The sequence below is a fragment of the Rosa chinensis genome, chromosome 1 (genome assembly GCF_002994745.2).
Source record: "Rosa chinensis cultivar Old Blush chromosome 1, RchiOBHm-V2, whole genome shotgun sequence".
Lineage (NCBI taxonomy): Eukaryota > Viridiplantae > Streptophyta > Magnoliopsida > Rosales > Rosaceae > Rosa > Rosa chinensis.
In genome coordinates, this window is record NC_037088.1 from 31,583,453 (window position 1) to 31,727,631 (window position 144,179).

Here is a 144,179-nt window from a genome sequence, read left to right on the forward strand (position 1 = left end):
GTTATCAATCAGTTTACTTATGTAAGTTCTGTGAAGGCATGTTTTTATGGTTTGATTATTAATGCAATTAATTCCTATTCAAAAAAATATATATACATTAATTTTTATTTACTTTGTATCTACAAGTAAAACATTGAAACAAATCAGAATAGTACATACACCAAAAACTAATTTAGGTTACACTGGTACACCACAATTCCATAAGAAATAAATGCTCAAGTGCCTATTACAAACAAAAAGTGCCTCACCTTCAAAACGATAAATATATTTTGCTAGCCTCCCATACCGAGCACGTGCTTGTGGTACGTGAACATCTAGCATTTCTAATAAGACTCATAGAAGCACCAGTTGCCAGTATTGGATAAAACAACCTGCCAATCGCCAAGAAGTTGCAACCTCATTCCTTTTAGGGTTGGAATTAACATAACCATTAGGAAAAGACAAAAGGGGCAAACAATCCCTCCTCCCCACACAGCCTTCTTCATAGTACCCTTATGCTTCTTTAGAGAAGATTCAATCTTCTCAGGAATAGAATTTGAACTAGCAGCAACCTTCTTAGGATGAGGTGCCTTATTCTTGCTTCTTTTAGGGCGACCCCTCTTCTGCTAAGCCTACAACATACGAACCATTGTAAGCCCCATACTCCCAGCATCTAAATAATTCATAATAAGCAAAACGGGAAGGTGCTCCTCTAATTTGATTGTGAGAGACATTTATAGTGCTATAGAAGTATAGAGTGAAAAGAGACCCCAGAACCAACTTGGAAGGACATCATAATCAAGGTGGGAAAGACTTTCTTGAGTTCGAAGCCACTTTGGGAAATACGGCCCTACCTTGCAGGACCCTAGTCTTCAAGAATACAATTGAAATTAAGGAAGGTAGCCAATGAGAATCGAAATTAAAACCTAAGAATTTAGAGGATATGGTCGCATGATACTCATCAATTCAATGGAAGGAATTATGAAGGGCAGTCAACAGGTAAAGTTAAAATGTCATCAACTTCGGCATGTTTTTTGTTGTAGATTTAAAGAACACCCAAATTGTGCCTTGAAAGCATTATGCGATTCTTGCAGAGGTAGAATTTAGTTTCTGAGAGATGTGTGTGTGGGAATTTAGTTCCTAAGAGATGAGTGTGTGTGGGTGTGGGTACGCACGCGCGCCATCCCTAACATAGAACCCAACAGAGGCACCAAACATGTTAAGAGAGAACAAGATAAAACTCAAGTGCTAAAAAGTTTCCCATCTATAACAGGAGACAAGCTACAGTACCCCCCCCTATGACATACCTTTTTATTTTTATTTAAAAAAAATATATAACAAGTTAGTATGATGGTAATCATCAGGTTACCCATTCAAATTTTAACACATGGCAATTTAAAAAAATTAATTTTTAATATTGTCCATATACTTGTAAATATTGTCCTAAATGGAGTAATTACCAAAAGGTTTACCCCAATTATAGAATCGAGAACTATATTATGTGAATGAGAACACATGCTCTATTCGGTATAAATATGAAGATTTACCACCTATACAACACATTTGTTGTCAATCGAGAACTCTATTACGTGAATGAGGACACATGCTCTATTTAGTATAAAATATGAAGATTTATCTCTTACACAACACATTTGTAGTCAATTTTGTAAAATGGTTCATAAACTGGAAGATGTTGTCCTAGACCTTGTAATTACCACAAACAGAACATTTTTTACAACATTTTCATCATCTGTCCTTATATTCATAATAATCGTTGTCAGTGATGTAATTATTTTCTTAATGGGCAACATTACACAAGTTACCATCCAATTACACAATCGAGAACTCTATTACGTGAATGAGGACGTACACATGTTTTATTTAGTATGAAAAATGAAGATTTATCACCCAGACAACACATTCGTATTCAATTTTGTAAAATAGTTCATAAACCTGTAAATGTGGTCGTAGACCTTGTAATTACCACAAAGATGACATTTTTTACAACATTTTTCATCATTTGTCCTTGTATATCGTAATAAGCAGTTGTTAGATATAATTATTTTCTCAATGACGAACATTACACAAGGTACGACCCAATTACACAATCGAGATCACTATTACGTGAGTTAGGACACATACTCTATTTCGTCTAAAATAAGAAGATTACCGCCTGAACAACATATTTGTCTTCAATTTTGTAAAATGATTCATAAACCAGTAAATTTGGTCCTAGACTTTGTAATTACCACAAAGAGGACATTTTTTACAACATTTTTCATCATTTTCTCTCATCTCATTTTGACATTTTCAGCTCCTCTCGGCCTCTCTCACTCTCTCAAAGTCTCTCCCTCTCTCTCATAGTCTCATCCATGCACTCTCTCGGTCGCTTCACCAAAGATTGGGTAAGGTTTTAAAACGTAAGCCTAATTCAATGTTTGATTGAACTTTGGGTTGCATTTTTCTTGGTTTCATAGTTTGGGGTTTCAAGTTCATATCAGTTGGCATCTGGGTTTTCATAAGAACCATTTTTGTGACATAGGCTCATCTCAATGATTCAAACTTGGCCAATTTTTCATGATGGTTTGATTTTGATTTAGAGTTAGAGTTTTGATTTGGGTTTTAGGGTTGACAATTCTGATTTGCTTGTTTCAGGTTCTGATTTGGGTCGTTGCCTGCCGGCTCTGGATTCCCAAGTCTTTGAGCACACTATCTGGTGTTGTTCCCAGATTGTCATCTCCGGTGACGCAATTGAAGAGGAAGCGGCCGGCGAAGGTTTGCGTTCCGATTGTATTAATGGGATTTAGGGCTGCTCCAGGGATACCGTCTAAGGCGGCGTGGAGAGAGCTGGTGGAGGAAGATTGAGAAGGTTACTTCTCCGTATATTGTAAGAAAGGGAGGAGAGAGGCTTTGGAGGATCGGTATTCAACCATTCTTAATCTTCAAGGTGATCCCAAACAGGTAAATTTTTTTTCCACTTTTCTTACTGTTTCTATCAGTAATTAAGTTTTTCAGTAGCTTAATTCTGGAACTTTGAAAACTCGTGGTAAAATTGAGGTGTAATTTGGGAAAATGAAAGCTTGAATTTCAAAGTTCCCTGATGAATGAGTTTAGGTCGAACATATTAGGGAATTTTGATACATACATAGTGAAATTATTATAGAAAAAATAGTGTTTGAGATTAGGCCTTGCTTATTGTAGTTGAAATGAGTGGTTGGAGAATTGGAATTTGATATGCTCTAGATTCACGTTTGCAGGCGTTTTTTGGTGTGTTTGATGGGCATGGAAGTACAAAAGCTGCTGAATTTGCAGCCCACAACTTAGGAAGAAACATTTTAGATGAAGTTGTGAGGAGGAATGACGAAATGAAACATAGAGATTTGCACTCATAATTTAGGATTGACTGTTCCGATTTGGGTTTTATCCTAAAGTTGATTGTGAAAAGTAACAAAACATTTGACAATCTCATAAAGATTCTCATGTTTGCTCCTGGTATCATTTGTCTGTGACATTTATCATCTCTTGTTTACTTGTAGAGGCATTAGGAAAGTAAAAACATAGATATTGGTCACTGTTGGAATTAACCTGAAGTTGTTTGCTCCATTCTCATTACGTCTTCTAGGATCTCTGTTGTTAGCTTGATAGTGTGTCTGATGTTAATGGAATATGCTTTAACAGGCCTATGAAAGTCTCAGTTATTCTCCTTGATTAACTTGTGTCGAATTTAAAATCAGTAGAGACTAGGGAAGAGAATTTTCAATTTACAAAGAGATATCAGCTTGCATCTTATTTATGCACTTTGCTTTGCTCATGCTGCAGCTCTGCAATTCTAGATGATTTGCAAGACTCTAAAAAAAGTGTATCAAGTCTTCGTGCTAGACCTGAACATGCCGTAGTGTCTGCTGATCTAAAACCTTCAGATTGCATTCCCTGAGTACATTTGCCAGTCCCTACTTTTCATTGAAATATAGTTTGGTACATGGTATTTATATTGCAACATAATTAAGTATTCGCACAGAGTATGTAAATCAAAGACTATTGGCACTAAAGTCATATATGTCCAACAGAGTATTTAAATCTGAAGTAAAATCATTGACGATTCTATTAAAACAAATTGTTCATGTTTAGATTTATTTTTGAGAGTTTTTATTCTTTGCACCACGAGGGCGACCACGACCCCTTGCTTGTAGTGTTGAGGTTTTTCTCTGCACGACTTTTGAACAGCTCTTGCCATGATGTACGTTGATCAACACTATTTCTAGTAGCTTATTCAATTTCTTCTATTGTCTTGATCTTGTTCTTGGCACCATCATTTTTGTTTTCATTATCTAAAGCCTCATTAATTTTCACCCATGTTTGGTTCTTTGGGTGCTTCAACATCCAAAGGGCAAGTTGCACATGACGATTTACAGAATCTAACTGCATTCAATAAACAACAAAGTTATACAATAGAAAAGAAAAAAAACCATCATATATTGCAATTAAAGTCGAATCATCTTACCTCATCTTTCAATGGGTTATCATAGTTTATTATGTATCTGAGCATGAAAATGCCATAATCGAAGTTGTTTTGTTGAATGTGAATGTCATGTACATTGAAAACTGTGAATGAACAAAATGACCATCCTTTCTTGAAACAACTTTGGATTTCAGTGTCAAATATTGTGTCCAATGCCAAAAGCTGTATTTCAAACAACAAGAAGCTAAGTGTGATGTGCAATACAGTTTCCATATAATCAAGGGAATGATTTCACTCTTTAAAATTTATTACCACATAATAAACAAGATCATTTTGAGCCATAGTGCGTGCAGGGTTCGGGTAAGTGTCCCATATCTCTACATCCGTTCTCGTCCCATATCTCTACATCCGTTCTCGCTAATTTAATCACAATGAAGAACCAGTGGTTTGGGGTAGTATCTGGATCCAAGATGGGGATGAATATCTACAAATGATGAAGTGTTAATATATTGAGCAATTATTTTAGGAATGTGATGTACAAGTACTCATTGTATACCTTTTGTCTGTGATGCTATGTGATCCAATTTGCTGAGTTCTTTCTTCAAAATGTTGGTATCCTCCTTTATCTATGATGCAAGATATGATATCTTGCTACTTAAATAACTTAAATCTCCATGCCTGCAATAATAACAATAATAATAATAATAACAATAATAATAATAACAACAATAATAAAAACAACAATAATAAGAAGAACAATAACAATAACAATAACAATAACAATAACAATAATGTTAAAGGGAAAACACATTATGTGCCTTCGTCGAAGTGATTGACCGAGAGGGAATCAAGTAATTAGCAATCAACATCAATAAGCATGAAACAAGGACCAATTAGTAGTTGATGTCATCATTGTAATTGATATTTCCGTTGTAATTCTCTCCCTATATAAAGGGGCTATGAAATGAAATGAGTAGACCAATTTCAATTGTCATTTTACTTTTACACGTTATTAGCACGCTCAGAGCCAATAGCCAAAGAAAAAAATCAAAACCCTAGAAGAAAAAAAAACTTTTTCTTCTTATTCTGCCGCCACCAACGATTAAAAAAAAAAAAAAAAATCCCCGTCCACCTCGCCAGCCAGACCGGCCGCCAGCCCCACGGGCCTCCAACCCAATGGCGTTGCTCCCTTGCCAAGCGCTGCACCTGCACCTCCGCCTCATCCCAAATCGCACGCGACCTCCCACCTGCACTCACACCGCCAACCCAGCACCCACAGCCGACTAGATCAGTCTCCTCCCCTCCAGATCCTTCTTCCCTTCACCGGCCTCAATCTGCCTACACAGTCCACCCAGCGCCCCGCGCCTGTGCAGCCCACCCACAACCCCTTGTCCTTGCAAATCCCATCTGCCTGCAGATCTCCGCGCCTGCCCAACCCGCCCTTGTAACAACCCGCCCGTCACATCCCAGCCCCGGCGCTGCTGCCCCGCAACTGCTGCAAACTAGGAGGCCAGATCGACAGCACCCTCTCTACCCAGAAGGAGAAGAGAGAACCAGGAGGAAGAAAGAAGACGCGAAAAGGAAGAAGAAAGGAAGAAGAAAAGAAAAAAAAAACCCAGCCCAAAGAAAAGGGCGGCCCAGAAAAAGAAAAATAATAAGTAAAAAAAAAGGCCCTACGGCCCATCTTTGTCAGAACAAAAAAAAAAAAAAAAAAAAAAAAAGAGGAAAAGAGAGAAAAAAAACTAGGCCTTGCGGCCCAAAAAAAAGAAGTGAAAATAAAAAAAGCCCACTACTGAAAAGAAAGAGGAAGCAGCCCAGTTTTCCTCAAGTCTAAAAACATCGCTACGCATGCCTGCATCAACATGCGCATGCGTTAGGATTGTTTTATTTTCTCAAAATCAAGTATGTTTTCTTTATTTTATTTTATGATTTTAGTCGAGCATGTGAATTTTATTTATATTTTCTATTTTTAAGCATGCTTTATACCTTATTGTTTATGCCTTTATTATATTTTGTTATTGAGCATGTTTAGTTAGATAATTTTGATCATTTCAAGCATGTCTTGTTATTTATGCTTTATATGATTATCTTTAAGCATGATTATATATTTTATTGTTTATATTTTTGAGCATGCTACATATATATATATATATATATATATTTTGTTATATATTTGTGATTTTTGAGCATGCCATGTACTTTTTTATATATGCTATGTTTTATTTATTATTACATGTGTTATGATTAATTTTAGAATGCAACATATAAATTCCATTTTGCCATGATAATGAAAATTCATGCGCATTAGACACACACACACACACTTACTGTGATAAGCATTTTCAAATAGCATTGAAAAAATGTGACCATTATGAATCTTGGTCTTGAAATCTAATTCATATTTTTGAAAAATAATTTATGTGGATGTCTTTATGACTATGTAATTTATATCTTCTCTATTGTTTTATGTAGATGGCTGATCCAACTCGACCTAAGTTTGACATTTTGGACTCAGAAGGACTTGAGTACCACCGTTGGGTTTCCGATAGAGAAACTGCCTTTGTGGCAAAAGACTACACCGCCACCATTACTGACCCAAAAGATGATGAACTATCTAATAAGGTGAAAGCAGATGCCTTAATGTTTCTGAGGCGACATATTGATCCTAGCCTACGCTGGGAGTACCTTCAGTTGAAGACACCTAAAGAATTGTGGGATGCCCTTAAGGGACGTTTTGGGAACATTCATGACACTTTGCTCCCAGAACTGGCTATTCAGTGGAATGGAATCCACTTGCACTACTACAAAAAGGCCATCAGACGACGGTGGATTTCTGTTGTGTGATGACCAAGCTCACCGTGGTCTAAGCGAGTGAAAAATCACACAACGGTAATTCCACCGTTGTCTGACATTAGTTTGCTCAACAGAAAAGTTATTTTTCTGTTGTGTGAATTCTGCGCAGCAGGTGCCTACCATGGCATGCGCAGGGATGCCTCGGTCATTCAGACAACAGAAAAGAAATTTTGCCGTTGTGTGAGATTCACAACACACAACGGGTATAACTTATTATTTGTTGTGTGAGATTCATAACACACAACGGGTATAATTTATTCTTTGTTGTGTGAGATTCATAAGACACAACGGGTATAACTTATTCTTTGTTGTCTGAGACTAATAACAGACAACAGATGTAACTCATTCTTTGTTGTCTGAGGTAAGTAACACACAACCGAAGTGAAATTATCTCCCTTGTCTGTTGGTTACTCAGACAACAGAGATGATTTTATTTCCGTTGTGTGTTATGAATCTCACACAACAGAAGTTTATTTTCTTTTGTTGTTGGTTGTTAGTTCACACAACAATTTCTTTTTATCATCCATTGTGTGAGCAACATTAGGTTTGTTGTCTGAGCTTGGTTCTCACAACATTGTTTTGAGCTGTTGTTTGTTCATTATGTATTCCATACATGGAATATCTTTTTATAAATAATGCTCCATATTACCACATAAACCCACACTAATCCATATCATATAAGTTTTTCAAACTTCCAAACATTCAAGTTATTAGATAATGTACCAAACAAGCCTTCCTAGCTACTACCTACACATGAATCAAACTTAGTAGCTCATATGCTGAAAGGAGGTAATCCATAGCACTTGCTTCTCGAGCTCTAAGATTCCAGTCCAAAACTCATTTACGTTGCTTCTCGAGCTTTGGATCATTACCGCAGAGTGGGCATCCTTGTTATGGCTCTAATGTCTTCCTTCCCAGTCCTCACTGTCATAATTGAAGACTGTTGAAAACCAGAAAAACGTTAATTAGAGTAAATAAGAACAGCATCCTTAATCTGGGCAATTGTATGATCATTAGGCCCTGCACCATTAAAAGTGAAAATAAGAATTAAACTACCACATGACTTGGCAATGGCACTAAAATTATGTGTATCATGTACGCATTACCATGACAGGGATGCAAGATATATATCGAGACATGGATAGAGAACAAAATTGTATATAGAACTTTGCAATTTGCATGGAGCTACTGACTGAATACCTTTGATTAAGATTGTGCAAGAATGAGGGTTCTTCACATTTTCGACAAATGTGTACTTCTCTTCACCAAGGACGTGCTCATATACAAGTCCAGCCCAGCCAAGGCAATCAGGAGTTAAATCATCTACAGAGTTCACTGCCTCCCCTCCACAAGCCAAAACCAACCGTTCCATATTTCTCCTCTTTGCTCTTCTCAGAGCAATAATCTACAAAATCAGGGGTTAGAAAAAGGTTGAACAAAAGAATTACACTGTACAAAAGTATAGCTAGTTCATAACAAAACACCAATACAGCTATGCTGTATTCGTAACTTGACAAAACTAATATGACCAGACTTTATAAACAGTATTCTGATGGGTATTCCTAAAACTAGCTAACATTTTAGGTTTTCATCTTGTCATATATTGTGATTAAGATTCACAGTGACATTCAGAAAATTCTTAAAATGCTTTTTTTTTTTTTGGGGGGGGGGGGGTGGTATTGATTTTACTAGAGCAATAGAGAATAATCAAGTTGTTTGTAATACGCTTCCTGCATACGCATAACATTTAAGGCGAGATGTAGAACCATAAAGTAGCAGATTTCCAGATTAATCTTTCTTTTTTAAATGTATTTATGGAAATACTTATGGAGGCCTCTCTCAGATCTTTACCAAAGTGAAGCATTTTTTAGTCAAACAACCAATTCAGAAATTTGACAGAAGGTAATAAATAAATAACAATCAATATTGATCATTGTACTCACAAACTGGACTTGGATGATTGATATTAGGCAATTCTTCAATTAAGTATAAATAGAGCAAAGTGAGTAACTGAATTTGAAATTGTTAAATTGGAGAACAATCCTAGTTGAGAAAATATATGGATTCTTGTATAAGAGATATACAGAGGAATCTTTAAAGCAAGAACACAAAAAAGAGAACAATAGTCGGATATACCTCTTTGCAAATGTCTCTTCCAAGGGAACTGTAAAGTCAAGCTTGTTCTGCGGCAGAGGACCAACTGTATACAGAGCTTTCTCTTTATCATACACAAACTTGTTATTAGCAAGTTTAGAAGAATATGTTTGATAGAGCCTGTCAACCAGTTTTCTGCCAATTCCCTTGCCTTGAGCGGCCTTCTTGTTTTCAGAAGTAATATGAACCTGTGAGGAATAGTATGCCATTAAGAATTTTATACTGAACATAGTAAACTGCACAGCAAAAGAATGACATGAGGTAGACATACAGAATATTGGTAGAATACACAATCTGGAGCTTTCACAGTGAGTTTGACGTGGTTTGCAAGCAATTGTTTCCTACTCGTAATAGAATACTTGGGAGAAGTCAGGACTCCTGGCTTTACATGGGGTGGAATGGTTGGAGGAGGTGGTGGGATCAAATTTGGATCCCTACTTGCGTTGCCCGCACCAGCAGCAGCCACATCCACAATCCTTTATGATCTGCAAGCCATTAATGAAAGAAAAAAATGAAGATACTTTGGCAGAGAAATCATACAGAATCATAAGGACTTTTGCATATACTAAGATTGTGAAATGATCATGATTCATGCAGTTTACGTGCCACATTTCCTATTAACTTAATTCAGTGATTCATCAATCGACAGGAGTATAGATGTTGTAAGACCATGTCGATATGAGAGAAGTATTCTTGATTGATTAGAAAATTTTCTCGCTTTTCGTAAATGTATAAAGCTAACAATGCAAACTGATGTAAGTCGTTTTTCTTAAATGGAGTATAATCTCATTTTAAACATGTAATATCCATCTTAATTGTAAAATATGAACAGAAGCACAAAATCTACAAAATTTAAGCAGAGGAAACAGAATCTACCACAAATTTCCTAATAAATCATTAAGTGATTCACCAATAATAAGTTTTTATACCATTAGATTACAGATGTTGTAAGACCAGATTGCTATCAGAGAAACACTCTTGATTGATTAGAAAATTTTCCAACTTGTTACAAATATATAAGACTAATCATGCAAAGCAATATAAATAGTCTTCTTAGATGGAGTAAAACCTGTGATTCAATAATCCTAGCACGAATTTTTGATAACAACCATGTTAGTACTATTTTAGTCACTGAGCAATCAAACTCAATACAACCATTTATCATTTGTGTGGTCCAAGTTCTATATAGAACTTCAACTCATCCTGTAAAAACATCTACATAATTATGTATGCAGTCTGACAAAAACATTTCATACCCAAGTTCAAAGCACTTTCAAATTCCGATTGCACACTGTTACTGATATCTGCAAACCAAAAAACAAAGAAACCATTTATTTCTACATATACCTATATTCAATCAATGAAGACAATAGAACTGACTAAAGAACAAAAGCCACAAAAAAAAAAAAAAACCAAAACCAGAAACCGGAAACCCACCAAATTAATCACCAACATACCTAGACAATGACCAATCTCAATACAGACCAAGAAAAGCAGCAACTGAACAATACAAATAATCGTTTGCATAGAACCTGCACAACCAAAACAAAAAAAAAAAAAATCACATTATCACCAGTGGAACACAGAAGAAAGATCAATAGCAATCAATGCCAACCAAATAGCTTCACCCCCGAATAATGCATTTAAGTAGAAGGTTAAACATTATGTCTGTTCATAATAAAAAGAAAAATGAAAACAGGCATCATGCAATTCAAGCCATCAAATCAAGTGAACCCCAATTCTTATTTTGCTTTTGCTGAAAATGAAACCACTTGTTCTTTTGCTGATTACTCTAATCATGAAAAGAAGAAACAATAAGAAGAGGGTTCTTACCATCAGATTTCTACATAGCCTACAATCAATTCCAAGGTTGGAAACTCAGAACAAAAACAAAGGCAAGAAACCCAAAACCCAGACTCCTATTTAGACTCCTATTTAGAAACCCAAAACCCAGACTCCTATGTAGAGATCTTCAGTCACAGATCAGCAGACTTCGGCCCTGTCATAAGAAAGAAGAAGCATGTTTAAGGATATTAAAGCTGCACAGGAAAGTAATTATAAGCAAAAATTTTATGTCAGATATGCCATACCTAAAGAAGTTTTCCCAGAAAATTCAAGTAGACAAGACTCCGGTGGCAATTTGACAGATGGCGTACTTGCTCCATGTCTTAAGAATTATATCACAGCTCCTTAGTTCCAAGCCTGGTACACCCTGAGATAAAAATTTACAAGCAAATGCTGGTGAGATAAGTCTTGCAGACAAAATATGGGGAAGAGTTGTTGAATTTCGTAAACATTCAAAGTGAATATTGCACATAATGATCCAAACCCTCAATAGACGTAAAAGTTTAATCATTATTGAAACAGTGCACATAATGACCCAGCTTCTTTATAGCTTGTATAAACTTAGATTATATCACAAACAACAATGTGAACATTTTCAGCTGTATGAGGTATCGTAAATTTAATGCGCCACAGAAATGCATGCTGTTTCATTGAATTGAAATCCTAAACCACAGACCATAAGCTGACCAAGAGCTCCAATGCAGTTACAGTCAGTCCATTGCACTAGAAAAAGGAATAGATGAGAGCTGGACTATATGACATTCTCATCTGAAGACAAGAGCCATCAAAAGCAAGTATAAGTATCGAATTGATGAACTCCTCTAATTATAAGGTTGGCTTATTGGATTTCGTTGGCCTAATCTTACTGGCTATTAACAATGACCATGTGTTTAAACTAATGAAAGGTATGAAGCTATCATTATGAACAGATAATCATTACTTTGGCTTTAAACCTCAGTCTGCTGTGTTTCTGCGACTCTATCTCCAATAGGGAAAAGGACAAAAATCTCATGAAGGCATTAAAGCCAAGAACAAATGGAGAGACAGAGCTCTTATATATTAGGCTCCATAGGGAAACTCGACTCTTGCAGTAGCTTGTGTATTTTTGCCTAAATTTGATAATGAAGCAATATCAAGACCCATGAATAAAATTTCTACTAATCATTTCAGGAATTTATTTCTTTTTCTCCATTTAACAACTTCCTCAGCAAAAACTCAGACCTCGAAACCAATTATTCCACACAAATCTTGCTATGAAATGTAACAATTTCAATCCTCAAATGAACTAAACAATAAAACAAACAACAATTCCTCCATAGTAGAAAAATAACTTATTCAAAACTGCCGCAATTTAACTAGCGGATAACAAATGATTACCTGAGTGCCCCACTGACCTTTCAAGCAAGATATGGAGTCAATGGTGCCATCCTTGACGAACCCATCAGCTACTCATCCAAGTTGATAGATCGAATTGGTGATGACGAAATCCACATGGCACAGTTTGGAGAAAATTCTGAGCCGGAAAGGCATCGTCTTCCTTTTTAGGGTTTCTTGATGAAGAGAGAGGCAGACAAGTGCAGGGGAGGAGGAAGAAGCAGCGAAGGTTTTAAGGGTAGAAAGTGTTTTGGCTGTTTGGGTGGTTTGAGATTTCAATGTGATTCATGAAATTTCTGGAGAATTTTGGGGTTTCAGAACTACGAGAGAGAGATGGCAAGAGAAAGAGATATGAGAGAATGAGGGACTTGATTGTTTGATGGCTTCGAGATAGTCGTGACCGTCGCGGAGCTTGGCGTGCTCAGGGAAGAAATGGCGTAATTTGAGGTTGAGATGGAGTGATTTGGGAACTGGGGTTCTTGCGAAGGATTAAAGATGAAAAATTGGATTTTTAGGGTTTGATGGAAGAAGAGAAAAGTAATGTCGAAGAAGCACAAATGCGGGGGAGAGAGAATGAAAGGAAATGAAATGATTTGAACTTCAAATATTACTTCTGAAGTCGATCCCACAACAGAAGCACAACACACTGTCGTAAGAGTGTATGACATAAAATCAAAATGTCAAAACATGGAGGGAAATATGCCGCCTGCTGCATTTTGGCTCAAAATGCTGCCATCTATGTTCCCACTTCACACAACAGAAAAGTATAACTTCTGTTGTCTGATTTTTACATCTTGCACAAGGTTTGCCTAGTGGAAGATATCCCAGCAAGCTTCCTCAAAATTTGGTGTCTAGTTTTCAATCACACAACGGACAATGTCAAGCACCGTTGTACTAAGTACCCCAAATTTCAGATTTCAAGAGGCAACCAAGACTCGAGAGTGGAGGGAAATCTGCCGCTAAATTTTTAAGACCCAGACAACGGACAACACTTAATTGTGTTGTGCAATGTAGTTCTGAGAAAAAAGTTATTACTTTGTTGACATTCACACAACGGAACATTATTAATACTGTTGTACAAAGGATTTTACTTAAACATACAACAGAAGATTTCTATTCCGTTGTGTGATTAGTGTTGTGTGATTAACTTTTTGTAGTAGTGTTGGTTGACTATAAAAAGGTCAATGACTTCAATAAGGACATGTTGCGCTTAAAGGCACGTCTCAATTTCTGTGGAAGGGAAATCACAGAAGATGATATGATCTACAAGACTCTTACCACCTTTCTTACTTCAACGTTTATACTAGCGAACCAGTATAAGTTGGAGTATGACAACGAAAGAATCACAACCTTCAATAAGTTGATAAGCCTACTGCAAGTGGCTGAGAGACATAATGAGGTTCGCTTGAACAACAATGCTAGGCCTATTGGGACAATGAAAATTCCTGAGGCTAATTATGGAATAATGAAAGGTGGAAAGAACTCCAACGCAAAGGGGTGTGGACTTGCTGATCCTTACCCACGTGGCAACAATGCACCATGTGGAAAGGGACGTGGAGGTGGTGGAAAAAAGGTGCAAAAAGGCACCTAAGAACCCTTCAGTCAAACAGGATAGAGTTGGTAATGAACCATGCTATAGGTGTGAAGTCACTGGGCATTGGTACAAGAACTGCCAAGCAAGCAACATAGTTGCAGCCACTTACAAGAGATATAGGGAGTCTAAAGAACAAGAAACTCACTATATGGAAGAAGGAGGCCATGACCCAAATGTCAACCTCACTATTGCAGACCTCAATGGCAACAAGGAACTTGCTCAGTTAATGGATGCACTAGTTTTTGACTGAGATGCTTTATCTATTTTCCAAAGACAGTTGTGAAGGCATAATGCCTCATTTTTAATTAGACTATTATTTGGTCTTAAACAATGGTTTGATGAATTAGATTTCTGAACAAAGCCCTTGATTTGATTATTGTTGGCTTATTAATAAATTTTCAATTTTATTCTGAAGCACTGAATTTATTCAAATTTATTTACTACACATATTTACATGGTTCAAAATTGCACTATAAAGATGTAAAGCAATACATCTAGAGAAAAAAATTATTAGAATGAAAAGATTATCATTCTACTAAAATAGAAATACTCTAAAGAATATGAGATATATTTAAAGTCACAGACGCTCTATATGCACCAAGAGCTAATCGAACCTTGTTAAAGTTTCAAAGATATTCATGCCAATGGTTATCATGTAAAAACATACTGTGAGAATGGACTTGAATACATTTATATTACCTCTAATAAATGCGGAAGGAAACGCATTTGAGAGAAACTTATGAGTCGATCTAGTGGACTATACCTCACTACGATTCGGATCATTGAATCCTATGCTGTCACCAACAATGAAATGTAGGACACTGACTCATACAGGCTTTGGCATGACCGCCTAGGGCAGGTCGTGACATGATGATCCGTATTTTAAAGAACTCATATGGACATCCCTTTTTTCGAGTGAAAAATAAAATGGGACAAAAATCGGTCACACTGCAAGGTGCCGGTCCTAGTACTGCTCAAATGCAGTCATTGCCTTCTGAAGTACCAGAAGCACTACCTCTCTCCCATTATGCCTCATTTACTATTTCAAAGGCAAATCACTCGTTTTGTAAAGCCTGCTCTTTAGCAAAAACAGGATCGAGACCTTCCTATGCTAAAGATACAAAACAAAACATTCCATTCTTACAAAGGATACAAAGAGATATATGTGGACCTATCCATCCAGAATGCGGACTATTCAAGTACTTTATGGTTCTGGTGGATGCTTCGACACACTGGTCACATGTCGCTTTATTGTCCATAAGAAATGCTGCAAAACTCCTAGCACATATTATACGTTTAAGGGCTCACCACCCTGATCACCTTATCAAGTCTATAAGGCTTAATAACTCTAGAGTTTACATCAAAAGCATTTGATGATTATTGCATGTCTATCGGGATCAACGTAGAGCATCCTGTACCCCATCTGCATACACAAAATGGTCTCGCAGAAGCCACTATCAAAAGGCTACAAATGGTGGCTAGGGCATTGGTTATGCGCACTAACCTGGCCTATATCTGCATGGGGTTATGCAATATTTCACGCAACTTTACTTATTCATTTCAGACCCACAGCTAGCCAACCATTTTCTGCGTACCAGTTGGTAACTGGATATGAGCCTGACATTTCACACTTACGCATATTTGGTTGAGCAGTATATGTGCCTATTGCGCCCCCACAGAGCACCAAAATGGGTCCTCAGAGACGATTAAGTATTTATGTTGGATACGAATCCCCAACAATTATCCGCTATTTGGAACCCTTGATAGGCGATCTCTTTACCGCTAGATTTGCGGACTGTCACTTTGATGAGACAGTCTTCCCGTCGTTAGAGGGAGATAGGAAAAATGATTTTCCAAGGGAACGACAGGAATTGTTGTGGTTTGTCCCCACTTTGTCTCATTTGGATCCCCGCACTTCATAATGTGAAAGTGAAGTGAAAAGAATAATCGATCTTCAGAACGTAGCAGATTCGATGCCTGATGCGTTTACTGATATCGTAAAAGTGACGAGATCACATATACCAGCTGCAAATATGCCTGCAAGGTTAGAAGTCCCCAACAAGGGGCATGGTGTTGCAGATAGAGGCACTGCAACCACACTTAGTGGAGGTGTGGTTGAGGCCGTGGCTCCCTAAAGGAAGAGGGGGAGGCCACTTGGTCCGATTGACACTCACCCAAGGAAGAAGAGGGCGAGTAAGGCACAAACTAATCATCAATGTATAGAATCCCTCTCATGAGATTGTCTCTGATTATAGTTATGTCCATGAATCAATACTGGAAGACGCTCTGATGTTTAAAATGATTCCAGAGAACAAAGAAATCTCAAAGGATTATGAGAGTGCATATGAGTTGATACAAAGATCTTCCATACACATTGATGATATATACTGTTGCTCAAGGAATCATAGAGCACGATGATATCGAACCACGCTCTATTGCAAAATGTCAACAAAGAGCAGATTGGCCTAAATGGAAAGAAACAATCTAGGCAGAATTAGATTTTTTGACAAAGAGACAGGTATTCGGTCTGGTAGTGCTAACCCCACCAAGTGTAAAGCCTGTAGGACATAAATGGGTCTTTGTCAGAAAGCGTAATGAGAAGAATGAAGTCCTGAGGTACAAGGCTCGCCTTATGGCGCAAAGTTTCTCACAACGCCCTGGAATTGACTACAAGGAGACATACTCTCCCGTAATGGACGTTATAACGTTCCTCTACTTAGTTAGCTTAGTAATTTCCGAAGGACTGGAAATGCAGCTCATGGATGTGGTCACTACATATCTCTATGGGGATATAGATTCAGAGATATATATGAAAGTGCCTGATGGCCTTACATTACCCAAGTCAAGTGACTTTAAACCACGGAGTGCGTTTGCAATTAAGTTGAAACACTCACTTTACAGAATGAAACAATCCGGGCGGATATGGTAGACCCGTCTAAGTGACTACTTGATTGGGAAGCGATATAAGAACGATGAAGTATGCCCCTGCGTATTCATAAAGAAAACAAGTACTGGATTTGCAATTGTAGCTGTATATGTTGATGATATGAACATAATAGGTACTCTTGATGAAGTAAGAGAAACCGCGAGCTACTTGAAATCCGAATTTGAGATGAAGGATCTTGGGAAAACTCGATTCTATCTAGGTCTTGAACTAGAACACCGAGTTTGTGGAATACTAATCCACCAGTCTGCGTATGTCCAAAAGTCAGGCGATATAACATGGATAAAGCGCATCCTGCTAGCACTCCCACGATCGGTCGAAGCTTAGATGCAAGGAAAGATCCATTTCGTCCAAAGGAAGATGACGAAGAGGTGTTGGGAGCTGAAATTCCCTATTTAAGTGCAATAGGTGCATTATTGTACTTAGCCCAATGTACTCGACCAGACATTGCATTCTCAGTGAACTTGTTAGCTAGATTTAGCTCAGCGCCAATGCAGTGTCACTGGAATGGTATCAAGAACATTTTCGATACCTAAAAGGAACCATTGACTTGAGACTGTTCTTTCCCTACAGAGAGATAAGAGGGACCGTAGATGGAACTGCAATCCCTAAAGGAAATGTTGATGGCGAAAGCGTCACTCACTACACGAAACGCCAAATGACGTTTTGGTTGGTTTTGCTGATACTGGGTATCTCTTTGACCTACATAAAGGCCGTTCCCAAATTGGTTTTATATTTACCAGTGGGAACATGACGATATCTTAGAGATCAACCAAGCAAACCCTTGTGGCTACCTCCTCAAACCACTCAGAGATCATTACTCTACATGAGGCGGTTCGTGAGTGTGTATGGTTAAGAGCTATCATCACACATATTCGAGGGACTAGTGGTTTGAGTTCTACCATTGAAGAGCCTACTTGCATTAATAAAGATAATGTAGCTTGCATCGAACAGATGAAGCTAGGGCATATCAAGGATGATAATACAAAACACATATCACCGAAGTGTTTCTACAATCAGCAACAACAGGCCCACCACAAGATTCAAGTGAATCAAGTAAGGTCTGAGGAGAATGTGGCATATTTTTTCACCAAATCATTGCCTAAAGCCATATTTGAGAAACATGTGAAAAGCATAGGAATGTGAAGACTTTCCAAGCTCCCTTGATTAATGTAAGGATCAGGGGGAGGTGTAGATGTTAGAGGGAGTCTAACACACACATTTCACCTCAAATGTAAAAGGTGCGTTGTGTTCTTTTCCTTCGACCAAGGTGTATTTTTTGTCCCACAGGGTTTTTATTGTTACTTGGCAAGGTTTTTAGTGAGGCAACAACTCATGCACCATTTCATCTTTGACTTGGCACAAGGGGGAGTGTTAAAGGAAAAACACATTATGTGCCTTCGTCAAAGTGATTGACCGAGAAGGAATCAAGTAATTAGCAATCACCATCAATCAGCATGGATCAAGGACCAATCAGTAGTTAATGTCATCATTGTAATTGATATTTCCGTTGTAATTCTCTTCCAATATAAAGGGGCTATGAAATGAAATGAGTAGATCAATTTCAATTGTCATTTTACTTTTACAAATAACAATAACAATAACAATAACAATAACAATAACAATAACAATTACAATAATAATAATAATAATAATAATAATAACAATAATAATAATAATAATAATAATAATAATAATAATAATAATAATAATAATAATAATATTAATTTAGTCCATATGAATAATGAGGTCATGTTAAAAAATGTCAGTTTTTAATTTTTTTGATTCCGATTATGCCCCTAAGGTAATAAAGCTTTATAACCTTTTTTTTTTTTTTTTTTTTAAACTAGCAAGGATTAGGCGATATTAGTTTCTCTGAAGCAGTCTGTAAGGGGAGACTAGCACCCACACAACCCCGAAGGGGACCGCAACAACTGGGAGCCCACCGCCCGTCCCTTGCCAGGAATTTATTAAAATGAACAAAGATACAAACATGGGAGGGGGACTAGACCAAAGCCTGGATGGATAGACAGACCCCACACAGTACAAAATAAGAACATAACAATTAAGAAACCAAGACCTAATAGTGTAACAGAACAAATAAATAAGAACAAGCCTGCACTAAGAGAAGCGAAAAGTAACTCTAGAAGCCAAGTCTCTAGCATACTCTAAGAGAAAGGATGTAGGGAGTTTCCTCCACCAAACTGCCCCCATATTCAAAGCACCATAGCGAGCAAATTTATCTGCCAATGCATTTCCTTCTCTGAATATATGTGATATCCGAAAGGTAAAATGGCTAATCTTGTATAAACAGTTCATCCAAGGGATACGCCATCTCCAAGGAATCAGATCAAGTTTATTGAAGTAATGCACCACCAAAGCAGAATCAGTTTCCAACTAAACATGAGTCCAACGTCTAACCATTGCCACCTCAACTGCTTCAATAACTGCTAGAACCTCAGCATCAATAGCACTTGGGACAGCAACATTATAAGAAAATCCTCCCAGGAAGAGACCATCTGAATCCCTAAATACTCCGCCAAAGCCAGCTCTAGCAGGATCTGAAAAAGACCCATCTGTGTTCGCCTTGATCCAACCCGGAGGCGGAGACTCCCAAACCATAGGGGTAAACTTTGGGGCCCGCGCTCTAAGTGGAGAAACTCCCAGCAAAGAATAAACCGGGGAAGCAGTACCAATACGACCACAAGGAGCAAAGTAGCACATCGCCGATTCCTTAAAAGAATTAATGAAGAACTGTTTAAATCTCCGGAATTCAAAAACCCTACCATCAAACCTTATTTTGTTCCGTTCAGTCCAAATGCACCAAAATATATTGCAAACTGCTAGCCTCCATAATAATTTAGAAGCCACCGGTAATTGGTTCATCATATTCGAATCAAAAATTCCCTGTAAGGTTAATCCAACTGAGCGCTGCAGTCGAAATATATCAAACAACCATGTCCACAACTCCCCAAGCGAAGGACAGTTAAGAAATAGGTGAGAGACCGATTCCACATTATAGCAGCAAAAAGAACATTGGGAGCAAAGGATCTTACCTCTTCTCTGCAGTACCTCGTCAACCATGATCTTAAGATGGAAAACCTTCCAACATACAATGCTTTTCCTGGGCTGCACTGCTTTGTGCCAAATAGCCTTACCCCACTCAAGTGATGTACTAGGACCAGTGAGAAAAGAATAAGCTGCTGCCGTATTCAAGGATCCGGCAGAGGTAGTAGGCCAAAGGACAGTGTCATCCATGTCAATAGCTGGAATTTCAGTCTTTAGAATGTCTTCTGAAACTTCTGGAAAATTCTCAAGGAACTCATTTGGCAGAACCCAACGTTTCTGCACAATATAGTCACAAACGCGGTCACGAAGATAAGGCCAGAAAGAAGGATTGATATTCAAGCTATCTACCAATGAACCTCCAAGCTAATTGTCTTTCCAGAAATGGATGCTCCTGCCATCACCCACTTGCCATCTCAGGTTAAAAACCAGAGTTGGCCACAACTTCTTCAAGCCGGTCCAAATAGATGATCTTTGATAATAAGAGAACGTGTCTAAATTCTTCTTTAAGAATCTATCCCGCAGAAATATCGAAGAATCGGAAGAACCTGTCACCATATCCCAGCATCTCCGAAGAAGAAGAGCTCTGTTCAAAGTGAAAATATTTTTTAATCCAAGCCCTCCACAATCCTTAGGCAGACAACAGTTCTTCCAAGAAATCAAAGCAGCTCCCTTTCTAAGAGGGTCCCCAGACCAATAAAAGTTGCGCATCCAAAACTGAACTTTTTTGAGCAAAGCACGTGGCCAATGGTAAACATTAAAGCTATAAACAAATAGACTTTGGATGACCGAAGAAATAAGTTGTAGACGCGCTGCCTGTGAAAGCTGCATGCCCTTCCAAGCACTCAATTTGCATCTTGCCCGGTCTGCGATGGCCCTGAAATATGATGCCCTGGGACTCCCAAAAAATATCGGAACCCCAAAGTAATTGAAAGGCACAATACCTTCTCTGATGCCAAGAATACGTTTAATCACTGACGCCCTGGGTCTGGCATGCCTTCCCAAATAAACAGATGATTTGGCTTTATTAACCACCTGACCTGAGTTCGCTACATATTCCTGAAGAAATTTGTTCAGCGACCGTAACCCTCTAGAATTCCCTTGCATGAATATCATCACATCATTTGCATACAGGACATTAGAAGGAGGATGAAGCTTTTTAGGAGCAGCAATACACCTAATTTTACCCCTGCTAACTAGTCTGGATAAGCCCCTGCTGAGAACATCTTCTGCAAGGCAAAAGAGCAGAGGGGATAGTGGGTCTCCTTGCCGAACTCCTCTAGAACAACTGAAGAATCCACAAGGAGTCCCATTCACTGACACAGAAAGTTTAGCTGAAAGAAGGATGTTGTGAATCCAATTCACGAAGGTAGAGAAAAAGCCGAAGGATCTCAGAACCCTGAGTAAAAACTTCCAATCTAAGGTATCAAAAGCCTTACTGATATCCAGTTTAATAGCAACATTGCCCCCTTCACACTTCCTGTCCAATAAGTTCATACACTCCGATGTCAAAATGATGGAATCAGCAATAGATCTTCCCTTGATAAATGCACTCAGGCTTGGTGACACAATTCTCATAGCCACTGGGCTTAATTGGTCAGCAAGGATTTTAGTGATCACCTTAAAGACAAAGTTTGCGAGAGCCAGAGGTCTAAAGTCAGTAAGCCCCTCTGCATCCTCTTTCTTTGGAATCAAATAATAAGACTGGAGTTAAAATTTGGTGCAATACAACCCGAAGCAAAGAAAGATTGAACCGCTGCAATCACATCAGTAGCAACCACACCCCAACAACGTTGAAAGAAACATCCTCCAAACCCATCTGGCCCTGGGGCACTAAAACCATCCATCTTCAAGACCGATTCTGCAATTTCCTCGGAACTAGGGATAGCAGTAAGTGAAGAGTTCTCCTCCAAAGTGATAACATTGGAAATCACCCTTTCCACTAGACCCGTATCAACAATGTTAGGGTCCTTAGTGAAAGCATCAGTGTAATGCTGAACCACATGGCTCTCAATTAAATCCGGGTCCTGAAGTAACACATTTCCAACCCTAATAGACACCAAAGGCTTTTGTAATCTCCGTACTTTGATCATGTTATGGAGAAAGGAGGTATTCCGTATACGCATTTTTATGCTTATAATTATATCTAAAACACTAGAAATAAGCTAAGAGTTTTTTTATTGGAACCTCCAAATTTACTCACTTGACCTCTATGCTTTTTACACCTCTTATCAAATTTTCAAATACTAAATTTACTCACTAAACCTCACTAAACTTCCTCAAATAACCTCACTATAGAATTTTCAAACAAATTATTATCTTTAAAATAAAAAATTTGGTCATTTCAATGATTTAATCACTCTATAAATCTTAACTAAATATACTTTTCTTAATCAAACTTGAGTTTTAAAAATTAATGTCCAATCAATAAGAAAATGCCATGAACTATTATGTTTTTTTTTATCTATTTTAGCTGTGCAAAAAAAAAAAAATCATTCATTTTTTAATGTTTTTTTTTCTGTATTTTTTGTACCACATGATTAATTATTTATATTTATTTTTTATTTTTTTTATTTTTATAGCAAATATGATGGATTGACTTAGATTTAGGTCATAAATCATAACAGGATTTATTTTGTTTTCCCTCACCAATATGCGTTCAACATATATATCATACATTTTTATGTCACATGATTTTAATCATATTTTTAACTCCTATTATATATATATATATATATATATATATATACATATATGAATGCTTTAATGAGTATGTAGTGAAATTGGAAAATGAAAATAGATAAGGAAAATAATAAGGAATACAATCTAATATTATTGAATTGGAAAGTCTACATAAAATAAATAAAATATTTTTTTGGTATAATTATTGTCCTTAATAGTCATTTTATAATAGGTTATATATGTCATTTAATAATTCATAATAGAGTGAGGTCAAGTGAGCAGATTTGGAGGTCCCAATAGAAGCTCTCATAAGCTAATCCCTAAGTCAATTAATATGTAATTTGTTAAAGGAAAAGCACATTATGTGCCTTCTTCAAAGCTACTGACGAGGAGGGAATCAAGGAATTACAATCACAGCTCAATCAGCATTTAGTATCATTAATGTAATCGATATTTCCATTGTAATTCTATCCCTATATAAAGGGACCATGAAATGAAATGAGTAGACCAATTCCAATTGCATTTTACTTTTACACGTTATCAGCACGCTCAGAGTCAATAGCCAATTTCTAGTTTCTTTCTTCTTCCAGTCGGAAAAAAAAACCCCAAACCCTAGAAGAGGAAAAAAAAACTCTCTTCCTTTCCTTTCTGCCGCAACCCAAAAAAAAAAAAAATATTAGCCACTTCTCCAGCGGCCCTTCCCTCCTGACCCCAGCCCCGGCCTCTAGCAACCTCGGCTCTCCCTTTCGCACCTGCGCGACTTGCACCCCAGCCCCCGCGCTGCAGATCCCGCCTCTCAGCCACGCACTCTTGGCCCCGTGCACGCCTCCCCGCCTGCCTGCAACGTGCGTTCGGCCTTGTGCCTTGTAGCAAACGGGCCTCAGCCTTGCCCTGCGCCTTGCAGCCTCCCACAGCAGGCCAGATCAACACCCAGCCTCGCCTTTCATCCCAACTGCAGCCTGCCTTGCAGCGGTACACGACCTCAGCACCTGCAAGAAACAACCAAAGGAAGAAGAAGAAGACGCAGAAGAAGAAGGGAAAGAGAAAGAAAAAAAAAAAAAAAAGGCCTTGAGGCCCGCAGAAAAAAAAACAGTGAAAAAAAAAAGAATAACTCGGCCCAAAAAAAAAACCTGTGACCCGGTCCACAAAAGAAAAACTGCGGGCCAAACAAAAAAAGAAAAAAAGAAAAAGAAAGAAACAGGCCGTGCGGCCCAGACAAAGAAAAAAGAAAAATCAGGCCTCTGCGGCCCAGAACAGAGGAAAAAAAAACGGGCCTGCAGCCCAGAGAAAAAAAAGAAGAAAAAAAAAAACAAGGCCTCGTGGCCCACTGCTAATAAGAGAAAGGAAGAAGTCCAATTTTTTCTCAAGCCCGAAAACATCGTTACGCACGCCTGCATCAACACGCGCGTGCGCTAGGATTGTTTTATTTTCTCCAAACCAAGTATGTTCTCTTTTATTTATTTAATTTCATATTATGGTATAATTAATTGTTTATAATTAGAACTTTTGAGCATGTTTAATTAGATAATATTGATTTATTTTTTTTCATGCCTTGTTATTTATGTTTAAGCATGCTTTATATTTTCTTGCTTATGTTTTTATTTTGAAATCTTAAGCATGTTTTGTGATTTTTATGCATGATATATTCTTGCTATGATTATGTGTAATATATAATTTGTTGTATATTTGTGAAATTTGAGCATGCCATGTAGTTTATTTTTATATGCTATATGTAAATGTGCTATGATTATTTTTAATGCAACATATCAATTCCGTTTTGCCATGATAATGAAAATTCATGCGCATTATCCATACACACTTACTGTGATAAAGCATTTTCACATAGCATCGAAAGAAAAAAATGTGACCATTACGAATCTTGGTCTTGAAATCTAATTCACATTTTTGGAAAATAATTTACATGGATGTCTTTATGACTGCGTAATTTATATCTTCTCTCTTGTTTATGTAAATGGCTGATCCAACTCGACTTGAATTTGACATCTTGGACTCAGAAGGACTTGAGTACCACAGTTGGATTTCCGATTTAGAAACTGCCTTTGTGGCAAAAGACTACACTGCCACCATTACCAACCCCAAAGATGATGAACCATCTAATAAGGTGAAAGCAAATGCCTTAATGTTTCTGAGGCGACATATTGATCCTAGCCTACGCTGGGAGTACCTTCAGTTGAAGACACCCAAAGAATTGTGGGATGCCCTTAAGGGAGGTTTTGGGAACATTCATGACATTTTGCTCCCAGAACTGGCCGTTCAGTGGAATGGAATCCGCTTGCTTGACTACAAAAGGGTCAATGACTTCAACAATGACATGTTGCGCCTAAAGGCACGTCTCAATTTCTATGGAAGGGAAATCACAGAAGATGATATGATCTACAAGACTCTTTCCACCTTTCCTACTTCAGCATTTATACTAGCGGACCAGTATAGGCTGGAGTATGACAACAAAAGAATCACAGCTTTCAATAAGCTGATCAGCCTACTGCAAGTGGCTGAGAGACATAATGAGGTTCTCTTGAACAACAATGCCAGGCCCACTGGGCAAAGAAAATTCCTGAGGCTAATTATGGAAAAATGAAAGGTGGAAAGAACTCCAATGCAAGGGGGTTTAGACGTGCTGATCCATACCCAAGTGGCAACAATGCACCACGTGGAAAGGGACATGGGGATCGTGGAAAAAAGATGCAAAAGGAAAGAGTTGACAATGAACCATGCTATAGGTGTGGATTCATTGGGCATTGGTACACGTTAATGCTTAAAGTTTAGCGGTTGCTAAACCTTTGTTAACGCTGATCCGATGGGCAGACTGCTACCTGTGATACTCAGAGTTTCCTCTACTTGTGAAATGAAATACAGAGGGGGTCAGAGGGAGACCGCGCTGGGCGGTCTTCACTTCTCCGATGCCTAAGTTAGTCAATGTATTTGTGTTGACAAAGTAACAGTAGGTAAGTATTACTTGCGTAGTTAATGAGGAGAGAGGAGATGACCTTTTATAGGTGAGGAGGGAACTGATCTTCTCCATGCTTTCGATGTGGGACTGATGTGCTTTAGTCCCTAGCTTCTGAAGCTACTGATGCTAACTTGGCGCGGCGCGTCAGCCGTGATCTGGGGCGAGCCGGGGCTCAGGCGGTAGCCTGTTTGGCTGTGCTTTCGTAGGTCACACAGTTGGCGGTAGTTGGTACCGCTGGCAGTATCATGAGTATGGCTCATTATAGCTAATTATGCTTGCAAATGCTCATGTAAGTACAAGTCCCCCAAGTTCCCAGTCAAGGAGGGCAATCTTGGTTGGGGAGTTGCATAGCAGTTCGAAGCGTTACTTCTGCTAGTCTTGCAAGAGCATAATTAGCGTCAGTGCGTTGTCAACCATGGACTTACTGAGCAAACACTTTGTACCCTTTCGGGTGGGCCCTTGCTAGGTCCCCCAGGGAGTCCCCCACTACCCGGCTAAGATAGACCTCTGTTTGGCTGGTGTATTGTTTGCTGAGGGGAGCTGCGCGGAGCAGAGGGTGTTAGGTAGCGAATCCAATCTTTGATACCCAAGTGGCGGGGGTCAACATGCCTGGTCAGGGCCTTCGAAGACTGTTGACGCATCTCCCTACTTGTCCCGGAAGACCATGTTTTGACTGCAACACCGCGTTGCGGTCGTTGTCAAAGTGAGGCATTGCCTCGGGAATTGCCTCTGGCGGAATTCCCTCCGTTGATGATAAATGGCCAGAAATGTCGCGAGGACTTGTCTGGCGGCAGCCTGGTGCATGGCTTTGCGGTCAGCGGTGACGGTCTTCCCAGGTTTTGAGGGACAAGTTCCGCTAGCGGAGTTGCGTTTAGCGGCGATTATCTTGTTTGCAAGATGGAAAGAGAGAAATTCCGCTAGCGGAGTTGCGCTTAGCGGAGACTATCTCGCTTGCAAGATGGAAAGAGAGAAGTTCCGCTAGTGGAGTTGCGCTTAGCAGAGACTATCTCGCTTGCAAGATGGATAGAGAGAAGTTGCGCTTAGCGGAGACTATCTCGCTTGCAAGATGAAAAGAGAGAAGTTCCGCTAGCGGAGTTGCGCTTAGCGGAGACTTTCTCGCTTGCAACATGAAAAGAGAGAAGTTCCGCTAGCGGAGTTGAGCTTAGCGGAGACTATCTCGCTTGCAAGATGAAAAGGGAGAAGTTCCGCTAGCGGAGACTATCTCGCCGAGTGTTCCAATGACTGTCGATTTTCTTTTTCAATGGTTACCTTGGACAGACGCTTCGTGTGATGGTGCCCGACACATGGCCTACATGTATTGGATTATCGTGTGCGATAACGTCTCTTCAGCACGCCCATCACCTCGTCATTAATACGAGTAATTATTGATTTTGTAACCGAGGCGTTGCCTCGGTTAATCCGAAGAGTAAGTGCGCTTGTGGGGCACGTGTACGGTTGTTATGCAATGTGGTTTTTCAGCGGACAGCCTAGATTAATTTGATGTTGACATAAAAGAGAGGGAAAACCTGGAGGTTTGTCACTTTGTACTTTTTACCTAGTATCATCGTCTTCAAGCTTCGCCTTGAGTTCCGAGCAGAAGATTGCTATGATTCCGTGAGGTTATCTGCCTTTGAAGTATGGTCATCTGTAGTGAAGACAGGCGACTTCGATCTTACCAAAGCTTTCATCTTTGAGGTTAGTATCTTGAATCTCATCCCTGTTCCATTGGATTTTTGTGTTTGCTTCTGTCAGTTTTTTGGGTTTTCGATTTGGGGTGCTCTTGAAAGAAACTTAGTATCTACCCAACAAATTACATTTGAAGAGCTAAAATAAGATGATATAGAATCAACAATTAATAAAGCTAGCAGACAATTTGATCTTATCCAAATCACTCTCTATTTGTGAATTAGCAGGCTGAAAACAATAAATCTCTCACCTCTTCTCATTTTAATTATTATGTTTCCTGGGATCATAACAATAAGTCAAAAATTCTAGTACAATAACTTAAATTGATCTTCCATAAACCAAATATAATATTTTCCTTAATGACAGATTTATTTTCAGCAAAAAGAAAGGAATTTTAGATCATCTCCCCTGGAATTTTTGGTGGGAAAATATAAATTGACGAAAATACCCATAGCAAAAAGCTACATAACACTTGAGTTAACGGTGTTATTAACAGCGTGTATGAATCTTATGCATAAATAATAAGTTGAGGTATCAAAGTGATATATTTAGAAAATGAGGTACCAAAGCGTAGAATGACTTTAAATTGGGGTACTGTTTGTGACTTTTTCCCTTGGATCCCAAACCCCTAAAAATTTAAAGGGTTAAATACTGTTTACTCCCTGAACTTTCAGGGAAAAAACAATTCAATCCCTGCCTTTTCAATTTCACACATTTACTCCCTCATCTCTCAATTTTGGACTAATAGGTCCAATTTGTTATTCTCCGACCAAAAATGTCTATTCTACCCTCAAATTTTTTAATTAATTAATTAATTTGTTGTGAAAAGATTTTTTCTCTTTTGTTTTGTTTTGTTTTTTTTTTCTTTTTTTGATTGGACAGATGAAGAGAGTTTTGTGTTTCGGATTGATTTGGTCGCTTTAGAAATTTTGATGTTGAAGGAGAAGAGAGGTGGAAGAAAAAGAGATAAACAGAAAAGGAAAAAAAAAGATAAAAAAAATAAATTAAGAAAAAAAAAAAAGATGAATTGAGAGTATAATAAACATTTTAATAGAGTTTTTTGACGGAATGGACCTATTGGTTCAAAATTGAGAGATGGAGGGAGTAAACGTGTGAAATTGAAAAGGCAGGGACTGAACTGTTTTTTCATTGAAAGTTCAGGGAGTAAATAATATTTAACCCAAATTTAAAAGACAAAAGGCCTAAAATTTCTAGTATTAAGTAATCTTAAACTTATGCATATATTCATTTTCTTAGTACATTCCAATCTCTTCTTGGGAAAAAATCCCAGGAGGACTCATCATATAATTAGTCTGGGAATCCTGAAGTCAGCAAAACTAGAAGGAGGGTGGCTGAAGGTACAAGCTGGAGAGACGCAGAGCAATGAGTAAGCTTTAACTCATATTTTCATCTCTTAAAACAAAACTTATATATTTACAGGCGTGACGAAAGAGGGTGTATTTTGCTTTAAAAGTAGAGGAACTATGTTAAATTTTGATCAGCTTTACTTCCTGGTCTTTTTCTTGCCTTTCTAGCTGTAGTTCTTGTTCCCAACTTTTGGTGATATCAACAAAGGCCAAGTAGTTCGGTTTCATTCATTCCTTTTTTTTCTGATTCTGTACAGAATGAGGTTTTTCCTTGAGGTACAATTCTATAATTGTGATGTTTTCTTCTTCGTCTTCTTCTTGGTCAAGGTGCCTTATGTCCTTTTTTCAACCTTCTAATTAGAACATTAATTTGCATCATATATAAATTCATCACAAGAAAATGAAATACAATGTAAATTTATAATTTTTATTGAGGGACCCTTGTGATCGATCATATCTTAGCTAGCTTCAATATGATAGCTATTGGTGTCCAAGTACTCTTACACATGCAAAAGAATTAATCAAAATTATGTGGTAACTAGATATACAGAAAATGATCCACCAGTATTTGGTTTACTTTTGTAAGTAGTTGCTGAGTTAGATTCACAAAGGCCCCAGAATTGTATACTTGTAATAATAGTAAAATTGATATACAAAAAATGAGGTGGAACTTTCGAGTCAGTAAAGGATGTATCAGAAACATATACTGTACAGATTAAAGAAGTTTCTAACTGTAAGTTGCAACTTGTAACGTGCTTACATAGAGGAATTCTTATAGTCATAAGGAACTAGTCAGAACTTGGATGTACAGTTCTTGCAGTTCTACAAAATTACTATGTGTCAAGAACAACTAAAATTCAGTTTTCTACAAACTTATCATGATTTTGGTTACTAGCTATTGGAAAGAAGCAGTCCTCAACTTGATTTTTATCATGTGTGACAGATTTCCGGCTTGAATTTCAGACAGAATGGCTCCAGCAAAACTTTCCCTGCTTGTATGAGCACATCAGCATAGTTATGCAACTTAGTTTCCTTGGCATCTTAGTACTGCATTTTTTACAAAAAATCATGGGTCAAATATGCAAACAAAGAACTACGTTCACAGACCAAAGCACGGAGAACAATGGCACTGGCATTGGCACGCAATTCAGTACCCTTTACAAGACTACAATAGCTTGTTGCCTTTTACTGATGGGTACTCATTTCATAGTGGTGCTGTTGCTGGTAAATGGAAGTTTTACATACTGCAATCATAAAGTTCCCACATTTTCATCAGAGGGCATGCAAGTGGTATCATGGGCACTATCATCAGTTGCAGTATACCGGCTTGTGAATATCAAGTCTATCAAGTTCCCTTGGCTATTAAGAGCATGGTGGCTTTGCAGCTTTATCTTGTCCATCATCTCTGTGGCTGTTGATACATATTTCCAAATCACATACCATGGCCAGCTTCGATTACAAGATTATTCTGACTTCCTGAGTCTCCTTGCATCCACCTGCCTGTTTGGTATTTCAATACAAGGGAAGACAGGACTAACCTCTACCGTCCCAGATAGCATCACCGAACCACTTCTCAGTGGAAAAGGTGATAAACATACAGAAGGAAGACAACAATCTCCATATGGAAAAGCTACTCTTCTCCAACTCATCACATTCTCTTGGCTCAACCCCTTGTTTTCTCTTGGAATCAAGAAACCCCTAGACCAGGAAGAAGTCCCAGCTCTTGACATCAAAGACTCAGCTGAATATCTGTCTCACTCATATGATGAGAGACTAAAACATGTTAAGGAGAGAGATGGAACCACAAACCCAGAAATCTACAAGACAATTTATTTATTTATCAGGAAGAAAGCAGCAATTAATGCTATGTTTGCTGCATTATATGCTGTAGCATCATATGTTGGACCATATCTCATTAATGACTTCGTAAACTTTTTGACAGAGAAGAAAACTCGAAGCTCAGGGAGTGGCTACATTCTTGCAGTTGCCTTTCTAGGAGCCAAGATGGTTGAAACGATTGCACAGAGGCAATGGATATTTGGGGCAAGACAGCTAGGCCTTCGCCTTAGAGCTGCTCTGATATCTCAAATTTTCAAGAAAGGCTTACATCTATCAAGCCAATCCCACCAAAGCCACAACAGCGGAGAGGTCATCAACTATATGAGTGTAGATATCCAAAGAATCACAGACTTCATTTGGTACTTAAACATAATATGGATGATGCCTATTCAAATTTCCTTGGCAATCTATATCCTTCACACGAATCTAGGCATGGGTTCCTTCGGCGCATTAGTAGCAACTTTTGGAGTACTGCTTTGCAATATCCCAATGACTAATCTTCAGAAAAGATACCAGTCTAGGATCATGGAAGCCAAGGACAACAGGATGAAAGCCACTACAGAGATTCTTCGAAGCATGAAGACCATCAAACTTCAGGCATGGGACAGTCAATTCCTTCACAAGTTAGAAAGCTTGAGGAAAATAGAGTACGACTGGCTATGGAAGTCACTAAGACTGTTTGCAATTGGCTCTACTGTCTTTTGGGGAGCACCCTCATTTATCTCAGTGGTGACTTTCTGGGCTTGTATGCTGATGGGTATAGACCTCACAGCAGGGAGAGTTTTATCAGCATTAGCCACCTTCAGAATGTTACAAGATCCTATATTTAATCTACCTGATGTCCTCAACGTGATTGCACAGGGAAAAGTTTCCGCAGATAGAGTAGCTTCATATCTCATGGAAGAAGAAATTCAGCAGGATGCCATTGAGCATATTCCAAAAGATCAGATGGAAAACTCCATTGAAATAGAAAATGGAAAATTTGGCTGGAATATTGAGTCAAGCAGCACAACTCTTGATGGAATCCACTTAAAAGTGAGGAGGGGTATGAAAGTGGCAATTTGTGGGGCTGTAGGATCAGGGAAGTCTAGCCTTCTCTCATGCATACTTGGAGAAATTCAAAAGTTGTCAGGGACAGTGAAAATCAGCGGTACAAAGGCTTATGTTCCTCAATCTCCATGGATTTTGACAGGAAATATCAGGGAGAATATCCTGTTCGGAAATGCATTCGACAAGGTCAAGTATGACAAAACCGTTAAAGCATGTGCATTGGAAAAGGATCTTGAGCTGTTCTCCTCTGGAGATCTAACAGAAATAGGAGAAAGAGGAATTAATATGAGCGGAGGACAGAAACAAAGGATACAAATTGCTCGTGCAGTTTACCAGGATGCTGATATATATCTACTAGATGACCCTTTCAGTGCTGTTGATGCTCACACAGGCACTCAACTCTTTGAGGTTAGTCCACCTGGACTTCCTGTGTTAGAAATGATATTATGATGATCATCTTTAAAGTAGATACTATTATCAAGTATCTCCTACTTTCAAGCATCATCAATTTAATTTTGAAATTTATTATGGTTTTTATACCTTGCAGGACTGCATGATGGGAATTCTCAAAGAGAAGACCACACTTTATGTCACCCACCAAGTTGAGTTTCTCCCAGCAGCCGACTTAATTCTGGTAAGCAAGTCACAGATAAATTTTCCCTGCATTTACTTTATTACCTAGTCATTTATAAAGTAGAGAATTATGGAGAGTATACAAAACTTAATGTCAGTGACTGGAAGGCTATACTTGTTACTGTAAGAGAAGCCTATATTCTGATTAGAAGACTACTAGCAATATTAGGAAACTCTAGTCAGGATCCCAGTGAAAATTATATATGATATATTTTTTTTTTTTGCGAAAAGAAAATTATATAAGTTTATACATGTATACTTTGTGGTCAAGTCACCTTAGGAGTTGCAAATTCTAAGAATCTACCATGACTCTTAGAGTTGTGAGGAATCTGTATCAAACTAGAACTAACATGGTTTTTTTTTTTCTTATAGGTGATGCAAGATGGAAAAATTGCACAAGCTGGAAGCTTTGAAGAGCTTCTAAAACAAAATATAGGCTTTGAAGTTTTGGTTGGTGCTCATAGCCGAGCTCTAGAGTCAATCCTAACAGTAGAAAATAGCAGCAGAACTACTCAAACTCCAACATCTGACAATGAATCCTCTACAGATTCCACATCAAATGCTAAACTTCCACAGACACGACAGAAATCAGAGCATAATCTCTCTATAGAGATTACTGAAAAAGAAGGAAAATTGGTTCAAGATGAAGAGAGAGAGAAAGGAGTCATTGGAAAAGAAGTTTACTGGTCTTATTTGACAACTGTGAAAGCTGGTATGCTAGTTCCAGTCATAATCTTGGCACAGTCATCATTCCAAGTACTGCAGGTAGCTAGTAACTATTGGATGGCATGGGCTTCACCTCCTACAATTGAGACGGAGCCAAAATTTGGGATTAAGTTCATATTACTTACTTATATACTACTCGCTATTGGAAGTTCACTTTGTGTGCTATTGCGAGCATCACTAATAGCAGTAGCAGGACTTGCAACAGCACAAAAGTTCTTCACAAATATGCTACATAGCATACTCCGAGCACCAATGGCATTTTTCGATTCAACCCCAACTGGAAGAATCTTAAACCGAGTAAGTTATTCAGTTCACATTACTCTAGAGGCACCAGTAACAACAAAACTAATTATTCATTGTACACAGACTCTGACTGTACTTCTGAACAAAAAGTAAGACTCTGATAGTACTAATCAGATGTCATTGAAATAGTAACTGGAGGAAGCAGACTGACGAAGCAAACAGAAAAATACTTCATTAGTCAACAAATAGAAATATAACTGTCTGAGTAGTCTGATAGTACCAAAAACACTATATACAGGTCTTGACATCTTACATCCATGATTTATAATATGAGTTGAGTGGTACTGGATTGTTTTAGATTCTTTAATCATATGTGTGTATGAGTGCATGTGTGCGTGCATGCGTGCGAGCGTGTTTTACAAAAAGTAAAAGCGCCCTTTATTTTATTTTGCAGGCATCTACTGATCAAAGTGTGTTAGATTTGGAAATGGCAATCAAATTAGGTTGGTGCGCTCTCTCTATAATACAGATTTTAGGGACCATTGCAGTGATGTCACAAGTAGCATGGGAAGTATTCATCGTATTCATTCCGGTAACTGCAGTCTGCATATGGTATCAGGTAAGGGCTTCTATCTCCTTTCAGCCTATAAGCAATCTACAGAAGATTACTAAATTCTCTTGGCAAAGCCGAAAACTCAAAGATAATGAAAAGCTTGACTTGTATAAAACTTAAATAATTAATTTTTCAATCCTCAGTCATGATGAACATGTAATACTACTAAACACATGATATCAGAAAAATAAACTAGTTTGAAATGCACCAAAAAAATCATGATATGAAAGGAAACTATGTTGTCTACCATTGTATGTGTGTGCGTGACTGTGTGTATATATCTATCACTCTAGATGAATGCGATTGCTCTCAATTATTGACTTGAGATATAATGATGATTACTTCAGCAATATTACATACCAACAGCAAGAGAACTGGCGCGGCTATCAGGCATACAAAGGGCTCCGATCCTCCATCACTTTGCAGAATCTCTGGCAGGAGCGGCAACAATCCGTGCTTTTGATCAACAGGAACGCTTTAGTAATGCAAACCTCAGTCTTATTGACAACCACTCAAGGCCATGGTTTCATAATGTGTCAGCAATGGAATGGCTTTCTTTCAGACTAAATCTACTCTCAAACTTTGTGTTTGGCTTCTCATTAGTTCTATTGGTGACTCTACCTGAAGGAGTTATTAATCCAAGTGAGTATCAACATCATTCACAGAAACTAAACACGTACCATCATGATCTTGAAGGTGGAAGCGGTAAATAATCATTTGTTTTGCACCAAGGAGAACTAATTTTTCTAGGAAAAATCATGGAGCAGACATCAGAAATTCAGAATGTATCTCATTCATATGACCCTGTGCTGTGCACCTCACTCTTTCTTAATGAGAAAAACTAAGTTGCTTTGGATAAAATAAACTTTTGAGTCATAAACATAACAGATATTCAGAACTGGTTTGTTTTCTTTTGTTCCCACAGGCATTGCAGGGTTGGCGGTAACATATGGAATAAATCTGAATGTTTTGCAAGCTTCAATTATATGGAACATATGCAATGCAGAAAATAAGATGATCTCAGTTGAAAGAATTCTGCAGTACTCAAATCTAACAAGTGAAGCACCTCTTGTAATTGAAGAATACAAGCCACCAATCAACTGGCCACAAGTTGGAACAATTTGTTTCAAAAATCTGCAGGTAAGTCTGATAGAAAAGTTTGAATAGTAGGCAGTTCAACAATAAACACCAAATGATCAGACATGTGGAAGGTCTTTAACTCATACTGCACACAGACAATATTGCATCAAACAGCATTTGTTGCTTTACTCTTGGTTTATGCCCTAATTAATAAACAGTGTCTTAGACTCATCATACATGCATTTGACTGCCTTGCAGATTCGTTATGCTGAACATCTCCCATCTGTTCTGAAAAACATTAACTGTACATTTCCGGGAAAAAACAAAGTTGGTGTTGTAGGAAGAACAGGAAGTGGGAAATCAACCCTCATACAGGCTCTTTTCAGGATAGTTGAACCTAGAGAAGGAAGCATTTTAATTGATGATCTAGACATTTGCAAAATTGGCCTTCATGACTTAAGATCAAGACTCAGCATCATTCCACAAGAACCAACAATGTTTGAAGGAACAGTTAGAGGAAACCTCGACCCACTAGAGCAATACTCTGACAGTGATGTTTGGGAGGTAATTATTCTTATCTAATAAGCAGGACTTGTTGTATGGAATTTTGAGTGTTGGAGAAATACTTTTATTAGTTCTATACCTATTCTTGGTAAAAATAATCTAACCGCATTCAAGGGGTAATGAGCTAAACCATGTGACAAACACACATTCATTCCTTCAACGAGCAACAAAATCATCAGTTATGCTAGTGTCATTTTCTATTGAAACTAAATTTCCAAATTTTCAGGCTTTAGATAAATGTCAGCTAGGTGATCTAGTGCGTGCAAAGGAAGAGAAATTGGAAGCCTCAGGTCAGAAACATTAATTTAGACTGTTATATTGAAATGATGGTCTTTTTGCAATACAGCGGCTAAAAATTGTATGACTATGACAGTGACGGAAAATGGAGAAAACTGGAGTGCGGGTCAAAGACAGTTACTTTGCCTTGGAAGAGCATTGCTTAAGAAAAGCAGAATTCTGGTATTGGATGAAGCAACAGCATCAATTGATTCTGCAACTGATGGGGTGATACAGAAGATCATCAGCCAAGAATTCAAAGACCGAACAGTTGTCACAGTAGCTCATAGAATCCACACAGTTATAGACAGTGATCTCGTTTTGGTGCTCAGTGACGGTAAGTATAAACATGCACAAAGACACACATATGCAAGCATGCTTCTATGGCAACATCAGAAACCATATACATGCATTACATTAGAGGACTCATGCACATGATTTTGTGCAAACAGGAAGGATTGCAGAATACGACACACCAGCAAAGCTACTAGAGAGAGAAGATTCTTTATTTTCTAAACTCATAAAGGAGTACTCAATGAGATCCCAGAGCTTCAACAGGTCAGCAAATCTACAAAATTAGTCTTGACTCGAGTTGTTTGAGAGATTAACAGGGATTGTAACCATAATGAACCATGAAATATATGAACACAGGTGACTGCATTGATTGGACCCCGATGGAAGTAGTAGCAGTTATAGTTCTTTCTGCAATGAAACTAGAAGCACGTTCAACATCAACGTCCAATTCCAACATCTCTACCAGTACGTAAGTAGCCGAACACTCACCAATAGAAGAATTCCAAGAACCTTCTTGCAAATTATCCGCATCAAATTGCGTAAGGAATGTGATGAATTCCAAACCCAAAACGTTTGAAAAACCATCGTGACAGAAGTACTAGTTGTTGGTGTATTGAACATTTATTGTTGGTGCACAATTGATAATTGAGTACTTGATGCAATCCTTTTTTTGAAGAGTACTTGATGCAATCCTTATTTACATGGAATACTTGTTTTCTGGAAAAGTAAACTGCACAGTAGAAATAAGATAAACTGCACAGTAGAAATAAGGTTTACCTCAGAATCTCATACAATGTCGACAATTTTCAGAATTCATTGGGTCCCAGCTTTGGGCGCGACGCGCATGTTTTCTTCCTCTTATATACTTGCACATTTACTTGTGGGAAATGATTTCCAAATATGTGTATTATTATTATTATTATTATTTTTTTTAAAGGGCTGGTGCAGCGGCCCTTACACCTTATCCATTAATGAAACCGTAGAATACATTGGGGGGGCGGGGACATAGTATCTTAACTCCGAATTGCAATAAGCATCAAGAGAACCACCCAAGATGATAACAGGCATCTCACCTAAGAATATGCATTCTAACATGCACCAAATATGTGTATTATAGAACGAAAGGAATTAGCATGGTAGTGGGTCTTATTTCAAAAATAGGAATTTATTCCTTAATAATTCGGAGTTTAAAACCTAATTCGGAATTCTTTTTTTTTTTTAGAAGTAATCCGGGGTTCAAAAGGAGGTTCAAAGAAGTTTTATATAGGGAAAATGTCTATTACTTAATGCACACCCTCAATTACTTAATGCACATTCCCTATATATTTTTGTCATCAAATTTCCATCTATACCCCTTTTCATTAATTAATAAATAAAATAAAAACAAAGAAGAATCCATAAAAATAAAATAAGAATTAAATGCTTTATATATCGAAATATTAATTAAATATTTTCTTATGGTTAAAAAATAATAATAATAATAAAAATAAAAACCCCTAAGCCACCCCCCACCCTTACATATGTTGTGAGAATTGAACTCATAGCCTTTACAAGGTTGGAATTAAAACTTATGGGTTAAATTTTCTCCTCATCTTCATGATACAATCAACGTCTCTTCATGGGACTTCCACGACCTGCGGTGGTGTCTTCGTCATGGGACTTCTAGGACTAGTGGCGGTGTGGCTATGGCAGTTCTAAGTGGATCGTTGTGGCGACATGGCTTTGGTGGTCTGGGCGGAGTGGCTATGGAGGTTCTGGGCAGATTGTTCTAGCGGCGTGGCTTGGTGGTTCTGGGGAGTTCATTATGGTGGTTGCGACGGCTTAGATTAGGACAGCATGGTCGACGGCACTGCACCGAAACTATGCATGCGGCTATTGGTGTTGGTGATGGTGTTTGGGCTTGGGTCAACCCTAATCTACTGGGCCTTGAGCTAGGCCTCTTCTCTTGAGCTGCCCTCTTGGGCTTTTAATTTAGGATAGGGTGGTTTGCCCTATGTTTTTTAATTTATATAATTACAATAATTTCCTTGTATTAGGAAGCTAAGCATTTATGTGCACTCTATGTACCTCTAGTGCCTATGGGGTAGTACTAAAGGATTCTTGCTATGTCTACGTATTTGATTGTCTAATGAGTGAGTCTATATATATATACCACTGTGGGTACTACCACTATCTTCTTGTCTAATGCGGAAGGGTATGTAATGGCCTATACTGACTTGTGATGAATATATTGACACCCGATTTGGGTTTGATTCAAAAAAAAAAAAATCAATGTATCTTCAAAATCATACTTCAACGTCGTCAATGACGGTTGAAATAATTGTAGTCCACATGAAGAATTAGCAAGTAACCAAATTGGTTGAAACATATTAAAAGAGACTATAAAACCATAAAATATATCTTGGATACATGAATACATCATCATCATCAATCACTTCGTTTGCAAAACAACCCTCATGACTCATTCTTTACCGATTTTAATATTGACCATGACCCCACACACACACTAGTCCATTACTCCAAACAAGAAGAAATTTGTTTCTTCACACACACATATTAGTCCATTACTCCAAACAAGAAGAAATTTGTTTCTTCTTGCACTCATTGTCATCCACAAGTTGGCCATCGAGTTTCAATCCATTATTATGAACATATAATGGTAGAAATCTTTCATCGTACCTAATTAAGGTGAGCTCATAATAATACATAACCATATAAATGAGATGTGATTAACCAATTTTATTAGTTATTATATGGACATTTAATCCATTTTAACTTCATAAACCTATGTGTTTAATAATATAACTAACCTTAACAATTAAAGGGCTTCAAGGGGCACAAAAATGCATCTATTAAGGGTTGTCTTCATAGAAGTCACAATTAAAAGCAATAAACTACGAAGTGATGCTACCACGATTTTTTGACACGTTTCTAAATAAAATTATTGTTTTTTTTTTTTTTTTTGACTTTGTCAAAGGGAACCCAAAGGCTTCCTAGGCCCAAGTTAAACTCATTCGGTGCATGTGAAATGCTCCAACTATGCATTGCAGCACAGTACCTGGCCACTTTGACAGCTTCGGGATTCGAACCTAGGTTGGGGAGCACACCCAACTAAGCAAGAACCACTAGGCCACTTGCAGTGGTTAATAAAATTATTGTTATACCCTTCTATCCCTAAACGTACACTATGTTGTTTCACTATTTAATGATGCCTCATTGCCACATTCTCTTACCAGCCATAATCTTTCAGATCTTATCTTGCTTCGTTTCCACCTCTAAAACTTGTCAATTTTCCTTTCGTTCCTAGATCTGTCAACCTCTATCTATGCTTCCAATCTTAGTCTTCATGATCTAGCCTCTTACTGGATTCCGGCCATCAAAAAAATTAGGTAAAAGAAAGGTTCAAGTGCTCTTCATTTATATTAAATTGCATTTTCAAAGTGTTACAATTCAAATTCATCTATATTAGTATCTGAATTTAGAGCTTGTATTTCTTAATATCAGGGGATTTATGTGTTTTAATGGATGTAATATTAGGGTTTTAAATCTTAACAAAAAATCATGTAGATCTCGATGTCCAAAAAATCTCGATGTGTTTTAATGGATGTAATATTAGGGTTTTAAACCTTCTTATTGCATATCTTTAACAAAAAATCATGTAGATCTACCAGGTCCAATCTCGATCTAGTCAATTTTGGTCAAAAACAGGCAAAATTGCTGGATTTGCCAAGTATATGCTAAGTTTGCCGAAATTAGGCCAGATCTATATTGGATCTGGCCAGAGCTGTCATCAGTTCAACTTGTAAAAAAAAAAAAAAAAATCAATGTTGGTGGTGGTTTCAGAAATGATGATACCAAAATTCCCAATTCAATGGTAGCGGAATCATCAAATCAACACCACATAGTCCACCACATTGTTAAAAGATTTTCAAGATACTGAGATGACATAGTTGAGTATCATCTACCTAGCTAAGACTGATGAGCGACTAAAATGACTCAATGAAACCAAAGTTTTAGAGATGTGAAAAAAAATACTAATAGGCGAACATTTTTGTGACCAATGAATCTGTAAATGTCATATATGTTCGATGCTGATGGTTGTGCATTTTGGAAAAGCTATGGTGATGGAGATGATGTGCTGCTTCAAGGTTTGTTTGACCTTTGTAAATATAATGTCTGTAATGTGAATTTTCAGTCCTCTGAGCATGGCTACTAAAAGTTTTGTATCGTGCAGATGTGGGAACTAGGGATCCATTTACATCTTCTGATGAAAAATGGTACCAGTATGGGGCAGAAAAGAAAGAAGCAGTCGAAAAATACTGCTCTTCTGTAAGGTATGCACATTCCATTGTCTTATCTAAGTTCTGCCTAGTTTTCATGGAAATGTTGCGACAATTGTTGGCTTTCTTTTTCAGGACAAGAGACCTTATGTCTGAAACCCTGTCTCAAACACTTCCTTCAAGTTCTGGAAGTAAGGAAGAAGAGAAGCTTGAAATTGCGACTACTGGAAGCAGAGAAGAAGACATACCCAAAAGTAGTGCAGAAGAGTACTGTATTCAAGAGGTTTACATTTTTTATTTATACACAGGTTTATAAATGTACAAGAAATAGGTTCAGAACTTTAGATACACAGCTGCAAGTATTAGTTGTACAGTAATTCATATCAACTATTGTAAACCTTTTGTTGGGTCTGGTAATTGTATATATTCCATCAATACTAAATCTCTGAATTCATTCTCAGAATCCTCTCTTCTGATGTTTTGATGTTGATTTCATTGCGATCAAGTATTGCATTTTGATTTTTGTATTACAGCATCTTCTTTAACCATGGAAATCTCTATCAACCCACATAAGGCTTGATCACCTAAGCGATAGTTTTAAGAACTTGTAATGGACAAATATATCTCAACCACATATATTAAATTAAAAAGTTAAAATTATAATAACTTAAAACTTTACATTTGTTTTCAGTCTCTCATAGTCTCTTCCAACTGTCCCTCAGGTGAGTAGACCTCCAACCCACATTACATGTCTACATATATATTTCTTTGTTCTTTTTCCCTTCATTTGGTCATTTTTTTAAGAATGTGATTTTAATTCAATTGAACCATGTAAAATTGGTGGTAAATTAAAAGAAAATGAAGTACACCCAATCTCGACTGAAAGTCAAGTTTATAATAGTGGCCTTGATCGAAGTAATTAGATTGTGCTGGATTCTGCTAGAAACTTAACATCAATGGTTAACTTCATTTAAATTATAACAATGATGTACCAGATTCAAAAAGATGTTTGGATTCGAGTTTTGATTCCATGAAAAGTAAGATATCTGATCAATATACTCTACAGCTTCTAGGTACATCAGTTTTTACATATTTCAGAATTCTAAGGTAAAAACAGAACACCATGCTTTTGTGAAAAACTCTATGAAAATAAAAGGAGTATTTAAAAGTTGCCATGTACCCTCAATAAGTAGTCTTTCCGCAAAGGTGAGTCTTGAAAAATTGCTTTGATGAAATCTTCTACCTGCCAAAAGACGGGGCTTATGAAACCAATGAAAATATGAAAAGCAGAGAGTTCTACAAAATATGTTCTCAAGAGAAGTTGTACCTCTGACGATGTAAAGCCACCATTTCGCAGTTCTCCAGTTTCCCAAGCTGTAGTGATTGCTTTTAAGGGCATATCTAATAATTCTGAAGAAATTAAAGGAAAAAGGAAAAAAGGGCATTAGGTCTTTCCCTGCAAGACATATACTAGACTCACTAATCTTCTACTGAATCCAAAATTTCAGCATCAGAGAGAAAACATGCCTGCCAATTTCCTAATTTTTCGTAATGATGGTATAAGATCATCAAGAGATGTCATGCCTTCTAGTGACTTCTCAATTTGAAGAGCAGCCAGGGACCCCAACAAAGAAGTTAGGTTTTCCAGCATCAAGTGAATCAGTCTTTGAAGCTGTGAAAACAATGTTTAAGATAGCTGCTGACAGATAGGCATTAAATTAAAGAACTAGCTTTGAAGACTACATAGATTATACCTCTAATGTTTCTTCTGCCGCCATATCATCTAAAAGGAGTATGTCTTTTGTGATTCTAGAAAAAAACCGACTCTAGAACCATACACAGGCTTCTCTTGTAAGTTAAAGGCAATAAGAGTGGCTCCCATATAATGTGTACTTTCTCCAGTATGAAAACAACCTGATCAAATTACATTATGTCATCAGAAGTCAACTAAGGCACCTTGGACCTTAATGTAGATAGTAAATATGAAAAAAAAAAGGCATTCATCAAAGTTCACAGCAATAGCACCTGATCTATACTAAATTTTGCAGATTGGAATTGTTGCATTTGATGGGTATTCTGGAATCCATCAGCGACATCTAGAGCCTGATAAATAACAAACTTGCTTAAGGCTAGACATGAAATTGCAACTTCATAAAGTAAATGACATAAATTTCTGAAACTTATGTTTATTGGGACCTTTCAGCATGATCATACCTCTCTCAAGCTATGAATCACAACTTGGATTTGTCTCTGCAGTATTTCCTCTGCCATGAGATGAAATCTTGGAGCCATATCAACAAACAAACTTAACAAAGCATGATCTTTCATTGAAGTTGGAAAGTCTGAGCGATACTGAGACAAAGAATAAATTGTGAGCCAACGAGATATTGGAATTTTAAAGAATATCAAAGTTAACTTCCTTTTAAATATACCTTTTGTCTAGATACACTCTCAGATTACATAAATTCCAGTATTCCACTACTTAAAAGATAATAGTCAGCATGGTATTGGCATCTTTCAAGTTGTGTAACCTAGAAATATTTAACTGTTTGGCACATATCTGGACATTTTTTTATTGGATATCCAGACGGGCGGACCACATCGAAATACTTATAGATATATGCATGTATGCATGTTGTACTTACGGATCTACAAATTAATAACATGAGGTCATTATGAATGCTCATGCATACCTCAAATGCAAACCCAAGAATCTCCTGAGATGGATAAAGGCAATCGTTATGCATCAGAACAGCAACCTGGTTGATGCCATCAAGCTGCCGTTCTCGCTTCATAAATTAAGAGAGAAGATTATTAATATTGAGTTATACATATTGTGTATGCAATTCGTCACTAAATATTGGAATTGAAAAACTAAGAGATATCATCACAGGAATAGAGTGCAATAAAAAGCAACCAAATAAATAAGTCGATAATGATTTGCAACAATGACATTAACATCCCAAGTGTAGTTAAATCACAAAATTCCTAAAATTGAATTTTTAAGAATATGTTTGTGGTTTGGAAAGTTCATACAAATCCTTATGGTAACATAATTTTCACCATCATCAATGACCTCTTTTCTATCCTTCATCAATGAAGCTTTTTCATAAGCTTAGTGACACAGACAAAAGTTACCTCTAATTAACCTCTAGTATGGAAGTAGTGATGGCTCTACAATCTCTCAAAAACATGTCTACTAGATAACTTTAGAAATATCACAGAGAAGATAACTTCACTATAAACTTAAACATTGAGTACCAACACCATCCCTTTTTTTTTTACCCCTCACCCATCTATAGCACAATTTTCATCCAAATGTGTGTGTGTGTGTGTGTGTGAAGGTGAACAGTTTTCTTATATAATATAAAATTCTTATATAATATAAAATGACAACCAATGAATTTTTTTTCCCCCTCACCTCACACCCATCTATAGCACAATTTTCATCCAAATGTGTGTGTGTGTGTGTGTGAAGGTGAACAGAGTCTTCTTATATAATATAAAATGACAACAATCGGTAAGACATAACATCAAACCCCTGCTTTTAGTTGCCTTAGTAAAGGCATTGAGAAAAGGTCTCGTAGGTAATGTTTCTACAGCTGGTTTCCATGCACTAACCTTGACAGGTATAACAACTTCATATAGAAGTAGTACATCCCTAGCAGCATGATAAAATTCCAATGCAACTCTAGGGGATGACAAGCAGACATCCTGCACACATCAATTGGTATTTCCATAAGAAATGATGGATAAAGTCATTATGTTCTCAACCAAATTCTACACATATACATCCAGTTACCTCAAGTGTCTTGTGCACTAACTTCATTAATTGAATTGCTGCTTTGGACACCACACACCGCTCCGAAAGAAATAGCAAGTCAACATCTTCTGGAGTATTGCTAGCAGCCCCATCATGCTTACCTTTCCTCCTTGTATTCTCCTGTGCAAAACAATGTATCGTTCAAAGAGTTTCATATAAATAATCTACAAGGATCTTGATCTCGTCGTAAAATCGTACTTGAGAAATAGCAAAATCACATTGTAGAAGCAAATTCCTAGCTCTTCCCAAGATTTCTGTCTTCTTCCTGGATGAAAAGTGAAACCTCAACGTTTTCAGAGAAACTGCTCAACTGGTTATCTTTGTTTTCGGATACTGAAATAAACTTCATCTCCCTTAAAGCAGTCTCAAATTCAGAAGTACAATTAATGATCTTTAGAAAGTCTGCAAGTTTTGAAGCATCTTGGGGGACAACCTGATGCAAGAAATATGCAAAATGATAAATGTCATGAACCAGAGCAAATTATAATGCATATGCCAAGAAAATTTGAGTACACAGTGAGATTCCTCCACTTGATCAGAGTGGCAGTAAACTTGTAACTTTTAACTAGTAAAAATACCTCAGGGATATATATAACTTATACTGAAATGACCATGCACTCCCTTAAAGTTAAATGCAACCAATGCATTAATAACAATAAGAGTGAAGCAGATTTATAAACAAAATCAAATGACACAATTAGGGCTTGTCCGGTAACGTTTTTAAAAATGATTTTTCAAAAATCGATTTTGAAAATAAAAACGAGAAAACAAGATTGGATTTTTTAAATCCGAAAATGTGTCCGGTAGCTTATTCCGAAAACAATTTTCAAAAACGAGAGAAGATGGCAACTAGAGATGAGAGAGAGACCTGAGAAGAAGATAGCGACGTGAGAATATGGAAGAAGAGAGCACGTTCTTTTTTTTCTTTGTTTTGGAAAATATATCTCCGTGTTTTCTAAAATATGAGAATGAAAAGGTGAAAATGTCTATTTGTCGTTTTCCTGTTTTACGAGTAAAATAAAAAAATATTTTCAAAAATTATTTTCTGCATTTTTGAAAACAGACCAACGAACGCATTTTCAAGCCATTTTCATTTTATAAAATGAAAAAGATGACTTGAAAACGTTACCGAACGCCACCTTAGTGTTTTGTTTTTAAAATTTATTTTTGTTTACGTATCTAAACACTTAATATAAAAGATTGACTAAATGATAGGCTCAAAGAAAAAAATAAAACACCTATTGCAAAGTAATAATTGACTAAAATTTTGTTAAAAGTATTTCAATAATATTTAACCAAAGAAAAGTATATCAATAATGGATTTCAAAAGAGAAAGACCATATACAAAACGAAAAGTGGGGAAGGATTACAAAGAATAACCTTGGAAAGAAACTTAGAAATAATCAACTTCGATATTCTTGGCCATGTCAATCTTCCAAAGCATCGAGTCCAAGAACCCTCTTGAAAGCAAATGTACTTGTCAATAAACTTTATAACCTCAATAATCCTTGGATAGATAGTCTCCCCGTCCATTCTTTCAATCTGAAATCAAGAAGAAATATGCCAACAGACCATTTAATAGAGTCCTCTAGTACAAATTTGTGAGATAAGCCCTAATCAAATTGACAAACTAACAGATGCTTTCCCCATTGCTACGATCATGATGCAAAATCTGAGAACATTCAGTAATAAATTTTCTAAAGAGTGAGTATATGATACACTGAGCTGAACCCATTTTTCCCACACAATTACATGTTCTACTATTAAACATTTTCAAGACGAACTATTATAACAACAGTCCCAAGAAAAATTTAGACAGTAATGACTTGTAACGTTTACCTTAGGATCATTTGATGGTACAATCTTCAGTGTCGCCTCAGTCATTGCTTGTGAGTCTGGATTTATTTCTGTTACAAAGGACACAGGCGATCCAGAATTCAGAGCTGGAGAGATGACATGCTTGATCATCAAGTCAGCTACTTTAGCAAGTCCATAGTGTAAAATGCCAACCATCTAAAAAATCAGAAACTGAATTCATTGCAATACCGATTTCTGTGGCTAAAAATGCTTCTATTCACTGCACTCTAAAGATTACAACTCTTTAACATATATTCAATGGTAAAGGGAATGAACACAAGGTTTCGACTTTCACTTACATCCAAAGCTTGTAACACTGTCTTGAGCTCAATCCCATGGTTCCCATCAATGCTCAGTACATACTTGACTCGAATTCTATTAGATTCGCGTTCGAAACGCACCGCATTGTCCATGAACCTCATCAGCACCTCTTGAATCTACAAACCGAAACCGAATTCCTCTAAAAGAAACCACAACAACAAGCTCAAATCAAGAATCACCACTACAACAGTCACATTTCCACTGAAACTACCAGTAAAAAGCCTGATTTTACCTCATCAAAGCAGTCTGACCACTCCTTCCTCAACAGGCTCACTCTCAGCAACCTGATCGGAAACCCTAAGAGCCTTCTTCAGCTCCCTCACTAGCTCAGCCGCAAATCTCAGCCGTCCATTCCTCACCGCCTCTCTAGCAGCCTTTAATTTTTCGCTTATTTCCAGAACTGCCCTCACCAGCTCCAGCCGCTCCCGCTTCTCCCTCGCCTCCTTCGTGGCGGTGAGAGAGGAGGTGGGATTGGATTTTGAACATGATTTTGAGGGAGTGGGCGTCGAGGCGTTGGATGAGGAGGCGGAGATCCGGTGTGGTGGCAGGACCCCCGAGAGGAGGAGCTCTCGGGAACAGAGATTTCATTCCGGTGAAGTCGGACGGCCGGGAATGGCCGGTCGGAGAGTCTCGGAGGAGCGGTTCTAAAACTCGGCCGCGAGTAATGGCAAAATTTCACCGAAGAAACTAAATCTTGAGGTCGGTAAATTTATGCTTACTGCAATCATTGTAAATTTATGAGGTCAGTAAATTTATGCTCAAGGCAGCTGAGAGTGATTTCATTGTAAGAGTAGGCGTGAAGAAATTTTACGGATTTTGATGTTGGTTTAGGATTTGGTTGTCATTATCTGTGTGTAATTTTATTTGTCAGAATTTTTAACAGAATAGAAAAGGAATAGCACCATATTTGTTTCGAGCAAGAAAAGAAGAAAAATTCTTGCGTACGTCGGGCGTACCAGATACGTGGTACTCCTGACCAATCATAGACTAGAAATTTTTTATCTTATTTTGAAATTACCCCTGCTTTTTAAAAATGCAATACCCAAAATATCCCCTTGCTGGGTACTGATTGGACAGCCGCAACAGCTGCCCCACGCAAGACTTTCTCAGAAAAGAAATGCCTGAAATGGTGAGGAAGACCCTGTTTGGAGAAATAAAATCTAATATATAGCACTCTACCCTTGGGCATAAGTATATGTATTACTTTGAAATTTGAATACTTCGACTACTATGATACAACTTAAGTTTTTTTGACAGTTTGGGGTTCCCAGAGTCTTGAAACATAATAGATTTTCAATTATTTGTATATATCAGATTTTCTTATGTAGTTTAAACTATGAATATGCTATTATATACTCTATTATGATATTTAGGTTTGCAAACAATGTTAGAGGGAGTGAGAGTAAGGATATTTTATCACTGTTGATAGTGAGAGAGTGATGCAAGATGGACAAGTATGCTTTCATTATTGGTCTTTCTGTGGAATTGGTTGTATCAGTTAACAAGGGATACTTCTTCCTGCTGCATGGACAGAGAATATATCTTCCTATGTTTCCATGTATTTAGTTCCAGACTCATTTAATTCTCTACATGTTGGCGATTTAATTATTTGATGCCTAATATAGGAGTATTATTCTATATTCCTCGAAATATTTGCAATTGTTCCAAGCTGTGACTCTATTTTACTTGATCTCTATTACGGGAGGTGATGGTGAACCTATAATTGTTGGAGAACCTGGAGATTTCAAAGTTAGTTCTTTGACCGACTTTGGTTAGTAAGTTGTAATATCCATGAACCACATTGGCACTGGCGGATCCAATCACAGACTAGGACGGGCTGAAGCCCGTCCAAGATTCCAGACTAGCTCTTTTTCTCATCTTGTTATTGTTGCTGTTGATGTATGGTTTTCAAAAGAATTCGTTAGAAAGAAGAAAACCCAGAAGGAAGTATCCAATTTCATTAGCCCTCTATGGAATTTGACATTCAACACTCTATAAGTTAGTTATTTCCAGCTGAATTTGAGAAAAGCAGAGACCCTAGAATTTTGATCTGGGTTTGTGTTTGGTGCTTTTATGAAAGATAGGAATTGGGTTTTGATTAGAAGAGAAGGAGCTGGTGGAATTGGTGTTGTTTGGTGAAGGAAAAAATGGATTTCTTGTCAGAATTTCTTGCAAGTAGTTGGGGCAAAGAATTTGTGGCAGGAGGATGTGGAGGCATTGCTGGTGTGTGTGTGTGTCTATATATATATATATATATATATATATATATATATATATATATATACAGATCTTATCCAGAGCGAGGCATCGCTTTGAAATTTCAGAGCGAGGTTAGGGTTTAAGGTCATTTTTCAGTCGCATATCCACATCTCAACCGTTCAGTTTTTAGGTACTAATGTATAGATCATCTCTGCAAAATTTCAACGAAATTGATGGTCTTTAAGGTATCTAACTCGCTTAAACCAATGGACGAACTGAATCTGTCTAACCTGAACCGTACTAGCTTTAAGGCAGTTATCAATGCCTTAACGACCATCAATTTGGCTGAAATTTTGTAGAGATGATCTATACATTAGTACCTAGAAACTGAACGGTTGAGATGTAGATATGCGACCGAAAAGTGACCCTAAACCCTAACCTCGCTCTGAAATTTCAAAGCGATGCCTCGCTCTGGATAGGATCTGTATATATATATATAGTTTAAGAAATCCAAGCCCGCCCAAGACTTCAATCCTGGATCCGCCATTGCACATTGGGACAATAGAACCACATAGTTTCTACAGTTTTGTATATGCACATCACCTCATGACCGGTTCAAGAGGGAAGGCAAATGATGCACGCAACCATCACCATCACATTGGTATGACATAGAGGCCACTTGATTCTGGGTTTGGTTAATGTTCTTGTGTATTGATATTTTTTATGAAATAAGTTTCCATTAGCGTGCATTAGGACCTTAATATGAATCTCTTGTTTCTTGATTTCATGTGGAGCTGATTTCTTGAACATTTGTTGCTTAACTAGGTTCAACTTCTTGTTGGCTTTGAGAAGACCATTAATCACCTTGATGACCATTTGGTGGACATCAGCTCAGAGGTGAACACTTAGTTTGCTAAACCTTCAATATCACGGCAAATTCTATCTTTTTTCATTCATTTATATATTTATTTTCTATTGAATGCTACATCATTGAGTAACATTACATTCATAACCGCGCAGAAAATTTCAAGGCCCAAGTTAGAAATTTAAAGGGGAAGGGATGCCTTTTCAGTTCCACTCTTACAAAGGAGACTTACACATCACATTTGGGGTTTCAAGGAGCAGAAGACAAGATTAAAGCTGTTCTTGTTTGCTTGATGAACTTATGTTTTCCAACTAATTTGGGGCAAGTGATTTTAATGAATTACAAATTCTTTCAGAGATTATGAACCTTAGATCGATATTCTATTTTTTGTTTGTTCACTACTAGAAAAACAGGTACTTTCACACAGATGAATTCTATGTGAATACATTGAAATACACAAGGAAATCTGTGTGTACAGATAGTTTCACACAGTACAGTCACAGATTTAGAATTTGTACGTGTTGCGAGCGTTGCTAAATCACTTTCACACGGAAAACTCGTCTGTGTGAGCTATATTAGGTGGGTCCCGTATGAATCTCAATTATATATATATATTAACTTCCAAATTTACAAACATTTGAATTTTTGTAATTTCCAGATTATTCAAATATTAGATATTTATTTTTAGGTCCTCCATTTATTTTCATGTTGTTTTAGGTCTTTCATTGAAGTTTTGAAAATCTGGATATCTTTCCTTCATCGTTCTTCATTGAGATTTTGCAAATCCAGGAATTTTTCCAGGGTCGCATCCAGGATTCCAAGTTCGGTGGGGCTTGGACTTCTTAACAAAGTGAAGGAAGAAAAAAATAGGTCGGCCTAGTTTGAGCTTTTTTGGAGAATTGTATAGGAGCTGCTTGTGCACCAGCTATGGCTGCATTGAGACTCGAAGATCTTCCCTCTTCAGATGTTCTAGATGGATCATCGTTTGCAAATATAGACCCCGGCTTCAAGGAAAATAGATCTTGTGGATTTGGAAGTGGAAATTTAAGCGGGAGAGGAACTTCAACCGGGGTGAGACCTCTAATAGCAGCTTCATATATCTGAAACATGTAAATAAGTTAGGTCTAGTACAAAATAAGCACCCAGAAACAGAGAGGGAGCAAATTTTTGCACACAATATGCACCTTCTTTTCCAAGTCGAACGACATTAATAGTTTCTGCATTAACCAAAACCAACACAAACACAGTTTATCCTTCAAATCAAACAGTAGCCATATATTTTATCTTTCAAGTTACACACCTATGGCTGCTCGCAAAGCCAACACATATCGGTATGTGCTTCTAGCCGCACCTGTATATGTAACCAAACAGTCCAAGGTTAGTCAGCACACTTTTGGCACCCCTGAAATCATTAGCTTACTACATTAAGAAATTTAATGGCTTAACTAAGTAATTATACCCACCCCTTCAGGGCTTCAAGTACCATCTCCCAACCAGCTAACTCTTCGCGTCTAACACATCCAGCTACTTCAACACACCTTATCTCATGCACAAAACCATAATTTGTCAAAAGATACAGTCATGAATCATACAAAGCTACAAACTGCAATTGAAGAAGAAATCAACATTAAATGGAAATCAAGTTATCAAATCCATATCTAACTACCCAATCAGTATCATTACCTCAATTAAAATCAACATCAAGTTATCAAGATCAAAAATTCAAAAGGAAATTGAACCCATTTCTAACTACCCAATCACTCAATCAGTATCATTACCTTCATTAAAATCAAGATCAACATCAAAAGGAAATCAAAGCCATTTGAAATTGAACCCATCAGAAACTCAGAAGAGAAGAAGAGAAGGACTGGAGGAGCCGAGAAGGAGGAGACGACGGAGAGGGGTTGCTGGTTGCAGCCTTGCAGGTTGCTCATTGTGTTCCGTGTTCTGGACTCGGAAGTGCTCCAAGTCTCCAACCCTGAGTTCAGCGGTGGCCAGTGGGGCTTGAAAGGCTGGGGGCGGAGCTCGGAGACCAGAGATCGGTTGCCTTCTTGCTTCTCTATCGGACTCGAGCAGGGTGAGGATGTCGCCCTCCCGGACAGGACCATTGACGTTTCTCATGATGAACCGGTTCTGGTCGTCGAGAAACTTGACTCAGACTTGGGTCACCTAACCTCTAGATCCGGTCCGACCCATCACCTTCACCACCAGGGTGTGCTTCACAGTCGATTCCATGCTCATATTTGGGAGCTCAAGATGAGGGTCTAGAGGAGGAGGAGGCGGCTTGGCTTGGAGGTTGGAGGCGGCTTGACTAGGTGTCTGGGTATGTATGTTAATATCCCAGCTCGCTATTCGTTCTTGAGAGAGAAAATCGGAAAGAGATGAGAATGAGGGAGATAGAGAGAATAGAGTCTTTACTCTTTCGATCGGAGATGCAGAATTAGAATTTTATTATTTATATTTTTACACAAATATCCGTGTAAAATATTAAGCTGGTATTAGAATTTTATTATTTATATTTTTTACACAGATATCCCTGTGAAATTAAGTGGGTATTATAATATTTATTTATATTTTTACACATATATCTGTATGAAATTAAGTGGTTTTATAATATTTATTTATATTTTTACACAGATATCCGTGTGAACTAATATTTCACACTGAAAACTGTTTGAATTTTTAATTTACCATCTGACAATTTTATAGGAATTTCTAAATTTAACTTTATTTCACACGGACTCCTTGTGTAAATTAACTTATAAAATATTGGGTCCCAATTTGAACCCTATGTGGCCACAATAGTCAGAGTGAAAAATATTTACACACGGATTTCAGTGTGTACTATAACACTTTATACATGGATATTCATCCGTGTGAATCTCTGTGACAATACCATCCGTGTGAAAGAACCTGTTTTTCTAGTAGTGGTTTCAACAATACTTCATCACATTTTTATGGTTTTTGTTACTGATTTTGTTACAAATTGTGTGTCTGAGTTAGGGAGGGAAGTTCAAAACTAAAACCTGCCTTTTGTGTGTACCATATTGCCATACTAATTTCGGGTAAGGACCATTAGCAGTCATGAGTTGAAAAACCTGCCTTCTATGTATACCATATTTCCTATCTGATTATAATTGAAAATATCACTATTTACTTTGCTTTGTTCTTGTCTCTGGAAGATTATCCACTGTGATTAGTCACCTTATGATTTACATGCAGTGATAGCCCGCCACAACCAACACTAGCTGCAGATGAAACAAACGATGACACCTTGGAGGATAAAATGTAAAAAAGTTGTTTCAACTACAACTGTAGGCTAATTTTATTGATACTAGCCAATTGTGACCAGCATATAACAAAAAAAGATTTGGTTAGAAGATCAATTTAAAAAAAAAAAAAAAGGGCTAATTACTGTTTAGTACCCTGTGCTTTTGCTCCAACATCAATTCAGTCCCCCGACTTCCAATTTCATCAAAAACACCCCCACACTATTATTTCTCCATCCAATAGGTCCATCCGTGATAAATCAGTCAATTTCAGCCGTTTAGGTGCTGACGTGGCGATCCAACTCAGCCCAGGTAGGGCCCACACGAAAATGAAATTCCCAAACTGACCCTGGCCAACCAAATATGAAAAAATCCAAAATAAATTCCTATCTTTGAGGTTGGGGAGACTTGAACCCACACCAAGACCTTTCATTTGCAAAGGCCCAACCACCAGACCACTTGCATGGTATTGCAATATTACAAACGAAAATAATATATGTATAATAGTTTAAATAACTCTCCTTCTCCACCCACCTCTCTCCTCCTCTCCTCTTTTTCTTCCTCTGTGCCTTCCCAGTTTGCCGGGCTTGCTTTGGTTCCTTCTTTCATGTTGTCATTGCTTCTGCGTCTGGTATGCAGCGCTGGGCAGAGGCTCTAGTTCCCTCAGAAACTTCAAAATTCTCAGCAATGCCACATAATTATATATCTACTTTTCCTAAAATTTCCATTATCTGGAGAATGTTCTAGTCTAATTCAACTGTCGTTTTCTAACAAAACCAAAACCAAAACCGCCTCAAAGACAAGGATTTTTCTTCCAAAAGTATTTATGATTTTCCAATACCTTGGGCCAAAAATGAGCTCGAGCCAGGGGCGTTGTGAACTCAAGGAACCGATCTAAATTCGCGCCTCGCTGAGCGCTTCCCGACCTGACCCGGAACTATGTGACGTAGCACAGTCGTCGGACTCCACCACCGACACTGGCCGCCTCTGATGCTGCTGCTTCTCCTGTTCAAGCTTCTGCTGCCGTTGAAGCTGTTGCTGGTGTTTTCGCTCTCGAATCGGGGGCGGGTTGTAGAACCAGTTCTCGCCCCGAGCCCGATCGATCGAAACTCCGCCATGACCAGACATTGGACAAATACGGCGTTGTACTGGGTATTTGACAAAGGTTGGGAAGCAACGACGACATGAAAGAAGGAAACAAAGCAAGCCCGGCAAACTGGGAATGTACAGAGGAAGAAGAAGAGGAGAGGAAGAGAGAGGTGGGTGGAGAAGGAGAGTTTTTTCAACTATTATACATATATTATTTTCGTTTGTAATATTGCAATACCATGCAAGTGGTCTGGTGGTTGGGCTTTTGCAAATGAAAGGTCTTGGTGTGGGTTCGAATCTCCCCGACCTCAAAGATAGGAATCTATTTTGGATTTTTACATATTTGGTTGGCCAGGGTCAGTTTGGGAATTTCACTTCCGTGTGGGCCCCACCTGGGCTGAGTTGGATCGCCACGTCAGCACCTAAATGGCTGAAAATTGACTGATTTATCACGGATGGACCTATTGGATGGAGAAATAATAGTGTGGGGGTGTTTTTGATGAAATTGGAAGTCGGGGGACTGAATTGATGTTAGAGCAAAAACACAGGGTACTAAACAGTAATTAGCCCAAAAAAAAAATTAAAATCTGTAGATTTATGATGAATGTATAAAACTTAGCAAGCAAGAAAACCCGCTTTTGAAAAACAGAATTAGCGATCAATTTTTTTTTTTAAACACCAGCTTTTGAAATATTTAGAATATATGATGAATGTATAAAATTTAGTGGGCAAGAAAACCCACAGTATTGTGTGGGAAGAATTACCTAGTCTATTTTATACTTAGGTACATGTAGATTGCATCTATATAATAGAAAATTCGACACTTTATTATTAGGCTGAGGCTATTACCACTCTACCATTTTCTTTGTTTACCCTACAAATATTTGAATTATTGAAAAACTATATTACCCAAATGCAAAATGACTAATAAGTACACTAATTTTCTAAAATTTAAATCTTTAAGGAAACTAAATACATAACTAATTAAATACAAAACTACTTAATTTCTCTTCTGATAACATTCATCTTCATCTTCTCCATCCAATTTTCAATTTATTACAATTTTATTTTTTATCTTTTTGTTGTGTCCTCATAGGGATGGCAATGGGGCGGGTTGGGGATGGGGATCACAATACCATCCCCATCCCCGGGGTCATTTTCTACCCCCATCCCCGCCCCAATCCCCAATAAAAATATATTGGGGATTCCCCGTCCCCATCTCCATTGGGGACTAAACCTCCAAACCCCTCCCCCCCCCCCCCCCCCCAACAAATCCCCAATAAGAATATAATAAATAAAATAATTTTTTCTCATATTGTCTTTTTTAAAATCAAAATCTACAACAAATAAATTTAAAATATGATTAAATTCATAATCATAATTTAGTGAGGGGTGAGGCTATTGTCACCCTACCATTTTCTTTGTTCACCCTACAAATATTTGAATTATTGAAAGACTATATTACCCAAATGCAAAATGACTAATAAGTACACTAATTTTCTAAAATTTAAATCTTTAAGGAAAACTAAATACATAACTAATTAAATACAAAACTACTTAATTTCTCTTCTGATAACATTAATCTTCATCTTCTCCATCCAATTTTCAATTTATTACAATTTTATTTTTTATCTTTTTGTTGTGTCCTCTGTCCTCATCGTTAATTCGTTATTCAATTCACAAAACCATTAGTGTTAATTTCATCAAAATCTTTATAATACCTTTATAAACACCGAAAGTAAAAAATTTAAAACACGAAAAAAAAAATCAATATTTTTTTTCATTGCTCATAGTAGCACTTACTAATTTTTTAATATGGATTTGAATAAACGAACATTGACGCTGAATGGAAAAAATAAAAAAATGGAAATAAATCAAATTATGATTTTATTATGAAACTTTAATATATTTTAAGACATTTTTTTAATTGATATAAATTAAATTAGAAATTTTCGTTAAACAATTTTTTTTTTTTTAATTTGATATGTTATATGATGGAGGATATTCCTGAAAAGAGAAATTGGTTGGATAAGTAAAAAATTGGTTGGATAAGTAAATCTAATAATTGAAATTAAAATGTAGGGTGTAATGAGCAAGTAGGGTGAACAAAGAAAATTATAGGGTGGTAATAGCCTCACTCTTTAGTGAGTGCAAAAGTCAAAACACCATTAAAATAAAAGTGTAGCTATTAAAGTAAAGTAATAAATGTATATATTTATGATTTATATTAAAAAAAAAAATTAAAAAAAAATATAAGTTAAATATATGTATATATTATTGGGGCGAGTTTGGGGATGGAGATCACAATACCATCCCCGCCCCATCCCCAATCCCATCCCCAATCTTAGATAGCGGGGATTGGGGATCCTCATCCCCATTCTCCATTTGTCCCCTAATTCTCCCCCCATTAGGGGCGGATATCCAATGGAGCTCCGCTCCGCTGGGGATTTTTGTCATCCCTAGTCCTCATCGTTAATTCGTTATTCAATTCACAAAACCATTAGTATTAATTTCATCAAAATCTTTATAGTACCTTTATAAACACCGAAAGTAAAAAATTTAAAACACGAAAAAAAAAATCAATATTTTTTTTCATTGCTCATAGTAGCACTTACTAATTTTTTAATATGGATTTGAATAAACGAACATTGACGCTGAATGGAAAAAATAAAAAAATGGAAATAAATCATATTATGATTTTATTATAAAACTTTAATATATTTTAAGACATTTTTTTTATTGATATAAATTAAATGATGTTGAAGGAAAACCTAATTTGTGTTTAGCCCAAACTCTAGGTTACTTGACCTAGTGGTAATAGGATTTAATTAGAAGGATCTAGAATCCTAATCAATGTAGAATTACTTTCCTTGTATGATTGAGATTCTATGCATTGTAATCCTCTATATAAAGAGGCCCCTATTATCAATGAGAACACACAGCAAATTCCTCCCAAATTCAGTTTCTCTAAAACACGTTATCAGCACGAAGCCCTAACCCCGAAATAAATAGCTAAACCCTGATTCAAGAAGCTAAAAACCTTGAATCCGAATACAAAACCTTGAAGTCTTTCTTTCCTCCACCTCACACCTTGAAGAACTCTATCCCAGGAGTCCAGAACCGGCAGCCGCACCTCAAGAACCGGCCGGAAAACCACCGAACCGGCCAACGGAAGCTCTATACACCTAGCAGCAAATATTCCACCGGTTCACCATCTTCCGGACCTCCGATTTCCACCAAATTTTGGTCGCAGAAGCCTCTCAAGTCAAAGATCCTGGAACCGGAAGAAAAAGTGAGAAAACCAGCCTAAAAGTACGTGAACCGGCCGACTAAATATCCTGCAGAAAACCGGCAGAAAAGAAAAGAAAAGAAAAGAAAAAAAAAAAAAAGGAAAGGAAGCCCAGAAGCCCAAGAAGCAGAAGCCCAAGCCCATGGTAGAGGCCCACTGACGCAGGCCCACTTCCACTGCCACATCAGCATACTGACCCACTGCCACATCAGCAAACAGGGACCCACTGCCACGTCAGCAGGTTAACGGTCAGAGGTCAATAGTCAACGGTCAAAGGTCAACAGTCAACTCCGGTCAACTATTTTCCGGCGACTTTTCCGGTGAATTTTCCGGCCAACTTCTGTGAATTTTCCGATCAGCTACAGTAACTCCGGCAGCTACAGTACTTTCCGGTAGCTACAGTGAATTTCCGGCAACCACTTTTCGGCATCTTTTTAAGGTAAACTTTTCTAAAAGTTCCCGTTTTTGTGAAGTTTTTCAATTTCTTCTTCTTTTCTCGGGGACTTCCAAAATCTCTTCTCCTACCCCCCTTTCTTCTTCATAGGGGAGACCATAGCCGAACTGTGGGGGTTCGTGCTCACTCCAAGCTTGGAGCTTGTAGAGTCCTCCAAACTCAGAGTTTGTTGAGAAGAAAACGATCGACCACATATATCGTTGTTTCGATCTAATCCAAAATCCCTCTTGGAATCGGATTTTCTTAGAAGCGACTACGCTCAAAAAATTCCTAATTTCTTGGAAGCTACTACGCTCAGAGATTTAATAGTTTTTCGTGGTAGCATTTTCGCTCCGAAACTAACCCTAATCTTGTGTTGTTTTTCAGGATGAGTAACCTGAACAAGTTGAACTTCGTTCCACTAGAAACAACTGGCGCAGGATACCATACGTGGGTCCGAGATGTGCGCCAACATCTTAAGGCTGATGGACTTCTGGGAGCCATCCAAGAGCCTGGTCAGAACGTGCTCTCCATTGAGCAAGCTACTGCTTTCGAAGCAAAACAAGCTAAAGTCATAATTCTCATGACAAGGCACATGAATGACGCGCTCCAAAATGAATACCTCAATGAGGAAGACCCAAGAAAGCTATGGGTAGAACTTGAGCAGCAATTTGGCAACGTTCGTGACTCCCTGCTTCCTGATTTAGAAGTGCGATGGCATAGCCTCCGCTTTTGTGATTTCAAGTCTGTGCTTGATTATAACTTGGAAGCTCTTCGTATCAAGTCTCTGATGGAGTTTTGTGGCCAAGCCATAACTGATACGATGTTGATCAAGAAGACTCTCTCTACCTTCCCCGTCTCTGCACTGATGATTTCAAAGAATTATCGGATTGATGTAAATGCAGGACGTATCACAAGGTTTCATGAGCTCATTGGCGCCATGAACGTAGCTGAAAAGCACAACAATATCCTTGTGAAGAACTATAATGCTAGACCCGTGGGAACTAAGCCTATTCCGGAGGCTAACTATAGTCGCGCCCCTAATGGAGGACGTAAGGAGCGAAACCCTAAGGATAGGGACAATTCTGGACATTCTGGTCCATATGTTCGCCCTAAAGAGGAAGGAAATCACCAAGAGAGGCGTGCACGGAACCGTGGAGGTCAATGTGCGAAGAGAGAGAGAGGTGGAGCCTCCGACCATGGTGGTAACGCCACCAAGAGGATAGGTCGTCCAAATCGCGCCCCAATGGCGCCTCGATCAAGGGAGCCTGACCATAATGATGTTTGTTTTCGATGTGGATCAACTGAACATTGGGCCAAATCATGTACCGCACCCCAGAATGTTGCAAACGCATACAAGACGTATCGTGAAGCAAGGGGAAGTGAATTACATGGCACAAGAAGATCAAGATGGCGATCTAGATCTAAGGGTGGAAGACTACAAGGATCAAGACCCAGAAACTGGCGATTTTGATTAAGTCCTTTTATTTTCCAAGAGTTGTAGGCGATTGCCATATTACTTTTTATTGGATTAGATTTTCTTTGATCATAGAAACAATGATGTATTCCGTTGGCTTATGAATAAAATTTCGAGTCCTTTTCATTATGACTCAATTTTGATTCTGAGCATATGACTTTGTGACTACGATGGCTAGACCATCAATATTAATTCAAGGACATGGAATAGCCCAAGTTCCACTTACCAAATGGCACCTTGATTACAGTTGTCACAGAAACTCTCTACGCTCTTAGGGCAAATAGTACCCTATGAATAGCCAACGAATTCCATGCGAAAATGCATGTAGAGAACGGAGATGAGTTCATTTGCATTACCTCTAATGATTGCGAACAAAGACACATCTTAGAGAAGTTTATGTGTCTCTCTAGTGGACTTTATGTCACTATTCGAGCTATTAAATCCAATAAAGTTATGAGAGAAGATCTCTTGGATTTAGACACATATTGGCTTTATCACGACAGGATAGATCATCCTAGTCATGGTATGATGATCCGTCTACAAAAGACTTCACATGGACATCATTTCTTTCGAGCGAAACGAAGCATGAATCACAAGTTGATTTCTAGACTAAGTGTGACCGACGCTGCTGCCTAGGGCACCGACTCCGTCCACCACCATCCTAGGGTTGGCGTAGTCCCTATCCATGACTCCATGGATGGCGTCCATCATGGTGATGGCGCCCTAGGTGATGCTGCAATCACCAACTTGCTTCAAAATAGCGTTTCAGACGCTCAGGCCTAACCAAAATTCTCATTGGTTGCTTTTAAAGCCTCTCGCTCGTTTTACTAAAGCCTGTTCCTTAGGGAAATTAGGACTGAGACCATCCTATGCAAAGGATATGACATTACTCATTGTGTTCTTACAAAGAATCCGTAGGGATTTTGTGGATTGATTCAACCAACTTGCGGACGTTTAAATATCTCATGATGTTGGTTGACACGCAAACACACTGGTCACGTGTTGTGCCATTGTCCACTTGTAATGCTGCTTATGCTACACTCCTAGCACATATCATACAACAACGGGCTCACTCCCCGAATCACCCTATTTAGTCAATTGGATTTGACTATGCTAGAGAGTTTACATCGAAAAACTTTCGATAGATATTGCAATGGGCTTGATGTTGGACATCACATTCCCATGAACACACCCAAATGGTCTCACGGAAATGACTACGATGGTAGTCTGAACATTGGTAATGTGCACCAATCTTCTTACATTCGCTTGGGGTGATGCAATATCGTATGCAGCTATGCTAATTCGTCTACGACCTAATGCCACTCAATGTACCTCTGCGTTACAGCTAGTGACTGGGTACACGTCTTTTGTACTTACGCACATTTGAGTGAGCCATTTTTGTGCCAATTGCACCGCCACAGCGCTCTATGATGGGTCCTTACAGACGAATGGGCAACTACGTTGGATTTGAGACTTCCAACAATCGTCCGCCACTTAAATGCCCTTGCTAGGCGATCTCCTTACCGCTAGATTTGCGGATGTCACTTTGATGAGACAGTCTTCCCGTCGTTAGGGGGAGATAAGAACACGAATGTTCAACAGGAACGACAAGAATTGTCGTAGTCTGTCCCCACTATGTCTCATCTTGATCCCTATTAAAGTGATGAGATCACACAAATATGTTGCAAACATGCCTGCAAGGAAGGACGTCCCTACGAGAGGACGTAGCGCCACCCTACACGGAGGTAGGCATGGCGCCAACGCCAAAGAGAGTGGCACTCTGGCGTTACAGGCCATGGCCCCAACTAGGATGCGTGGGAGGCACGTGGGTTCGAAGGATACTTTGGCACATTCCAATCCTTTGATCATCAAGACTCAAAATCCGTCTCATGAGTATCTTCCGGGTTATGGTTATCGTTGGGGGACGCCTCAACGTTAGAACCTATTCCTGAGAATATAGAGCTCTATGGAACTTACACTACTGTACATGAGACGTGGGATAGAACTCCATCAGAATTGATGATGTAGTTGCGTATTTTGTTGCGCATGAGTTTGTTGAGTCAGATGATATCGAACCACGCTCCGTTGATGAATGAATGCCAACGTAGAGAGTTTTTGGCCTAAATGGAAAGATGCGATCCAGGTTAAGATGGATTCTCTAACGAAGAGGAAGGTTTTCGAGCTAGAGATGCTAACACCTCCTAATATAAAACCTGTTAACTAATGGATCTTCGTTAGAAAGCGTAGTGAGAAAAAGAGATGGTAATCTCGCCTTATGACGCAAGGCTTCTCACAAAACGCCCTGGAATCGACTACGATGAGACATATTCTCTCGTAATGGATGTCATTGCACTCCACTACCCTGTCAGTTTGGTAGTTTCCGAATAACTGAACATGCAGCTTACAAATGTGGTCATTACGTATCTCTATAGGGATCTAGATACGGAATATACATGAAGGTTCATGGCGAACTTCATTTACCCAAGTCAAGTGGCTCTAGACCATGGAGCGCGTTTACAAAGAGGTTGAAACACTCACTAAAGTGACTACTTGATTGGGAAGGGATATGCCCACGCGTTTCTATGACAAGTTTTGGATTCTATCGAGGTTCATGATGGACATGATCTTCATTAGAAGCCCTTAAAGAGTTAAGGGAAACCGCTGAACACTTGAAATCCGTAGTTTGAGATGAAGGATTTTGGGAGAACACGATTATGGCTCGGTTTGGAACTTGAGCATCGTGTCGATAGATGCTTAGGCATTTTGACAAGGTCAAGCCTTCGAGCACCCCCATGATCGTCCGTAGTCTTGATCTTGAAAAGGATCATCTTCGTCGAAAGGATGATGATGAAGATGTGCTAGAGGCAAAAGTGTCTTACTTAGTACAATAGGCGCATTATTGTACTTATCTCAATGCACAAGATCGGACATCTCATATGTTATGAACTTGTTAGCTAGATATAGCTCTGTGCCAACGCGACGCCATTGGATTGGTGTAAAAGATATCTTTCGATACTTGAGATGTATGAATGATATGGGCTTGTTCTATCCCTACAAAGAGATGATGGATTCGGACCCATCACACACCAGAAACGCCGCCAACGCTGGCCTGCGTTCTCTATCCCCATCCCAAAACGACATGTGTTTTGGAAGGTTTTGCTGATGTTGGGTATCTCTTTGACCCACACAATGGTCATTCCCAAACTGGTTAAGTGTTCACCATGGGAAAAGACCGTGATATCTTGGAGGTCTACATAACAGACCGTAGTCGTTATATCTTCGAACAATGCAGAGATCATTGCTCTTCACGAAGTGGTTCGTGAATTTATATGGATTGGATCCACAATTACGCATGTTCGAACAATTGTGGTTTGAAGTCTACCACAGATGAGCCTACGAGCATTTAGGATAATGCTACTTGTTTTGAACAAATGAGGCAAGGCTACATCAATAGCGATAACACCAAGCATAATTAGCAACAACAGACACTCCTCGAGATCAAAGTGAACTAGGTTCGATCTGAGGACAGTGAGGCAGACTTGTTTACTAAGTCATTGCCCAATACCACGTTCGAGAAACATGTGGCAAGAATTGGCTTGCGGAAATTATCTGAACTCCCATGATCGTAGTCATCAGGGGGAGGTGCAGACATCAGGGGGAGATGTCTACATGTTCGTCTCGAATAGTGAAGGGTGTGTTGTGCTCTTTTTCCCCTTCGACCGAGGTTATTTTTGTCCCACTGGGTTTTTGTTACTCGGCAAGGTTTTTAACGAGGCAACGAGAAAAGCACCGCGTTTGGGCAACACAAGGGGGAGTGTTGAAGGAAAACCTAATTTGTGTTTAGCCCAAACTCTAGGTTACTTGACCTAGTGGTAATAGGATTTAATTAGAAATATCTAGAATCCTAATCAATGTAGAATTACTTTCCTTGTATGATTGAGATTCTATGCATTGTAATCCTCTATATAAAGAGACCCATATTATCAATGAGAACACACAGCAAATTCCTCCCAAATTCAGTTTCTCTAAAACAAATGAGAAATTTTTGTTAAACAAATTTTTTTTTTTTTAATTTGATATGTTATATGATGGAGGATATTCCTGAAAAGAGAAATTGGTTGGATAAGTAAATCTAATAATTGAAATTAAAATGTAGGGTGTAATGAGCAAGTAGGGTGAACAAAGAAAATTATAGGGTGGCAATAGCCTCACCCTATTATTATTATTATTTTAGTTATAGGAGTTTCGAATCTATAATCCTAATTCACTCCCTCTCACTGCTTGAACTAACCCCAAGGGCAAGATTTGTGTCTTATTGCCTTAATTTAATATAGATATTATTTTTGTATGATGAGCAGCAACTAATATATATATATATATATATATATATATATATATATATAGATCTTATCTACAGCGAGACATCGCTTTGAAATTTCAGAGCGAGGTTAGGGTTTAGGGTCACTTTTTGGTCGCATATCCACATCTCAACCGTTCAGTTTTTAGGTACTAATGTATAGATCATCTCTGCAAAATTTCAACGAAATTGATGGTCTTTAAGGTATCTAACTCGCTTAAACCAATGGACGAACTGAATCTGTCCAACCTGAACCGTACTAGCTTTAAGGGAGTTATCAATGCCTTAACGACCATCAATTTGGCTGAAATTTTGCAGCGATAATCTATACATTTGTACCTAGAAACTGAACGGTTGAGATGTGGATATGCGACCGAAAAGTGACCCTAAACCCTAACCTCGCTCTGAAATTTCAAAGCGATGTCTCGCTCTGGATAGGATCTGTATATATATATTTGATGCCACAATGATTAAACAACCTCCATTCTCTTTAGCTACAAACAGTTGTAATTAATAGCCAGGAGCCAGTAAGCGGGGAGACAATGAGTTGAATCTGGTTTAAGTGATTGAAGCTATCTATCACACTTCCCATGAACTTGGCTTCTGTACGTATATAAACAAGACAGTACTATCAAGGCAGTAATTGGTTTTTTGACGTCTGTTGGCCAAAAGAAAAATGTGTATTTACATCTTGAATGAGTCTCGATCAATCAAGTCTCTAGTTTCGGTTGCCTTCTTATTCACAAAACCTAGCGGGCTAGGAGCTCAATCTTACTTAATCTGCTCAACATATAGATTATATCGATGTTCGGAGTTGGGAAATTGGGTTTAACTTTTAGCTTAATATAACAGACGGTTAATTATTTGGAATTGGTTACATTTTCTCCATAGAGCAGAATGCCGGCCAAGATGGAACTGTGAGCCAACTTATATTTTCCAGGGGCTTGCCATGTAAATTAATAAAAGATGGCACCGAAAAGAAACCCAGCCGAGCGTCTTCAAGGTCTAGTTGGTGAGTGGTGCCTGTTCAGATGGACAACGATGGGAGACAATTGGGAGACAATTGTAAGGATGTACAGGAATAATGATATATAAAGCACACAATTTTCATCCAACTGGAACTCCCAAACTTAGTGCTAATCGAATGATTGAAAAAAACTGATCGATCAACCAGATGGCTAGTATTTTTTTTTGATATAGCAAACAAAATTCTGTAGAATATCCACCCCCAAACTCATTAAATTGGCATGGAAGGCAGAGCTAGAGGCCGGAGAGAGGAAGAGCATAATGGCAGACAGGCAGACTAAAAAAAAAAAAATTAAGTATAATGTCTCAAATTTACTAGAGAATGAACCACAAAATTTGTCCCTAAAAAAATATGGTGGAATGAAATACTTGGAATTTGGAAATTATCAAGCCAAAATGGGAATATGAGATAATGTTATTGATCGTTATTTACACTTTCCCCAAACTTCTATGTTAGAAGGGGATCTAACAAATTCAAACCTCATATCTCCTCTTCATGATACTTTGAGTTAGGGTGGTGTAAGGGAGTGTGTTAAAAGTAATGAGTATTTTAGGGCAATATGGCTATAGAGGGCAAAAAAATCACTCCACCCTTGCAGATCGATGATAATAAATTTTATCGGTCAGACGTGACTTTTTGGTTTAAGACAAAACTCTGGCCATCATGAATTACATAAACTAAATTAATCAATCAACATTTGAAGTTTGTCTATAGACTATAATTAACCTCAATCCTATCAAACAACTAATTATTGATAATCATCACAAACATTCTCTTTCAATAATTATCAATCAGATCTCTATTAAACAACTAATTACTCTATAGTCATAACAAACATTCTCTTTCAAGAATCAACAATCAGATCTCTATCAAGCAACTAATTACGGATAGTCATAACAAACATTCTCTTTCAAGAATCAATTAATCATACTAATTTATCATATGAAAAGTTCCTACCTCGATCTCTTGCACTCATGTCCCAAAAACCACCCATGAGGCCATGAAAGCTAGAGTTCCTCTATTTCTGTAAGTTAATTTTAAAGATATTATTTTTATAGCATTTATAGCAGATTTTTTTATATTAACTCTTCAGTTATTTTAGAGTTGTCATGTTACGTGCATGAAAGTCTTAACATCAATTATAGTTGAAATCAAGAATTTGATGTTCTTACCGTATATAAAAAATAAAAAAAAGAAACACAATGTACTCATCCTAATGTCAGGTCACTAAATAACATATTGTGATTTGAAAAACAATAAGTTAATAAGCTCAACTGTTGTATGAAACAAACAAAAAACACCAACACAAAATGCATGTATCATACGTGGAATGATAATATTCCACATTCAATCATATGTTTCTCCATGACTCCGTCTCCCTCAGGGAATTCCTTACACATAAAATAAGTCATCTACCTCGATTCTGACTGCATAGTACATGCAATCAATTTACTTGTTAATTATTGGAATAATTTCAGTTTATACTTCTAAGGTTTAAGGCCAACATCATGCTTTTTTTTTTTTTTTTTTTGACTTTGTCAAGGGGAACTTAAAGGCTTCTTAGGCCCAAGATAAACCCCTTCGGCGCATGTGAAATGCTCCAACTGTGGCCACTTTAACAGCCAACATCATGTTAGTCCTTGTGATTTTAATTTAGGGAAAATTTCACAAACAGTACACCAAATAAAGGCCATTAATAATTTTCATACACAAAATTCCAAATCGAGCATTTTGGTATACGGACTCTCGAGCCCGACCCACTATATAGACACGACGTCAATAACGCCGTTAACTCAAATGTCATTATTCATTTGTCAAAGGGTAATTTAGTACTCTCACACTCCTGCTCATTTTTTTGGTTAAAAAAAGAGAGAGAGAGAAACAATCTCCTCTGACTCTCTCCCTCTCCCTCCCCCCCCCTCGTCTCTCTCTCTCTCTCTCTCTCTCTCTCTCTCTCTCTCTCTCTCTTCCCCCACGTACCCAAACCCAGAAAGCCCGACCCCAGCGACCACCACATCTCCTCCACCTTCCAAATTCTCACCCACCAAACTCAACCCCTCTTCTAATCCACCAAATCCCTAACTCTAAGTTAATCTCAGCCCCATCTCCACCACCGATCACCACCACAATCCCTACGCCCATATCCAGATACCTTTCGGGTGCACAACCCCGACGTCGCCGGTGTAAAACCACCCATTCTGTTTCAAGTTTTTTTTGTCGTTTCTGGATGCTCTCTTCCCACACTCTCATCACAACCTCTTAAGATTTTCTAGCAAATTGAGACTAGAGAGAGAAAGAATCGCAGAGACAAAGGTGAGGAGAGAGAAATTAGGTCTGAGAAGATGGGTGCCCATAGTGAGAGAGAGGGTTTGGGTTGGTCCCTCTTCTAGGAGAGGTTTCCATTGATGAGAGTCTGAAATTACAAAGAGATGAGTGAGGAGAAAATAACAGGAGGAAGAAGAAGAAGAAGAAGAAGAAGAAGAAGAAGAAGAAGAAGGAGAAGAGAGGAGCGATTGATTAGATGAGAGACCTTGTTGTTACCTTGTGCTGCTTTGGTTTGGTGAGAAATGTTATTGAATGTCGGGATTGGGATTAGATGGTTTCGGCGGAGAAGCTTGAGGATTGAAGGGTGTGCATTGATGGTAATGGTTGGAATTGCAGAGGTGATCGGGATTGGGATGGGAGAACTGAGAGAGATGGGTGCCCATAGTGTGATTGAGAGAGAGAGAGAGAGAGAGAGAGAGAGCTGGGTGCCTAGTGTAAGAAAGGAAAAGTCGGGTGCTCAGGGGGAAAACCTGAAGAGACGTCATTGACGTCATGTCTACATAATGGGTTGAGCTCGAGAGTCCGTGTACCAAAATGCTCGGTTTGGAACTTTATGTATAGAAATTATTAGTGGCCTTTACTTGGTGTACTATTTGCAAAATTTTCCCTTTAATTTAATCAAGAACACCTTTATACTTTGAAATTTCATCAACCGTGTCCAATTTTTATTGCTCCGTCCAAAATGGACGTTAACTCTAGTGATGAGGCCCACTTTAAGGGTTAAAATGGTCATATCGCCACTAGAATAAAATCCCACGACGAACGAACTCATCTTCTACTATTCCACTCACTCTTCGACTCAGCTTCACAGTTAGCGCCACAAAACTGACTCGTCCAGACCATCCTTACCCAGGACCTCGTCGACGAGCTCGTCCTCATCGACCCACCCCGCCTTCATCCCTCTACTCCGACCAGTGAAACTCATAACCTGCAAACCAAAATTAGACCAAGCTGACCAAATATCAAATACCCATCAAAGAATTCAAAATAACCATCATCTTCTTCATAACTTTTCCGAATTTCAGATTTAGCTCTTTCCGGTATAGTGCTAGAGCAACCGAAATTTCTCGTCGCTGATCACCACCCTGTTCTCGTTATTGGGTCTCCAAGATTTCATCGGACCCAACAATGCATGGTCTGACCCGCCCCACCCGACTAGGATCCCTGAATTCCAGTCCGTCTCTGCCTTGCTGATCCGCCAAATCCTCCTCGTTGTGAAGCTCTCAAACCTGGTTGACCCGTCTGAGTCCTGCATTTTCTGCCGAGGAAAACCAAGGGAGTGGAGAAGTTCCTCAATTTGGGATTTGGGTTTGACTTGTTCAAGAATGAAAAATCTTCATCATCTACTAGGTCACTAGTGAGGTCTTCATCATCTTTCTATATCTGGTGGCAAAGGTCATGGCGGAGGTGGGTGATGGACCTAGGTGAAGGTAGTGCATTAGACTGTCATGGGGTAATACTTATTATTCTAATTTTTTTTTTCTTTTTTCTTTTTAATGTTGTCTTATTTGTATTTTTGAAATTCTAAATAGATCTGAGGGTTACAAACGTAATTTAGCCCTCTAGGTGGACCAAGCATGGGAGAATGAACGTCCATGTTAGCAGTTAACGTCCAATTTGGACGGAGCAATAAAAATTGGATACGGTTGATGAAATTTCAAAATATAGAGGTGTTATTGATTAAATTGAAATCACCATGTTACATGATGTTGACCATAAATCTCAAGAAGGTAAACTGAAATTAATCCTTAATTATATCATAACCACCTACCACCTTCAGGTATATAAAGTATTATATTTGTTGTGTAGGGTCATATATTTTAGCTTTGTTTACATATTTTGCAATAGGGCCATCAAAATATTCAAAACCCTTGACCCTCAGATCAATAGCCCACGTGCGCATCAATACTAACGTGGATTAGTGTCTTTTAGTGCTTAATAATCTTTTGGAAACATTGAAGACTGCGTTAACTAGCACTCTGAGTGATAGGGAGGCCGTTTATGTACCACTGAAATAATTTAGGTAATTAAATCAGTAATTAATTAATTGGCTACAAAGACTAAAGTGGTTTTAATGGCTTTTGTAGCTCTCTTGGGGGCACAAAGCTTTTTGTTTGCTTTTGCAAGTTAAAATACTTGCATTTGGCGAAAGTAATTGAGACGACTTCCTGCTGCCTGAGTGCCTGCATTTTAGCATGATGTGCATGGTACTAAACCCTAAAATCCTTTACTGGTACGATATGCCTATACAATCATTTCATCAAAAAGAGAATATATGCGACCAATCTTTGATCGGACTTAGGAAATAACTTTAGCTGATCAGCACTAGAGATAGAACACAATTATTAATTTGAACATTTCATATATGCTTTCTATACAAAGTATTGCATGAGGCTAAAACACTATGAAAAGTACCTCGTGAAAATGAACACTTCAAAATTGTTTCCATAGAAATGTCAGATTAGACGGTTTGACAGATGTATTGGTCAACTGATTCAACTGAAGACGCAGAAACGTGCCCCGCATAATACAAAGCATATCAAGGAATTATTTCGAAGCACGCATTTTCGATCCAACTGGAACTCACCAAAGCTTTAAGCGCTAGCCACATTATTGAATTTGAAAGGCAGATAGTGTGTCTTCTTTCTTTTTGCCTGAAAGAGCAGACATATGTACAGCTAGTGTAGGTTGTCTTTTGTGATCGATTAACATTGAATCAACTAACAAGAGTGAATTACGCAGAAAGTGTTTTCTACATTAGGAATATAGGCAATCCCAGAAAGCAAAACTCGATGCATGATTGCATGTAGGCCGGGCTTACATTTTATGACTTTGGACAGCGAGATAGTGAGTGGTACGTACCATATATAGTCTTAATTGATCGTTCAAGGGTCTGAGTCAGCAAGATACATGCATGTTGTTGTTGTTCATGAATCTTAAAGAGACAGTCTATGACTCTATGCATAGACTCGTTATTGTTGCTATAATGTCAGGGGCTGGAAAATTTCAAGAACAGTACTTGAGGTATGTATATTCTGAAATAAGGTTTTTATACTTTTCAAAATATCACAATGATGGGTTTGAAAATCCAACCCAAATTAGGTACCTGCCATCAATGACTATGTTAAACTGGCATATTTTCAAGGGTAAGTTTGTCTCTTCATGTTTCTCCTCCCCTTTCTTCTCCGTCGCTCTCTTTTCGATCATCTTACTTCTTACATAGTTGTTCTCCGCCAAAATATATATGAAACACTAATTTGAATTAATGAAATCAAAGCAAAATTGAATCAGGCTTTGTTAGAGGATCATTGAAAGCCAAAAAAAAAAAAAGCAAATCTAACTAGCTATAAGAAAAACTGATTAATGGAAGCAAATCTAACTTTGCCAAAAAAATGAAAGCAAATCTAAAAGTGGAAAAGTGTAGTGTATTTCATACTTGCTAGTTTTATCTATTATTCTCTTATTTATCGGTTAATTGTATATGATATATTCATGTAAATTCATCTCATTTCTTTCTTCTCTTATATATATATATATATATATATATATATAATATGCAGTGTGCATTTGGTTTTTGATTTCATCTGTTTTTAGTTATTGATTTTTTTTTTTTTTAACTTGAACAAGATAGGCAGTTGCTAGATATCACTCCATAGATGTGTCGTCATGATATACATTATGGAGGATTCTTCTAATGCTGGACAATATTAAGGATTTACTTAATTTTGTCGCCATGATATACATTATGATGTATATTATTGAGGAACGACATTATTGAAAGATATTCTACAAAAGACCAATTGAAAGCCCCAGTATGAAATAAAACTTATTAAAGAAAGAAAAGAAGGTAAAATTATGAATTTGAAGCTCAATTTTGATTGTGTTCTAAGTTTTCTCATTAGTATGAGGGTATTATTGGAAAATTGATAGCATTTCTGGATTTGTTTCCTTTCCTTACAAGAACCAAACACTATAATGGTAACTAAAAAGTATATTCTGACTACATTTCTAGTCTTCCCAAACACTGGAAAATAAAATTGATGGGAATTGCAATTTCCCATAGAAAGAGCAAAGAATTGATTTCCATTCTTTTCCTCTAACCAAACGCGGCCTTAAGGTATATACAATTGTAATTAATAGCCAAGAGCTAGTAAGCCGGGAGACTTGAGTCAAATCTAGTGGTCACTCGATGATTGAAGTTATCTATCACATGCATTAATTTGCCATGAACTTGGCTTCTGTATATTAAAAAGAAAGTACTTTCAAAGGCAGTCATTGGTCTTTTGACGTCTATTAGCCAAAACAAAAATCTTGAATGATAGTCTGAAGTCTCCAGTTTCGAGTTGCCTTCTTATGCACAAAACATAGCTGGCCAGAAACTCAATCTTAATTAAGCATTTATGAAACTAGTCCTTAACATATAGATTAGATCGATGTTTAATTTGGAGTTGGGCAATTGGGATTAACTTTTAGTTTGGTGCAATAGGCGGCTCATTATTTGAAAAATGTTACTGTTTTTTCTATAGAACAGGATGCTGGCCGAGATGGAGCCGTGAGCCAACCTATATTTTCCTGCGGTTTCCCTTGAAAGAACATGTAAATAAATTAATAAAAGATGGGCGCTGAAAAGAAACCAACGTCCGAACGTCTCCAAGCTCTGCTTGGTGGGTGGTGCCTATTCAGATGGACAACGATGGGAGATGATTGTGAATTGAAGATGTAAAGGAGCAATAATATATAGAGCACACAATTTTCATCCAACTGGAACTCACAAACTTAGTGCTGAATGATTGAAAAACTGATCAGCCAGATAGCTAGTGTGTTTACTTTCTTTTGGTCGGAAAAAAGCAGATGGAGTGTTTAAAGAGTTATTGTCTTTTGTAGAGACCATGGAATCGTGCATCTAGTCTGAAAGAGAAAAAAGAGATATTGTGTTCAGTTTTTATTTTTATTGAGAAGATACAAGAGAGAAATGAGGAAGACATAGGCATGGAGACCTTATAGTCTTTTTCTTTTTTGTCTAGCAAACAGTATGGTTCGATCATTAATAATTCAAAAGTTGGAAGTACATACATCCGAAAGTTGGAAATACGAACATCAAAACCTAACACTAAACTGCCTAAAACGTTTTGGTCATGCATGTTGCTGCTGCTGCTATTAAACTCAACAAGTCATGTCCTGTAACCTAGAGCCAGCATGCCGGCCAAGATTGAATATTCAGAATGAGCAAGCAGGGAGGCTTCTCGGTCGGCATCTAAGACTGCCTCTATGCTTCAGTACTGATGGACCCAGCTGTCTTTATCCTGGCTCCTCTCATCTCGCCCTTTTTTATTCCTTACTAATTAAACTATTAGTTAGAGTTGAAAATTCGTGAAATTTTATAAATCAGAAAATTTCATGGAATTGAGGTGGATCGTATGTCAGATAGCACCTAGCGAGCTAGCACATAGATCTGACCTGAAAAACAGAAGGGTTGCCTACCTTTTCCGTACGTTCCTGTTAGTAGCTTTCACAAACCCTAATTTGCTAGTTGGTAATTTGGGAATTCATTTCATTTTCACCCAATAGTTTTACCATTTGTGTTCAAAAAACAAGGTGGTTTTGGGAGTTCGAGTTTTTGAACTAAAAACAAAAAGAGTAAATATATGCAGTACTGGTGCATGTAGGGCAAAAACTGGTGCATGTAGGGCATTCGAGCGTCAATAAAATATCGACAGCAGCATAGCCAGTGAGTGTAAGTACCTAATTAATCTCTCTCTGAGTCGAAGGGTCTGAATCAGCAGTGATCTTATATAATCTGGCAGTGATCTTATATAATCATGAAAAAAGGGACCAGTCTATATGTACATACATTAGCTGGTGAGCTATATGTCACATCTCGTCGATCAGAGATGAATCTGACCCAAACCAACCGATCAGAAACGAAGCACTCCCACCCACCAGTCATGCATATAATAGAACATGAAAAGGATACATAGTTATTGGTGTACGTACTCATCTCCATCAACAGCCCATATTAATTTCTTTGCCTTACAGCTACATATACCTCATTATTACTTCTTTGTGGGCAAGTATCATTATTGAATCTGAATATGAAAAAGATCCGAATGCAGAAAGATTTAAGGTCAGAGTTGTATCATGTGCTATTGATTTGGACAGTACGTACGTTATGCATGCATATTCACGTGGCTCAGAGAATTTTATAAGCAAACGAATCTTAGTAGGGTATTTGCAAATCATGGTGACTATTTGCTGCACAACAAAAGACTGGATTTTTACTATTCAAAAAAAAAGAAAAAGGCTGGATTTTCCTGTTCTAGCTGTGTGTATCTTGCGTGTTTGTGAGTAAAAAGATAACCACAGCATCTTAATGATTCACCATAGTTACTTGGAAGGATATACTTATATCAAAATCCCTATTTGCAATTAGAAATTGCAATGAGTTTGACTATATATACTGCCCTTCTTGGCTACGGATATCCACACTTAAGTAAAAGGTGCGGATTTCCAGTTTTTCCCCACTTTCCGATCATATTTTTACATCTTAACCGTTCAGTTTTTAGGTCCTAATGTACAGATCACTTATGCAAATTTTCAGCCAATTTGGTGATCGTTAAGGCATCCAAAAATGCAATTTATCATTATAAATACGAACGGTTCCGGTTCGACAGATGCGGTTCGTTCGTGTAAATTACAGTTTTGGATGCCTTAACGATCATCAAATTGGCTGAAATTTTGTAGAGATGATCTGTACATTAGGATCTAAAAACTGAACGGTTAAGATGTGAAAATATAATCAAAAAGTGGGTAAAAATGAAAAATCCATACATTTTGCATATCCGCACCTGAGCAAGGTTATATATATATATATATATATATATATATATATATATATATATATATATGCCCTTTTCTAACCTCGATGAAAGAGAGAAGTTTGTACACAACTTGCATATATTGATATAGAGTTTGATATATATGATGTTTTCCTTTAAAATAAAAGGATTAACGTTTGTATCGATCATGTAATTAGTTATTATGAGATAATGATGATAAATAACAATCCAAGCGATGTCTACCCATGGCAAGCTAGTACCTAATTGCATTTTCCCTTTTTTTTTTTGGAAAAGGATAATGGTGTACGGATAACTCACTAATCCCGTGAAAGTCATTTTCACTAGTGTTTTCACTAACATTGGCAGATCTAAACAGAGGAACACGTACACTTATATCCTTCAAACCCTCTCAAAAATTGAAAAGACAGCTTCAGACTTTTAAATAAGATAAATGACTGACTTAATATGCTTAATTAAGGTTCTGGATCATCATATATCTCTATTTATAGCCGCCCCAACCCAGTATACTACGTATTGCATAGATATTTGTCGTGTCGAAAGATATAAACCTAAACCCAACCCATTTAATAATTGTGTCAAAAATTTAAACCAAAACCCAACCTGTTTATTAAACGGGTTACCCGTTTTCAACCCGCTTAACTCATTTAATAAATAAGTCGTGCCTTGTTAGATAAAATGACTCATTTAAGCTTTAACAATGGGATCCATTTAACTAAAAAAATGCATAAATTAATTAAATTCACTAAAAACTCCACAAAACGAAGAATATAAATAATTATATATAATTCATAAATAATTAAATCTAATAATTAAAAAGTGAAATATTTCAAATTGTGTAATATTATGATCAAATACTCCGAACATCTAAAATTTCAAGAAGAAACATAGCACAATCTGGTTAGACGGCCGACCCATTTATTAAATGGGTCATGGAGGGTTGACCCACCGCCGACCAAGTTTTAATCGTGTGGGTTCAACCCGCTTTATTTCGTGCGAGTTTCGAGTCGTGTTATCGGGTTGTGTCGGAATTGACAGCCCTACATGATGTCATACATTTAGGAAAGCATTATTTGAGTCTCCTTGCCTCAAAGCTGTTTTAGATTAGCTTTTAATTTGGTCAACATTATAGGCAATCAATGATTTATCGTGAATTGTGATGATGGCGTGCATGAATTAGTGTTCTAAAAATCTCTTTGGCGGCCACTTAGCCGCTAGGTGGCGCCCAACCGCCTTGATTAGTTTGGGCAGGATCTAGGTAGAACAAGTTGAATAAATTTTTTAAATATTTATTTTATTTTGTCAAATACTTAAATAACTTTAAAAACGACTTTTAATTTGTAAGTATTTGTATGAGCAGGACTGCTCACCTAAATGACAGTTTTAAGAGACAGTGAGAGACAAATGCATCTCAATCATATGTACTAAATTAAAATGTTGAAATTATAACAACTTAAAATTATGGAATTTATTTTTCGTCATCAGATTCACTGTCTCTCACAGTCCCTTAAAAACTGTTCATTAGGTGAGCATACCTTCTTATTTGAGTAAAAAGTTATTATATTTTCAAAGTAGTATAATTGAAAGTATAGTTTTTTGTTTTGATTGTACTTATTTTTATGTTGTACTAGCATGTACCCACACTCCATGTGTGTGTTTGTGGTTTTTTTTTTTTTGAAGGAAGTGGGTGATTTTTTTAACCAAAGCAGTTTCCTACAACAATATATTATTTAGCGAAAATGATCATTTACCCAATTTCTGCTTAAAAATTGCCCACTTACTCCACTAACTGTTTTTTAACCCAGTTTACCCAAAACACTCTAAGGGATTATTTCCCTAATACCCAATTAATTCTTTTTTATTAATTTTTGGGACTTTTTTGCCCTCTCCTTCTTTCTCACTTAGAGGGAGAAATCATCCTCCACCTTGCCCGACTACGGTGACCAGTGGCCGGCCGCCGACCGGTGACAGGAATCCGGTTATCGGACTGATGTCGGGATTCCGGCGTATGAATTTATTGTCCCCCAATAGACAGATTATTGCCCCCCAATAATCTATTGACTCTATGTTATTATTTGTGGGAATTATGTTTTTGATAGCTGATACGTTTATTTGTGTTTATAGAATGGAATTGTAGTGTACTATGTTGGTCTATTGGGGGACAATAGACATATTATTGCCCCCCTGATAATCTATTGACTCTATGTTATTCCCCCAATAATCTATTGACTCTATGTTATTATTTGTGGAAATTATGTTTTTGATAGCTGATACGTTTATTTGTGTTTATAGTGTGGAAATGTAGTGTACTATGTTGGTCTATTGAGGGGCAATAGAAATATTATTGCCCCCCAGTAATGTGATTTTTAGACGTCTATTGCCCTCAATAGACATTTAACTTCTCTCTATTGGCCTCCAATTGACATTCAAAACATTTTTTTTTCTTTTTTCTTTCCTTCTGCCCCTTATTTTACTAAAAAAAAAAAAACTAATTTGGGCACCCAGAAAAATGATCTGGGCACCCACATCAAGACCGGACGCGCTTTTCGCCTACTAGGTGTTGGACTCCGGCGAGGTAGGCCGACCAAAGCTGCTTTGTCGTCTTCAGGAGTGGATGCTGCTACTCCAATCGGCGCCGCAGACCGGAAAGCCCAGATCGCCGAAATCGACCAGAAGCCCGGTCGCCGAATCGACCGTGCTCGTCGCCATCCGATCTCAACAGAGTCCTCGATCTGCAGCCTCTGAGACGTTATCTTCGGCCTATGCGGCGTCGTCCGGCCTCTGTGGAGAGCGGCAACGGGCACGGTGCGGAGAGAGAGAGAGAGAGAGAGAGAGAGAGAGAGAGAGAGAGAGAGAGAGAGAGAGAGAGAGAGAAGGGAGAAAACGCAGATCGGAGGGATGAGAGAGAGATAGATATGAGTGTAATTTATAAATTAAAATGAGGGCAATACTGTCAAACACTGTTAGATTGGGTAAATGAGGTTAAAAAACTCTTAGCGGAGTAAGTGGACTATATTTAGCGTAAAATCGGGTAAGTGGTCACTGCCCCTATTATTTATTTTATTCTAGTATATTTTTTTATTGACATTATTGTCCCTGTTGGTTATTTCAATTTCTAAATTTTTTTAATATTTGAGGGTTATCTAAGGAGAGCAAATTCTATTTTCTTTATTATAGTATAGATAGATAAAACAATTAAATTAAAATAGGCACCCACCTAAGCGCTGTCTAGGCACCTAGATGGTAGGTCTTTTTCCACTGCCCACCTACCTCCTAGCGACTTTTAAAACATTGACATGAATTCGATCCAGCTCCATCATACCTATGTATCATTTTAACTGGAATTTTGAGAGGCAAATAAGGATGGAATGGCCATAAGGTCGTAGTTAATTGGTGGCGGTCATGATTGACCGATTAGCCTCGATCTTCCGGAGGCAAAGCCAGGCATAAGTGTCTCTCAGGCTCAATATCACATGCATGGTCGGTGAGCCGTGACTTGTTGGTTAGCTGGCCTAACTAACACCGTAGGGGTCATGGGTTTAAATCTCACGACATCAGGGTAGGGTGGGGTGGAAAGTTACAATATCGTCCAGAATAAATAAAAAAAATTAATATATATATATATATATTTATATATTTCACATGCATGGCGACCTTACAAGTTAAATTGTTTAGTGGTTCAAGTAGAACGCAAGGCACTTAAGAAAGGAACATATACTTATATGCAACTTTGCATATATTAATCATTTCTCTTATATACAGATATGGGGATTCTCTTAGAGTATATCCCAATATATTCCTTACAAAGTCCCTGGATCAGCGCTTCAGAATTGTTTGGATGCATATTAATGTATTGGAATCGAAAATCTTAATGAAACCCAAATTCAATAAAGACATTCTAATCCCATCAGAGAAAAATAAACAAGTATATCATCATGATATATGTTTCCTGACTTTCCTGCCGTATAAAGCCCATATGACTGCTGATCTAATCCCATCAGAGTAAAATAAACAAGTATATCATCATGATATATTATAAGCTTAGTTTCCTACTTTCCTGCCGTATAAAGCCCATATGACTGCTGATCTTTTCAGAGTTCCTACGATGTGACGAAAGACACCAGAAATGGCATCAAATTTCTAGCTAGTGCTCTGGCTTTAAGGATTTTCCACCATCAAAAAGCCAAGCCATCGCACTAGGTGATAAAAAATTTTAGACACTGATCTCACACCTTTATATCTTCACGTTTCCTGCACATACTAGTGGACTAGGGAGCTTTAGAGTAATAAAAGAGTTTCAAGAAACCACTGATAAAGTAATCTGGATTCACATTCAATACCAATTGGCAATTGATGGAGTGGCTCAAACCCTTATAAACTTATAGACAAGGTCTCAATTTTCCCATGTGGGATATATATATATATATATTCTCAACACACCCCCGCACGTGTAGCGAATTTTCAAGCCATACACGTGGACAATTTGGGTGACATGGAGCCCGTGTGGCCGTTAGGCATGCACATGTGGGTAACCCGCTCTGATACTATGATAAAGTAATCTGGGGTTCATATCCAAAACCAATTGACAATAGATGAAGTTGCCCAAACCCTTATAAACTCATAGGCAATGTCTCATTTTTCCCACGTGGGATGTGTATATATTCTCAACAACCACAACTTTAAAATTTGATCACATGATGAGTTGCCGCCACTCTTTTTGTCTCAAATTCCATGTTATTGTCCACGTAACTACTATATAACTGTTGAAAGTAAAAATATTATACATAATGCGACTATTCCACACACAAAATTCAACTCTTCAATGTTATTTATTATGACTGGAGAGTCCATTGGCAGCTCTAATGTTTTCTGATATTATATCATAATACATATGGTCAAGTCTTCAATCGAGAAGAAGCTTGGTTTAACTAACAGACAAAAAAAGGTGAAGTAGATCTACATCAAAAGAAAGTTAGATATTGTAATAAGCCATTAGGGTTAGTCCAAGTTGTGGTGAGATAGAGTGTAGAGCTAAATTGCAACTTGATACTTCAAGTTTAAGTTGTATCATGTCCCCATGCCATTTGTGCTTTTGATACGTTGTACGTCTTATGTGAGTCCAACAAAACAATCTCTCTAAAAAATAAAATATATGTATCAAATAAATATATGGATGAATAGCGTAGTAAATCAAATACACATAATCATTTCTCGAGAAGTTTATCTCAAACAAGTATAGACAACCAAAACTTAACCAATTACGAATTGATTTCTTCATTGACAACCTATGATTGCTTCTTGAGACTTTGTCAAGCGCACTAGCTAGTTATTTGCTTACATTGGTGGGTGTTGTTTCTTTTCACTTCCTTAGACGCATCATATTCATAGATAACACTTTGTTTATTGTTTCTCACATGCTTCTTGTTCAATTTAACTAGAAATCTCTACACACCCGATGGGTGTAAGCTGTGGGTGGTTATAAAAAGTGGACTGAGTGGTTAAATAGTTTTTTCTAGTCTTAATTTTATTTTTTGTTATTTTTAATCTGACGTTATTACTTCTCATATTAAACAAATTTTCTATACTTTTTAATATTTAAGGGGTATTTGAATTCAAATTTTCAGTTATAATTGACAAACCCTCTTCTCTTAAAATATAGTACAAATAAATTGAGTATATAATAGCGCCTCTGCCCGTATTCAAAACAAAAAAAAAAAAAAAAATCTTGGGTGAAAATAGTATAGATAAGTTGAGTATATAAAACATTAAAACCTCATAATAAGTCCCAGATAACCAGCCAAAATGACCGTCCCCATTTCAAAATCCTCACGTGATAAACCCCCAAACCCTACCCTATAAAACACAACACGCATCAGTCACCACAAACAACAAAACCATACACTCACTCTTGAGTAGTACCCACAGATATATACACACACAAAGTGTAACTGCTGTATACACAACCTACATCTACTCTTGTGCTCTCCGATTAGATTCTTCCTGTCATCCTGTCACTCTCTCTGAAACCTTCATTATCTTCGTGGTCCTGGCGACCTAAAATTTGAAAATGATCTCGGATATTTGCCATTTCCTGCTCCTCAAACTTTCTTTATAATCGAGTCTGGGAAGGCTTATCATATTGGTGGTCTGGGAATCTTGAAGTCAGCAAAACTAGGAGGGAGGCTGAAGTTTAAGCCGGAGAGAAGCAGATATGGTCTGGGAAGACATGTTCGATTTAAGCAGAGAAATGAGTAAGTAATTCTTCATATATACCAGTTTCAAAGTAGTCGCTCATGAATATATCACTTGACACATAGATAGATGCATGATGAAAAAGAGTATATCTTGCTTTGAAAGTAGAGGAACTACAATGTTCTTTAGTTCTTGTTCTTCTTCTTGTCTTTCTTGCTGTCTTTCTTGGCACCAAGTTCTTTTGGTGATATCACCAAAGGTCAAGTAGTTCATTTTCATCCTCATAAAAAAAAAAAAGCAGTTCATTTTCATTTATTCTTTTTTACTAATTCTGGTTGCAATGAGGTTTTTCCTTAACAAGTGGATTCATTCTTTCCTTAAAAAAAAAAAAAAACCAATAAAACATCTTCTATAGTGATTATATTTCCTGTTTTTATTTGGTTCAGGACCCCTTCAGAGCCATTAGCCAGCCTCCCTATTTTCATAGATTTCCTACAACTGACAATAGTTAGCAGTTAAGTTTGCTCCATATATGTTCACCTTCTTAGAACATAATTTGCATCATACATATAAACTCATAAAAATGAAACAAAATATAAAATTATAACTTATATATGAAGGCCAGAAAAGAGTACTACTAGTCAATGCACGAATGTCTATGTTTGGACTATGTCGATGACCTTCGATGACCCTGCTATCTCTTTGTATCATAATTGACAATATATCCTAGTTTCATTGTGATAGCTAGAGGTGAAGATTCTATTGTATAAGGATGCATGTCTTACAAGTCCAACTTGAAATGTTAAGTTTTATGCATGTGAAGGAGACGACCGTCAAGCATTCTAACAAAGTTCAAAACAAGACAATAGATCGATATTCAACAGAACTGGCATAGTCTCAAATTGAGTTTTAGTGCATCTCATGAAATGGAGAAAAATGTTACCAGGGAAATGAAAAAGCTATTACCTTTTTTCAGAATTGCAAAACTGTACTGTACAGATTAAAGAACTGCTTAACTGTAACTGCAACTGCAACTTGTAATATGCCTACCATAGAGCGTTTGTAAGATAGTCATAACAGTAGTCATAACTTACATGTACAGTTCATGTAATTTTACAAAACTGTACTTATTATGAAAATAAAAATTCTACTTTTTAGAAACTTATTATCATTTTTTACCGTTGGAAAGAATAATACCTCAATTTGATTTGTATCATCTGTGACAGATTTCAGCAGGCTTGAATTTCAGACAGAATGGCTCCAGCAAAACTATCCCTGCTTGTGTGAGCACATTAGCATAGTTATGCAAGTTAGTTTCCTTGGCATCTTAGTACTGTATTACTTACAAAAAAGCATGGGCGAGATCTGCAAACAAAGAACAAATTTCCCAGACCAAGGCACAGAGAAGCATGGCACCGGCATTGGCATAAGATTCAGCACCATTTACAAGATCAGCATAGCTTGTTGCTCTTTACTGATGGTGACTCATTTCATATTGCTGCTACTGTTGCTAAATGGAAGTGTGACTTACTGCAATCATAAAGTTCGTGCAATTTCATCCGAGGGTATGCAAGTGGTATCATGGGCAATATCATCGATTACAGTATACCAGATTGTGAATATCAAGTCCATCAAGTTTCCTTGGCTATTAAGAGCATGGTGGTTTTGCAGCTTCATCTTGTCCATCATCTCTGTGGCTGCTGATACTCACTTCCGTATCACATACCATGGTCAGCTTCGGTTACGTGATTATGCTGACTTCATAATTGTCCTTGCATCCGCCTGCCTATTTGCTATTTCAATTCAAGGCAAGACAGGACTCACTCTCACCATCCCAAATGGCATCAGTGAACCACTTCTAAATGGAAAAGGTGATAAACAATCAGAAGGAAGACGAGAATCTCCATATGGAAAAGCTACTCTTCTCCAACTTGTCACATTCTCTTGGCTCAACCCTTTGTTTGCTGTTGGAGTCAAGAAACCCATAGACCAGGAAGAAATCCCAGATGTCGATATCAAAGACTCAGCTGAGTATCTGTCTCACTCTTTTGATGAGAGACTGCAAAATGTTAAGGAGAGAGATGGAACCACAAACCCAGAAATCTACAAGACAATATACTTATTTATCAGGAAGAAAGCAGCAATCAATGCATTGTTTGCTGTTATATGTGCTGTTTCATCATATGTTGGTCCATATCTCATTGATGACTTTGTAAACTTTCTGACAGAGAAGAAAACTCGAAGCTTAGGGAGTGGCTATTTTCTTGCACTTGCCTTTCTAGGAGCTAAGATGGTTGAAACAATAGCACAGAGGCAATGGATTTTTGGGGCTCGACAGCTAGGGCTTCGCCTTAGAGCTGCTCTGATATCTCAAATTTTCAAGAAAGGCTTACGTCTATCAAGCCTATCCCGCCAAAGCCACACTAGCGGAGAGGTCATCAACTATATGAGTGTAGACATCCAAAGAATCACGGACTTCATCTGGTACTTAAACATAATATGGATGATGCCTATTCAAATTTCCTTGGCAATCTACATTCTTCATACAAATCTAGGCATGGGTTCATTAGCTGCATTAGCTGCAACTTTGGCAGTACTGCTTTGCAACATACCGATGACTAATCTCCAGAAAAGATATCAGACTAGGATCATGGAAGCCAAGGACAACAGGATGAAAGCCACTTCAGAAATTCTTCGAAGCATGAAGACAATCAAACTTCAGGCATGGGACAGTCAGTTCCTTCAAAAGTTAGAAAGTTTGAGGAAAGTAGAGTATGGTTGGCTATGGAAGTCACTACGACTGTCAGCAACTACCGCCTTCGTCTTTTGGGGATCACCCACATTTATCTCTGTGGTCACTTTCTGGGCTTGTATGCTGATGGGCATAGACCTCACAGCAGGGAGAGTTTTATCAGCACTGGCCACTTTCAGAATGTTACAGGACCCTATATTCAATCTACCTGACCTGCTCTCTGCGATTGCACAGGGAAAAGTATCTGCGGATAGAGTAGCTTCATATCTCATGGAAGATGAAATTCAGCAGGATGGCATTGAGCATTTTCCAAAAGATCAAATGGAAAACTCCATTGAGATAGAAAATGGAAAATTTGGCTGGAATATTGAGCCAAGCAACACAACTCTTGATGGAATACAGTTAAAAGTGAAGAGGGGTATGAAAGTGGCAATTTGTGGGACTGTAGGATCAGGGAAGTCTAGCCTTCTGTCATGCATACTTGGAGAAATTCAGAAGTTGTCAGGGACAGTGAAGATCAGCGGTACAAAGGCTTATGTTCCTCAATCTCCATGGATTCTGACAGGAAATATCAGGGAGAATATTCTTTTTGGAAATGCATACGACAAGGCCAAGTATGACAGAACTGTGAAAGCATGTGCATTGGAAAAGGATTTTGAGCTATTCTCTTGTGGAGATCTAACAGAAATTGGAGAAAGAGGAATTAATATGAGTGGAGGACAGAAACAAAGGATACAAATTGCTCGTGCAGTTTACCAGGATGCTGATATATATTTACTCGATGACCCTTTTAGTGCTGTTGATGCTCACACAGGCACCCAACTCTTTGAGGTTAGACTTCCTGGACTTCCTGTGTCACGAACGACATTATGAGTATTGTCTTTAAAGTAACTTGTACTCTGAAGCCACATCCTTTTGAATTTTTGAAATTGATTATGATTTTATACGTTGCAGGACTGCATGATGGGTCTTCTCAGAGAGAAGACCACTCTTTATGTCACTCACCAGGTTGAGTTTCTCCCGGCAGCGGACATAATTCTGGTAAGAAAGACAAAATAAACTCTCTCTCTGCATTTACTTGGTCATTTAAGAGAATAACGAACTATGGAAACTATATAAGAACCAGACAATGACCGGAAGGCTAGACTTGTTACTGAAGAGAACCCTATCTTCTGATTGGATGACTACTTGTAATAATTAAGAAACTCTCCCTAAAAGTTAATTAGGATCCTAGTGAAAATTATACTGTTCTCTTGGTAAGAAAGTAACTTTATGCATACATGGTTTGTGATCAAGTCGACTTATGAGTCACGAGTTCTAAGAATCCACCAAACCAAAACTAAATTGGGTTTTCAACAGGTGATGCAAAATGGAAAGATTGTGCAAGCTGGAAGCTTTGAAGAGCTTCTAAAACAAAATACAGGCTTTGAAGTTTTGGTTGGTGCTCATAGCCGAGCTCTAGAGTCAATCCTTACAGTTGAAAATAGCAGCAGAACTACTCAAGATCCAACACCTGAGAGTGAACCCATCATAGAGTCCACTTCAGATGCTGAACTTCAACAGACACGACAGGAATCTGAGCATAATCTCTCTCTGGAGATTACTGAAAAAGAAGGAAAATTGGTTCAAGATGAAGAGAGAGAGAAAGGAAGCATTGGAAAAGAAGTTTACTGGTCGTATTTGACAACTGTGAAAGGTGGTGTACTGATTCCAATCATAATCTTGGCACAGTCATCTTTCCAAGTACTGCAGGTAGCTAGTAACTATTGGATGGCATGGGCTTCTCCTCCCACAAGTGAGACGGAGCCTAAAGTGGGAATAAAGTTCACATTACTTGTTTATGTACTGCTTGCTGTTGGAAGTTCACTATGTGTGCTGCTGCGTGCATCGCTAGTAGCAGTAGCCGGACTTTCAACAGCACAAAAGCTCTTCACAACTATGCTACATAGTGTACTCCGAGCGCCAATGTCTTTTTTTGATTCAACACCAACTGGAAGAATCTTAAACCGGGTAAGTTACAATTTGAAACATATGAATGATGCGCACTTCACATTATTCTTTAGAGGGACCACTGTCATTTCATGGAATGAAACTAATTATCCAGATACATAGAAGCTGACATTCTTACAACAAAAAATGAAGACACTGACAGTATTTAAGCTCTAATATTGGTTTAGAATAAAATCAGATGTCATTGAATTAGAAACTAGAAGAAGCATATAGAAAATAACTAGATGCATGGGTCAACCACTAGAAATTTAATGCTGTGTATCCTAAAAGCACCAAGGACAAAGTATATAAGTCCAGGACTATTTTAGATTCTTTAAGTATATCTGTGTGTGTATGTGTGCGTGCGTGCGAATGCATGTGTCTTCAAAAGTAAATGTTCTTTATTTCATTTTGCAGGCATCCACTGATCAAAGTGTGTTAGATTTGGAAATGGCAACCAGATTAGGTTGGTGTGCTTTCTCAATAATACAGATTCTAGGGACCATTGCAGTGATGTCGCAAGTAGCCTGGGAAGTGTTCGTGATATTCATTCCTGTAACTGCAATTTGCATATGGTATCAGGTAAGGACTTCTAGCTCCTTTCAGTCTATAATCAATCTGTATATGAATATTTAATTTTGAGCAAAGCTAAAAACTCAAAAACAATTGCAAATTTGATTTGTATGGCATCTAAATATTCAAGTCATTAGTACAAATAAGAATATTATTGATAAATATTTTTAACCATTATATATTACATGGTATATAATCACAATACATAGTTCTAAAACTTAAATAATTAAAATTTTCAATGATCTGTAATGAGGAACATTTAAAACCACTAAGCAATGATATCAGAAAAACAATCTAATATAAAATGCAATAAAAAAATGCATGGTGTGAATGGAAACTAAATAACTATTTTTTCTAGCATTTTATGTGGGTGAATGCTCTCAAATATGACTATTGACTTAAAATATAATGATGATTACCTCAGCAATATTACATACCAACAGCAAGAGAACTGGCACGGTTATCAGGCATACAAAGAGCTCCCATCCTCCACCACTTTGCGGAATCTTTGGCAGGAGCAGCAACAATCCGTGCTTTTGACCAACAAGACCGATTTAGTGATGCAAACCTCAGTCTTATTGACAGCCACTCAAGACCATGGTTCCATAACGTGTCAGCAATGGAATGGCTTTCTTTCAGACTAAATATACTCTCCAACTTCGTGTTTGCCTTCTCATTGGTTCTATTGGTGACCCTCCCTGAAGGAGTTATTAATCCAAGTGAGTATCAACAGCATTCACAAAAACTAAAAACCATCATGATATTGATTATTGAAGGTGGAATCAGTTAATAATCATTATTTGGATGAAGGGAAATCAATTTTCTAGGAAAATCATGGAGCAGACATTATCATATATCTCATTCATTTACTGTGACTGTGCACTAAATTTTTACTTAATTAGTGTTCTGACTTTCTTAATTAGCAAATGAACTTTTGAGTTATAAGCAGAGCAGATATTCGGAACTAATTTTTTTTTTTTTCATACAAACAGGCATTGCAGGGTTGGCAGTAACGTATGGAATAAACTTGAATGTTTTGCAAGCTTCAGTTATATGGAACATGTGCAATGCAGAAAATAAGATGATCTCAGTTGAAAGAATTTTGCAGTACTCAAATTTAACAAGTGAAGCAGCTCTTGTAATTGAAGATAGCAAACCACCAATGAACTGGCCGCAAGTTGGAACAATTTGTTTCAAAAATCTACAGGCAAGTGTCTGTGGAAAATTTTAAATAGTGGGAGTTCAACAATCAACCAAAAGATTTCACAGACGTGTGTTAGACTCATCGTAATGCATTTAACTGTCTTGCAGATCCGTTATGCTGAACATCTCCCATCTGTCCTAAAAAACATTAGCTGCACATTTCCGGGACAGAACAAAGTTGGGGTTGTAGGAAGGACGGGCAGTGGGAAATCAACCCTCATACAGGCCCTTTTCAGGATAGTTGAACCTAGAGAAGGAAGCATTATAATTGATGATGTAGACATTTGCAAAATCGGCCTTCATGATTTAAGATCAAGGCTTAGCATCATTCCTCAGGACCCAACAATGTTTGAAGGAACAGTGAGAGGAAACCTCGACCCACTAGAGCAATACTCTGACAATGATGTCTGGGAGGTAATTATTCTTATCAGATAAGCAGTACCTGAAATGGCCTGGCCAAGAAATTTAAAACCTTTGAATCGAATTTTGAAATAGCACAAAAACTTTTAAGTTTTTTATCTATCCTTGGTACAGATGATTTAACTTCGTTGAAGAGGTGACTATCGTGTGACAAACACGCTTACACTCCTTTAACAAGCTATAAATGATTGGTTATACTTGCATCGTCTTTTACTGAAACTAAATTCCCAAATTTTCAGGCTCTAGATAAATGTCAGCTAGGTGATCTAGTGCGTGCAAAGGAAGAGAAGTTGGAAGCATCAGGTTAGATTCACTAATTTGGACTCTTATATAGAACAGATCGATCTCTATGCAATACCTTCTTACATGTATGAATTTGACAGTGGTCGAAAATGGAGAAAATTGGAGTGCGGGCCAAAGACAGTTAGTTTGCCTTGGAAGAGCATTGCTCAAGAAAAGCAGAATTCTGGTATTGGATGAAGCAACCGCATCAGTTGATTCTGCAACTGATGGGGTGATCCAGAAGATCATCAGCCAAGAATTCAAAGATCGAACTGTCGTTACAATAGCTCACAGAATCCACACAGTTATAGACAGTGATCTCGTTTTGGTCCTTAGCGATGGTAAGCAAAAACACACGCACACACATGCTAGCATGCTTGCTTATATACCAAAATCATAAACCACATGCACAAATTACAGACGTACACTAGGTTATTGAAAGAGAACTTATGAAAGTGATTTTGTGCATACAGGAAGGATTGCAGAATACGACACGCCAGCCAAGCTACTAGAGAGAGAAGAGTCGTTATTTTCCAAACTCATAAAGGAGTACTCAATGAGATCCCAGAGCTTCAACAGCTTTCCAAATCTACATAACTAAGAATTCCAAGATTCAACTAGCTTGAGGGATCAACAGGGGCCATGTATAATTTAAGAACCATAAAAATGGATTGGCTAGATGAAGTAGTAGCTGTTATAGTTCTACTGATAGATATAGATGCAGCATCGATCAGGAGATTTAATTTCTATGTCAAAATGATCACGATATTTCTCCGAAATTCGAGTATGTACCAGTATGTACGTAGGAGAACTTACCAATAAAAGAGTTCCTTGAATCGAGCGAGCTTGCACATTTTCTGAAAATGGTGAAGAATGTGATCAAAAGTATTGAAAAACCGTTCTAATAATAGTTTACTTACTGATGCATAACTAACTGGATCAAGTCCTTACATGATGGAATCGATCACTTTGATTTTGGAGAAGGAAACGAAGGACTCTCGGCGCTTTCATTATACAATATGTATTGAAGGTATTCTAGGTTTCTGGCCAATGTGACCTGTCAAGTTTTACCCTACCTAAGATAGGTAAGAAGGCAAGGAGATGGATTTTCAAATGAATATCAATCAGCTTGGCTGGAAGAACGTATTATTTTGATCAAACATCTTTTTGTAATTATTTTTGCTACAAACTTTACACTTGTATTGACTATTTAGCCTCTTTTGTAGGCTCATCTAATGAGGTATCATTGATCATATATTGTTGACTATTTGATTTTATATTGTGAGTTTGTTCAAGTATAAATTTCATTTATAAAGTATTACAAATATTCAGAAAAAATGGCTCTGACTCTCTCTTGGGAGGACTATCGTCTGTTCCTCTCTTTGGTGAGCGGTAGCGACAAAACCTTTCACCTGCTTCTCTTTTCATATTGCTGTAGCAATAAACCTATTCGTTTGTCTCTCTCTTTGGGTGGAGGAGGCATTTTTGCTGATGTTGGTAGAGATGGAGTGCTGGTCAATAGGATCTGGCTTAGGGGAGTTCCACTTGGCAATGATGGTGGATCTGCTCGCGAACGGATGAGTTGTGTTTGTGATGGCTGTGGTAGAGATCGGGGGACCGATCTGGAATTGGTTGTTTTCCAGGCTGTGAAGACTGGATGGCCAAAATTTATGGCAGTGACGCCAACGATCCGAAGAGTCTTCTCGCATCTCTCGTCGTCTATCGGCGAGGATCTCATGGTTGACGGTGGTGGCATGACTCTCTAGTTGTCGTTGACAAGGGTTGGGTAATTGTTTCTGCCTGTGATGTCAGCAAAGCTGCACTGTTTGATGCAGGGCTCGCCGCGGTGTTTCTTTGCCTCCAGTGGTGGCAACGGCGGCGTGGGGGGCGGTGGTATGTGCTGGTGTGTCCCTTCTACTTTCAACAGTAAGGGCGGTGGCAATCCGATGATGGCAGCATAGAAGATGGTCACTGGGCTTCTAGGGCTTGCGTTGGTGGCTCTTGGTGGGCCTGGGATCAATGAAGCTTGGGACTTGAGGTCTGTTATTGGATCCCTGGATTGGACTTTTGCTTATAGTAAGGGATTTTGGGTTCGACTTTAGATGTTGGGCCTTTTATGGGCTGGAGATGGAACTGCTTGGGTCTCTTGCTGGACTGAGGTTGTTTGGGGCTTCTTACTTTGGGCGGCTCTAATGAATGAAGATGAAGTAGATGGTGACACATCATCCTCTACTCCTAATGTTGTTTGATTTTTTTAATCTTGGTCGCAAAGACCAGTAGCTCTGAGGGTCATTTTACTTTATTGCTTCGGAGTTTCTAGGTTTTTGTTTGAAATAACAGTGCGTGGACTTCCTAAAAGGTGGGTGTACTGGGGGTATTTTAGGTTCTTACATGTTCTTGTTTTAGAATAGGAGTCTCAGAGTACTCTGAGGAACAATTATTTCTGTCGACCCTATAGAGGTGTTTCGTTTTTGTACTGCTTGCTGAATCTATATAATAGGTTGACCTCTTTTGATTAAAAAAAAAGAAGTATAAATTTCATATAAGACTAAAGTTTGGAGGGCCACATTTTAAGCTTTCGCACAAGGCCTTCAAAAAGTGTGAGACGGCTCTGGATATAGGTCATGCGAAAATCTGAAAATAATCCTACATGAAAAGGTGAGGACTTTCCTTACGAGTTTGTGTAGGATTTGGGTGAGAATTGATTTCAGTTAGGGAAAAAAATATAAACAGTACCTGAGGTAAGACCCATTCTAAATTTTTATACCTAAGTTTTCGAAACTATCACAATAGTACCCAAAATAACCAGCCCGACCCAATATTCGTACCTACCGTCCATGACGGCGTTAACCCACATGCTACGCGCCAAAATTAGATGGGTATTTGGGTAATTTTCTTACCCAGCCCTTGTCTGTCTCCTCCAGCGAAGCAGACCCTTTTCTTTCTCCGTATTTCTCCCTCTCTCTCTCTCTCTCTCTCTGCCCCAATTTCACCAGAACCTAGTTGCTCTGAAACACCAGCAACCATCCTCCTCCCCAATTTATAGGTGAGTACCTTTGGGTTGCTTTTTGCCGCATTTTCTGACCTGGGTATTGAGCTTCTTCGGCGAAACCGCCCCGATTCGTAGAAATTGGACTGCGAAAACGACGGCAGGGATGAGAGTGATGGGGATGTTAGGAGGTGGAGGCTTTCGTGATTAATTGGAGCGAAGACTAAGCAGTTGCGTCCTCATATCTAATTTTTTTTTTCTTATTCATGCTTTCTGGATTTGGTTGTTGTGTAGGAATGTTTGAAGCTTTTTTATGCAAAGATTGCATCTTGGTTTGAGTATTTTTGGGTTGATTTTGATGGAGCTGGATTATAGTCTTAGAAGCTTGCAGGAAGGATTATAGTCCTCGAATCTGTAGGTTGATCTGAAATTGGTTTTTGTTACTGTCGAAGGCGTCTTCAATCTTCATTTGGGTTGCTCAGCTCTGTAATTTGTTCATGTTTCTGGGTTTTGGGTGTTTAATGATGCGTTTTCACCATTGGTGGTAGTTGGGTTTGTGTGTAATTCTGGTTTGCTTTCGCAAAATGCTTGCTTGTTCTTGATTATTACATGTGAATTGTGATGGGGCTGCAGTTGAGATTTTGGAATGTGGTTTTGCTAAGACTGAGAGATGGAATGTGGATATAAATGACAAGAAGTTGATTTATGATGATCTGAGGGTGATGAAGAATGGGTTGTAAAAGAATGGAACTTCATGGGGAATTGATGTTCATCAAAAATCACCTTCAAATAATACAATTGCCTGATGCGAAACCCGTCATATGATAGTTATGAGTGATAAGTTCTTGGTTTTGCTTGATAGCATGTTTCTGTGTTTGTTGGATTTGAATGGGGACGAGACAGAGAGAACATCGGTTTTCTGGGTTTCAATGAGGAAGAAAGAGAGTATTGTTAATACTTTACTTTTTCTTTTTTAATTTCTCCCTCTTCATTAATTATTAATATTATTAATTTATTAATACTAACTTTAAAAACTTAACCACTTGGTCGGATTTACCCTTGAAAATATTCTACCTGGCATGTAGCTTAACACCGTCTTGGACGGCGTGTATGAAAGTTGGGTCGGATTGGGAATTCCAGGTACCATTGTGATAGTTTTGAAAACTTGGGTATAGAAATTTAGAATGGGTCTTAAGTTGGGTACTGTTTATATTTTTTCCCTTTCAGTTATGAAGCCCATTACTTTATCATGATATCTGAATACTCTCTCAATATAAGTTGTCTGTCTATATGACTTGAAATTCACCGCACGCTCACACGACAGGAGTGTTAGAGAATATGAATCCCGCTTGAGAAAATGGCACTTCATTCCTATAACCAGTACACGTGGCAAGTTATAATTCGATTGTGGGTCTATAGAACTATAGAAGAAAGACTCTATTGGGGGAGTTGTAGCTCTATTCATTCCTCTCCCATTGCCCGCCTTCTTCGACAAGCTTTAGTAGCGGTGGGCGCTGATGGCACTCAGAATCGTCCTGAGCCCAGTAACCACCGTCCGATCGGAAGCCACAAATTCCAACGGTGCTCTTCCCCCACGGAATCCAGACCCGTCGCCCCGACTCTCCTTCTCCAAGCCCTCTTGGGTCGTCCGCACCGAGGCAAGTTACTTCAAGAGTTTAAACATTTCCATACCACTCTTCTCTCTTCTCTCTTTCTCTCTGTTTTGGGTTTGCTGAACTTGATGTTTTCCTGTCAGAATTTTTGTACCATTAGCTTGTTGGTTCGATTTTGGGATATGAATGTGTTACATGTGACAAAGGAAACATAGAAAAAAAATAGTGTCTGGTTCCGGATTGAAAATTAAGAAGTTTTGATTCAAGTAGTCTCGGATAGTCATATGTAGGTGCTGTTCTCGATTCTCTAATGAATTTGAAACAAATAACCAAATCCAAATTCTTATCTGTTATTTTCTATCCACAATTTCCAAACACAACATAAGTTTTTTAAGTACTGAATCATCAGACAGTTTATGATTGTGGAAGTTATTCCGATTAGTTTGGTGACAAGGTTGTACGACATTACTGCTAAGGTTTTGGCTTCGACGTTCAGGAATGTGTGGGAGAAATGTAGAGGTGGTCGATGAGGTAAGAAAGAAGATGGACTTGGGGAAGGCCTATGATATTGAGTGGAAATCTTTTGGATTATGTAATTGGAAGAGAAAAATGGAGTTGGATGGTGGAGATGGATTACGGGTTGTCTGAGATCAGCAATGACTGGAAGATCCAGAGGGATCTTTTCTGCCACTGAGACAGGATGATCTCTTCTTTTCTCCTTATTCTTGTGGCCGATTTGTTAAGTAGGCCGATGAAGAGGCAAAAAGAATTCAGAAGTATTGAAGGTCTGTCTGTTTGGAGGGAAGACGTTAAGATTACTCATCTACAGTTAAGTGATTTTAATAAATAACTAACAACTCAGTGAAAAGTGGACTGTGAACTGAACCAACTTCTCAACTTTTTGGGTTTAATATTTGCCCCCTTTAACGGTAACACTTATGTAATTTCATACTGATCTTATCTTATGTGATTGTACCATATATGATTCCTTTTGTTGCAATGTTTATGTGTTGTACTCTTTTGTCATTTTGATCATTATTGTTATGAGTATGATATAATTATTAGCATTCTTATCATTAGTAGATAATTGCTGTGATATGATTCTGTTTATTATCACATAAGGTGTTGCTCATAGAATGACTGTATCAGCATGCTTTCTTTATTAAAACTGAACAATCTGTAAAGTATCATGCATTGATATTATTGTTCTTTGGAAGTTTAAAAAAATACAATGGCATAACACTTTAAACCATGGTTGCAAATATCCTCAGCTTATTGTACTTTTCCTTTCCTTCAAAAACGAATATTCTTTTTTTTTTTTTTTTGCCCTGCCATCACTCATTCTCTAGTGTCTAACTGAAAGAATAGTCAGAATTTAAAATTATTAATCATATAGATGCTTCTCAACAAATCCATCTGCGTGCACATTGAAATGATACAGGACCAGTAAAAGGCAAATAACAAAAGAGTAATCATGGTCAGTAAAAGCACAGGCTACAAAACAAAACCAAATTCCACACATGAACAACTGAATTATATAAGCTTCAATTAACAAAAGAAACACCAATTACCTGGAAACATGTAACCTAAAATAACAAAACACTATCAAATTATGGGAGTCAATATCCAGAAAAGTAGATGCACAATGTCAGTTCAAAAAATAATGAACAAAAAAAAATAAAAAAAAACATATAGGTCATAACTCCAGAACAACAGAGGAAGAAAAGAGAAAAGCTACTAATACAAAGGTAGACAACTAAAATTATAGATACATGCCCAACTTGTTACCAAAGTCTCTGGAAAGTGAATACAAGGTAACTATCAAGGTTATAAGACTAGGGATTATAGTTTCCTGAAATAAACAAGGGTTGCCGTTTGGTATCATTAAACAAGACCTAACGGCTAACACTGTTTGATCAAAAACCCTAAACACATAATAATCATTTAAAGCTTTTTAAGGGTCTCGTACATCACTTGTGGTTTACGGTTTAGATCTCAAGCTTTGAGACCCGCAAACCCAAGAGCTAAAGTCTAGGCACACTCTCTGAGGATAGAACCTCTATTTTGAAAACAGCCCTTCCCATTTGCATAAAAAAAGAATTTGTCTTCCCCTTTTGTTCACTCACACAAAGAGCCATCTTAGGGAATGACTTCTGAATACATATTCGTACAATACTACCTAAAATCTAAATAATCTTGACTACTTTCGTATTCATTTTATTTATATTTTGAAATTAAGTGAGGTTTTTAGTTAATATATGTCAATCATTAGATCTCATTTTAATGATACTCCAGTAGACTAAGCCATGCTCAAGCTACTCTATTTCTAGAAATCCCTTCACACTATGCACAGAGGACAGTAAAAATCACTTCTCATACAATAGGCTTTATGCAAAATTACTATTTCTCACCCAGAAACCTAATCAAAGGCATTTACAGCTATACCTAGATCAAGATAACAACTTCAGACCTAAAGATCAAATTTTTAGGGAAAATTACCATCTCCAACCATAAAACCCTAATCAAGGGCATCAACACACATACCTTGACGGGGAACTTGGATATTACACAGAGGGCACTCTGCTCCAAAATTGGTCCGATTGGGTACACAGGTGCTGCAAGTAAGACCCAAAGCAAGAAAAAGATCAGAACTTTGAAAATCATGTCAATCGAAGAAAGAGACGAACTTGCAGAAGATGTGATTGCATGGAAGCGGCCGATTAAAAAACCCTAGGCTGCAATTCAACAACAAAATCAAATATCAAGACTCAGATTCAGATAGCCAGAAACACAAAAATCAAAGATCTGTTGGTTTCTGATGAAATCGAAGACAGAGAGGAGAGGCGGATACGAACTAGAGAGGGCAAGTGAGCTCAAGGCTGAGCTTCTGGAGATGAAACTTGAGGGGGTTCTTGTTCATGTGCGGAACGACGCCGTCGCGGCAGTTACCGAAATCTGAAGAGTGCTTGGCGAAGGACTCGGCCATTGGGAAATGTGCAGAGAGAGAAGTGGTGAAGGGGTGGGGTGGAGTGTGGAGTATTATCAGGCGGCAGGTTATGTTCGCGAGAGGACGATGAAGATAAAGAGGGCCTGTCTCTCGGTGTTTTTTTTTTTGGGTATAAATTTGTAAGACTTAGCGCGTTTGAATGCCGCGCTTGCAAAATAAAACCACATTCATTTTGAAACGAACCCGCCTATTCTAAAGTTTAAGAGAAAAAATTGGAGGGATTTGTTCAGCTGAAAAGTTTTGGTCACTAAACCAAAATCACATGTTATGAAGTATAGAAACATCAATGACCCAACATAAATGGTCACTAATACTGAACTTTTCGTCATTAAAAATTCAACAATATGTGGGTAAATGAATTTAGTTAGTCCTAAAAGTGTTAGTGACCAGCTAGTAATAGTGGTCACTAATTCAATAGTATTTGTGACCAACATTGATGTGGTCACTGACAATTTGGTCACTAATGCCAGATTTTCTTGTAGTGATAAAAGAATACTGAAAAATGAAAAACTATTTAGAATAAGCCAATAAGGACCACTACAAAAAAGGAACATGTATTAAAAACTATTAACTTGAGTTCAGCAGATCTTTTATCCACCAGCAGCTTGCATAATTCAACCTTTAACCACACCACCTGCAGGTAGAACTTATATAAATCTCAATATCTAGTAGTGCATTTACAATATTAAACAAAAATTCAGAGCTTGGACCTAATTATTATGAGGCCAAAACCATTAAACAAATCTAATTTTGTTCAGAAACATATGAACAGCAAAGCTGAAACCAACAAATGCAACTAAATTTCAAATTTTCAAGTCAAAAGTCAAAACAGAAAGGCAAAAAGTGACAAATGCAATTCGAACCCAGAAATCCAGCAGGACAAAACAGATCACATATCCAATTTTAATCTCATATCAGTCATATGTATAGCGTACAGCAAAAGTAACAAATGCAATTCGAACCCAGAAATCGAAGCAAGAAAGATGGCAGCAACTTACCAAGCTTGAAGTTTCCGAAATTGAGTCGAAAACTGAAATCGAAGCTGCTTCACCTAGTAGAGTTCGAGCCAAACCCAGACTTGAAGACTGAAAATTGAATACCCAAAAGAAGAAATTAAGAGGAAGCCATAAATTGATTGAAGAGTGAAGACCCAGAAGCAGAAATTAAGAGAAACAAAAACCCAGACTCACTGCGCACCTTCAGTCCATCACGGCGTCACCGTCGAAGAAAGAAAAGGCGTCGTGCGGCTGTTCCTGAGAGAGACACACAGAGAGAGAGAGAGAGAGAGAGAGAGAGAGAGAGAGAGAGAGAGAGGCGAGCTTTAGTTGAAAACTTTTAGGTCAGATCGAGTTTCAGGCGTTTTAGCCTAATCAGGAAATTAAAACATGGTAGAATGGGGAGAAGAGACCAAATCTAGAGAAGGAGAAGAGGGAGTTACCTTTGTGGTGATGTTGCTTAGAATCAAAACTTTGGGTTTCTTCCTTTTTGGTTTGCAGGTGAAGAGAGATGAGAGAGGAAATGGTTGGCTTCTAAGAGATAGACACGAACAAGAAGAGGGGCCTGAAGGCAGAGTTACTTTGTGCAAGCCGAGTGGGGAGACAAAGTCACTAAGGCCCTAACTAAAGGCGGGTTTTTTTTTTTTTTTTTTTTTTTTTTTTTTAACTTTTTCACACAACGCATGTATGAAATTAAGTTGTCTGATCATGTACATGTTAAATTTGAGTTAAGGGAGCAAGGAGGGAAAATTCCCGCCTATGTGCAATCAAAGAAGCAGTTTTGACGTTAGGGACATACATTTCTCATTAAGACAACACAAATAAGTCATTCCGTTGTAGGAGCTTAAATCGTGTACCAGCATTTCACTCAAATATTGGCCTTTTTGGGGCTACTCACTCACATTTTGGGGTACATGTGATTTTCTTCCAAACTTGCACAACGGAAACAAAAAAATGCGTTGTATGTTGTTTTGCAACTTACTTTCATACAACATATACAACAATACTGTTGTGCAAGGTGAGTCAAAATTTCGACCCAAATTTGAGCAAGGTGAGGGGGAATTTTTTTTTACATTCAGACAACAGACAAATCCTTAAAACTGTTGTACAATAATCTTGGACCCAAAAAAATTGATGTACGACCTCCTTATACAACGCAAATCTCATTAAACCTGTTGTGTGAAGCAGTTTCAGTGATCACACAACGGAAATTTTTTTTTCGTTGTCTAAAAAGTGTAGTGTGATGCAGTTTTTGGCATAGTGTGTCCCTAATACACTTTTGTATGGAGGGAAGGATTTGATTTAAGGTATGTAGCTCATATTCTTAACTTGATTGTGAATGATGCATGGGTTGTAAGATTGATCACACTGCATATGAGCAGAATGAACTAGATATTATATATTGTATATACATTAGCTTAATGTAAACAAATTATTTTGATTATAAAGTACAACTGTAGTTACTTACATGTATATATATGTAGACTTAATTTAGTAATCGAATTAAGATAATGTGTAAGTATATCTGTTTTGAATTCAAAATTCAAAAGGTATGATCATTTGGACAAATCTGATTAAGACAAACAGTTACTTCGGCAGTTCCTTGATGGAAGGAACTGTCATGTAACTGCTGTTGTCACAACAGCTTATATATGTGAAGATTTCTTTTGATCTCTGCTAGAACACAAACACTTTCTCATCTGGTTTTGTCCCATCAAGCAAAAGGAGAAATACAGTGTGCATCTAGGAGAAGATCGAATGGATTGCAACAGCAATCAACCAAGTCAGTTATCATTCATATCTATTTATTTACATTTGATCTAAATCTGTGCTAGTTTATTATGTTTTCATGTTTAAATATAGTTGTAATCTTTCAATTGGTATCAGAGCAACTATGCTTAGATTTAGATTGATGTATACTTTTCATACTGAGATATATATTCTGGGACTAGAAAATGAAGATATTGATTCATTGAAATCTGCATGAAACATAATACAGATAAAGATTGATATTTTGACAGTTAACTTGTTTAGGACTATTTTCGATTCATATAACTGCTACTATTTTATAACATCGATGATCATATATGCACATTTATATATATGATAATGTTACCAAATAGAAAGACTACTGCGTATTTCATGTACATCCATAATGCTGCCACAGTAGCCATGAATATACTGATATATGCAATAGATCAAGTAATTTTCTTTTGAAATGTGGTCTGCATATACGTTCAATACTATCAAAATAGTTGAAACATGTATACAGATATACATTCATAAAGGAAACCATTAAGATAAATCTGAAAGTTCAATACTGTATCTAACTTCCAAAGCAGTTAGAAATCTAAATGAGACTTTCTGGTTTAATACATATATGTGTGGTAATAAACATCCATGTATCCTTGGAGATAAGTGTATTACAAATGATACCAACATCTTGAAAATGATATATGTTTACTTATCTATACATATAAATTCATTTAAATGTTTATAACATATGAATGTAACATTTGGGATTAGCGTATATATATCTCTGGTATATAGTCAAACTGGAACATATATATGTGTAAATTTAGACATAATGAGTGACTGATTTGAAACTGAACAATTTCAGCAATGCATTTCCCAATGAGCATCAATCAAGTTGAATTGCTCAATGGACTGAATTTCAAAAAGTGGAAAGGAGACATAGAACTCAACCTGGGAATATTGGACTTTGATCATGTCCTTAGAGAAGATCCACCTACTGAACTAACAGCAACGTCATCAAAGGAGGCCAAAGATAGGTACCTGCTGTGGCACAAACACAACAGGATGACACTGATTTGTATGAAAAAGAGCATGACTGATGCTGTCAAAGGAGGTATACCAGATTCTGAATTTGCCAAAGTGTACTTCAATTCAATTGCTGAGAAGTACAAGGTTTCTGACAAGGCTGAGGTTAGCACACTGATGAACGCACTGACTGGACAAGGAAGCATAAGGGAGTATATTATGAAAGGGATTGATATTGCTGCAAAACTGAAGAGCCTGAACATGAATATTGATGATCCTTTTCTGGTGCACATGCTACTGAATTCTTTCCCAGATCAATATAGTCACCTGAAGAGCCTCTATAACACACAGAAAGAAAAATGGAGTCTTAATGAGTTGATTTCCATTTGTGTGCAGGAAGAAGATGAAATGCTCAAAAGGGGAAAGGTAGTGAGCATTAACTACATTGCAAAGCCAAAGAATAAGAAAACCTTTGGCAACAAGAACTTTAAGGCCAGTTCATCAAAATCTCTTGTGAAGACTGATCTGTACAAAAACAAGTCTGTCAAAACAAATGGTCCAATGAAATGTTTCTTCTGCAAGAAATTAGGTCATTTCAAGAAGGACAGTGAGGGTTTTAAAAATTGGCTGAACAAGAAAGGTACTTTTTTGTTAAAATCAATTTTCACATTAGAGTCACATGCATCTGTTAGTAATGCATCTTGGTGGTTTGATACTGGTTCACCCATTCATATTGTTAATTCCTTGTAGGGATTATCAAGCAAAACAATCCCAAACAAGAATGAAACAAGGGTATGCACTGCAAGTGGCCAAAGGGTGGCAGTTCAAGCTGTAGGAAGTGTCAAATTAGTATTTAGGAATAAGTATGTTCTGGTATTAGATAATGTGTATTGTATTCCCTCAATAAAGAGAAACCTCATATCTGGTTCTCAATTTGTAATGGATGATGCTTTCAGTTTTTCAAGTAATAATAGGGCTATGTATTTCTATGAAAATTCATCTTGTTTTGGTGATGCTATTTTAATTGATGGTTACTGGCATGTCAATTGCACTAATGCAGCTATTCAAAATCATCATGTTTTCAATGTGTCAAAAACAGTTGTTGGTGTTAAGAGAAAGAATAAGCAACATACATCATCTTTTCTTTGGCACAAAAGATTAGGACACATTTCAAAAGAAAGAATGCATGAGCTAGTGAAACAAGAAATTTTACCTGCATTAGATTTTAGTGATTTTGAAACATGTGTGGATTGTTTAAAGGGAAAAATGACAAATTTGAGAAATCTGCATTCCAAAAGATCTGATTGTTTGCTTCAACTAATCCACACAGATGTTTGTGGTCCATTTCCTGTAAACACCATTTGTGGAAACTCCTATTTTGTGACTTTCATTGATGATTTTTCAAGGTACTGTTTTGTTTATCTAATTTCTGATAAGTCACAAGTGCTAGACGTTTTCAAGATTTTCAAAACTGAAGTAGAAAGACAGACTGAGAAACTCATTAAGGTGATAAGGTCAGATCGAGGTGGTGAATACTATGGTAAGTATTCTGAGAAAGGGCAGCATAAAGGACCTTTTTCTGCATATTTAGAACAATGTGGCATTGTTGCTCAATATACCACACCATATACACCACAACAAAATGGTGTTTCTGAAAGAAGAAACAGAACATTGATGAACATGGTTAGAAGTATGTTCACCAGATCAGGTTTACCAAAGTTCTTATGGGGAGAAGCATTGAGAACAGCAAACTACATCTGCAATAGGACACCAAGCAAAGCAGTCCTCAAAACTCCATTTGAGATTTGGTGTGGCTACAAACCAAGTCTGAATCATCTACATGTCTGGGGTTGTAAGGCAGAAGCAAGAGTGTATAATGGAGAAAATGATAAACTTGAATCCAAGTCAATAAGTGCCTATTTTATTGGCTATCCAGAAAAATCAAAGGGATTCAAATTTTATTGCTCTACCAGGCACAATAGAATTTTTGAAACACATAGAGCAACATTTTTTGATGAAGTGTTTGATCAGAATGCAAGTGTGACAGAAGAGACAAGCTTAGACAAAGAGTACAGCAACATGGATGACTGGTTTATTTTTCCAGAAATTATGCAGACAGGTACTCATGTTATTTATGAAGATATAATTCCAGAAACACAAATAGAAAATCAAACTCAAGAAGCTAATGTTGAAGATCAAGTTGATGGTGTTAGTGCAGATCAAAACCATGGAAATGCAGAAGTTCCTATCATGGAAGCAGAACAAGTTCTAAGAAGATCAGAAAGATCCAGGAAGCCTGCAATATCCAATGATTATCATTTATATTTGACTGCAGTTGAGTTTGATTTGGGGGAAGAAAATGATCCTACATCACTAAAGGAGGCTATGCAATCAGACAACAGTCACAAATGGAAGCTTGCAATGGAGGATGAACTTCAAAGCATGTCACAGAATGGTGTTTGGACATTGGTAGACAGAACTGCAGATTTAAAACCTATTGGATGCAAGTGGGTTTATAAAACAAAAAGGGATGCAAATGGCAAGGTTGAGAGATACAAAGCCAGACTCGTAGCAAAAGGGTACAATCAAAAGGAAGGTATAGACTACAATGAGACTTTTTCACCTGTCTCAACTAAGGATGCCTTCAGAGTCATAATGGCCCTAGTTGCACATTACAATTTAGAATTGCATCAAATGGATGTTAAAACTGCATTATTAAATGGAGACTTACAGGAGGATATCTACATGCTTCAACCAGAAGGGTTCATAGAAGATGAAAAGAAGGTTTGCAAGCTTAACAAGTCAATTTATGGACTGAAGCAAGCATCCAGGCAGTGGTATTTAAAGTTTGATGCTGTGATCTCTGACTTTGGATTTGAAGAAAACAAATTGGATGAATGTGTGTACTGCAAGGTTAGTGGGAGTCATTTCATATTTTTAGTCTTATATGTAGATGATATCCTATTAGCTAGCAGCAATGTTGGTTTGCTAAAAGCCACAAAAGATTTTCTGATGAAGAATTTTGATATGAAAGACATGGGGGAAGCTCATTATGTACTTGGGATAGAAATTAGCAGAAATAGAAGTCAATGTATGCTAGGACTGTCACAAAAGAATTATATTGACAAGATTTTACAAAGATTTGGCCTAGAAAAATGCAGATCAGGAAATGCACCTATTTCTAAAGGTGATAAGTTACATAAAGGACAATGTCCTCAAAATGTATTGGAAAGGAAATGCATGGAAAATGTGCCCTATGCTAGGTTGGTTGGAAGCCTTATGTATGCACAAGTCCAGATATAAGCTTTACAGTAAACATGCTATCCAGATACCAATCAAATGCTGGTCATGAACACTGGGTTGCAGGGAAGAAAGTATTGAGATATCTGAAATGTACCAGAAATCACATGATGGTGTATAAGAGAATAGAAGATCAAGAACTGAAAGTAGAGTGCTACACAGATGCTTCATACAAGCAGGATTTAGATGATTTGAAGTCAACATCTGGATACATATTCATGTTTGCTGGAGGAGCAATTTCATGGAAGACTAATAAGCAATCATTGACTGCCACTTCAACTTTCCAGGCAGAATACATTGCAATATATGAGGCTACAGCACATGCATTATGGCTCAAAAATTTTATTTCCAGAATGAAGGTAGTGGATTCAATTGAGAGGCCATTGGCTATATACTGTGACAATGCAGCAGCTGTGTTCTTTTCAAAGAACAACAGAAGAACAGCAGGGTTAAGGAATATAGATGTGAAGTATTTTTCAGTAAGAGAGAGTGTGAGGGATAATGAAATAGAAGTGATGAAGATTGGAACAAAAGAGCAACTTGCAGATCCACTGACAAAAGCATTACCAATTTCTGTGTTTGTTAATCATGTAGAAAACATGGGAATTTTAGATAGCATTGATGTTTAGAAATGTAGGTTGCTGTATGTTACTGTTAATAAGTAATGCATTTGATATTAACCATTTCAGTCAGTCATCATTAGTTCATTCATACATTTTGAATGATATCATTATATTCAAATATATTGCTGCATGATTCAGAGAATGTATACATTAATATGTTGCTTGTAACATCCCGAACCTAAATTCACCGGTTTACTAGTCATTGGGACGGTAAACGACCTTTACTTTCACTTTTACTTTCGGTTTAGTACTTTTAGTGGCCCTAAAAGTTGACTTTTTGTTCGGGTCAAAATTTGAGAAAATGTTCTTCATGGAAGTTGTAGAGGACGTTAAACCGAGCGCGTGCATATGTGGTACGTAAAAATCGGAGTTCGTATGTGAAAGTTACAAGCGAAATAGTAAAGTTACTGTTCATTGGTAGAAAGTATAAATTTGAATTTTTACTGTTGGGGCCGGTAACTTTCTTTTCCTCTCTTTCTCCTCCTCCCCGCGTTTTTCTTCCTCTCCTCGGCTCTTTCTGCAACTCCGGCCACCTCCCTCTTCCGGCCACCTGGTGGCATAAAGCCGACATCTTTGGACTCGCCTCCGCCCCCTCTTGGCACCTGTGGTGGTAACTCACGGCGGTTTGGCCGGAAAACGAGGCATCGGCCCGTAAAAGTTTACTGTAGCAGTTTGGGATTTTCGTCGATTTCCGGCGATTCCGGCCATCTCCGGCCACCAAACCGGCGTCGAAGGAGCGGTTTTTCCCATGGATCATGTTGCCCCTAGCCTTGAGCCACGGTTTGCAGTGTGGAGGTCGAATCGAAGGTTTGAAATTCCGAGTTACTATTCACAATTCGGGTTCAAACTTCTCTTTAATTGTTGAGGTACTTCCGCTCATTTTCTAACTTAGTCACAGTTGAAAGAATTAATGGGTGTGTTGAGAAGGTGCTACTGCCAAATTTTGGTGGCCATCGGAGATGGTGGCGGTGGCGGCGGTGCCGCCACTATGGGCGGCGGTAGCGGCGGCTAGGGTAGCTTTTTAATTTCAATTTCTGGCTAGTTAAATTCTATAATTATCATAGAGCATATATGTGAAGTTTGGTGAATTTTGGAGGAGTTTGGAATTGTTTGTGAATTTTCAAAGTTTGGAGTTTTGTGGTGGAATTATGGGAAATCCGGCCGTCGGATTTCCCTCGTTTTCTTTTTGGAATATGTAAATTGAGGAATTAGAATTGTGGAAGAGATTTGGGTTGAATTTGAGAAGTATTGGAGATAGGGATTTTCGGATTTCGTTTAAGTTCGTAATTATTATATCGGATTACCGTTTATGGAAATATAATTGTGTACAGGGCAATGTCGCGAGCTACGGTTAGATGAAGGAACTCGTCTGCGTGGTTGCCCAATAGTACTGTGAGTGGACGTTTGTTTTAAATAAGTGATGCATGCATTTATTTATTAAAGCTTGTCCTATTTTATTAACGTATTTTCCGAGCATATAAAGATAATTGTGAATTATTTCATGGAATTACTTTTAAATATTGTTTCTCATGAAGTATTTATGATTTATACCGGTTGAAAGTTTGGATATAAAGTTGTTATGCTCGGATTCGAATTTATAATTGATGTTGATTTTTCGACGAATGGTTTTAGATATGATTTTAGGATTTATACGATTTATTTTATTTATACTTGTCGATTTGAGATTTTAAGGGATTATCGATTTTTGTTTTGGCATTGGGAATGCCTTATTGATAATTTAAATTTACTTGTTAGCGTGTGGGACACGCGGTTATTTTATACGGCTTTATAAGTATTTCCGGGTACGGTTGGGAATCGTACCCGTGTTCTCTTTATACGTGGGACATGGGGAAGCTTTAAGGATTTATCAGTTTTTAACCACCATACCCAGGGTCGTTATATATACATATTATATTACTGGCTAGCCTATTAGTACTCCTCCCTACTTACTATGTGTTCGTAGGCGAGTAGAGGAGAGCATGGGATGCTCTAGAGTGTGGGACACTCCGACCCGAGCCAATAAGGCTCCCTTCTTTTGTATGGTGAAACTTCTTCCCCATATTTTATCGTTGCTTGACTAGCGGGGCTAGTCCGATTTTCACTGTAGCCAGCGGGGCTGGTCGTATTTTCTTGAGAAATGAGACTTCGGTTTTACGATATAGTTTTTGAATGTGGTGACTAGCGAGGCTAGTCAATTTATCGTTTTGGAATTCTTGGATTTAAAGTTAAATGTATTTTTCTAATTGTTGCATGCATCGGTTATTAAAGAGAATAAATGTGGGAAAGTATGAAATCCTTTTTCCTTTAAATTGTTTATTTTTGTCCACTCACGCTAACGTTTTTCGTCTACTTTTCCCTGGGCCTTTCTGTTTCTAATGCCCAGTTTGCAGGCAAATTAGTGGAGGTCGGGCGTACATGACATTTGAGGCATAGTTGTCACTACTTCCGCAGTGTAGGATCACTTGATCCTTTACTCCTCTGTTATATCCCTGTGTATAGTAGTATTGCTCTGCATAACCTTGGGATTAGTATTTTTGAGTTTTGTGTTTTGTGAAAGTGGAGTTGTTGGTAATTGGGAGCAGGGTGGCTCCAGGAGTATAAGGTTGGTTTGCTTGAAGTGTTTAGTGTGTTTTACAGGTTTTGGGTAGTCCATTTTAGAGGTGACTCTGCCGAATTTTTGGTAGAGTTATCCCTAAGGTGGGCCCCACAGGGCCACCTCGGGTTTCAGGGTGAAATTCGGGGCGGGTCCTGTCAATTTGGTATCAGAGCATTAGGTTGTTAGGTTCTGTAGACTCGTTTCTATTCTGTTACCTTATATACTTGGTGTTGCCCAGTACCTCTCGAGTGATGGCCCGACTGCAGCGGTTCCCCATCGTGTGCTCTTCGGTGCTGTGGTATTCATCAAGTGTGTACGGTACAAAGTTAGTTGGTTTTCTTCTGGTGCTATGCCTCTTGTACGCCGACCTCCTAGGGTTTTCTTTGCGTATTCGATTGGTTAAATATCATGCGCCTATCCCTGGTGATGGTAGAGTAAAACTACTCTACAGTTTCGAGTTGTGCTACGAAATGTGATTCGAGGAAAATGTTGTGGTTGTCTTTTCTTTGATGCCAACAAGTTTGTTGGGGCAGGGATTAAGGTGCGGAAACCAGAGTTCGAGTTGTGTTTGAGTGTCTGAGACGAGCGACAATAGCTTTGGGCTGTCTCTAGATGATATGATTGCTTCGGGAATCAGGATTGTGGGTAGAAATGGACTTGGTAATAATGGTGGTTTTGACTTTGAACCAAGTTTCGGGAAAGATATTTTGTGATGTGATTGGTTGTTAAGTATCATTTGAACATTATTGGAAGTTTTTGGTGGTTCTTTGGGAACCTCAGTGTTGGAACCCATTTACAGAGAAAATTGAATAATTATTCTGGGTTGTTATGGCTAGAGTCTTTGTTTTCAAGTGACTTTGGTCACTGATGATGGCAAGTGAGAAGTGACGATAGTAATTGAGAGATATAAGTAGGACGAGATTTTTAGAAATTGTCATTTTGGGTCGTTGACCTAGCTAAGGTGTATGAGCATAGTTTTGCTCGAAATAAAAGAGATTGATTTTTGATACCATGACTTATAGTTTTGTCTATCTGAGTCTTGGATGGTAGCGAGTAGGGAGATTAACAAGAATGGACTTTTACAGTTGATATGTGCTTGAAGTGCAAGAATCGGAAGAATGTTTAAGGTTTTATAATAGAGTTACGACTTTGGTCGGTAAATAATTGGGAGAGTTGGAATCAACTCTTCGTATGTGGTATTATGCAAATGGATTCCTTTGTTTATCCATTTTTGAGTGAAACGGTTGTGGGGAATAGTGATAGTGACATAGTTCGGTGTTCTTAGAAGTTCAAACGAAATTACTTTGTGATACGGAATCTGATTTGAGTTTTAAATCGCGGAGCCTTGAAGGTTGAATTGTGATAGACTCTTAGTGGAAGTTTGCCGGACGAATGGGTTGTGATATTATATTAGTGGATGGTGGAATAACTTTAAGGAAATAAGTTCTCTGTTGGCTCTGGAAATATTTTAAGTTAAGGCTTGACCAAGACTCTTGTTATCTTGGGTGGAAGGTATTGTAGTCTGTTTTAAGTGACTTTAAGTTTTTCTATTTGGGCTCTTATTCGACTTTCTCTCCAGGTTGTTTTGAGCAAAAGAGTTTTTACGAATTTTTGCTTAGCAGTGGCTAAGAGTTTTTGGTAATGCTTGAGGGCATATCTATACTTTAAAACTGTTGAGTCAACAAGGGATGCTGTGAATTTTGTTGGGATTGTTGCCTCTGACTAGATTCCAGCTTGAGGATTTTTTCCTTTTTAAATGTTGAATTTCTTTTCCTGTTGGTCAAGATTTGGATCAGATTAAGAGCAATTTCTTGTGTTGATGGATGCATCATAGTCCATTGGAGGTATGTGTCCATTAGAGAATTTGACACATACAGAATTTAGAACTTTTCTATAATGTCATACCTGTAGTAGAATTGTTATGAGGTGATGTTTGACAGATGGTTGGAAATGTTCTACTTGGAACAGGTGGAGCAGTTATGAGAGAGAGTTTTTCTAGTTATCTAAGGATGCTATTTTATTTAAGTTTGATCAGAATTTCAGTCAAGTATCTTATATTACGGATTGTGGTGTTTTCAGTGGTGAGAATTACATTGGCATATGAAGTAGAATTATCAATTGTAGCATTAGAGGACAGTGAGAACGACATGAATTTAACCAGATTTCTGACTTATGATTATTAAAGAAGTGTAGCCATAGTTAAGAACAATTTTAGTGATGCATCTCCTCCTAGATTTGAGTTTTGGGGCTGGAGTAGAGTGAGTAGTAACGGTTTTGCTTTGCACCGAGTTTCGAACGACTGGGTACTCGTTGCGTACCGTAAGTATTATCATGTGAGGAATTTTAGCAGTTCTGATTGGGGACGTTGGTAATTAGTAGATTCCTTGAAACACATTTGAGTCAGAAAAGTTTTCCACCACATTATTTTTATAAGAAATTTTCAAGAGACAATGTTAGTTAACCAGTTTGAGATACTATAAGTGTGGCCAGCAGGGCAACTATCAATTGAGTTTTCGTAGTCGACTTGGAACATAATTTCAAGGCTGGACCAATGATTTTTAGTTAGGTATCAGTGTAACGTAGCGGAAGTGTAGTGGCCCCATAACTACATGATTAAGAACTTATAGGTTGTGCGAAGCTACCTTTGTTATATTTGACAATTGTGGGATCTTTATGTGAATGATATTTGATCAATAATCTGTGCACAACAGGCAAAAGAGGAAGTGTTGTTTTGGGGTAGCTAAGTTAATTGTTTTGGACTTGTTGGTTAACAGCGACTATTTTGTGGCATATTAGTAGCGGTTGGGTTACCCCCATGAACGCACGTACGAAGGGAAATGTATTGAGTATGGAATTGATATATTATCACAATATTATTGGAGAACGGGGTGGATCTTCACTGTGTGACGTATTTGAAGAGGTTACGAATGCTACTATTTCGATCGAATGGTTTGTGATGTCAATACCATGTGCTATCTGAATTATAATCACGTTTTGATTTGCTTGTGTAGTTGGGATTATAGGAAAAATCTTTGGGGTTGTCAAAGTAGTTGACTTGTGATTGTAAGAGAAAAATTTGACCAAGGATAAGTCGACAAGCTTCAAGGTTTTGGAAACATTGGATGAGATATTGTTTTGGTTAGTCTTTTGGGGACTATGAAAAGAAGTTCATTCTGGTTGTGGGTTATATCGTTATTTTCACATCTTGGTTTTCTTGATGGGCGAGACGATTATTCCTTGCGGTATTCAAGATTACAGTGACTGGTCATATTTCTGCTTGAGGACTGTTACTTTTTAATGTCGATTCCCTTATTGTATTTGACCACCTCTTGGACTAGATCTAAAGTTAGTTTTTACATGAGTTGAGAGAACTTGCATATCGATCGTGCAATATCATCCCCACCTTGTTATGATCTGTGTACTACATTCGTTGGGGATGTTGCATTGCAGATTAGTATATGTGTGCTACCTCTACTTTAACAGTATGAAATTTCGAGGACGAAATTATTATAAGGAGGGGAGATTGTAACATCCCGAACCTAAATTCACCGGTTTACTAGTCATTGGGACGGTAAACGACCTTTACTTTCACTTTTACTTTCGGTTTAGTACTTTTAGTGGCCCTAAAAGTTGACTTTTTGTTCGGGTCAAAATTTGAGAAAATGTTCTTCATGGAAGTTGTAGAGGACGTTAAACCGAGCGCGTGCATATGTGGTACGTAAAAATCGGAGTTCGTATGTGAAAGTTACAAGCGAAATAGTAAAGTTACTGTTCATTGGTAGAAAGTATAAATTTGAATTTTTACTGTTGGGGCCGGTAACTTTCTTTTCCTCTCTTTCTCCTCCTCCCCGCGTTTTTCTTCCTCTCCTCGGCTCTTTCTGCAACTCCGGCCACCTCCCTCTTCCGGCCACCTGGTGGCATAAAGCCGACATCTTTGGACTCGCCTCCGCCCCCTCTTGGCACCTGTGGTGGTAACTCACGGCGGTTTGGCCGGAAAACGAGGCATCGGCCCGTAAAAGTTTATTGTAGCAGTTTGGGATTTTCGTCGATTTCCGGCGATTCCGGCCATCTCCGGCCACCAAACCGGCGTCGAAGGAGCGGTTTTTCCCATGGATCATGTTGCCCCTAGCCTTGAGCCACGGTTTGCAGTGTGGAGGTCGAATCGAAGGTTTGAAATTCCGAGTTACTATTCACAATTCGGGTTCAAACTTCTCTTTAATTGTTGAGGTACTTCCGCTCATTTTCTAACTTAGTCACAGTTGAAAGAATTAATGGGTGTGTTGAGAAGGTGCTACTGCCAAATTTTGGTGGCCATCGGAGATGGTGGCGGTGGCGGCGGTGCCGCCACTGTGGGCGGCGGTAGCGGCGGCTAGGGTAGCTTTTTAATTTCAATTTCTGGCTAGTTAAATTCTATAATTATCATAGAGCATATATGTGAAGTTTGGTGAATTTTGGAGGAGTTTGGAATTGTTTGTGAATTTTCAAAGTTTGGAGTTTTGTGGTGGAATTATGGGAAATCCGGCCGTCGGATTTCCCTCGTTTTCTTTTTGGAATATGTAAATTGAGGAATTAGAATTGTGGAAGAGATTTGGGTTGAATTTGAGAAGTATTGGAGATAGGGATTTTCGGATTTCGTTTAAGTTCGTAATTATTATATCGGATTACCGTTTATGGAAATATAATTGTGTACAGGGCAATGTCGCGAGCTACGGTTAGATGAAGGAACTCGTCTGCGTGGTTGCCCAATAGTACTGTGAGTGGACGTTTGTTTTAAATAAGTGATGCATGCATTTATTTATTAAAGCTTGTCCTATTTTATTAACGTATTTTCCGAGCATATAAAGATAATTGTGAATTATTTCATGGAATTACTTTTAAATATTGTTTCTCATGAAGTATTTATGATTTATACCGGTTGAAAGTTTGGATATAAAGTTGTTATGCTCGGATTCGAATTTATAATTGATGTTGATTTTTCGACGAATGGTTTTAGATATGATTTTCGGATTTATACGATTTATTTTATTTATACTTGTCGATTTGAGATTTTAAGGGATTATCGATTTTTGTTTTGGCATTGGGAATCCCTTACTGATAATTTAAATTTACTTGTTAGCGTGTGGGACACGCGGTTATTTTATACGGCTTTATAAGTATTTTCGGGTACGGTTGGGAATCGTACCCGTGTTCTCTTTATACGTGGGACATGGGGAAGCTTTAAGGATTTATCAGTTTTTAACCACCATACCCAGGGTCGTTATATATACATATTATATTACTGGCTAGCCTATTAGTACTCCTCCCTACTTACTATGTGTTCGTAGGCGAGTAGAGGAGAGCATGGGATGCTCTAGAGTGTGGGACACTCCGACCCGAGCCAATAAGGCTCCCTTCTTTTGTATGGTGAAACTTCTTCCCCATATTTTATCGTTGCTTGACTAGCGGGGCTAGTCCGATTTTCACTGTAGCCAGCGGGGCTGGTCGTATTTTCTTGAGAAATGAGACTTCGGTTTTACGATATAGTTTTTGAATGTGGTGACTAGCGAGGCTAGTCAATTTATCGTTTTGGAATTCTTGGATTTAAAGTTAAATGTATTTTTCTAATTGTTGCATGCATCGGTTATTAAAGAGAATAAATGTGGGAAAGTATGAAATCCTTTTTCCTTTAAATTGTTTATTTTTGTCCACTCACGCTAACGTTTTTCGTCTACTTTTCCCTGGGCCTTTCTGTTTCTAATGCCCAGTTTGCAGGCAAATTAGTGGAGGTCGGGCGTACATGACATTTGAGGCATAGTTGTCACTACTTCCGCAGTGTAGGATCACTTGATCCTTTACTCCTCTGTTATATCCCTGTGTATAGTAGTATTGCTCTGCATAACCTTGGGATTAGTATTTTTGAGTTTTGTGTTTTGTGAAAGTGGAGTTGTTGGTAATTGGGAGCAGGGTGGCTCCAGGAGTATAAGGTTGGTTTGCTTGAAGTGTTTAGTGTGTTTTACAGGTTTTGGGTAGTCCATTTTAGAGGTGACTCTGCCGAATTTTTGGTAGAGTTATCCCTAAGGTGGGCCCCACAGGGCCACCTCGGGTTTCAGGGTGATATTCGGGGCGGGTCCTGTCATTGCTGAGATCACATCAGCAAACATGCAGATTTGAATAAATTCCATCAGGATCATCTATGCTTGCAATATCGATTTCTACATGACAAGCATGATCATACTTGGGGTGATCCATGTAATTCTGTTCATCATGATGTGATCATAAGAGACTGATAATTTATCAATTGATCATATTCTTTTGTGATTCAGCTTGGTGAATATTAATTGACAGGATTTTGAAAACAGATAATACTTTAGATTCAAAGTGCACAATCCAGTTATAGTTTGCTTACAAGCTATACATTATATAATCCTAGTTCAGTGGGAGATTGTAAGATTGATCACACTGCATATGAGCAGAATGAACTAGATATTATATATTGTATATACATTAGCTTAATGTAAACAAATTATTTTGATTATAAAGTACAACTGCAGTTACTTACATGTATATATATGTAGACTTAATTTAGTAATCGAATTAAGATAATGCGTAAGTATATCTGTTTTGAATTCAAAATTCAAAAGGTATGATCATTTGGATAAATCTGATTAAGACAAACAGTTACTTCGACAATTCCTTGATGGAAGGAACTGTCATGTAACTGCTGTTGTCACAACAGCTTATATATGTGAAGATTTCTTTTGATCTCTGCTAGAACACAAACACTTTCTCATCTGGTTTTGTCCCATCAAGCAAAAGGAGAAATACAGTGTGCATCTAGGAGAAGATCGAATGGATTGCAACAGCAATCAACCAAGTCAGTTATCATTCATATCTGTTTATTTACATTTGATCTAAATCTGTGCTAGTTTATTATGTTTTCATGTTTAAATATAGTTGTAATCTTTCATGGGTTGAGTGTAATGAATATGCATGTCCATCCATATTCGTAATGCAATGAGGTATGTTAGATCATTCCGCAAAGACTTGATCTTTTCAAAATGTGTGTTGAAATGGTGAAAATAGAGTGCAAAGGGCTTGTGATTTTGGATGTCCCTACTTGATGGAATTCCACATTCTTGATGTTGCAACAACTTTGAAATTTCAAAAAGTTTTTGAGAGAATGATGGAAGATGATGCCGATAATTATTGGGCATATTTCCAAGGTGAGAATGTAAAGCCGATAAGAGAAGGGTCATCTAGTGAAGTTGATTGGGAGTATGCAAAGCATTTTTTAGATTTTTTGAGACCATTTTATGAAATCACTTTAAAGGTGTGTTGTTCTAATTTTCCTACGATTCATAATACTTTTGGTGATTTAATTCATATTTATGGTCTCTTGCAATAACAACATAACCCCATTTGTCCGAAATTGCACCACTCATGCAAAAAAATAAATAAATTAATAAGTATTAGGGTAGCTTTGATAAGTTAAATCAATATTTGTTCATTGCTATTGTTCTTGATCCACACCATATGCTTGAGAGAGTTGTTGATTATTTTGATATTATACGTGGGGAGATGGATGAAAATATGAAAGCTAACACAAACAGCGTGAAGGATCTCTTGTATGACATTTACAATGTGTACGAGGAAGAGGAAATTAGAGACAGTGGTGTTAGCGGTTCTCAAGAGTATCAGTTGAGGGGAGTTCTTCTTCAAATAAAGGTTGTACGGAGTTAGAAAGGAGGTTGAACGAGAAGGAGCAAATGAGGATAGCAAAGAAAGCCTAGATCATAAACAATGATATGGATAGATATCTTAGAGATGATGAAGACTTTGACTTGTTGAATTTGTAGAGAGTGAATGGAGTTTGTAAATATCCTACATTGGCGTGCATTGCAAGGATATTCTACCTGTTCCAGTGTCAACCATAGTTTCATAATCTTCCTTTAGCACTAGTAAAAGGGTAATTGATTCATATTGTAGCTCTCTAGCTAAGTCTCATAATGGTGGAGGGCTTGATATGTACACAAAATTGGCTTATATGTAAAAGTGTTCATTTACATTATGTGTTCATTATTGAGGAGATGGAATTGAGTGAAGAAGCGGAAAGAGGTAATTATTTCATTTTTCTTATTTAATATTTGATTGATTAATAAAGTTTTAATTTTTTTTTTATCAGATAAACAACTCAAATGCTACAACTAGTCTTTCATGAGTCGAACTCATAACCTCCCACTTTCAAAGGGGAGACTATGCCACTAGACCAAATGGTATTGGGCTAAAGTTTTAATTTGTATGTTATATATGATTATATGTTTTTCTTTTCTAATCTTTTTCTTTTTATTATATTCCTATGTCCATGTAGAATTGCTTAAGATGTCATGTTCAACCGTAATGGGTAGTAGTCGGAGTGCTATGATGCCTCCAAAGTTGAAGACCTTATCTTTCTGAGCTTGAGATGAAACTCATGCAACATATAGCTTCCTCCTTCCATACGTCAGTCTCCATCAACCATGATGAGAGTTCTAAAGGTTTGTGTAAGTACAAGTTTTGATCAATTTGGTGTGTTGGCATTCCCATACAAAATGGGAAAATATTTTTGAGGTTTAACTTTCTTTATTTAAAGATATTTTTCTGTTTATGAAATTGTGTAATTGATTTCCTTTAAGATTTATTATATTTCTTATATGGAAAGTCTCTTTTTCGATTAAAGAAGAATTAGGTTAGAATCTTGGGACAGAGGTTTTGCCGTTGGTCTACAACATATATACACACAGATACACGGTCAAGAGGCATCTCTTCTCAACGTAAGAATAGTGTAGGAGTCTTGCATGGTTGTTTGAGTTTATGTCTTCACAATAGTCAAAACACTTGATCCATGTTTAAGTGTTCGTGATCATTGTCTCATATGCATATCTTCTCTTGAGATCAGTAGAGGAACTGTGAAGAAAGGAGAGCGATAATTGACGATCGTTCAAGTGAAGAAGGAGTATAAGATTGAAGACAAGCTTCTTGATAGCTTTGTCTAGTGAGTGTAACAATTTGAGTGCTACTTGAGTCTTGTAAAAGAACATATCCTTCGTTATAAGTTGATTCTTATTTTGGGTTCTCAAGAGTAAGAGCCTCGCAGTGTTTTTAATCTCAGAAGTTGAGATTTTCACTGCGTAACCAAAATTTGTGTTCTGTTTGTCTATTTTGGTTTATGCTGCCAAGTAAGGATTGATCCATAGCCTGCAATCCCCGTTCTCCAGAAAACGTATTCTGTCCTTGTATTTTTAGTTTGTTTATCCAAGGGGGGCTAATGGAAAGTTAAAGCATATCAGATTTGAATATGGTATTCCCAAAATCATCTCCCCTTCGGTACTTCTTTTCATCAGGCAAGATGTGGTTTGGCAAATATCTCTACAAGTTCTCCATATATTAATCCGGATAAAGAAATGTTGTATCCTCAAATATTTTGGAAATGCATGGATGCAATAACTACATGTTTGGATGAAGACGACCCTGCAACAGCTCATACTCTGCAAGTGGCTTTATATGATAAGTTTAAGGAGATTTTGAAATTCAACCCTGCAACGGCTCATACTTTGGCAATAAGTTTTATAAAGCAAGTGAATGATGCTGCTGATACATAGATTTATATTGCAGGTTTGTCAGGAAACTTAATTCTGAATGGCAAAACCTATCGAATCAGGTACCTCATTGCCTCATGGAAATGTCTGCGTAATTTTTCATCACCAATGGAGGGATGCAATAACTACATGTTTGGAAGAAGACGATCCTACAATAGCTCATACTCTATGTGGTTGAAAACCGACAGTCTCTGGCTAGGTTTACCTAGAGATACCAATATGGTTGCTAATACAATGTAGTTCCTCAATAAGTGTCGATTGTGTGTCATGCATGTCAGTTTGATCCCTTCAGGGAGAAAAACTTTAGTTTGATCTCCAATTGTGATTGCAATAGTCAACTAACATCCAAAGCTTGGTCTGATCTCCAATTTTTTGGAAAATCACATCATTAAGATTGGATATATTTTAGGTTTTGGATATGAAAAGACAAATTTTTGAAATATCAAAAATTAACTCACAGCAAGGGATAAGTAGTACTTCCCATACCCAAGATCATTTTGAACAACAATGAGATCTTCATGAGAACAAATTTGCTGCCCACCCTTACTTAGGTGGTCAAATGCCCACCTTTTTGTTTTGCTGACATGTGTTTACTTCTTGAACTATGGTTAAACATTAAATAAATCTAATAAAATATAAAAAATATGAATATTTGAAACAAACTATCTTCTTCGGGGAACAAATTGCTGCCCACCCTAACTTGGTTTGCCCACCTTCTTATCTAATGACATATGTCCTCTACTTTAACTATGGTTAAACATTGGGTAAAATCCACAAATAGTACCTGAACAATCACGGAATGCAATTTTTGGTTCCCACAAATTTTTAGAGAATCTTGGGGTACCTCGACTATTCCTCCTTTACCCCATTTAGTACTTCTGTCCAATTCCTCGTTAAATTAGCTTATGTGGCACATATTTGCATGGATAAAATAGTCAGCACAATCAGCCTAGTCATCTCATTCATCCATGTCAGTATCTCCAACACACTACTATCCCTTCCCCCTAAAATATCCCAAATTTCCCTCCAAAATCTTCACATTTTCCCTCCAAATCTTGAACTCAGGCTTAATTTGAGCCTAAATCTATGAATGATTAATAATATGTTTTCTTCTTAAAAAAAAAAAAAAAACCCTAAGGAAGAAGAGAAAAACGCTTAGCTTTTCAAGATGGTTTTGGTAAGGCTTGACATGAGGGCCTTGTTTGAGATGTTTGACTTGTTTGACTTTACGGCGTTGCATCTGAAGGAATACATCAGAGAGGAGTATGGGATAGCCGTGGAGCAGCAAACCCTCTTTCTCCCGCATCCGCACCAGAACAATAAGGTATATCCAAATTTGAGTCAGATGGATTTAATCTGGGATGACGCGCTATTGATTGGTTTGAACCTTGTATTGCTCAACAGGATCTACGTACGGCTCAGTTGACTCCCCGTGGATAACCTGAACAGCTCTCTCAGCACGGCTGAGAGTGTGGGTTCCACATAATTTACGCTCTTGGAGGGTTTCTTGTTTTGAAGGGAACATGGGCAAGATGGCAGGAAAGAAAGGATGAAAAGGAGGAGTCTTCTAATGATGAACAATTTACGCTATAGAATCTGATTTTTAAGTTACAAAACAATAAAACCGAAAACAAAAGAATAGCGGTCATGGTTACACTTTTAAAGAAACTTCAAGAACGCATCCACTTAAGCAATCAAGACCTAGAACGCTAGCAAATCTTAATTTGGATTCAATTAAATGCAAACCCTAATTGTTTCGAACCAACCAAGATAAACACATAAAAAGTGGGATTGAAGCACAAAATCAACAAATAATCAATAACACATAGAGAAATCGCAAATTATTATCTGAAAATCTTAAAACGTTTTCAGGCTTTATATATAGTATTCGAAAACTAAACATCAAGACATGCTCTTTATTCTAACAAAAAGTCGAAACATCCAATAAAACCAAAAACATAGAACACTATAGAATCTGATTTTTAAGTTACAAAACAATAAAACCGAAAACAAAAGAATAGAGGTTTTACACTTTTAAAGAAACTTCAAGAATGCATCCACTTAAGCAATCAAGACCTAAAATGCTAGCAAATCTTAATTTGGATTCAATTACATGCAAACCCTAATTGTTTAGAACCAACTAAGATAAACACATAAAAGGTGGGATTGAAGCACAAAATCAACAAATAATCAATAACACATAGAGAAATCGCAAATTATTATCTGAAAATCCTAAAACGTTTTCAGGCTTTATATATAGTATTTGAAAACTAAACATCAAGACATGCTCTTTATTCTAACAAAAAGTCGAAACATCCAATAAAACCAAAAACATAGAACAGTACTATAGAATCTGATTTTTAAGTTACAAAACAATAAAACCGAAAACAAAAGAATAGAGGTTTTACACTTTTAAAGAAACTTCAAGAGCGCATCCACTTAAGCAATCAAGACCTAAAACGCTAGCAAATCTTAATTTGGATTCAATTACATGCAAACCCTAATTGTTTCGAACCAACTAAGATAAACACATAAAAGGTGTGATTGAAGCACAAAATCAACAAATAATCAATAACACATAGAGAAATCGCAAATTATTATCTGAAAATCCTAAAACGTTTTCAGGCTTTATATATAGTATTCGAAAACTAAACATCAAGACATGCTCTTTATTCTAACAAAAAATCGAAACATCCAATAAAACCAAAAATATAGAACACTATAGAATCTGATTTTTAAGTTACAAAACAATAAAACCGAAAACAAAAGAATAGAGGTTTTACACTTGTAAAGAAACTTCAAGAACGCATCCACTTAAGCAATCAAGACCTAAAACACTAGCAAATCTTAATTTGGATTCAATTACATGCAAACCCTAATTGTTTCGAACCAACTAAGATAAACACATAAAAGGTGGGATTGAAACACAAAATCAACAAATAATCAATAACACATAGAGAAATCGCAAATTATTATCTGAAAATCCTAAAACGTTTTCAGGCTTTATATATAGTATTCGAAAACTAAACATCAAGACATGCTCTTTATTCTAACAAAAAGTCGAAACATCCAATAAAACCAAAAACATAGAACACTATAGAATCTGATTTTTAAGTTACAAAACAATAAAACCGAAAACAAAAGAATAGAGGTTTTACACTTTTAAAGAAACTTCAAGAACGCATCCACTTAAGCAATCAAGACCTAAAATACTAGCAAATCTTAATTTGGATATTCAATTACATGCAAAACCTAATTGTTTCGAACCAACTAAGATAAACACATAAAAGGTGGGATTGAAGCACAAAATCAACAAATAATCAACAACACATAGAGAAATCGCAAATTATTATCTGAAAATCCTAAAACGTTTTCAGGCTTTATATATAGTATTCGAAAACTAAACATCAAGACATGCTCTTTATTCTAACAAAAAGTCGAAACATCCAATAAAACCAAAAACATAGAACACTATAGAATCTGATTTTTAAGTTACAAAACAATAAAACCGAAAACAAAAGAATAGAGGTTTTACACTTTTAAAGAAACTTCAAGAACGCATCCACTTAAGCAATCAAGACCTAAAATACTAGCAAATCTTAATTTGGATATTCAATTACATGCAAAACCTAATTGTTTCGAACCAACTAAGATAAACACATAAAAGGTGGGATTGAAGCACAAAATCAACAAATAATCAACAACACATAGAGAAATCGCAAATTATTATCTGAAAATCCTAAAACATTTTCAGGCTTTATATATAGTATTCGAAAACTAAACATCAAGACATGCTCTTTATTCTAACAAAAAGTCAAAACATCCAATAAAACCAAAAACATAGAACACTATAGAATCTGATTTTTAAGTTACAAAACAATAAAACCGAAAACAAAAGAATAGAGGTCATGGTTACACTTTTAAAGAAACTTCAAGAACGCAAGAAGGTCTTCAAAGGTGGTGGAGGATGATGAGGCTCACGGCAATGATGATGAATGGAGGATGGAACTTGCTTCACGGCTTCAAATCTTGAACAATTGGAGAGGTATCAAAATTTTGAGAGAAAAGGGAAGGAATTGCGTTTTGATTTAGGGTTTGAGAGATTTTTGAGTTGTGGAAGGGATGGACGTGTATGGAGGGAGAGAGATGGCTGAATGGAGTGAAGGAATAAATCGGCCATAACTTCTTCTAGAAAATTGATATTGATGAACCGTAAAAAGCTTTGGAAACTAGACATCCTTAATTTTCCAACCATATAAAGATCATAATTTTCTTCATTTTGAGCTGCTCTCGAGACTCTGTCGAAGTTGACTGATCTGCACAGGCCGATTTCCTCAAAACTCTCCCTTTTTGGGATTTCTGAAATATTCTTGAATATCTTTTGTTTTTTCATGACAAAAACCAAATAGAATTGATTTAGGATTTCTCCAAGACGTCAAGAAGGGTCTAGAAACTCATGTGCAAGTCACATGCTTCAATCTTTGGGCTAGACTTCTCAATTGGACAATTTCAAAGCCTGTTCTTTCAATTGCCGAAATTCCTTGTGTATTCTAGAACATTCTTGAGCAATCTTGAGTCATCTTGAAGCCACAGCGTCTCCTAGCCTCACCAGGTCTCCTAGCAGCATCAGGTCTTCTAGTCCAACTGGGACTCTGTCATTTCTGATTTCCGAACATCATTTTTCTGAGCTCACTGCTAGTTGTATTAGGATTCCTACTTCAACTGGGATTCATTTTCCTGGTAGGATTAGAAAAACTTCATTTCTCCATTTCTGCGCCACATTCCTCATTGCCTTCATTTTCAACTCAAAGGTACCTAAAAACAAAAGCTAAGTTAGAAATGATAATGTTAAGAGAATAACTAAGTAAAATGTAGAGATAAATGCACTAAAAACATAGGAAATATTAGTCCAATCAATGACATATTTACAATGCAAGTTACTCTCTAGATTCACGATAATAGCAGAATTAGTACATCCAAACTCATGGTTTGTAAATAAAGTGGTTAATTCTTGTCTAATTTTCAGCCACCTCTTTTTTTTTTTTTTTGCATTTTACTTTTTTGAGTTCTTTTGTTACTAGTTATAGATTGCACTGCGGTCGGCACAACATCCGAATTTTCATTGGTATAATTTCGAGAATTTCTTTAAGAGCATGACGACCGCGAGCTTGCTCAGGTCTTTTTTTAAATAAATAAAAAAAATGTTTTCTTCTAAAGTTGATTCATTGTGTTATACTTACAAGACTTACAAGTATTTTGAATATGATATATGAATTAATGCAGTACGTAAATCTTAAACTTGTTAACTTCACTTAAATATAAAAATATTGATTACAATAATTAAACTCCAAATAATCTTTATAATATAAAATAACTAAAACAAACAAAAGGTCACACATTGACCATAATCTAGGAACAAAAGCTCACATTGACCATTTATTGACCATGATATCAACAACAAAAGGTCACGCATTGACCATTTAAATCTTTAATGATCCAAAAAAAAAAATAGAGGTAACACAAAATTAGTTCTTCTATATTGCCTTTTTAACATGTTGTCTTGTTGCCCTTTTAATTGTAGGTGATGACTGTGTTGTTTGAGAAGATGATGCAAGAGTAGTATTAATTGACCTTTGAGAAGAGGCAACATATGCTAATGTATGGCCTCCCCTCCTAAATACTCTTGGTGAAGGTACCCTTGATGTCTCTTGGCCTAGCATAACCAACACACAATTTAATAACAATTAACAAATGGCATAACTAACACAATTTGATATAACGTTATTCAATTGCATCTGGTTAATCAATAAGCAATTACCTTTGGTGCTACTGCTGTTTGTACTTGTACATTCACATTATTAGCACCCCTGTTTTTAACACTTACATTCACATTCACATTACTAGTGCCCTGATTATCCACATTCACCCTTATATTTCCAGGAACTCCACTACTTTGTTCTTGCCAACATATATAAAATATGATTAATCACACATTTATATGAATATGCATCACTAAATTAAAAATAAACACATATGTTAAGTCATGTTCTTACCCCAATTCCTCTGGCCTTCCTTGCAAGTTCAATATGGCAGGTTCTTTTGTTGTGATCTCCATACCCACAAACTATACAACTCATTGTCACATATCTAGTCCTGGGAAGTTTGGTTGGCCTTGCTTCACTTGCAGTAGGGGGTTCCTCACCTTCATCTCTGTGCCTCACCATCTTTGGTCTCCCAGGTGGTCTTCTATATGGTGGAGGCTGGACTGGAGCTTTAATGATCGTCCACATCTCAATACTAGGAATTTGATTGATAGCATATGAATATGCATCAAGGTATGCATGCTTGCTATAATAATGATGCACATATATGCAATAGGGTCATCACATTTAACTCAAATTGTTGCTACTACATCTGGGCATGGCAGACCAGACAATGACCACCTCTTGCATGTGCATGTTAGTGTGGCTAAATCAACTGAATGTTGCATTTGCAGAATGCTTCAACCTCTCCTATGAATTTCAAACACAAAGTCAGCAGGCTTAAATGCTTGATATTCTCTAGCTCTTTCTGAATTTTTCTTAATTATTTTCTGAATTCATGGGCCAATATTAACCTCCCACTTCATATTTTACCTTTATACTTTTATTAATTACAAGTTAATTGCAAACCAAAGCAACTAATCAAAAATTGAACATTCTTCACCTTTAACTATCCTTTTTCTCATGGTCACTTTTGATAAATTGAACAAGCTAAATAAATATAAAAAAATTAACATTGTTTGCACCTGTTTTTTGCACGTCGACCTACTAAGCTCTCGCTGTTGGATGAGAGAGAATTTTGACTGAGATTAAGTAAGGGCCAAGAATGAAGTCACTTGATCATTCGACCGAGAATGAAATTAATTGGTCATTCAGCTGAAATGAGGAAATTAGTCAAATAAGCATTAGGTCGACCGAGAATATAAAATTTAGGTCATACGGCCGAAATGAAGGTGTTGACCGAAATCAGAGTTTCTCGGTCACTCGATCGAGATTATAGTTTTGAGTCGTATGACTGGGCGTTGTTTGGTCACTCGACCGAGATTAGAGTTTTGAGTCTGAGATAAAAACATCGTTCAATCACTCGGCCGAGGTTTGAGATTTTGGGTCGAACGACCCAAAAGATGATGAAATTGGATCACACGGTTGGTTACATGGTTGGAAAATCCAAGTTTAAATGAGTGATTACGCAGATGGGCCTAGAAGGAGCTTAGATATGCTCGGCCAAGCCCAACTAACAAACATCGGCCGATGAGTCTGTTCAAGGAAGGAATCCTCACGAGGAAAGAGTTCAAATCAATTAAGGATTTCAATTATGAAGATTGCAGATATCAGCCAAATCATAACATTTATGGATGAATCAACCAAAAAAGGAAGATGAATCCTACTTGAATTCCACGTCTTAGAGAGCAAGTTAGCCTAGGTTTTTGATTTGTATATATAGCACCTTGGAACTCATTGTAAAGGGTCCTGCACCACACAAACAAATCAATATACAACTTTTACTCACAAACTTTTCTATTGCTATCTCATAGGTACTTTGCCTTCGATTCAACTTTTATAACTTGTTTTCATTTCTAGTTTTCTATTTCAATTCAGTACTTTACATTCAAGCACCTTACTTTCTTGTTTCATTTATTTATATGCACTTCACTTTTCGCACTTAGGAGTACTTCGTAACGTAGAATGATTGTCCATTGTTCTCTTTCGGCCAGTCCGGATTGGATCGATGCGATTTGTTGTTCACACACACATTATCTCACAACGTTTTGACAACCGAGTGCACTTCACCGTGATTCGCGAGTACCTTCACCCAATAGATCTCTCGCTTGTCACCCGAACCTTTGAGTTTACCCAAGAAGTGAACGTGATAGAAGATCCCGGTCAGGATTGATGCCTAACCAAAGTCCTTCCAACAGAGGCATCAGAACCTAACGGCCGAGAGGGTTCCTTCCTCGGCCTACAATCATTTGAAAGAAGTCAGATCACGCACCATTCAAATCATAAACCTCGCTTGGCCATTCGGCAGCGAGTTGGCACGCCTGCGCAATTTCAGAAGGACGATTCAACCACAAGTCCCTCGGCCCTCATTCAGCCGAGACGATTTTGAGGCAAACAAACATGTCCGTATACAAATCCTATGCAGAAACCATCCTTCTGAAATGAAATAATACTGAGATTGCTAGTTAAATGAAAGAATTCTCTGGAGCTAAGATGGCTTAGTTAAAAAAAATGGGGCCTGGGACATAGTTTCACACTTTCACTTTTTCCTTCTATTTTTTTTTTTTAAATGTTGGGTGAAACAAACACAACCATTCCCACCATCAGTTTCATGAAACAAACATAAATTAAACAACAACATAGCCAAACTAGAAACAAACAACAAAGACTCATTCCCACAAGATGCATTTAAATACACCCAGAACAACAACAAACTAATTCAACCCCAATTATGTTTAGTCATCAATACACCCAATGAATCTTGTACAAATCTATAATTTCAACAAACAGAAAACATATATAAACCATCTTGGGACCACAAAGTGAATGAGAAGGTGACGCTCACTATGAAATTCAGGGATCTCATAAACCCTCAAGATCATATCTCCAATACTCGTAAGCTGCCTCCTTTATAACCATCTCAGCGAGCTTTTTCAATAAGAAAGAGAATCGAATCTCGCTTTGAATCTCTTTCTGTCGATCAATCAGTAGAAGAAAAAATGCTTGATGGATATGAGATGCAAAAAGGATTTTCGAGTCAAAAGTTTTATGAATTCTGAGTCAAATGTCAAGCAAAAGAGGATTTTAAGGGTGGTGTGGGCAAAAAGTCAATTTTGTCTATGCCCTGATGTGTACGTGTGTACCAAATATGTGCCACATTAGTTAATTTAACAAGGAATTGGACGGAAGTACCAAATGGGGTAACAGAGGAATAGTCGAGGTACTATGAGATTTTCTAAAAATTTGTGGTACCAAAAATTACATTTTGTGATTGTTCGGGTACCATTTGTGGATTTTGCCGTTAAACAATTAACATTGATAAATTGTATAATAAAATATAAACAAAATAAGTCTAAGATTTTAGTTTTCTTCCATTTTCTTCACCAAATCAACTTAACAAATTATGTCGACTGATTTTCGTCAATCGGATAGATTCAATTGCACGGATGAAGATATTTTATGGTGTGTTTTGTGCCTTAGATCAATCGTTAAAAGACAAAACAAAGGGCAGCATTTCTTTCTCTGCAAATACAAAAAAAAAAAAAAAAAAAAAGCAATTATTGTCTTCTTCAATTGAACATATGGAGATGAACATCAAATTGACTTGTCTCGTCTCCAAAAACAAAACTAATCAATGAAAATAAATGCCTAATTTATGCTAAGATGAATACAATGAAACGTGATTAGTAATAATAATTTGCTATCTCAAGACAATGAGTAATAATAATCAAATACCAAAATTCATGCCTAAAAGCATTAAACTTTCTCAAGACAATGTGAAGAATTTGCTGTCTGGGGATCTAGACCTTAGCATAACTGGTTTTGATGTCATCAGTGAATATGGATATGTATTGATTCCCTCCTTTCAATCAACTAATCTCTGTAAACAAATTACTTTTACTGTTTTGTTATATATATATAACCTTGAGCATTGATAGCATCATAAATCCTCTATATGCATGTGAAGGTTGTGAGTTAAAATTATCTAGATTTAGGATTGGTTTTCTTGCATGATTATCTAAACTCAAAACTTTATGCATATAGGAGTAAGGAATTGATACTTATCCAATAAAAGAACAAGTTATCGTGTAGTTAGTTTCGCACTTCTCTAGTGGAAATTGATAAAAAGAAAAGAGTTTGGGTCTTAGTAGTCTCATCTGGATGCTAATAGGGTAATTGGATACTTGGAATTGCATCACTTACAGTTTGAACATCAATGAATGCAAGGAAGGCTATGATAGACAACTTAAAGCTCTAACTTTTCATGGCATCTAATTTAGCTTAGCCTAGTTAATTTACATTTCAAGTTTTCATGATTTAGTTATTTTCGATTCAAAATCATTTCTAAAACCAAAATCAAACCACTACTCCACCTTGCATATATTCATCATGAACTTTGGTCTACTTGTGAGCCCTTGTTTGTAATGTTTACATTTGCATATTCATCTAGCATCCTCTAGGTTTTTCCTAGCTAGGATGAGATTTTCCAATTCCTTGGTTATCTAGGTTAATCATGTACGCTATATAACGGTTAAGTTCATTGTTGTAATCTAAGGATTCTAGATCTAAAATCAAGTACAAAAGTTTTCTGGTTTCTCATCTGTTCTTGCTGCTTCAACTACTACTGCAATTTAATCAAAGCATCTATGTTGTGTTGTTGATTATAGTTTGTTAACTACAAATTAGAATCTCAAATTCTAACATATTGTTCTAAAGAAGGACAAATTGCAATGCCAATTCACCTGATCTTGCCACTTAATTTCTCTCAAGTAAAATTCACATCAACCTCCACTTGCTTAACCTTGGAATTTTATGGGATTGGAAGCAAGTGCTAATCAAGAAATGTTTTCAGAATGCAAAATGGAAGAAGAAGTGGATTGCCAAATCATGAAGATGTCTGACCCAAGTCACTTCAAAAGCTGTATTTGCCATGGTCAATATTTTGTCTCAGTTGAAGATATTGAAACTATAGTTTCTCTCTTGGAGCACCAAGAGATAGGACTGTGACCATGATAAATAACGAACCCAGTAGTGCTTCGCCTATCATTTGGATCCCCTGCCCAATTGTATCCGAGAAGTCTCTAATTTGAACATGAGCTGGCCGAAAAAGAAAACCAAGATTCATGTCCCCTAGCGTTGACATATCTCACAATCCTGTTAACTGCAAGTAAATGGAACTCAGTAGGGACTGCATAAACAGGAAAATTGAGTTAACTCTAAAGCAAATATCAGGTCTCATAAAAGTGAGATACTGACCTTTAAAAAAAAAAGAAAAAAAAAAAAAAGAAAGTGAGATACTAAAGGTAACCCACAAGACTCATCTAGCTAGTGTGTTACACATCTGTGAGTGGTGAGCGTTATCTATCAACAGTTTGACAAATGGTAGACATGGAGTAAAATGCCGTAGAATCATGGATTTTAGCTTTTACTAGGTGATCTTGAGCATACTTAGCTTGAGATATAAAAATACCATGCCAGAAGGCAGATACTGAATTTCCAACCCCAGAAAGTAATGCAATGTTTTTCATTTCAAACTCTTTTGAAGTTCATCTTTGACAGACTGGATAGCAGAAGTGTTATTTGACTCCTTTCCAGTGATTATAATGCCATCAACATAGAGAAAAAGATAGACATGAGAATTACCAACTGTCCTTATAAAAAGGGAAGGATCTGCACAAGAGCTGCTGAAATTGAGAGATGCCAGACAGGAAGTAAACCTCTCATTCCAGCTCTTGGTCCTTGTTATTTCAATCCATGGAGTGATTTTTGTGGTTTGCAAACCTTGAATCTGAGCCATGTATACCTCCTATGGAATGCCATGCAAGAAGGCATTTTTTTTAACATACATCTGATGTAGCTTCCAACCAAATTGTGCAGCTAAAATTAGAACAAGCCGAACAGTGGTATGTGTAACCAGTAACCACTCAATTAAATGTATCTTCATAGTCTTGACTGAAGCCTCTTGATACAAGCTGATCTTTATGCCTTGCAATTGATCCATCATGGTGTCTTTTAATTTTAAAAATCCATTTAGAACTCACCAAATTATTTATGGACAATGAGGATTCAGTTTCAATGTGCCCTAATGAAAAAGATCATCATTGCATTGCCTGTCTCCAATGTGGAATTTTGAGCGCTTGCTTATGTGTAGAGGGATCATAATCTGCAGAAGGTGGAGAGGATTAAGTATCTGCATAAAATACTCTCTTTTTATATATAACATTTTTTCTCCTAGTGATCATTTGCATGATCATCAATAGTAGCAGGTGTAACTTCTGATAAAGACCGAAACTGAGAGATGGAGCCTGTGAAGCTGCAGTTGGTATTCCAAGCTGAATGACTAGATCTTTGATTGGAATGTAAGGTCCATCATGATCAGTAATTTCTGCTGAGTAGTCAAATTGATCCCTTGTATGAAAGGAGGCCAGTGGTGGTAGAGAAGTAGGAATGAGTGATGTAGAAGATGGGTTGGAGTGGCAGATGTTGATGGCTCTGGGGGACGTGCCTCATGCTCTTTAAGAGAAGTAATAGTAATAGAAGCTTGGCCATTATGTGATGCAGGAGACTGATCAGTAACAGATGAAGAGTCACTGATATTGGCTTGAAGCTAGTCTAGGAGGTTGATCAACTGCAGCAGCTTGAAGCAGACAGTAGCTTGTTGCATAGTGGGGACAAGCTGAGGCAGTGACTGAGGCATTAAAGGCATCTTGATAGGGCAAGTAGGAAGAGAAAATATTGGTGAAGAAATTGTAGCAGAAGAAGATGAAGAGAAGGAAGAATGAATAAGTTTATGTAAAAACAGTTTTCATCAAACATTTATTGTCTAGATTTGATGGACTTGCATTCAATGGATTATAGAAAATAAAACCTTTGTAACCCTGCATACGAGAAAAAGACACATCTAACTGTTTTAGGTTAGAGCTCATTGGAATTGTATGGTCTCATTAAGGGATGACAAGCACAACCAAGTATTCTCAGATGATCAAGAGTAAGAATTTTATGAAACAAAAGCTCAAAAGGTGAGTGCATAGAAAGAGTTTGACAAGAAATTTTGTTGATGAGGAATACTGAAATAGCACAATGCTGGCATTCTGACTGAATGGCCATGGATACCTCTTGGAAACTTTAAGATCTTCGTGTTTTTATTTATTCTGATAGACGTTTATTTCCATTTATATATTTAACTGTACTAAAACTCTACTAATTTGGTTGTGTGGTGCACATTACGTGGTGGTGGCTCCCTGGGCGGTACACAGCACATACGCGTTCATTGTTAATGACGGAGAAGACAGAGATCTATCTTACTTCTTCATATTTCCATTCATGTTACTTAGGATGCTGCACAACCAGTTATGGATCTCTCTTTCTCGATGTTAAACCTCCAAAGGCAGCGGCCGGATGATCATCGACAAGGGCCTAGAGTTCGAACAAGTTGACAGAGAAAGAAACTGGTCAGTTTATGCTAGAATCTTTCTTTGTTATTTGTAGTTATTTCTAATTAATTTCGTTTTCATAATATTTAAATATGTAAAGGGTAGTTACGTAAACAAACTCTGTTTTGGCTAACGACTTCTCTTCAATCTCTTAAACATAGTATAGATAAAGATGGATAATTTTAAGAAGGAAACAGTAAAAAAGAAATATTAGTTTTATTATTAATTGATTTTGTATTTTAGAATAAAAAAGGAATAGTCTAGTATCATTTGGTCTAGTGGCATAAATTTTCCATTCGTAAGTAGGAAGTCGTGAGTTTTTTTTTTTTAAGTAAAATGAGGTCAGCCCTTTATTGAAATTGAAAGATTACAACGGTACCATGCCAAAAGGCATAAAAAAGAAAATAAACAAGGCGAAAGGAAAAGATGTAAAAATTGCATCTGAAATACAAAGAATTAAAAATGCAAGAACAGTAGCGTCGAAATGCAGCGCTGATTTTACACTACGGATTGCAGCCGTGTAGTGAATTGAGTAGTCGGTGGTTTGACTACCCATCGAACTCCAACGCACAATTTGACAAAAATCAACTTGGCGCCGGAACTCTCCCACCTAAAGATCGAAGCCGGCCAAGGGTGTCAGAACATGGCCATGTTGGCAGACGATTTTTCACGAACAAATACCATAGAATTGGGTCCTGGATCCAATAGTAAAGCACAGGAGCCCCAATCCATTCTAGCGAGTCATAAAAAGCCCACCAAAGATAGTGGGCCACAGACCAAACCCAACTTCCACCCGAATCCCAGATCCAACTCCATTTGCCGAGCCCACTCGGATCCCAGATCCGGTTCCTGCTACCGACGAACAGGGTATCAATGCCGTCACACTCTGCCCTGTGACTCTTAATTAGTAAAAGAAGCTGCCTTACTACTATAGCCATCGCCGACCGCCAAGTCGCTGCCGTTGTAGCCCCAAAAAGCCTGGTCCCAAACCCGGATCCGTTTGCACAGTCGGCGCTGATCTCTGAACCGCGAAGCCCACGACCAGCTGCACCGCGAATCTTGCCGCCTACATATTCCCTTGCTGCCAGACCACCTGCAAGTACCTGGATCCCACAAACCCCAAACGGTTCCACCGCCATCAACCACCGCCCAATCCCTCCTAACCCATGCCACACGACCCAAATTGGAGCAGTCACCATCAAAAAACAACATCAAATCCTCAAAATTCTCACACCACATTAATCCATTGCTCCCGAAAGCGACGAGGGCAAACATACATAGGCCGAAGCCTAAAGAGATCTCCAAGAATGGAGCAGATTCAGGCTGTGACAACCCCATAAGAGGTGCCGCTCCTCAAACCCTAGCAGAGAGCGTAGGGACCGTAATATATCACTGTTATATTTTAACTTGTTTTAAATCTTCTTGAGAAGTCATGAGTTTGACTCACGCAAACCTAATTGTTGTAATTTCAGTTGTTGATGCAATAAAAAATGAATAGAAATTCATGATTTATCTCAGCCATCAATAGCACTCTAATCCAATGATCTAGAATTACAGTTTAATCTTCACTATAATATAGTCACTAGAAATAGCACCCCTCTATTGAGACAAAAAAAATTATATTGTTCCTTTTTTAATTGAACCACAGATTACGTAGCCTTCCGATCAATTATTACGGATAGACTCCGTGTGGTATGAAGTCCCTACATAAACAAATCAAATGAAGAGGAAAAATTAAGAGAAAGAAGATGCTCCAATTTTGAATTCCAATTAAACCCATGCAATTGATAATCAGAAAAGAAGACCTGTCAGTATACAAGCGAGAAACTGGAGCTACAGAGGGGAAGTGAGAAGATTCAAGCTATTACCCAATCTCAAACGCAGGAAATCCAGTGCAGAATTCAGATATTGAGGCCAACCCATTTTTTACGCCTCGGCAGCACAACTCCTTCTCCATTTCGGACTATGATAGCCGGCTTCCATCTCCAATTCGATCTCCATCTTAGGCAGATAATCTCACGCTGAGAGACACAGCTTATTGATTTACCTGAGATGGGAATGACGTCTGCTACAGGGCCTTTACTAGATGGCCTAAGACATAAATTGGGCACAAATTGGTGTGGATACAAATTAATGGGTGCCCAATCCATGGGCTTGCTAAATTGCCCATCCACGAATCTTGAAGCCCATTTCTAAACAGTTTATCTCGATGTTCGGGCCCGGCTAAATTTGTTTGTCAACAACATGAAAGCCCATTTACACGGCCCAATACAATATTCAACACATCGGGGGCCTAGATTAAATTCGGGTGTCAGCAGAAGAAATACATCCGACGGATTCAAAAATAAATGTACATCCGTCGACACAAAATTCTTCCAACACTAGAAATACAAATTCCTCAAGAACTACAACGGTTTGATCCCTCCTCGAGGGTATGTAGGCAATCTAGCGACCCACTAGATGCAACCGCAAGTCCAAACAAAATCTCTGACTCCCTGGTTCATCCAACCCGAATCCCTGACCTCATCAGTCAAATTCTGTCAAACACCAGGAAACGTCGCAAGCCTTTTCCAAATAAAATCCATGACTCCCTGGTTCATCCAATCCGAATCCCTGACCGCATCAGTCAAATTCCACCAAACACCAGGAAACGTCACAACCTTTCCAAACAAATCCAAAACAAATCGAATCCCTGATTCACTTACACCAAATTCGTCCAAACACTATTCACATTCCAAAAGCAATACCCTCCAATGGGTCATTCACTCATTGGAATTCTTGAACTACGAGTGGCTTGATTCTCCCCCAAGGGTACGTAGGCAACCCATTCAAATATCCGGGTGCAGCCGCAAAAATAAATAAACAAACACACATCTACAATTGGTTTCTTCATAAATGGAATCAAAGAGTGTTTCCCGGTGACAATGGAATATAATTAATAGACACATTCTGTCTTGAATGGGTCGAACCCGAAATAATTAAAACTCTATTCACTAAATGAATTCGAGTGAAATTATGTTGGGTGACATTTACGCTCACAGTGTGCATATTTTCTCTCAACACCCTCGCTTTTCCGCGAGACTTAAAATTTAGCAGAAACAGAGGTGCAATGAGAAATAAGAAGAATCTCAGAAATATATGAACCTACAAAGTATAGCAACTAAAGCCATAGGTAGAGAAACATAAAACTTCATTGCAAAGTATAAGAAAACTTATTATTGTTTCTTTCTATGCATTAAATTGTGAAGTATAGCAACTAAAGCGATAGGTAGAGAAACATAAAACTTCTTTGCAAAGTATAAGAAAACTTGTTATTGTTTCTTTCTATGCATAAAATTGTGAAGTACAAATCGAACTGACAAACACAAATCTAAGTGATTGTCAACCATTAACCACCATGATAGTCTTCAACTTCCAAAAAGAATTTTCCTTAGACGATTTGATTTCCTACAGTTGACCTGCAAAAGTAGATAACTAACAGCACCGTTAACATGATTGAAGAGAAGTATTGTAATGCAAATTATTTGCAGGTTAATTTTCTTATGTAAACCTCAGCTTTTAATGTATCCAACAAAGTATAATGTATTATTTGTAGGCCTGACAATGGGATTGAAAAAAAGCAACCCAAGAACTCAAAAAAGTAAATATCAGGACTGAAAAATGCAGAGTTATAACCAGATCGAAACTATAAGTATAAGGCTCCAACTGCAGTTTAGTTCTCTGCTCTAAATAGAATTATACTCCTGTAGATAGCCACCGCCAAAAAATGCAGCAACAAATCAGGGCATTCTCATTTATATCACTACAGCTATATCTAAAATTATCCTTAAAGTGCCTATCAGCATGACAATGTGTTGAACCAAGGGCACTACAGAACCAAACTTCAGTTTCAACATTGGGAATTTGAAAGGACCCAACCAATTTGTATAAGTTATTATTTGAAAGGAACCAAAACGTACATACGGCGTCTACAAATTAAATTGGTTGATACAGGCCAGGTTTGTTCGCCAATTTGATGCAGACCTTGAACTCTCTGTCTTTCCTGTAAGATAAGTTTACTGACGATTTAATAAACCTAGAGCTCTATGATATTATTAAATGAAATAACCCAGATAGAATGAAAGCCTGAAAGGTACAGTCAACCAAACAAAAAATATTATGAGGAGGAAAAAAAAAAAACTGAACTCACCCCAAGAAGTAAACATGGATGCGAATATTCCCTCTTATAAAATGGTAAGATTTATGTCCTTTTTATATGTATAGCAGCACATTAAGTATTCCACTTTTCTACCTTTTTAGTAGATTACATGTTAGATTCACTTCACATAGACTATATTACTTCAATACAGAAGTGTTCAGAGATTTACTTCAGATGTTAGTAGTCCTATTACAAAATATTTCCTGGTCTCTCTTCTTTTCTAAATCATGACATTTACACCTCCACAGAATTGATCACACCTTTAAATCTTCATTTTCGCAAGTTAATAAGACATCTAATGAATCATACCATTTATGTGCCATTCCACCAGTTTAATCATTACATATGAAATCCACTTTTAGTGATCCACTAACCTAAAGGCGCAAATGCATCTGCAATGAAATATTGCACACACAAACATAGGGAAGAACATCTATGGTTTCCTTCAATTATTAAGATATCATCATAACATGCGTAGCTGAGAGGTTGAAATAATTCCCCTTGATGTGGTAGGTATCAAAGAATAAAAACAAAAGTAGTTTAAAACGAAACCAAAATTCATAGAGTTGTTTACTGTCACATTTCCCACACTCCCATTTTCTCAAATTAATAGCTCTTACACAACCACCTGATCAAACATCAATCAATCCGATCAAACATTCAAACTTTAACAAAGAAATGAACATTTTAGTCAAAGCAAAACCAGTATGATAATCAGTTTCGATGAACACAAACAAAAACCCAGAAACAGTAAATGTAAATGGTGCAAGAGAGGTGGACTAACCGATCAAATTGAACAACTGAACATTCCAAAGGCCAAGTTGTTGAAAGGACAAAAACAACTGAACTGATAGCCTATGAACGTCGTCGTCTTCTTCTCCTGTTCTTTTCTCTCAACTTTGCCTCCTCTCTGTCTCTCTGAGTGTCCGGGGTACAACTAAATAGCTTGTTACTCAAAACAAAAGATGAGAAAACACCCAGAATCCGCTCAACTAATTACCTTGCGGATGACAAACCCAAGTTTTTAGGGTTGGTGATGAAAGCTGAGAAGAGATTTGATACAAACCACCAAATAAAAACCTGCAAATCCAAATCCAATACATATCCCACATCAGAATAAGAGAACAATTCAAAATTGAAACAACAGAATCAAGGTTCAAAAGAGAAACAAAAAAAAAGAACCCAACAATTGGGAATTTGGGACTGTAATCAAATCCCAAATCCCTCTCCCATTGCTTTCCTTGTGTACCTCTCCGATCACTCTCGTGACAAAGAGCAACCGACCTCTTGCTGAGATGACGATCTCTCTCTATCTCTTCGTGCAAAGCAAAGAAACACACACTCTAGCTCCCTCTCTCTCTCCATCGTTCATAATCTCTCTGGATTGTTCTGGCAGCGATTGAATGAGAAGAAGATTATAGAAGGATGGCAGACTGTAATTGAAGGAAAAGAGCAAGGGTAAAACCGACATTTTACTGTTAAATGAACAGTTGAATGAACAGTGAGAGGAACAGCGATTCGGCTTTAGATGTATGTATAATAATAATTGCATCCGCCATCTTTACGGTTGAAATTTAAATTGATTGCACTTCACTATAATTTAGAGTCATTGCATCCGCCATCTTTACGGTTGAAGTTTAAATTAATTGTATGATTTGCAATGCCACACTTTGCAAATCATGCCATCTTTACGGTTGAAGTTTAAATTAATTAATGTATGATTTGCAATGCCATACTTTGCAAATCATTCACAAGGACAACATTCACTCAACTTTTCGTATTAAAACCCACAAAATATTCTACAATGTAATTACTACTTAATTATAGAAAGAAATTTCCGCAGAATCTGACCTCAATTTGTTGCCTAAACCATTCCCCAAAACTTTTCTCTAAATTAGTGGCATTGAAGCTTGGTTTCTCAAGCCTAATTTGCAATATTTTATTCCAAGAGTAATCATGGCTTCTATCCATGTCCTTGGTTTGGTTTGCTTTTCTCTCTTTTTATCAACTCATTCAGTGCTTGCGGCGATAGATTATGGACAAGCTCTTACAAAGTCTTTGTTGTATTATGAGGCTCAACGATCTGGTAAGTTGCCTCCTGAACAGAGAGTGCAATGGCGTGGCGATTCAGCGCTTAAAGATGGAAATGATACTGGTGTAAGTTCTATATGCCCTTTTTCATCTTTGCATTTTGTTTCGGACATGAATTGTGTACTTTAAGTTTTATTTTTTTCCCGAGTTAAAGGGCAATTTGAAACAAGGGTCCTTGACCAAAAGCCCCAAAATGAATTAAAGTTATCCCACTTACCCCAACAACAAATTTTTATTCCCACTAACTCAATTTAAAGTAAAATGACCATTCTGACCTCAACCTAATAAATAAATTACATCATTAATCCACTCTCTCCCCTCTCTCTCTCTCTCTCCAGCTAACACAGGCACGTAGCTCTCTCTCTCTCTCTCTCTCCCCTCTTCGCCGGAGAAAGTTTCCCGGCCACATGGCCGGTAATTCTCGAATTCTAAGGCAGATCCTTCATTATCGCCACCTCGCGCCTCATGTCCTCCTCACGGAGGTGTTACGTCGGCGAAGGTGCAGATCCAATCGAGGCGGCGCCATCGATTGTGCAAGGTAGGCCGGCGGTAATTGTGAGGTTCACGATCGAGCTTAGTGAGAAGCCCAATCTCCGGCGCTACCTTTCCGGACAGAAGGAGATTGTAACCCTAGTAAAATGGTTGCAATGCTTACCTGAAGTTGAAGATGGCACCCACCAATGCCGATTCGCTGCTCCTTGAGTCCTTGGTATTATTTCCCTTCAAATTATACAATTTCATATCAGAAACTCTAGTCCAAAAAACAAAATGGGTCTGTATGTGTGATAAAGAGTCATTGAGAGATGGAGGAGGAGAGAATTAAGCACCTTTGAGGCTTTGACTGACTGGGTCGGTTGGTTTTTGGAAGCCATTTTTGATTTTGTTTTTGTTGCTTACGAAATAGGGAGGCTTTAGAAACTTAGTTTTTTGTGAAGCTTTTGCTGTAGAGGGCCAGAGGCAGTCTTTGAGGTTTCTATTGCTATTAAAATGTCAAATTTAATGTATTTTGTTGCTTCTGTTCGTGACTTTTTATTTTTTTCTAGATTTGATCATCTTCATCACTAGGTGTGCAGCGGTGCATTATAATTAATACAAAAGAGGTCACCATGGTAACCACATGAATCAAATACATGTCAAAAACTTGGTCACTTTGAGTCATCCAGTGACACAGACCTTGCCATAATATTATTTTCCTCCTTTCTTGTCCATCCAATAGCCCACGAACAGACATAATTTGATATGAGTTGCAGAGATTACATGACTGTCCTTTGGATTAAATATTGTAGATTTGATTAATATTCATATTTGTTACCTAGGATAAAAAAGAAATCGAGTATTAATATCCATATTTGGGGGCAATAGACGTCTATTTGGAGGCAATAGACGTTTTGAATTAATATAATCTTTTCATTTTTTTTTACTTAATTACAGTTTTATTTATCTAATCTTAGGAAGAATAGTTCCCATTCCGGCGACCCAAAGTTCTATTGAGGAGTAATAGACGTCTATTGGGGGGCAATATACGTCTATTAGGGGGCAATACATGGCTGATAGACTTCTATTGGGAGGCAATAGACGTCTATTGCCCCTCTATTGGAGGGTAATAAATGTCTATTGGGGCAGTAAATCTTTCCGGTGGGCGGCGACCGGTGACTAGAATCCGGTCACTGGTCACCGGATTCCAGCGAAAGTTGGCCGGAATCCGGCCACCGGTGACGGGACTCCGGTGAAGTCTCCTATGGTTTCTCTCTCTTCTATTTTTTTTTTTCTCTCTCTCTAAGTAATAAGGGGTGAGGGTAAAATGGTATTAAAAAAAAAAAAAAAAAACAAAAAAAAATCTTAATGGGGTATTAGGTAGGGCTGGGCAGGTTAAACCGAAGTACCGAACCCGTCCCGAACCCGTACCGAAAATAGGCGGGACGGGACGGTATCAAAAATATGAAAATCACTATTTAGCCCGGCCCGTACCGAACAGAATTAAAACGGGATGGGATCGGTATTAGTGTTTTAAATACCGAACAGGCCCGGCCCGTACCGATTTATATATATATATATATATTTTTTATTTTTTATTTATATATATATTATATACATATATGTGTACAATATCGTCTTCCTTTTCTTCTTTTATGGGAGTATGGGACCATCAGACCACACATGCCTCCCACTTTCGCAACTCTCTCTCTTTCTTGTCATAAACAAACTCTCTCTCTCTCTCTCTCTGTTTGTCACTTTGTCATCAGAGAAAAAAAAACTCTCTCTCTCTCTCTGTTCACGCTCCTCTCTCTCTCTCTCTCTCTGTTTATCCTCTCCCTCCCTATCTGTTCACTGTCCTCTCTCTCGTTCTCATCCTTTATTCAGCCTCTATTTCGAATTTATATCGGCACTCTAGACATCACCACCTCACCATCTTCGGTCGACACAGGTAGCACAACCATCATCGCACCACCCACAAGAAACGTTGCCCAGATCTGTCCCCATCAATCTTGATGATCTTTTTTAAGTTCTGGGTTTGTCAAATTGTGCATGTTCAATGAGGAAAATAAATTTGCAGAATTTGCAGGGTGGATTAAAGTTTTGTGTTTGTTTATGGGTTTAGGTTTGAATCTTTTTTAAACTCCCTCTCTCTGTTGCACTGAATTTTATTAATTTGTGTTTTTGTTTTGAGGCAAAACAAAGAAAGAAAAGGAATGCTTTTGATTGCAGGAGGACAAAACCCAGAACTCCCGAAGTGCAGTTTGCAACTTTGCAACTTCTTTTTTTTTTTTTTTTTTTTTTTTTTTTTCCGGGTTAGTCCCGTAATGGGCCCGAGCCCGGCCCGAAACCGATCGGGTTCGGTACTGTCGGTATCAAATCTCAAAAAGCCCCTTACCGTCCCGGCCCGTCCCGATTTATAATTCCAGGCCCGGGATCGGGTTTACCCCAAATCTGGCCCGTCCCGGCCCGTGCCCAGCCCTAGTATTAGGGAAGACCTCCTTAGAGTGTTTTGGGCAAGATGGAATTAAAAAAACTTAATGGGGTAAGTAGGAAAAGAATCTCTAGAAATGGGGTTCCCTTGAAACAAATTACTTTTTTTTTTTTTTTCAAGAATATAGAGGTTGGGATTTTCAGAAATTTTCGTTGGATTTAGAGAAGGAAGTTTTTTTGGAATAGTGGTTTAGGTGTCGTTAGGGTTCAGTTTTAGTTACACCCAAAAACCCTTGAACACAAACCCTAAGCCCATGCCAAAACGTACTGGCTATTCCTTCAATGATCTGACCAAAACTCAAAACGCCAAGCAAAGTTAATAATTGATTTAAACACACACACACACACAAAGGTAAATGTCTACATAATCTAGAATGAAATTTACTGCCTACATAATACAGGTTAATCTTGATGGAGGGTATTATGATTCTGGGGACAATGTCAAGTTTGGATTCCCCATGGCATTCACAATAACAATGCTTTCATGGAGCACAATAGAGTTCGCAAGCAAACTTGAAACCAAGAATGAGCTCTCAAACGCATTGGACGCCATTAAATGGGGCACAGACTATTTGATCAAAGCACACGCTCAGCCAAATGTTCTCTATGGTGAAGTTGGCGATGGCGGTTCTGATCATGCTTGTTGGCAGAGACCGGAAGACATGACTACCCCACGGACATCCTTCAAGATCGATGAGCAGCATCCAGGTTCTGATCTTGCTGGTGAAACCGCAGCTGCTTTTGCCGCAGCTTCCATTGCTTTCAAGGATAAAGACCCTACATATTCTGGCCAGCTCTTGACGCATGCGAAACAGCTGTTTGAATTTGCCTGCAGTCATGCTGGTGTTTATCAGAATAGTATTAATCTAGCAGGCCAGTTCTACTCCAGCAGCGGATATGAGGTAATGTAATTAACATATATATGACAAGCTAAAAACCAATCGGATAATTCTTAGGTTCACCCCTTAATTGAATGAGCATATTCACCATCTCTTGCGATTAATGCATAATAACTTAATAATTTTTTAATCCAACCAAATTAATACAAAGATTAGCTTTGTAAAAAATCAATCAAATTGAAAACTGTTCAAGTAAATCCAGAATATGTGTCTGGCCCAAACTCGAGGTTACTTGCTCTAGTTGAAATAGAGTTTATATTAGAGGTATTCTCGGAGAATCTTAGGAGATATCCAATCAATGTACGATTATGTTTCCATGTACAAATCTATCTCTATGCTTGTAATCCTCTATATAAAGAGGGCCCCTATTATCAATGAAAGCACGACTCAATTCCCTCCCAATTCAGTTTTCCTTAAACACGTTATCAGCACGAAGCTCTAACCCTGAAACAAATAGCCAAACCCTGATTCAAGAAGCTAAAAACCTTGAATCCGAATACAAAACCTTGAAGCCTTTTCTGCCTCCACCTCAAACCTTGAAGAACTCGATTCCAGGAGTCCAGAACCGGCAGCGGCACCCTAAGAACCAGCCACCGGAAGCTCCATACAACTCGCAGCAAATATTCCACCGGTTCACCATCTTCCGGACCTCCAATTTCCACCAAATTTTGGTAGCAGAAGCCCGTTGATCTGAAGTTTCAGGAACAGGAAGAAAAAGTCCAAAAATCGGCCTAAAAAGACGTGAATCGGCTACCTGAGCAGCTGCATCTTGAACCGGCAGAAAAGAAAGAAAAGAAAAAAAGAAGAAGAAAGAGAGAAGAAAGGAAGGCCCAGCCCAGAAGAAGAAAGGAACAGGCCCAGAAGCCCACTGACCCAAGCCCAGAAGCCTGCTGAAGTCAGCCCTAGGACTCGCTGCCACGTCAGCATAGGGACCACTGCCACATCAGCATCAGTGCCACGCCAACCCTTCGGTCAACATCCGGTCAACGACTTTTCCGGCGTTTTTCCGATCAGTTTTCCGGCCAAATTCCGGCGACCTATTTCGAGGTTTTTTTTCTTTCTAAAAGTTCCTGTTTTTTTTAGAGTTTTTACATTTAATTTCTCTTCTTTTCGGGACTTCCAACCTCCCTTCTTCTACCCCCCTTTCTTTATCATAGGGGAGACCAAATTAAGCCGAACTGTGGGGGTTCGTGCTCACTCCAAGCTTGGAGCTTGTAGAGTTCTCCAAACTTAGAGTTTATTGAGATAAAACGATCGACCGCAAACATCATTGTTTCGATCTAATCCAACCCCTCTTGGAATCGAATTTCTTGGAAGCGACTATGCTCGGAAATTCCTAATTTCTTGGAAGCAACTATGCTCAGAAATTTTATTTGTTTTCGTGGTAGTCTTTTTCGCTTCGAAACTAACCCTAATTTCTTGTTCTCTTTCAGGATGAGTAACCTGAACAAATTGGACTTTGCTCCATTGGGAACAACTGGCTCTGAATATCACAGGTGGGTTCGTGATGTCCGCCAGCATCTCAAGGCCGATGGAATCCTGGATACGATTCTCGAGCCTAGCCAGGACGTGCTAACTGTTGAGCAAGCTCAAGCTTTGGAAGCAAATAGAGCAGCCTTAGCGGCAAAGGCGAAAGTCATCATCCTAATGACTCGTCATATGGATGATTCGCACCAGTATGAGTGTATGAATGAAGAAGACCCCAGAAGGCTGTGGGTCTCACTCGAAGAAAGATTTGGCAACGTCCGTGACTCCCGGCTTCCTGACCTAGAAGTGAGATGGCATAGCCTCCACTTCTGTGATTTCAAGTCAATTCTTGACTACAACTCGGAAGCACTTCGCACTAAATCCTTAATGGAATTATGTGGTAAAGAGATCACAGATGCGATGTTGATTGAGAAGACTCTCTCTACCTTCCCCGTCTCTGCATTGATGGTTGCTAAGAACTATCGAATCGATGTTATTGCAGGACGGATCACAAGGTTTCATGAGCTCATTGGAGCTATGAATGTCGCTGAAAAGCATGACAACATCCTTGTGAAGAACTATAATTCGAGATCCGTGGAAATAGAGCATATTTCGGAATCCAATTATAGTCGCGCCCCTAAGAGAAGGCGCCAAGAGCGAATCCCTAATCTTAGGGATACTTCTGGACGTTCCGGTCCATATAATCGCTCTACTTGGGAAGGTAACCGCCAAAATAGGCGAACACGGAACCGAAGAGGTAAATGTGGAAAGAGAGAGGGAGGCAACGCCTCTGGCCATGTTAGTGGCGCCACCAACACTAAGAGCCATCTAAATGACGCTTTCCAAGCTCCTCAATCAATGGAGTTTGAGCAAAGAGATGTATGTTCTCAATGTGGAGTGTTTGATCATTGGGCACAAATTTGTAGAGCTCGTGAAGAAATCGTCACCGCCTACAAAGCATATTGTGAAGCAAGAGAAGCTCACTATATGGAACAAGAAGATCAAGAAGATGATCTAGAGTGAAGGGTTGAAGACTACAAATCTGGCTGGGATCAATAGATCGCCAATTCTGTTTAAGTCTTTATTTTTCCAAGAGATGTAATAGGCAATTGCCATATATTTTTGTAGTAAATGCCATTGGTTTAGTTTTTCTTCAAAGTAGGCTCACTCAAAGTAAGTGTGATATCCAGGAAAGTTCTGAGATTAGTGGTACTTAAGCGAGCCTTGCTTCACCGAGATCTCTCTACTCACCTGGTCACATTTATTTTGGAATTACCGAAAGAAGTTAGATGACTACCATTGTTTTGCATTAGCTATCATTTTGGATTAGATTTTGTTTAGTCAATGAGACAATGATGTAACTCCGTTGGCTTATGAATAAAATTTCGAGTTCTTTATGACTCCATTTTGATTCTGAGCATATGACTTTTGTGACTACGATGGCTGGGCCATCAATATTAATTCAAGGACATGGAATAGCCCAAGTTTCACTTGCCAAATGGCACCTTAATTACTGTCACAAAAACTCTCTACCCTCCTAGGGCCAATCGCACCTATGACTAGCCAACGGATTCCATGCGAAAACGCATGTAGAGAACGGAAATGAGTTCCTTTGCAATACCTCTAATGATTGCGAACAAAGGCGCATCTTAGAGAAGTTTATGTGTCTCTCTAGTGGATTCTATGTCACCATTCGAGCTATTAATCCAATAAAGTTATGAGAGAAGATCTCTTGGATTTAGACATATATTGGCTTTGTCACGACAGGATAGATCATCCTAGTCATGATATGATGATCCGTCTACTAAACACTTCACATGAACATCATTTCTTTCGAGCGAAACGAAGCATGAATCAAAAGTTGATTTCTGGACTAAGTGTGACTGACACAGCTGTCTAGGGCACCGCCTTCGTCCACCACCAGCCTAGGGCTAGCGCAGTCCCTATCCATGACGCCATGGATGGCATCCATCATGGTGATGGCGCCCTAGGTGATGCTGCAATCACCAACTTGCTTCAAATAGCGTTTCAGACGCTCAGGACCAACCAATATTCTCATTGGTTGCTTCTAAAGCCTCTCGCTCGTTTTACAAAGCCCGTTCCTTAGGGAAATTAGGACTGAGACCGTCCTATGCAAATGATATGAAAATACTCATTATGTTCTTACATAGAATCCATGGGGATTCTATGGATTGATTCAACCAACTTGCGGACGTTTAAATATCTCATGATATTGGTTGATACGCAAACATGCTGGTCACGTGTTTTGCCTTGTCCACTTGTAATGCTGGTTATTCTACACTCCTAGCAAATATCATATGACAACTGGCTCACTCCCCAGATCATCCTATTCCGTCAATTGGACTTGATGATGTTAGCGAGTTTATATCGAAGATTTTCGATGGTTATTGCATTGGGACTGATGTGGGACATCACATTCCCATGAACACACCCAAATGGTCTCGCGGAAATGTCTACGATGGTAGTCCGGATAGTGGTAATGCACACCAATCTCCTTATATCCGCTTGGGGTGATGCAATATCACATGCAGCTATGCTAATTCGTCTACGACCCACCGCCTCTCAATCTACCTCTACGTTACAGCTAGTGACTGGGTACAAGTATCGTACTTACGCATCTTTGAGTGTGCCATTTATGTGCCAATTGCGCCGCCACAGCGCTATATGATAGGTCCGTACAGACGAATGGGCAACTACTGACAGGACCCGCCCTGGATTTCACCTTGAAATCCGAAGTGACCCTGCGGGGCCCACCTTAGAAGAAATTCTACCAAAAATTTGGCGGAACTTCCCCTAAAATGGGCTACCCAAGCCTGTAGAAAACATTTACACTCCTCAGTCAATTCATCCTTATGCTCCTGGAGCCACCCTGCTCCCCAAATCAACATCAGTCTCCAATTCACAAAACACGCATCCCAACTCAAATATCATAAATCCCATAAGTAATCAGAGCAATTCTAACAGAAAGGTATAAGAGGAAAACCTAATTCAACGACAGATGCAGAAGCCATGCTGTTGACTATGCCTCAACTCTGTGTACGCCCGACCTCAACCAATTCGCCTGCAAACTGGGCATTTGAAACCGAAGGGCCCAGGGGAAAGTACATAAAATACGTTAGCGTGAGTGGACAAAAATAAACAATTTTTAAACCAAGTGGATTTTATACTTTCCCATATATATATTTCCTTAAAAACTCTCGATGCATGTAACGATTCAGAAAACAATTCACGAGAAGCCCTGCTCAAGAAAAACCGATTAGCCCCGCTAGTCACAAACAACCGAGAGGAAAGATCGAAACTCCGATACTCGACAGGATAAAACCAGCCCCGCTGGTTACACGGAAATCAGACTAGGCCCCACTAGTCGAGAAATGGTAAGATATAAGGAAGAGACATCACCATACGGGAAATGGAGCCTCTCAGGCTCTACCTACCCTCAACTGCCACTCACACATAGATTGTGCGAGGAGGAGAACTAATAACCTCAACTTCCACTCACACATAGATTGTGCGAGGAGGAGACCAAATGACCTCGACTGCCACCCACGTGAGGAGGAGAATAAATCACCTCTACTGCCACTCACCAACACAAAGTAGGTGAGGAGGAGAACAAGCTACCTCAACTGCCACTCACTAACACAAAGTCAGTGAGGAGGAGACCTAATAACATAACCCGCGTATGGTGAGGAAAAATCATCGAAAACCAGTAAATCCATGTAGCTTCTCCATATTTCTCACGAGATAGAAACCATGTATCCAACGACGTGACCCCGCACGCCAAGATTACTCTAAATCTCAAAATGGATAAGTGAGAAATAGGAATAAATCGACGGCGTGTCCCACACGCCCAGATATTCTCAAATCCGTAACCAAAACCGGAAATTAGAATAGGTAAATCCCATTTCCAAAAATCTCTCAAAGTCTCCAAGAAGCCAACCAAATCCAAAATCCTTAATTAGGCATTCCCGATGCCAAAACCGAAAGTCAATAAACAATTGAGAATATCCAATTCCATTGAAACTCATCTTAAAAATCTTCTAGGAGCTTAACTCGGTGATTAGAAATATACTTAATTCCGGAAAATTACCTCGAAAATAAGCAATTTGTCAAATAATATTATAAATCATAATCAACCTTTGAAACTCATTATCGACAGCCAATCCACGAGATAAACCGAGATCGAATTTCCGAAAATCAAATCATTTGCTCAATAAGTAATATGATTAAAACTAGAGCATTATTTAAGAAAATAAATGCATGCATCAATATTTAAAAATAAAAGTCCACTCACAGTACTATTGGGCAACCACGCAAACGAGTTCCTTCATCTAACCGTAGCTCGTGACATTGCCCTGTACACAATATATTTCCGTAAACGGCAATCCGATAAAATAATTACGAACTTAAACGAAATCCGAAAATCTCTATCTCCATTACTTCTCAAATTCACCCCAAACCTCTTCCACAACACCAATTCCTCAATTTATATATTCCACAACGAAAACGAGGGAGATCCAACGGCCGGATTTCCTACAATTCAATCACAAAACTCCAAATTTCGGAAATTCACAAACAATTCCAAACTCCTCCAAAATTCACCAAACTTCACATACAAGCTCTATGGTAATTATAGAATTTAACTAGCCAGAAATTGA

General features: G+C 37.8%; 4 protein-coding genes, 3 long non-coding RNA genes and 1 pseudogene across 9 annotated transcripts in view; 4 read left to right on the forward strand and 4 right to left on the reverse strand.

Moving 5' to 3' along the window:
- Window positions 1-8,141: 8,141 nt before the first annotated feature.
- LOC121050983 (T-complex protein 1 subunit zeta 1-like) lies at window positions 8,142-8,716 on the reverse strand. The gene is made up of 2 exons (XM_040512669.1): window positions 8,492-8,716; window positions 8,142-8,311 (listed from the first exon to the last, which is right to left on the reverse strand). The coding sequence occupies exons 1-2, from the start codon at window positions 8,661-8,663 to the stop codon at window positions 8,253-8,255; spliced, it is 231 nt and encodes a 76-aa protein (XP_040368603.1). The 5' UTR covers window positions 8,664-8,716; the 3' UTR covers window positions 8,142-8,252.
- Window positions 8,717-9,838: 1,122 nt separating this feature from the next.
- On the reverse strand, window positions 9,839-11,000 carry LOC112182105. The gene is made up of 3 exons (XR_002929279.2): window positions 10,903-11,000; window positions 10,702-10,749; window positions 9,839-9,930 (listed from the first exon to the last, which is right to left on the reverse strand). It is a non-coding gene; the product is annotated as an uncharacterized LOC112182105 (long non-coding RNA).
- A 17,851-nt stretch (window positions 11,001-28,851) lies between these two features.
- On the forward strand, window positions 28,852-88,008 carry LOC112193503 (putative ABC transporter C family member 15). Of its 3 annotated transcripts, XM_024333694.2 has the most exons (12): window positions 28,852-28,994; window positions 29,918-32,271; window positions 32,411-32,497; window positions 32,869-33,519; window positions 33,920-34,084; window positions 34,426-34,720; window positions 35,004-35,218; window positions 35,417-35,722; window positions 35,949-36,012; window positions 36,096-36,335; window positions 36,451-36,556; window positions 36,650-36,988. In XM_024333694.2, the coding sequence occupies exons 1-12, from the start codon at window positions 28,991-28,993 to the stop codon at window positions 36,651-36,653; spliced, it is 4,491 nt and encodes a 1,496-aa protein (XP_024189462.1). In that variant the 5' UTR covers window positions 28,852-28,990; the 3' UTR covers window positions 36,654-36,988. The 3 variants fall into 3 exon arrangements, with proteins under 3 accessions (XP_024189462.1, XP_024189456.1, XP_024189449.1); XM_024333688.2 differs by lacking the exons at window positions 35,949-36,012; window positions 36,096-36,335; window positions 36,451-36,556; window positions 36,650-36,988 and adding exons at window positions 87,126-87,189; window positions 87,270-87,509; window positions 87,642-88,008; XM_024333681.2 differs by lacking the exons at window positions 28,852-28,994; window positions 29,918-32,271; window positions 32,411-32,497; ... (7 more) ...; window positions 36,451-36,556; window positions 36,650-36,988 and adding exons at window positions 79,630-80,008; window positions 81,176-83,532; window positions 83,656-83,742; ... (6 more) ...; window positions 87,270-87,509; window positions 87,642-88,008.
- LOC112193539 lies at window positions 39,465-40,986 on the forward strand. The gene is made up of 3 exons (XM_040512445.1): window positions 39,465-40,440; window positions 40,527-40,626; window positions 40,708-40,986. The coding sequence occupies exons 1-3, from the start codon at window positions 40,365-40,367 to the stop codon at window positions 40,886-40,888; spliced, it is 357 nt and encodes a 118-aa protein (XP_040368379.1). The 5' UTR covers window positions 39,465-40,364; the 3' UTR covers window positions 40,889-40,986.
- LOC112193529 lies at window positions 41,520-47,773 on the reverse strand (annotated as a pseudogene).
- Window positions 49,345-49,991, forward strand: LOC121050929. The gene is made up of 2 exons (XR_005804412.1): window positions 49,345-49,669; window positions 49,793-49,991. It is a non-coding gene; the product is annotated as an uncharacterized LOC121050929 (long non-coding RNA).
- A 43,044-nt stretch (window positions 88,009-131,052) lies between the features above and the next one.
- LOC112180028 lies at window positions 131,053-133,466 on the reverse strand. The gene is made up of 4 exons (XR_005804874.1): window positions 133,329-133,466; window positions 132,864-133,159; window positions 131,841-131,923; window positions 131,053-131,339 (listed from the first exon to the last, which is right to left on the reverse strand). It is a non-coding gene; the product is annotated as an uncharacterized LOC112180028 (long non-coding RNA).
- Window positions 133,467-134,035: 569 nt separating this feature from the next.
- Window positions 134,036-144,179, forward strand: part of LOC112182452 (endoglucanase 14) — a 15,296-nt gene continuing 5,152 nt past the window's right edge. Inside the window, exons 1-2 of the mRNA XM_024320948.1 lie at window positions 134,036-134,236; window positions 137,539-138,039. Coding sequence (XP_024176716.1) covers window positions 134,036-134,236; window positions 137,539-138,039 — 702 coding nt within the window. The remainder of the gene's footprint in view (window positions 134,237-137,538; window positions 138,040-144,179) is intronic.

Bases quoted from the DNA above. Each gene is read 5' to 3' on its own strand.
- LOC121050983 (XM_040512669.1), bottom strand. From the start codon at position 8,663: ATGGAACGGTTGGTTTTGGCTTGTGGAGGGGAGGCAGTGAACTCTGTA. The intron at 8,312-8,491 runs GTATTCAGTCAG...TTAATGGTGCAG, and splicing joins TTGCACAATCTTAATCAAAG to GGCCTAATGATCATACAATT.
- LOC112193539 (XM_040512445.1), top strand. From the start codon at position 40,365: ATGTCATATATGTTCGATGCTGATGGTTGTGCATTTTGGAAAAGCTAT. The intron at 40,441-40,526 runs GTTTGTTTGACC...TGTATCGTGCAG, and splicing joins AGATGATGTGCTGCTTCAAG to ATGTGGGAACTAGGGATCCA. The intron at 40,627-40,707 runs GTATGCACATTC...TTTCTTTTTCAG, and splicing joins AAATACTGCTCTTCTGTAAG to GACAAGAGACCTTATGTCTG.
- LOC112193503 (XM_024333681.2), top strand. From the start codon at position 79,969: ATGGTCTGGGAAGACATGTTCGATTTAAGCAGAGAAATGA. The intron at 83,533-83,655 runs GTTAGACTTCCT...TATACGTTGCAG, and splicing joins CAGGCACCCAACTCTTTGAG to GACTGCATGATGGGTCTTCT. The intron at 86,881-87,125 runs GTAATTATTCTT...CCAAATTTTCAG, and splicing joins CTGACAATGATGTCTGGGAG to GCTCTAGATAAATGTCAGCT.